Below are 144179 nucleotides of genomic sequence, written 5' to 3'. Positions count from 1 at the left end.
GTGTAGAAAGTACCAAAAAAAAAAAAAATGAACCAATTCCAGAAGCAGGCCGGGAAAAGGTAAAAAAAAACCCCAACTAAAAGTATGTTTAATATTTTCGGGATTACATCGGATTACAAAAACTAAAGAGGTCTTGGGTTTGATTGTATTTTCAATGAATCAAACACAAACACAGTCCTAGGTACGCTTGACCAAGATCTAGGCTGATGATCCAAAAAAGGGTCCCAATGGTTGGCAGCCTTTGTTGCACTGAAGGATGAGTCAAATTTTTTAAGTAAGATCTGAAAGTCTGAAGTGAACTTTTGGTGCAAGATTATGTTAAAGAAGACAGCACTTTTTGTTCATTGTAAACGGCAATACTAATCTAAAATGGTTAGTACAAGGATGTGAGTGGGGATAGGGGTTAGGTGACAACTGACATTTTCTGAGCACTCAAGCAAACATGGATGAAACAACTCCGAGTAAGTTAATGATGAGGGACAAGCATCATAACATGTTTAAAAACTCATAAGTCGATTTTGCATTATATGTCTCCTTTAATGAAAATAGATGTTCCCAAATTCGAAATGAGGTCAGAATTGGGGAACAGATTTTTCATATACAGTACTAAATTATTCTTCACAGATCTATCTTTGCCATCCTCACCTCGAGGTATCAGTGCATCTCTGTCGTGTTCTCCAAAATACTGCATTAGGTTTTGAAACTATCACTTTTCAACAACATCAATAGCAAACATTTTATTTTCACAAAATATTAATGTTACTTTCTAAATTGTATCATTAATTTGAGTTATTATGAATATATATTTTATAGGGTCTTTTTGTCACATAGGAGGACTAACCACTCTGCTATTTTACAACTCCATCTTTGGTAGAATGTAGGGTATTTTTTACATTTTAATTTAAGAACATAACTTATAATACACACTTGCCAAAAACAGCTCATCAAAAATCTAGTAGGTAATGTCTCACCTATGATACGAAACCCCAAATATAAATGCTTTTTCAATTATGCAATAAGTTACACCACTGTCCTAGCATATGTGACGCTCGGCTGAGCCACTTCCTCTCTACTTCCCCTCGGAAACAGTGTTGCTATAGTAATCGTATCCAAGCGAGTCGTCATGACAACCAGAGAGATGCGTCTGATGCCACAATGTCATGGGCTGTTTTATGAGCAGATCAAACATGGACTGAAAATGAAGCAACAGAAGAGCAAGAAAATGAGAAATGTACAAATGCAAAGGTGTTCCCTGAAGGCAGCATCACAGTCTGTGAATCCTAGAGCTGTAATAATGAGCTGTCAGGAGCATAGGAAGTGGGCCAGCACCTGTTTCACATGAGGCCCAGAATAGGACAAGATGCTGATGTTGTCTTTTTTGTGTTCAGTTCAATTAATATAAAAGTCCATTGGAAGGTAGGGGTAAACAATTTGGGAAAAATATCAAATTGATATTTTTCTGACAACCATTGAGATTAGATTTGCGATTGTTTTAATAATAGGATTCTGTTCACATTTTAAGTACGTCCAGAAGAACTGACAAAAAGACTAAAATATGAACTGACAAATTCAAGAATTTCAGAACATGTTTGTAGAGATGCAAACTTCACAATTAGCAATTTTTATGCAGAATAAGAGGCAAAATTGTATTTATTTATTTTTAAGAGGAAATTATGGTGCTTCAAAAATTGCAGTATTTGCATCAATTAAGTGTTTTTCGATTCAATTTCGAACTGATTTCGATCAGATATCAGTTTGATTTCCATTAACCTTGCAACCGTACTGCAAGGTAACTACAATGTTTAACCGGATAAAAATGTTATGTTCTAACACATCTACTAAACAGATTTTGAAATCAGATATGTATTTTGACATTGTAATTTATTCCGGATTAATGTGAAAATGCTACCAGTTTGAGGACAGAACATTGTTGAGTAATGCAGTACAAAATTGCAGTAGCCAATACAGAACATACTCTAAACTTCAGATGAATTATCTAAAATCTATTAGCACACTTTGCAAAAATGATGCAACTGAAAGAAATCAGGTTGTTTTTTTAATCATAAGAGGAGGAGACCAAAGATTCAGACTCGGGAAACTGAACAAAGTTTATTTACAGACACAGAATGTGAACGTAGACAGAGCAGACATTTGGGAGCGGTGTCGTATGCAGTAGTCTTGGAGCAGGTCGTGGGTCGCAGAGTCAGAGGCTGGGGTGTTCGTACTGGACATGGAAAGCTGGGTCAGAGATGGAGGTGAAGAGTCGCTCCAAGGAGTAGGATCATGGTGGATACATGAACAAATAAACCAGAGCATGACATGAAGAAAAAACGGAAGATGACAAGACAATCTGGACCTGAGTGTTGGATCCTATGTCCTTTTGAACTAACAGGTGAAGGCTTGATTGAAGCAGGTGTGCAGAGGTGGTGCCAGAGTCTCGGCCCAGCTGCAGGCTCAAACACAGAAGGGAGGGGGGAAAAAAAACAGCACAGGACCCCCCCAAGGGATGGATCCCGGAGGTCTCAAGGAGCCTTAACCAACTTGGGAGGGTTGAGGGGGCCTGAGGGAGGACAAAACTCCTGAGGGCGAGGAGCAGGGCATGGAGCAGGGCGAGGAGCAGGGCAAGGAGCAGAGCGAGGAGCAGGGCGAGGACACGATGAGGTCCCTGAATGGAAGACTGTCCAGCAGAGCTACAACGGTCCAGACAAGGGGCCGAAGACAAGTCGGGAGTGGACAGGCAGGCATCGTTCTGTCGTAAAGACTGACGGGGAGACCGAAGATTCAGACTCAGGAAACTGAACAAAGTTTATTTACAGACACGGAATGTGAATGAACGTAGACAGAGCAGACAGTTGGGAGCGCTGTGTTGCAGGGTCAGAGGCTGGGGTATTCATACTGGACATGGAGAGCTGGGTCGGAGGCGGAGGTGCAGAGTCGCTCCAAGGAGTGGGATCACAGTGGATACATGGACAAACAAACCAGAGCATGACATGAAGAAAAAATGGAAGATGCCAAGTCGACCTGGACCTGAGTGTCCTCAGTCCTTTTGTACTAACAGGTGATGGCTTGATTGCTTGATCGGAAGCGGAAGTGGTGCCAGAGTCTCTACCCAGCTCCAAGCGCAAACACAGAAGGGAGGTAGGAAAACAGCACACAAAAAACCCAGATCCTGACAAAGACATTTTCTGAACCAATCCTAACAACAAATAACTGTTGCCGGATTTGCAATTTTACAGGTCTCTATTTTGGTACCACTGTTGTTCAGAATCAGACCCAAGCACAAGGAATAATATGCATATGAATGCTTTTCATATTTGTACCAACTTTTATTTATAAGAAGTGACACTAAATCAACTTTTTTTTGCATCAAATTGTGCATATGGTGTTTTAATAGCATTGTGCTGCCTCCAGCGCTCACAGCGATTTCAAGTACTTGAGGACATCACACAAGACTGCCCTGATTACAGCCAGGCATCTCTGATTACAAACACCTGGCTGCAGAGGCAGAGTTTGAAATCTTGATACCAGTTAGACCAATCACACTGTTCTTGTCCGTGAAAGTATCGCTTCCATATGGTTCTCATTCAACAACATGCCTAGATGGACCATATGGGATCCCAGGCCTGGTTGATACTTTATGGTTCTCATAAAAATGCTTATTTGAATGCAAATACTTTTCTTTTTCAGCTAACTAATGGGTAATAATGTAGGACAAATATATTAGAAATACGGTCTCAAAATAAGTTATATTTATTTAACCAATGTAATTTTTTTCATCTATGTATAGTGCAGTCAGTCAGCCTGTTTAACACATGAAAAGCTGCTCTGTCAACCCATGACACAAGAGGAAACCCTGTCCTGCTTGGTCTCCAAGGAAACCCCTATCTCTGTGTCTGTCTGTTGTCAAGGTAACATGGCAAAGGAAAACATAGCGACAGAGACGAGGGTCAAGAGCATCAAGAGGGCTGATGGGTAGATGATGAAAAGGGGCGGGACTTCATGTGTGCGGAGTTCAGGGCCATTGGAGATTCAAGGACTGAGGAGAGGTACATAAATCATCAAAATATATTGGATTTGCATACAGTTTGGTGGCAATAGTCCCCTTTTACATTACCCCTCCAGACTCTTAATATTTCAGCACCTGCCCCCCTCCCCCTTCCCAGTGCAGTTTAGGCCCTTTCCAGCTGCAAACCTCCTGGCCTACTTTTACATGACTTATTTCAATGAAGCCAAGTCGGGACAAGGACAGCAAATACTGGGTCAGTGGTTTTCCTACAAAAGCACATCCAAATGGGGATTACTGCTGGAGAGGTACAATAGAAGCAGAGCAATTGTTTTGATAAAGAAAGATACATGTCTTATTATAGATAGATTATAAAATAAAAAAGTAGTAGTAGTAGTAGTAAGTAATACGCAATATGAATTGTATGGGAACATGGATCATTTATCTCACTTTACGCAGATGATGTTATTCTTTATTTACCTCAACCAGAATAATCTCTCCTTGTTTTTTTTATCTAGTGAAAGCAAAAAGTGAATTTATGATGTTGGGCGCAATCCTCAATGGTGACTTCGTACAGACTGCCTTTTAAAGTAGCAATGATTTTGGTCCCTACGTTGCTTCATTTGAGTTGGCCTCTAGCTCCATCGTGTGGCGTGAAAGGAAAACTGCTTGCCATATAGCCTGCTACAAATCTATACTACCATGGTAATCGCATCTGATCAATATTTTCCCCACAAACTGCCAACATACTTCTCTAGCATTGATCTATGTGTCCTCAGTGACCTCATGTGACCTTGTTCACCTATCTCTCTCCTCCTCCTCTCCTTTTCTACTCTCCCTCTTTCCCTGTATGTTTGAGTAGATTATTCCTGGCACTAGCAACATGGCTGAAGGTGTCCGCAGCAGATGCCTGACAGTGGGCCAGGAGTAAAGATAGCAGAGCGTGACCCACATCAGCTGATCTGGAGTCAGCTTACACCGTCCGGTGCTACACACTTCATAAAATGTCGGGGTCTAGAATAGGTCTCTACACACGCTAGGCAAGTCAACAATAGACTAGCTGGAGAATAGCAACGTGTCAGCTTTGGAAAGTTAAAGTTTTGGTCATTTAAAGGTGCCCTATGTAGCTTTTCTGGTGGAGGGACCCTCACCTGCTTGTCATGGTTGTGAATATGTTATTGCTTTAATTAGAATGTTTCTGTCATTATATAAATAAGCAGGTGACCCTATCAGACCAAACTACAAGTCAAATCTGTAGAGGGTCGACCTCGCTCATAGTAAGAAAGCAGGATTTTTTGAGCAACTGTGGGCTTGTAATGAAATAAATACTAGATATAAACGTTTAATGCCACCCCGAGGAACATTACAGTCAAAGCAACAACATTTTCACAAAGACAAGTAGGTGATGAACCCCCCAACAGAAAAGTTACATAATGCCTCTTTAAAAACAACATATAAAGAATCAAACTGATGCATGGTATGTAAATAGTAAATAGTCTCAGGTCTTAGGGGCTCATAATGAGAGTTTGATCTTCCTGTTAATTTCTGTTAAAGGGGAGTCAATGTGAGCGTGTCCCGGGCCCCCAAACTCGGGTGACAGGCCTGATTGCCACACATTTGAGCTAGCATATTCATTCACAATAATCAAATAAACATCTTGTATTGTCCTCTGTTCTACAATAGTAGAATAATGCTCTCCTTAAAGTGACAGGTTAGACTACTCATTTGTCTAAAACATAATTAACATGATTATATATACGTTTTTACTAAAAATCTTGCCTAGTTTTCTCTAGTTTTACGATTTTGGTGACATTAATAATCTTATTTCCTAGTTGGATATGGGGAGTAGATGTGACATATGTGGAGGTATGTTAACTAGCAACCATAATGCTAACAAGGGCCTAAGGTTTAACTTGCACAATAGTTATGATATGACAAATAAAAATAGGCTAGATGACAACACCTTCATTGTGTTAAATCAATCAGTTTAAACTGTCAAAAAAATGCCTTTCTTGTCTCACTGCTACATCCTGCATTTTCCAACATTTTGTTTTCTACATTTCTTCTCACAGTTCCACTGATGTAAAACTATGATAAATGTTCACCACAGGTACTATCCCACCAAATCAAGTAATAATAAAAAAATATATATTCATCTGTCAAATGCAGCCATATAATCAGCTGGATTTTGAGGATTAGGTTATAGAAAATAAATTCACAAACATAAACTATAGTAAATCCAACTTAGATTACATAAGAGCACTGATATAATATAATTAATGAGTCCTTAGTAAAAAACATTGCCACACTGCCCCCTACTGTCTCCTCCTGTTTTGCAGGATAATAATGATCACAGTATTAATTATGGATTTTATGAGCAAATATAGACTGATGATGGCTTGCAGAGGGCATACATAAAACATGAATGCTCCACTCCAGGCACCCGGGAATTACCCACAATGAACCACACTACAATCAATCACAGACTCATAAAACAGCAATAACAAGATCAAGCTAACGTTTAATATTATTATAACTCTAGAGTTAGCTATGTTAACAAACTCACTACACGGGATTTCAATGATACATTTTAAATGACTGTGTATTGACTTCTGTTACTCAGTGAACATGTCATACAGTGACTAGTACCAGCAACAAAATGACTCATGTCATAAATGAAAATTATTGTGTATCTCTATGGATCCTGACCCAAACTGCTTTCAACAATGTGTTTATATAAAAACATATTAAACCTATTAATCATCATGAGTTTAATCTGTCTTTTTACATGTTTTTACAATATCAAAATCTACAAATGCTTCAGCTAAGTCACTCATTTGTTATCAACTTCTCCTTTCTTCTATTGCCCCATATATATTCTTTTAATCTATGTAAAATTATTAATCGACTAATACAAATTTTGCTCAACCGATTAATCAACTAAAGGCCTACAGCATTACTACTATCCTTGTACTAGTTGAAGATGTGTTAAGGATATGGGTGTGTTTATTTTTGGGACTAAACCTGTAACAAAACCAGGATTAAAGCAGGACTTGTACAGGATCAAACCAAGAAGTAAACTGGGATCTAACCATGCCCAAACCACAACATGCATAATATTCCCAGTAACATTTTATGAAGCAAAATATATAGAGACCAGAGCCTTCCCATCAAAACATTATGATTCTGTGTTTCATTCTCCAGAGTGCCACAAATGACTTTAGCAAAGGTCAAACCAGGACAGAGCTGTTGATATCTATATAACAACCAGCAGAAAACAGTGAGGTACCAGCAGCAATCTATGTTACGAAGAATAGTTACCCGCAGCGAGGAGGCACATCGGAGCAGCAAGGCACTTACCTGCAACACACAGACAGGCTTTGTTAAATCTAGGATTCAAATCAGACTTCAGTAAAATTAAAAGGTCATTATCATTTTAAACAAATTCTCAATAATAATTTAGAACAATTTTATATTTTAATAATAAATATGTGATAGAATGCTGGAAAAAACATGGCACTTAAATACAGCGTTAGTTAAAATCAGTGTAAATTCATACAATTATTAAAGGTCCTATATTATGCAGAATGGACTCATGTAAATTTTAACCCATGTTAAAATGCTGTTACCTGATCAAAAACACACCTGGAGTTGTGTTTTGTTTCATTCATAGACGTTTGAGTAATCCTGGATTTTTAGGTTGCCTACATTTCCAAAGCTCTATCCCATGTTGTGATGTCATGAAGCTTTTGTTTAGTAGAGACTGTCAATATGAGGGGTGAAATTATCCAAATGAATTTAGTGAAGATGTATGAAGTTTGAAAACACATTGGAGCACTTCCTGTATTGCTACATGACATCAGAAGGTGGAACAGAATGTTTTCTATTTGAGAAAATAACTAAATAAATAAATATACATAACCTAACTATGCAAGATTTGTGTGTTAAACATATATGAATGAAACAAAGCACAACTCTGGGTATGCAACATTATCATGATTATCAACATACATCAGAAAGTAGCGTAAAATAGTCCATTTAAGTACAAGAATCTTAATATCAAACCCAGGAACAAAAAGGTATTTGGAAGACTACGAAGACAATATGTATTAGGCCTGAAGAACTGTGTCCAGTTTGATCTGCTAAAGAAATAAGCATGAGATTCATGTCCAGTTATTAAGTGTTTTACAGAATGTGTTTTTTGTTGCTGATTATACATTAGGATTAAGATATCCTGAGTTTTGAAATTGTTTGTTTGTTTTTTTTTTGTTTTTTTGTTTTTTTAGTTGTGGGGCAACACAAATTTATTTGAGAATATGCATACACAATTACACTCCACAATCCAAAGAGTGTCAGATTAACTGGTTACTTTTTCCTTTATTTTAAGAATATACATGTCTGGGGGATCAAAGATACAATATACAAAGATACAGACTTGGGGTAAAAAGTTATTTACTAACATGGAAATGTAAATGTAGATTGATGGAGTAGATAGTAGAGAGGGAGGTTGTAGGCTGAGGTCTTCGAGCCGCTCTTAAGTAGCGGGGACAGAGGCTAGGGTGTTCAATGTTTAAAATAAAATGTTGTGTGTGGCCATGACAAATTTTCAACAAACTGGGTGTGGTCATGATCAGCTCTTAACGAAGCAGCCATTTTGAAAGCATAAAAACCCCTGTCACATTTGCAAACATTGGTGGATTCAGACAAACCCAATGTAGTGTCTGCATATTTTGATGACCTGGACAAAATGGTCTGTGGATTAAAATTCTATTTTAAAGCTCCAGCACCCCCTGTAAAGTTACAATGGGCTGTAAACATTTATCTCCAACATGACACTGTAAATATTGAATCATATGACAAGCTAAGGTCTCCCACTCTGGCTTTACAACAGTTAGCAATGTTGCAAGGGCCCTTTATCATCGCTTGCTGTTTTAATTTAGATCAAAACTCCTTTAAGTAGCCCTTTGCTTTGTTGACAGTGCTGCAAACCCCTGGCCTTCTCTCAAAAACTTTATGATAAAGTAACTTGAAATGGTTTTCACTTCTAGGTGTGCCACATCAAGGTTAGTGGAAGTGTGCAAAGCAGTGACCAGGCTGGGAGGCTAAAACTGATGAAAAAGTGTGTCTAAACTGACTGGTAGTGTGTGTATATATATAATGTTTAAAGTGTATTATTTCTTTGAATTATTTTATGAGATTATGTAAATGCATTTTATAATTTGTAATAATCTGTTCCACCACAGCACCCGTATTTCCACAAATAGAATGTGACAGATTCAGAAATACATTCTTGATAAATAAAGCTAAATAAGTGTTAAGCTGCCATCATGTGTGGTCCCATGAGTCAGCATTAGCATTAGTGCTATCAAACATGTCCAGAGAGCTAGCTACAATCACTTTTAACAGCACAGGATATGAGGATGGAGAGGCTCTATAGAAATTACAGCCTGGTGTCTGGAGTTTGCTGAAGAGGCATTTGTGTGTGGTCAGGGTGATAAGCGAGAAGAGTATAAGTGCAGGAATGGCCACAGTTTTTAAAAGAACATATATACGCTCTATGGAATATTGAATACGAAGGGATGACATTATTTTACAAACAAGATATGCTTTGATACCTATGAGTCAGCTATAACAAACCAGCGAATATCTTATGGGTGATAGAATGTAGTTCTATATTTATAGGATATCTATGGTAATTTTGCGATTTTTTTGTGAAAATGGTTGTAGAAATTGTGATCCGGTATTATTGTATTTAATTATTGATGAAACAGGGAATTCAAAGTTCAACTAAAAACTGTGGTGGAGAGAAAAGATCTGGTGTAAAATATGCAACAATAGCTATAGCTAAAATGCAAAATCATCTGAGACTGAAAAAAAGATCTTGCAAAATTCCCTTTAACTGTAGACAGCTAAGAGTACACAATCACAATCGCAATTTAATAATCTGGTAACGAACTTTTATACACACACCTGTACCAGTTTTTAATGTTTTATATGGACTTGTATACTTGTTTTGTTTTTTTTTAGTTTGTATTGTATTTTAAACAGGGCGCCCATGAAAACGAGAGCCCAAGTGCTCTCATTGGGTTCCCCTGTATAAATAAAGATAAAGAAAGAAAGATAAAGACTTCCACAAAGGTATTCACCCTGCCTTGCAAAGTGATTGTGCTCAGACTTACGTGCTTATGATTACGTGTTTATTTATGAACTCTTGTGACTGGATTTTTAACTTATGTTTTTGAAAATCCATACATTTTTCTTCAAGAGTAACAAGCTATTAGCAAACCCAACCAACGAGCTAACTCATGCTAAGAGAGAACTTAGTTAAAATTTATCTTGTTTATGTTCATAAAATTAATATTACAAGATGAAAAGAAGATAAGTATTTATTTTGTTTCTGAAATGAAAAAATAAAAATGAATAGAAAAGGCTGAGAAACAAGCGCAACAACAAAACACACAGTTAAGTAAAAAAAAAAAAAAAAAAAGTGGCCATTTTGGTTCCTTTTATGAATCCAGAAAGAAACAGCAGTAGTGCCCATTCAGGGGTCAGAGTTCCTTGGTCCTTTTAGCTGATGTGTGCCACCATTGTCCTCTTCTGTTTCGCCTAATGACATGATAGATGGACCTGCTCCTCACTGCTCTCACACTATGGACAAAACACTCTTTAGTCTTTATAACTGAGGAAGTCCACAACCCAGGAATGTCTCAGTTAAATGCATCTATGGTAGCAACAGTCTGAAATCAGTGGATGAAGATAAAAGCTAAAGGAATGACCAGAATCTGTGTTCGGCACCTTGGAGTGTCCTCAGTGGGGGTGTTTACTGCCAGAGTTCATGGTTGTTGTGTTGACGCAGTTTGCTGTAGCAACGGTTCTCTGTCCAGTCCTCTTGTGCAAGTCTAGGACAGTATTCATTTTCAGTGTAGGTATTAAGTAAGTTCTGGTACACAGTAGAAGGAAATGTTTGGATCAACTTTTTCACAACTAAGCAACGTGGGTGTGAAAATAGAAAAAGGAAATTGGATCATGTTGGAATTGCTGTTTTAAATTTGTAAAGGTTCGTCCACTATTTTGTTGTTGAAATTTAAAGTACTGGTAAATAGAGAAATGCACATCCGATAAAAGTTGCGACTGTTTTCTGGATACAAAGAAAAAAAAATTGGAAAAGAAAGAACAGATTTGCTCTGGAGTTCTTTGGAGTTCCCATTTTTTTTTTATTATCTTAATAGGGCTTGACTCTGAAAATAATAAAAAATTGGAAGCTCCAAAGAACTGCAAATCTGTTCTTTCTTTTCTGAAATTTAAAAGTATTATATTTCACACTTGTCCTTCTTCGTACTGATTTATTTATTTATTTTTTGGGGGGGGGGGGGGGGTGTTACCAGTAACAACTTGGCACTAGAATTCAGTTTGAATGAAAGCTCCACCAGTGTAAATACTTCTGCTCAGGTCCATCTCTTTTTGTTGTCAGATATTCCAAAATGTGTGGAGCCATTTACAGTACAATAGTTAACTGGCATGTTTTTTGTCACTGTCTGAATGCTATGTGCTTTTGTAAGGAGGTCATGTTTATTAATCGATAATCGTCATTATTCAGGTCAAAATATAATCTTATGAAAGAGATAATAAATTGTGACAATTTTTGATGTGATTTCACAAACAGTGAACAGTAAACTGTTGTACTGTTTCATCTGTCTGTTTATGTCACATTTATTTGAATTTATCAATCAGAAAGTTTGATTTCATAAGGCTGGTCCCATGATTGTAAATAATTAAAAAAGATTGTGAATCATGAACCCTTAACATGTTTGCTCTCAAAAGTGATAACACTAGAATGATTTCGTGATACTCCTGGTTTGAGTATGAATAGTAGCGTAGTCTTTGGTAGCGTCCTAAGTAGTTTTTCTCAGCCTGACTATTTTTGTGTATGACATGGACATTGTTTGAACTTGTCCTCACTGTTCTCTCTGTCCCCCTCCTGTCCACCAAATGGAGTCTGAAGGAGACAGGAGCCACGCCAAGGGCAGCGGGACATCCCATTCACTAACACTGCTCACACTGATCTACACATCATTAAAGTGAGCCTGTTCACTACTCAGCTTTAGTCAATTCAATGCCTCTTGGGAGTCAGGAAATCACTCAAGAAAATAGGGGCCTTCATCTACTACTTCAATTCTTCACTTTCAACACTTAAGTACTTTAATTAACTTAACTAAAAAAAATACTGTGATACTAAAGGTCTGTCCAGTTATACCCATTTGAAACCATAATAGAATTTTAAGATGTGGAGTGACAGTTGACTCCACATCTTAAAATTCTATTATGGACAAACAGGAAATATTGAAATGTAGACATATTTCTGGTCAGATATGTATGTAGCCTATATGGCTGGACTAACAAACTAACAGTCAAACATGCACTGCCTGGCCAAAAAAAAAAGTTGACACCAAAAAAAAAAAAAAATTACACACTTCAATATTTCATTGGTCTGCCTTTAGCTTTGATTACGGCACAAATTTGCTGTGTCATTGTTTCAATAAGCTTCTGCAATGTCACAAGATTTATTTCCATCAAGTGTGCATAAATTTTTCGCCAACATTACATTGATGATGGTAGAGTCTGGCCGCTGTGCAATGGATGGGTCTCCACGATCCTTCCAGTTTCTAATAATGTGTTGGACAGTTCTTAATCCAATTTTAGTAGTTTCTGCAATCTTCTTAGATGTTTTCTTTACTTGATGCATGTCAGTGATCTGACCCTTCTCAAATAGACTAATATCTTTTCCACGACCATGGGATATGTCTTTCAACATGGTTGTTTAAGAAATAAGAAGCAACTAATTGCACCAGTTGGGGTTAAATAACCTGTTGCCAGCTGAAAGATAATCGCCCACGCAGTAATTATCCAATAGGAGGTTCGTACTTATTTGCTTAGTTAAATCCAGGTGGCGACTTTTTTTTTGGCCAGGCAGTGTACTTTTAAAGTTGACTAGTCATGCTTGTAAGATTTTCTGGCAAGAATGACATCTCTCTGTATTTTTTATATCAGTCTGGTCTCCACATCCTCTGTCGGGTCTCAAACATGGCTGTGTAATTAGGTTTGTTTTTGTTTTATTTCAGTGACACATGTGAAGCAAAGGAGCTCATTGGTCATTGATCATTTTGAATAAAATTACATTACTCTCATCTCAGATTAACAGAGTTCGGTTCTTCACTCACTGATTCTACAGAAATCAAATTTGTCAGTCCCCTATGATATTAAGATCCTTTCTCTTTCCTCATAAGCAACCCTATTTGTTTTGATATGGACAGACCATACGTGTCCTTGATTGGGGAGGTTCAACGGTGACTCATATCTTCATAATTATGGAAGTGTGTATTCTGGATCTCGGATTCAGGAGGAGCAGTGTGGTTTTCGTCCTGGTCGTGGAACACTGGACCAGCTCTATACTCTCCATCGGGTCCTCGAGGGTTCATGGGAGTTTGCCCAACCAGTCCACATGTGTTTTGTGGATCTGGAGAAGGCATTCGACCGTGTCCCTCGTGGTGTCCTTTGGGGGGTGCTCCGGGAGTATGGGGTCCGGGGCCCTTTGCTAAGGGCTGTCCGGTCCCTGTATGACCGGAGCAGGAGCTGTGTTCGCATTGCCGGCAGTAAGTCAGACCTGTTCCCGGTGCATGTTGGACTCCGCCAGGGCTGCCCTTTGTCACCGGTTCTGTTCATTATATTTATGGACAGAATTTCTAGGCGCAGCCAGAGGCCGGAGGGGGTTTGGTTCGGGAACCACAGGATTTCATCTCTGCTATTTGCAGATGATGTTGTCCTGATGGCTTCATCAAGCCAGGACCTGCAGCAGGCACTGGGGCGGTTTGCAGCCGAGTGTGAAGCGGCTGGGATGAGAATCAGCTCCTCCAAATCCGAGGCCATGGTTCTCGACCGGTAAAAGGTGGTTTGCCCTTTCCGGGTGTGTGGTGAGTCTCTGCCCCAAGTGGAGGAGTTCAAGTATCTCGGGGTCTTGTTCACGAGTGAGGGAAGGATGGAGCGTGAGATTGACAGGCGGATCGGTGGAGCGTCTGCAGTGATGCGGTCGCTGTATCGGTCCGTTGTGGTGAAGAAGGAGCTGAGCCGGAAGGCGAAGCTCTCAATTTACCGGTCAATCTACGTTCCTACCCTCACCTATGGTCATGAGCTCTAGGTAATGACCGAAAGGACAAGATCGCGGATACAATCGGCTGAAATGGGTTTCCTCCGTAGAGTGGCTGGGCGCACCCTTAGGGATAGGGTGAGGAGCTCAGTCACACGGGAGGAGCTCGGAGTAGAGCCGCTGCTCCTACACGTTGAGAGGAGCCAGCTGAGGTGGCTCGGGCATCTGCTCAGGATGCCTCCTGGACGCCTCCCTAGGGAGGTGTTCTGGGCATGTCCCACCGGGAGGAGGCCCCGGGGAAGACCCAGGACACGCTGGAGGGACTATGTCTCTCAGCTGGCCTGGGAACGCCTTGGGATCCCACCGGAGGAGCTGGAGGACGTGTCTGGGGTGAGGGAAGGTTGGGAGTCCCCGCTTAGACTGCTGCCCCCCGCGACCCGGCCCCGGATGGATGTATTCTGGATCCCAGGCAATTTACCATTCATCGTTGCAGCCCTAAGTTTTTATTCTTTCTGATGAGACAAAAAAAATGGCCACACTACTTTGGGACAACTCAACCTCATATACAAATGTTTAAAAATGCAAACAACAAATAAGAATATACTAGTTACACTGCAATGAGGTACAATATTAATATTTAGTCATAATCATTTCATGTAAGCTCAAACAATGTTAAACTTATTACACCTGTAACCTGAGAAGACATATTTGAAATTGCATTCTCAGCAGCTAATTGAAAGTCAATGAAGAAGAAGCCATAGTTAACATCCAAATCATCTTGGTATTGATTTGGCCAGACCATGTATAATGTCTGTAGTATTTGTGGTGTCAAGTGTATACTACTGCACAGACTAATGGCACCCAAATGGGCTTTTAGACAGAACTGCAATATTAATATTCCTCAAGTGTAGCTGTACATATGCTTGTTATATAGGCCCAATGCAATAAGAGCATCTAAGACACACAGGCTGCTATTAAGTAATCCTATAATAGTAACGGTTAAGTTATATTCAATGCTTGTACTTCGGATGTTAATGGTATCCTGTAATTCATAGTGTCTAAAAGCAAATAGAACACTGTTAGTGCTAGATGGTGGGGTCCAAGGAAATGGAAGTTATCATGTAGCTCTGGTTGCTATGGTAATGTGTTAGCTTCTGTTGCTACAAACAGGCCTAAAATGCTAGATTCCTGACTGTTTCATTGTGTGATGCAAGTTGAGATAAGGCTAATAGGCCAAATCTGTTTTATAAAGTTACTTCTGCTGACTACTTAACTACCCCAAAACTATTTCCTTACCCTAACCTTAACCAATTTCCTCACCTTAACCTAATCCCGTTTTCCTAACTTAAAAATATGACCCTGTTCCTAAACGTCATCACTTCGAATGACCAATCGTAGCAGACTGTCCCTCCTGACCCGGCATTCTAGCATTAATCATAGAACACCACTAAGCTAGATGGACAGAGGAGAGAGGAGGCTGTCATTCTGTGCCGTGGAATATTTTCCCAAATCTCATCAACATTCCACAACTTGGAGACTTGGACTTTTCATTCCATCGACCCGACTGAGGCAACACCCGCAAGGCCAACATCAGAAATTCCATCTGTAACACCCCTGGAATGTTCAACAGGTCCAGTGCAACATTTTGTAATTGTAACTGGTAAGTCAAAATGGGCTACTTCACACTTAACTCCTAAAGCCTGCCAACCAATCATTTTTTCACAAATCTTGCTGTAACCTATTGCATTGGTGATACCCTGCCAGTAAACTATTCAATAAACTACTCATTGTAAATCACTAATTTCTCTGCACCCTGTCTCCTGTTTGAAATGGGGTTTGAGAGATCATACTTCAGGAAGCACTACACAGAATTTTGTTGAATAAATAAACAACAGTTAATTGCCAAGATCATGGCCACACTTCATCTTTAATGCCATGCAAGCTCTTACCTTTGAGTGAATATAGTCTGAGTAAGTAAGGGTATTTTTAATGACTGCAAACTCAGGCTAATCTTTATAATGGTCTGCTGTCCCAATAGTCCGCAAACTGTAGTATTTTGAACTTAGCCAAAAGCCTTAATTAGCTAATCTTTGATGATCAGATTAGTGAAACACTATTCAGAATTCCCTATATAATTACATTAATCAAAAAGCAGAGGAAACTAATTGATCTGTAAAATTAATTAAAATATAAAATAAAATAAAAATATAGACAAAATATTTTAAAAGACACTGCATACTGCAAACACATACTATTTTGCAGACCACTGTGGCCAAGAACAAATGCCTGTGACGATGACTTTGTACATAGAAAAACGGAAGAAAGAAGGGAAGAAGACGGCAGTATGACAGTGTTTTTCACACTAATGCTATTTTAAGTGCCTCTTCAGGTGCAGTATTTTTTGCCTGGAGCATGAGCTGACAGATAAGGTGGCAATATTAACTATATAACAAAGTGAATTTGTTTAGATTGTATTTTTCAAAAAACTTTTGCCAGCATGTCTAATTATTACAGTAATCCTTTTACACATAAAATGTATTGCATATCAAATAGGCCTGCACAATTTTGAAAAAAAAAACAACTGTTGCAGTTAGATGTGATTAAAAAGCAGTTCACTAGTTTATTGTGATCATTGTGAACAAATTGAGGACCATTAACAGTTCAGAACATGTTTATAGAGGTTTAAACTTCAAGTACCAAAATATTCTAGCCAAAACACAGCAATTATTCCAGTATTGACTTAGCTCAAAACCACAGAAAAATCAGCATCTGCACAGCATACTGGCAAAGCATAAGCATGTTCATCTGGCCAGCAAGTGAAACTACCAATAAGTCACCGTACTATGGGCATGATATATTTACAAAGTGCAGCAGAGGTAGATTCCACTACCGCATTGACCTTCATCTCCACATAACACATGATGGTGATACAGAGCTAAGTGGACACTGTAGTAATATACGATCCCAAATGCCCATATGTTCTTAATGTACACTGTGGAGAGCTCTGTAGAAGTCATTGGGCCATTTTATAACATGGGTAAAACTACTCATTCAATAACGCTGATAGAGGTTCCATCATAACCTTAACTTAGGCAGAGCATATAAAAATGACACATGCTACTTCCTGGTTGAAGTTTTTCATTGTAGTCATGACAATTCCTAAAAATACAGGGCACTATTTATGAAGTGTTCCTGATTTTTGCTGTCTTAAAAACAGAACTAGTTCATTTGAAACAATTTGCAGTGGTGTGACGTTTTTCCTTCCTTACATTAACTTATGAATTCTGAACATCCAAATTATTCACCACGAAGAGTTTATAAGAGTTTCACAACATTCAAAGAAGAGCTAAGTTTTGCTAAGACAATAAAGTTAACAAATGCTAGTCGTTACACAGCTGACTTATTTTTACCTCAAAAGCAGCTTATACAATATACCTGTACTGGGGAAAGATGAATTTTGAAAAAAACTGGTACAGGCTCTTTAATACACAAAAAAGAAATTGACTGGGTAGTGCAAACCAAAATTGGAATAAAACATAGCCAATAATTATAGTCATTTTTGCAGACTTGTAACAATTTAGACCAGTGGCATGTTTGTAGTTAGTTTGTTAGCATCTTTTTTGTAATACTTCTGGCATTATAACCTCTAAGCCAATGTAAAACAAGCTCTTATAACCACTCTAAAAATCCTCTTTTGTGATTTCTTGTAGGGGTGAGGGGAAGCACCTGGGGAGTGGGGAGTCTTGGTACCTTTCTTTAGTATACTATACTGTAACAATAGCTTTGGGGGTCATAGAATATGAGGTACTTTGCTTTGCACATTTCTGTTATAATAGCAAGTTGAGAATGGGTTTACTAACCAAATTCTCCAAGCCATACAAATCCAAAACTCTTTTTTAAGTAAATCCAAAGCACTTACACTTACAAAACAGTTACCCTCACTGCATCACTATAGTATGAATAAAGTGCTTCCTATTTCATTCTCTAAAACAGCTTGGCACTTTTCCAGACATTCGGCCACTCTAACCCTATGGGAATATCCAATGCAAAAATTAGATTAGCAATTTCATCTGCCCCAAGGCAAAATGTTGGACAAAATGAATCGTAGTTTAATGTTTTGTCATAAGCACTTCACTACTAGGCCACTTGCAACTGAATTTCTTTTGATTAATTCTCCAGCACTGACAAATGTTATTTTAAAGTATGTCTTGGGTAGCTGGTTGTTGAATATTCCAGTTGGTTTGCTCAAATTGATGCTATTCGAGTTGTAAAAAGAAGTGCATTGAAATATACAGTATATACTTTTTTGCTATTCTGCTACTTTGGATGTGAATGCTTGTATTCTGTAAGTAAAACCACAACTTCCTTCCTTTATCCATACAGCAATGTCATTACATTGATCCAATCACATTGACAACACTATTTAGTACATCAGGTTAATTCCAATAAAGCTTGGTATTTCTCAACATATGAGGCGGTTGTTTGACAGCAGGAGGTTCTAATCCTGTCATGTGTCTCACTGAGCACTGTGCTGTGAGTCTTGGCTTCACTTATTTTGCAGAGAAGATCTTTTTTACTTCCTGGGATAGGATAGTAATTATTTGAAATTGCGCACTGTGTTGAATGAATGCTATAAAATCTGGTGAAATACGTTAGCCATAGAGGAACAGACAGACTAATGAGCTCAGATTTTTAAGATTTTTTAGGGATTTCATTATAAAATAAGAACTTACAGCTCAAAGGCGGACTATGTAACTTCTCTGTTGGAGGGTGTGCCACCTGCTTCTGTCCATGAATATGTTATTTTTTTTGTTGGACTGTTAGAGTAACTTAAGTCGTTTTCACACATGTTAATGCACTCTGTGGACCGACCCCAGTGCACACTGGATTTAGTTCTGTTTACTTTACTTTTGGGTCAGTCTTGTTCACATACGCCGCACATCAATCACCCCAAACACCCCAAACACCCTTTATATTTAAAGGTCCTATATTACACAAAATAGACTCTTGTGAGCTTTGTGCCATGTTTGAATCTGGAATTTTATTTCATTCTGTCGACATCTCCAATTCCAAGGCTGAAATTATCCAAATGATTCTAGTGAAGGTGTGTTTAAAAACACAGTGAAGCACTTCCTGTACTACTACATGACATCACAAGGTGGAGTGTTTTCTGTTTCAAAGAAGATTTGTGTGTGAATAAAACAAAACACAACTCCAGATATGTTTTTGATGAGGAAGCAACATTATAACTCAGCAAGCTCAGAAAATAGCACATAATACGGGCCCTTTAAAAGTTATATATATATATATATATATATATATATATATATATATATATATATATATATATATATATATATATATATATGTGTGTGTGTAAATAAACTTAATATAACTTCAAAACAAGTCAATCTGTGTGCCATTGGTGTATCTTGGTGTGGTTGTTGGACTGATTCCCAGGGAGCAGATTGTGGATGAAGTGGCCAGGCCTCTGATTGCCATGACCTTCCCTCTGTCAGCTTCCAGTGTAACAAGTATGTGTGTGTGTGTTTGAAACTGAATGACAAGACAAATAAACACAGCGAGGAAATCGGCTCCATCTTCTAACTTGTCAGAAGGGGAAATGAGGAGCATGTGTTATCAGGTTCAGATCAGGTGTGGTGTTTGATCGAGTTAAAAATGGAAATGGAAATATGCTGGTCTTGACAACAATGGACACAACACAGTGTAATCAAAGGTGGTGATATCATACAGTATTAGTGGGTGCTTGGAAAGATGGCAGTCAGATTTGTGGGGTAAATAAATTGAACTGTCTCCATGGAGTTGATATTGTTTAGCCTAGAATTTCTACTAATCTTATCTATGTCTTTGGAGAAAAGCAAGTAGAGACAAGCAGGTCAGAAACATTACATAGTGCACCTTTAATGAAGAAAATGTTATGGAAAATAAATGTTCTTTTAAAATGGTTAATGGAACTTAACTTTCTGTAATCAATTGCTTAAGTCATGATTCATGGTGTGGTCTGGGGATGCACATCTAAATGTGTACGTCATTTTGTTCACTACAAATCAGTTTATCATCAGTGAAAGTAACCACATACTGCACATATGACTAACAGGGGTGTGGTCAGATACATTCATTTTGGGTGATTATTCCAGTAAAAATAGCAATCATGTTATGAAACAGCCATCTGTATGTATAACACAGTTCTCTGTCAAATATGTTTGTTGTCACAGATAATTACCATGCAGCTTCAGTGCCCTAATTATTTTCAGACAGTCTGTTAAATACCCTCAAAGCCATTCACTGAGCTTTGAGTCACAACAGTCACATTCCTCAAATACCTCTTAAAGTGAAACAATATTGAGGAGAAAAGCTCAAATCCTGTCTTGCTCGGTCTGTGGTCAAAGTCCTGCCAAATTCTCACACATACTTACACATCTTCAATACACACGGACACTATATGTTTGGGGGCTAACATTCATACTTTCTGAGGCATTGTGGATGAAGCGAACCTGAAACCTTCTTGCTGTGAACCATGGGTGCTTGGCATTGGTTACTACTAGGGGTCCACTTAACATGGTCACAAATCACTAGCAACACAAAACATGCTGCCAAATGTTTCAGACTTTATGCTAATGTTTTCTGAGCTAGCTTGTAGCCTAATAGCATCCACATTATCCAAGTGCTAATAGGTCTTCAATAACCTTCAACCCAAGGCTATCAGGACATCACTTCCCCTTCACTGACAGGACAGACGGTTGGAGGGGGTGGATGGGGGGTAGCAGCTGTGATGGATGGGACGGGGGGAGATCAGGGGTGACAGAGCGAGGAGGGGAGGTATATTGACAGCCCCTGCAAACAGGCAATTGACAAAGGATTAGCCAGGATATCAGATAATTACTACGCTGCTACTATGTCAAACTCAATCATTAGCAAAGTAGTGTTTGTTTACTAGGATGTCTTTATTTAAGGAATGCCATATTTTAGATGGTTATGAATAGTAATATGTGCGATAGGCTAGTAATTATTTGAAATTGTGCACTGTGTTGAATGAATGCCATAAAATCTTGTGAATCTTGACTTACATGTTATAAAATGTCTGTCAAGACATAAGCCAAAGGGGAACTGACAGACTAATGAGTTAATTAAGGTATATAATTGTTTTAAGACTTAGACCACTATCAGTCATGGACCATTGGAATTAAGTAGACAACCTTTAACTTTAATTATACGTTCTATTCAAAGATTGGAAAAACATTATATTACATAAATATGTATGTTGTTGGTACTATTTTTCTTATTTTTCAATTATTCCGACAAAAACTAAATATCTACAATCTCTGGCCTAGATCTTTACTTCCTGGATGTCCCACTTCCACAGATAAGACTATTCAAGTAATAATAGCACAGATAACCTCACCATTATTATGTTATTGAAGCATGCCCCAGAATAGTATGCAACAGTTGTTTACATAGATGTCTTTCCAAAGTCATGAACAAAAGCTTCAGAAAGAGGAATCAGGATCAAATATCCAATTGTGAATTTTTCCCTTTGCTGAGTAACACAAGTAGTGGCTTTGTCTGGTGACTGCTAAAATGCCTGGACACTGTCTGCCTTGGATCAATGACAATGAAAGTGAAAGAGGGCAAGCAAAATGTCTCCTAGGAAAATCTGCAAACAAGCCTTAGCATTAGATTGAAAAAGATGTTTAAATTAGTTACTGTCAAATTATTCTGTCAATTGAAACCATGCTTCCTGGCTACTAACAAGAGATAATATCATACTGATGCTAATATCTATTACAAATTTGTTATTAGTTGACAACAAATTCAAAGGTAGCCACTAATTAGCCATAACATATTTTATCATAGGCATATACTAATGTTAACAATAAACATTAACTTGTTAGCTTATATGTGTCAAAAATAGGAGGTTAGCTTGATATTAGGTCCTCCTTGTCTTTCTGCACAGTTTACACAGTAGCTACATGACACCAGGCCTGTAGAAGGAATGTTACAATGTTGTCCGTGCATACAGCTTTGAGCCCTGCTAGCCTGTGTGATCCCACAGCAGTACAAATATGCTGTCAGCACCGTACATTGACTTCTCAGAGTGACAGCTTAGTGTTGTGACAATCTTCACAACGCTACTCTAATGTCCTCTGTAAATCTCGTTCCTGACTGCTCCTGTTTGATTTAAAGGACAGCAATGAATAATAAATGCCGCTCTTAACTTGCCAATGTTCCATGTATACAACACCAACTTTAGCCCGTAGTTGCTGGGATATAGTCCAGTCAACAAGTCATAACTTTTTATTTTCAAATTGAGAAAAGGATCAGACAAGTGTTTCTACAGTGCATTGAGGATTTCTAAACAGACAAATATGTAAACTGAAATCCTAGAGAATTTTCACAAATAGCAAATCAAATAAAACTGTGCCCTCAGGATTTAACAATGACAATGTGATATAACATTTTGTCTGTGCAGCACGGCATGTGTCTCCAGATAAGAGTTATTATCAGTTGGCTAAAACCAACTATGACTCAGTCAAAGCCTTACAGAGGCTAGCCAAAAGGGTTAGCGTGTGGTTAAAACCTGCATTAAAACAGATGCACTGAATCAAGAGATGACAATTTCAACAAAATAGCCATTTTGCCTAGCCTAAATTCAGGAATAAGTTCTCAAGTGTAACAAAATAACATTGTTAGTGTTTAATCTAAGCTATACCCCACCTCATGGTAGTTGCTATAGGATTACTCTAATTACTATATCGGCTTATCGTTAAATACATGTTAGAAGGAACAATATTTTTGGGGGGTCAATATTTATTGTGGGAACTTTTACTTTGTTGTTCTTTGGCTAAATGATAAAATTTGAGCTGGAGAAGGTTGAATTAACAACTTCCATGGCTCATTACAGATACAAACTAAGTAAAGTACCGAAGTGTTTCATTCTGCTATTTATGTATTGAAGCTCATGTTTTTGTGTAAATCTGCTCTTGGGTTATTGTGTCAGCAAAAATTTGCTTCAATATTGTCGTTTCTTGTCTGTATTTACTTCAGCAATATATCAAACTCCAAAATTTGTTATTGTGACAGGCCTAATGTTGACATTATTTTATTGCCATTTCCTAACTATGTTAAAGCTTAGTTGGAAAATATAGCCTTGGAAAATATGTCCTTCCAATATCACTGGAAAACAACCTAGATACTGCTCTCATTTGCAGCCTCCTTCCTCACATCCATCACATTGTGTGACATGATTAAGCCATACACCAGCTCACTGCTTTAAAATGTAAATGTACCAGGCCTGGACACTCTAACAGTCAGTGCAGAGTCCCTGTCTCATTCAACCTTGGGCATCCATCAGAGCTGCTCAACCGCTCTTTGTCATCTACGGTAATAGGATTTACCCAGACGGATGTATTATAAAAAAGAATCACGTAGGCACTGGCTAATGGAAAAAACAAACAATATAGTGGTCAGACAGCCAAGGCATGATTCAAATGTATAATGAGATTAGCCATGGTGTGGTGTGCGTGGACAATTCAGGACTCTATTGGAAAGACAACGACTTATTGAGGTTTGGTATGACTTGGCAAAACTGTAATGGGGCATGTGTCTGCTTTCAGATGAGCTCAGTATCAAGATATGGAACCTGCAAGCTAGCTTTAATAAAAAAACAAACAAAAGTTATACATTTTAACACAATTGGCATGACAGAGGTGGGTAGAAAAAAATGTAGGCCACTCAAGTTAAGAGGTATAATATTACTCTTGAATTGGTGTCTAAGTCTAGTTGGTGGTTCAATCCCAGTAAGCACTTGCAAATAATGTCATTGCGCAAGACACTGAACCCACACCCACCACACTGGTGTGTGAATATGTGAATGGATGAATGGATTAAAAGCGCTTTGAGTGTCCATAGGAAGTAGAAACACAATATGTAAATGTGAACACTTACTATTTAAATATGAGTACAAAGTCGAAGAAGTCTTGAGTCACAAATGTTTTCATGATGCAACATGGAGTGTCAGATGTTTTTGTAAATATATCCGTTAACTTATGTTACAAAATGTTTTGAATTGTTACTATATTATTGTTTTGATAGTGTGTGCTTCCTGTTTGTCACATCTGTTCAGTGCTACTTGATGAGGCACTTTAAAATAGAACTGGCTGGAGTCAGTGGAGCAGCGTGCCAACATAACTGGTCCAAAGTCACACGCTGACTAATGCAAGTGCAAGACGCATGTTCTCCAGAAATATCCATGGAGGTGCTACAATTTATCTGAAACCCCTATGCAAAAGTAGAAGTAATACATCATAAAAAGTAGACATGTTTTGGTGATTACTAATTTCATGAAAATGTTATAATCAAAATACTATAGTGCTTAGACATTTACAATGTATTAAATTCATGTTGTTTTAGTACTATTCCCTGGCACTGACTTTCCGGAAGACTGACCAGTTGATCAGCATGGCCTCTACATATAGTCTGGTCTGACTTGTTTTTGTAGAAAAAAATGGCATAATGAAATATAGATAGATAAATAAATGAATACAAATGTTCAAAGGTACTAGTAATAGTTTGAAGTGTCCAGGATGCGGACACAGCTTTTGTACTCCCTTATCGTCAAAGGGACAAACAATGCCTTAAAATGCTCCATTCGGCACTGCAGAAAAGAGAAGACATCATTTCAATCTGCTTATGTTTTTGATTGTAAATATGTAATGATGTGTGAGAGATTACAGAGACTTATTTAAAATGGCCAGTAACATCATAATATAGTCCCTTTATGAACTGACGTTGCAGAATGAGCAGCTAAAACAGGCCAACAGATTTTTAACCTAACAAATCTTGCACAAATCCCTAGTGTCTTTCCCTTAAAGAATCCAATCTTAAGAATTAGAATAAGTGGTAGTAGAAATGTCCGTCTGGCCCTCTCTATGGTGAGTTGGAGTGCTTACAGGAAATAGCCTACTGCCACTGTGGTTAAAGCAGTGTGCTGGCTAATAGACAGAAAGTGCCTCAGACTTCTGGACTTTGACAGCTCTGCCTCATTTACAGGAACTCTGGGGAAAAAGTACAACATTCTGTTATTCAGCATCTCCAACATCTAGGCTACTTTTAGCAGTCGGTTTTACAATGATTAAATAGTGCTCATTTGTTAGCCTATTAGCATAAGCTGACCTTGGTTTTACAAACTTGTATATAATATTAGACAATGGAGGGAAATGATTGGTTCTCTGGTGTAATTAATCTGGAGTCTTCTTAAGGGTATAGTATTCAGGAAGAAGGTCACCAACTGCTAAGGAGATGTTATTGCTTTGCCAGGAATGTTCCACAGTATGACTTTAAATTTATGAATCTCTATGGAGTAGAGCAGGTAACACTACCAGGCCAAGTTACAGGTTAGATCTCTGGAGAGGCGGGCCCACTCACAGTAAGAATGAAAAATTCCAGCCAAAGCAATAGCATCTCCATGGAGACAAGATGATGTCAGACCCCTTCCACCAGAAAATTTACACAGTACATTGGTATAAGAATGGGTCAAGTGCAGAGAACAAATTTTCCTATGAGGACAATAAAGTACAACATAACCTTACTTTATAATAGGTGATATTTTGTGGTTCAATTGATAGGAACTTCACCCCAATATAATCCCAATGCCAGTTTGAATGCAGGGAGAAATTGTGGAAAATGCCTTTGAGCAAGTCTGCCATGTTTCAAATAATAAAGGAAAACAAGGATATTTTCACTCATTGGTTGCTTCAGATCATCTCACATGCCTGATATTTTGTAAGCATAAAAACAAGTTCTAAGAAGCAGAACTCTTGGCTGTCACTTTATCCATGACCAAATCAAACATGATGAGACCAGCAGCACCTGTTCTGGAGACATCAGACTCACTGGACATCCATTTTTACAGACAAACACTCACACGGGTTTATCCAGCAAGCCAAGAAGAAGCATAACCCAATTTAAAACCACCATAATCGGGTAATTACTATTTACCAGGTAGGATGATACAGATAAGCATATTCACAACTAGGAGCTATGTTTACCTATGATACATTTTCAAATATACTGCTTTTCCAGGTGCTCATAAATGCTAGTGACAACACCAGGTCTGCTATACAAGTTGCTATTATTATTAGAGAGTCAACTGGCCCATTATAGCCTTCTTGCGTGATCACCATTGCTTCTACTACAAAATAAAAAACTAGGCTAATAATAATAGCTTATATACTAGGCCTGGAGACATGGAGACACGCCCATCACTGGCACAACGTGAGATCTGACATACATGCACCACCCAGCGCATGATATGAACTAATCTGCATTGCCTCTGTTGATATTATAATTTATGTACAACATCACATGCACGCCTGACAGAGAGATATAGGCTAACAAGATAAAACAAACGATTCAATGTTTCTGGTTACTTCAGTGAGAATTGCATAGTATAGGCTAATATTATCCTCGTGCGATTTATTTACACTTTTGTCCAGGTTTGGGTCACGTACCAGTGTTGCGTAATTGGCGCGTTAAGTGTGTTTTGTCTGGAGTAAGGATTTTGTGTGATTTTAATGCCGAAGTGCACACCACATTCCGCTGAGTCAGGCAGCATTAAAAATGACACCATTAAGCTTGTCTTTAATAAAACATTGAAGCAACATGCAGTAACGTACGGCTAAATGTTAAAAAGTCACCTTGTTCGTGTGAAATGTTCCTGCCATTATAACTGTTGTGATGAATGCACTGTTTCTGTATGAAGTTGATGGGATTGGGCTGTGATGATGGGGCTGGAGCTCAGCGCTGTTTGAGACTTTCATGTTAACTTGACGTTTGTATTAGTATCGGCGTATCAGTTCTCACAATAAAGCGACATGCTATGAACTAGTGTCTTCCATGAATTACCTTGAGGGACACGCTACATTACACTAAGCCTGGTCTCGCGCTGGTCAGAGTTCCTTCATGATGCGGCATGAGGCAGATGTTGACTGTCAGTGGGACCAGTAGGACACGTGTGACGCGGTCACAGGACAGACTGGGACAGAACTGGACCTACCTGTCGCGGTGTGGAGGGCTCGTCATCATTCGCGGGCGAAGGGGTCCCTCCTTCCATCGACGCCGGGGTGACAGGGACCGGAGAAGAAGCCATGTTTTCTTTCCCGCCACTCGTTACTCTGGTAAACAGCTGCTCCCCGTGTCACTGGCGCGGTGTCCTCCAGCAGCGTGCAGCCCGCTCCCACACTGCTGCTCCCGGCTTATGCAGACTCCTCACCGAGCACAGTGCTCCTCTGTCCGGGCGCACACTGCAGCCTCTGTCCGGCCGGACGGAGCTCGTATGGCAGTGGTCCGGTGGTCCAGGACAGAGCAGTCCGCTCAGATGACGCGGTCCCCGGATCCACGCACTCACTGTTTCACACTATACAGGGCACGCGCGGGCACACGCACGCGCCTTCCTTCTGTGTCACTCTCTCTCTTTACGCACAGTCAATGGTCTCTCTCCTTCAGCTCCACTGCGCGCTGTGCTGGTCTTTGCAGGCTCTCCTCTCGCAGACAGAGCACACCTATAGCTGCATGTGTGATGTCCTCTGTCACCACTGATGGATGAGGTGAACACAGCACATGTTCCAGAGCATTCCTCCATGCACTTTTATTTTAGCCCGTGACCTGTCATTCCCACGCGGTCAACACAGGCCGATATCGAATGGCTTTGTTTTCATTAGCCTATTTTAATTAACATGCTCATTTGGAGTTAGTCCATGTTATTGGTCCACAGCGGCGCATTATAAGGTGCTAAAATCAAAATAAGCATGTGTGCCTATTATATCACAAGTGATAATTAAACTGCACAATTAAACCGCCTGTTCCATGTTTAAACCAGGTCTCTTCCAATGTCTAGTTTCTGTATGGGCCTGCATAGATCCTTGTTGATTTTGAAAATGCTTCAGACTAACGTTTTTAAATAATTAAAGTTTGAGTCAATCATTAATTAACACTTTGTCACATAAAGTACACCATGTGATTCTTGCCAAACCCACGCACCTGCCTTATGTCCCTGTAAAAATATACAACATGGGGGACGGTTGTCTGTTTATTGGGTTGGGGGTTGGAAACTGGGGTCCTTACTATTAAATTCGTCACACAGGCTGCAGGGATGGAGTAGAGAAAGCCAGAGAGGAGGGGGTCCCAGCTGGTAACATCGGATTGGTTAAGATGGTGACATTGGGTGGCCTTTTGGAGTGACCCCGCTACTCAATAAAGGGGAAAGTGTGGTCAAAATGCAGGCTAGGGCTAGTGCAGTTTGCAGGCTAGGGCTAGTGCACTTGCTCATCTTTAATTTAGTGGGTGGGGCATCATATTCAATTATGAAGCTCCTGGACTGCAGCCAACAATGGGAAACTGCCTATGGTAATTGGAGAGAAGATGGATGGTATTTATTGCAAATCTTGTTAATCAGAGAAAGATGGACACGATAGAAAGACAGACTGGACAAGCACAGTTTTATCTTGATCTTCTGTGCAGACTTGTCATGTGGTCTGAAATGGTGGCTGCTTTGAGACTAAAAAAGTATTTGGCTTGGAATGATTTCCCTCGTAAATGCATCATGGTAAGAACAGTAAGTGTATTTGCTTAAAGAGGAGAACAGAATTAGGCTATGGTGTGTAGTACTATGGTGGGAGATATGATACTCGTGGCCAGGTTAATGTAAACCTAGGTCCAGCAGTTTTGCAAATTTTGCATACAAACAGGATGTCACGGTAATTGCATTATCCCAGGAATAGCTGTAGCCCAGGGGTTCCCAACCCTTTTAGACCAGGACCCCCAAAGTGCATGCAGGAATCCCACTTCAAAATTGACATCTATAATCATTTCAATTTGCAAATGATTTCATATGAGATTTAATTGTATTTATTGGAGTTGTATGTTGTGTTATTTGACTTCATTTTAAGTCAGCTCACATCCTTATGGGGGTGTCCTGACCTCTGCTGTTGGAACCATGCTATATAGTCATTAAATAAATAAATGAATTAATTAAAAATAGTATTGCATCGAACAAAATGTAGCCAAAGTGCACTTTTATCAACAACAACCTCACCATAAAAGCTAAGTTGTTTCATTCAAAATGCAATCGATACGGCCAAATGAAATGCTTATCCCTCCCTACTTATGTTCATACTCAATTCCAATGAGAATACAACATATTTTCAAAGCTGTAATGGTGGCTCACTTGTAAACAGAAGCGAAAGTGACTTAAAAATAACCATTTGTTGAGGCTGTGTGAGTCACGTGCAGTGATTTAGTAGGACACTGTAGAATGCTTGTGCGTGTGTGGCGTGTGTGTGGGTTTGCCTGACTGAACAGAGCTCCCTCCCTGCAGCTCCATGGCCAACGCTGGACCATCATCTCTGTGAATGTCAAAACTAACCCACATGGTCCTACATGGTTATCACAATGTACCTGCCCAATTTCATTACTGTAGTTTGCTGTTTTTATATAATTTTTGAATAATATTGCTAAATGAGTGCATAATGTAAACTTTCAACACAACTTTGAGCTATTTGTGTTTTAGCAAGCAGCAACTAACAGTCAAATAAACCTTAACATAATATTTTGTGAATTTTTGTCTGATATTTGTGCATTTGTTAAAGCTTCTGTGCTTGAGAAGACACTAGCTAAAATCCTACGCTAAACAAAACAAAATATCAAGATTTATCAACATGCAATTATGAAATAGTGTAATTTTGCACCATATAAAATTATGTGTTAATTAAATGTATGTGATTATTATTTTTAAAAATCTACTGTTTAAGCTCTTAAAATTTATTACAGTATAACACATTTTTCAATTCAATTTTCAATGAATGCGCACACTTGCATGTTTAGATTTAGACTGACTGGCTTGGCGCAAAACAACGAAGGTTTAATGTCTCATAAGCTGCAGGCATCCAATCACATGGCCCCGTTTGGACCAACATCTTGATGATGTCATAGCTGAATAGCTGTGCATGTATGGTGTTTGTTATGAACGGAGGATGCAGCTGAATAGAACGTCTGAGACCTGGAGCAGACCTGGTGTAGACCTAGTGTATACCTGGTGCAGACCTAGTGTAAACCTTGTTTAGACCTGGTGTAGACCTAGTGTGGACCTGGAACAGATCTGGTGTAGACCTGGTGTGGACCTGGAGCAGACCTAGTGCCAGACCTGGTGTAGACCTCACAATGACCTGGTGTAACCTTATGTAGACCTGGAGCAGACCTGGTGCAGACCTGAAGAAGATCTGGTGCAGACCTCAAGAAGACCTGGTGTAGACCTGGAGCTGAACAAGCTGCCAGTAGGTCTATCCCCTCACTACTGACTCCCTGGTACTGACTCTGTGTCCATGCTGTTTCTGCAACAAACTAAAGCACAGACATCACTGACCTGTAGACTTGCATTGGGGCGTACTGCAACAGTACAATGAAAGAAAAAAAAAAAAAAACAGATTATGAGGATATTCTACCAAAGTGGCTTAACAAGTCCAGGCTTACCCTAATATCCTGAGTTGACACTAGCCCCATCTCCATCTTAAGCCTCAACTCGTTCCATTTAATGAAAATTGCCCAATTAAATCCGCGCTAATGTGGATGCGGTTTGACAGGGGAGAGACAAGGAAAGAGAAACAGGTCCAAAGCAGTGTCTGTGCGCAAAAGCACTGTCCCTCACACTAACAGTTACAACATAAAATCTAGACTTTATTAAAGTTAAAACATTTTCAGTAATTAAAATCCTAAAGAGAAATGTTATGTTTTATTTTAATGGTCTACTGCGATAGAAACTGTGCATGGGCGAGATTTTAATATTGTAGGCCTTATGCCTTTTTGATGAGTGCAGCGTCCACAGACACGTGTGTATCAAAGTATTCAGACAGAGACGAGTTATTTGACACTAGTGTGTGAGTGCACCTGCTGAAACTTTGGATAAGTGTTTCTTTAGAAGTTCTTGGAGACAAAGCTAGCAATAATCCTGACAACCGTTATTTTAATAGATCCATGTCGACAACTCAGCGTCAACTTTGGTTAGCCACTTTGATGGAACGGAAGTGAGGATTTGAGAAACCTAGATTGCCCAAATAAACCAGGTTGTGGCTTTAGCCCGCTCCACGGAATACCCCCTATGTTCACTCGTTGTTATGGTGTGTTTAAATGTACTTTTATAATTTTATTTATTTATTTGTTTATTTATTTTCCTTTATCAGATAGGCCTATTCGAGGTTGGGACATGCAACATCTATAAGGAGCATATTTATATTTATATACAACATTATATTATACACATTTATTTTTTACAAAGGATATTTACATAAAAAAATAATAATTTTGGAAACAATTTTACTGTAGCCCACTTCTAGTAGCCTACTGCAAATACCCCCTTCGCCACCAGTCATAACCGTGACAATACTTCCATCTAGAGGAAAAATAAGAACCTACAAAAACATCGCCACCAAAGACAATCAGCAATTTGCTTTTTATTTTATTTATAATTTATTAGACATACAAATTGTTTTATAAATCAGGGTTTGCTACTGTAATAAAGATAATAATAATAATAATTATATATATATATATATATATATATATATATATATATATATATATATATATATATATATATATATATATATATATATATATATATATATATATATATATATATATATATATATACACTATACACACACACACACACACACACACACACATACACACATATTTATTTATTTATTTATTTTATTTTATTTTTTTATTACGACAACGCAATAACTTTTATTTTGATGAGAGGCGGAAGTGCTCTTGCGTGTTCCGGTGGCGGCAGGACTTTAGGATTTGTATGAGCTCAGCTGACAGTGTAGATATTAAACGTCCTACTCGGCGGTGTCTCCCTTTACACTAAATGTAAGTTCATAAGACAAAAACATTTATGAACATTTCTCATTTTACGCACATACTAGCCAAGTGCGTATGACGCTGCTTCATACGCGTTTGGATAGTCCGCGTGCTTTTGGCATTGAGCTGCTTACTGCGTCTTTCTGTCATATATTGGCTTTTAATTTCTAATCTGTAAACTGCTCCCAAATATTTATTGCTTTACAAGCTGTTGATAACTTTCACTCTTACTTTAATCCAACAAAATCCTAGGTTTCTTCAAGGATGTTGTTAAAAGTTGCTAATGCTAACTGTCATCAATGAGGATAAATGAGTTGGAAAGCCAGCGATTCATAACGTTATAGCAAATAAAATGACTGCAGTTTTAATTTTGCACGGTAACCACAAATCCATAGAGGTTTTGTTTGGTAATCGGAATAATATTGAATGGCACTGGCTGGTAAGTATTGCGTAATACAATTATTTATTACTCAAAATTTCAAGTAAGTAAGTTTAAGATGGAAATACTGCATTATACGATATGATAAGCTTATAAGTAGCCTTCAATTAGTTGAGACTTAAGTAGTAATAGAAAAATTGGTTAACTCTCATAGATCCACACGTTGCATGCATGTATAATGTATTCATTGTCTTTCACCCAAAGCACAGCATATTTGTGGAGATTGCACCACCTTACGTCTTAGTTTAATTTCAACATCCTGCTCCTGGAATTAGTTACTTACATAAGATGTTAGTAAAATATGAGCCAAGCCTTAAGTGACCCTTAGCCCCACTTCTCCTCACAGCAAAGCTAATCCTACCCACTCTTAAGGAAGGAGGTCTGATTGGTTAGTTTGCTGTTGCACTAGCTACACGTGATAAAACCATGTTTTGCTATCTCTGTTAAGCGTTGATGGATAACTTGATGACAAATATGTGTTTTTAGAATCGTAACGACAAAAGAGGAGGATGTCCGAGGCCACAAATAATCCTTTTCAACATTTAGTGGAGCCATTAGAACCTACACAACCAGACCAATGCTTTTTTAATCTGACCAAACTTGGAGATCCCAGATACGGTAAGTAAAAACAGTCCAGAAATGTATCAGCTTGAATGAAGTTTACAGTGGGAATGAAATGTTAAAATGTGTGTAGACCGCCTACCCTTCTCCATCCGTGTGCTGCTGGAGTCTGCGGTGAGGAACTGCGATGAGTTCCTGGTCAAAAGCTCAGATGTGGAGAGCATCCTCAACTGGAAGGAGACACAGACACAGACTGTGGAGGTGCCATTCAGACCAGCACGGGTTATCTTACAGGACTTCACGTAAGACATAATGCTGTTAGGTGTAATGCTCCTGAATGTTAATGTTTACTGTGTTGTGTTTTGACTATTACATTTACCAGAAGTCTATAATTTTGTGCGTGTATTTATGCTTATGTACTTGTGTATAATCTGGCATATTTACGCTGTAACTGCTACAGATATCCATTGATAAGCACTGCCTCAACTCAATCAATCAATTTATGTATTAATTTATTCATTCATTAATTCATTTATTCAATCATTCATTCATTATTAAATAAATAACCAAAAATATTAGTCCAAAATTAGAATTCCTCACCAGTGGTAAAATCTAAAAAACCCATGCCAGTGGTGGAGCTTTCGATACAGAATATTAAAATTTACAAATGAAAACAAAACCACAAAATGTTTTACTGGTGTTGTCCCAGTTTGGATTTATATTGGAGTGGTCTTTGTGATAAAATCTCTTTCCCCAATACTTGGCATTTTCAGCCCAGAGAGCAATTAATAATCAATTACAGTTAATCCAGTTATTCATTCTGGACCTAAAGTGAACTGAAAAATGATTGAAAAATGTAAAATGACAATTTCTTTACAATAGCTATCGTAAAATAAATGTGCTGATAAAAAAAATGACATAATTTACTTTAGTGACATAATTTTGTGATGACATTGTAATTTCTCTTCTTCTAAATCTTATTCTGTGTATGCAGTTCTGTTTTACTGCTCTGTCCTTGACTGGGTGAGTTAACTGTTTGTCCACAGAGGTGTCCCGGCAGTGGTGGACTTTGCTGCCATGCGTGACGCGGTGATGAAACTCGGGGGAGATCCAGAGAAGATCAACCCAGTGTGTCCGGCCGACCTGGTCATTGATCATTCCATTCAGGTGGATTTTAACAGGAAGTATGTTCTGCTTTGTCTTTCCTGTTTCTCCACATACCATAACATGTTAGCATTCTTAACTAAAGACCAGTATATTCAGTTTAGTGCTGGCTTGATTCTCAATACTGATTTTGATACGGCTCTTTTTTACACAATATAATGTAATTTTCAACACAAATTAATGTTGACAAGTTTTGTATAAATTCTGACTATACTGTATGTACTCTTATGCAGGTCTGACAGCCTTCAGAAAAATCAAGATTTGGAGTTTGACCGTAACAAAGAAAGATTCCAGTTTTTAAAAGTAAATACCTTCATTACAATGATATATGAACATATAAACCATATCTTACACCATATTTGCTCTCTGTTTCTCCTAGTGGGGCTCTAAAGCATTCAGAAACATGCGCATCATTCCTCCAGGGTCAGGTATAGTCCACCAGGTGAACCTCGAGTACCTGGCCCGAGTTGTATTCAACTACGAAGGCTTTCTGTACCCGGACAGTCTGGTGGGCACAGACTCTCACACCACCATGATAGACGGCCTGGGTGTCCTGGGCTGGGGTAAGATACTGTGTCGCCTGTTTCCTACCTACCTCATTCCTGCCCCTCGTACTGTCCATTGCTGTCAGCCAATCAGACCCTGCATCCTTTGCCTCTCAACCATATCACACATCAATTGCTGATTTTAACGCTTTCTCTCCAAACCTCATTCTGTAGTTTCAGCTACTTTCCCCAAACATTCTCTGCTCTTCTCCATCATAGCAGCAAAACCATCAGCCACCTCAGCCATTCAATCATCTCCTCACAACTACAAATTTGTAGACCACAAATCTTAATAACAAATCTATTATGTATTCCCACCTCACGTAAGGGCTCTGCAATTAATTAAATTTGAATGGAGAGTCTGTCATTTCTAATCTACAATTTTATTGATATTTCTATAGTTAAATGAATTTGAAAATGGTAATTGATAAATATATATGATTCATCTTTTTGTCATATTGGACAGCCTTATATCGTATTGCAGAAGTCTATCCATTTGGGTCCAAACGCTGTTGAAGTGTTCCCTGATTGGTCATTTTTAAATTAAAATAACTTGATTTCCAACATTGTAGGTGTTGGTGGCATAGAAGCTGAGGCTGTAATGCTAGGCCAGCCCATCAGCATGGTCTTGCCTGAGGTGGTGGGGTACAAGCTGTTTGGGACCCCCGATAAACTCATCACCTCCACCGACATTGTTCTCACAGTTACAAAGGTATTTCATACAAACTACTTTCTGTAGTCGTGGTAGTAATTTCTGTACTTCCAGATACTAAAACAAACATGTATGTGTTCAGCACCTCCGTCAGGTTGGAGTAGTGGGTAAGTTTGTGGAGTTCTTCGGGCCTGGTGTTGCTCAGTTGTCTATTGCAGACAGAGCTACTATCGCTAACATGTGCCCTGAGTATGGAGCCACTGCAGCCTTCTTCCCTGTGGATGAGGTCAGCATGCAGTACCTCAAACAGACAGGTTAGATCTAATTTCCTATAAGTGCAAACTGCAAATATGTATGAAATATTTTTCAAGTTTGTTTTTAATTTGATACAACTGCTAGTGTGGTAGTCAGTCATCATAAATTGTAGATTTTGAAAATATATTTGAGAACAAAAGATGTCTGGTAATTTGAGCTGATGCACACTAGTAGTTTGTGTGTTTGTACTGTTACTTAGGTCGTGAGGAGGAGAAGTTGAATTATATTACTAAGTACCTGAAGGCTGTGTCCATGTTTAGAGACTACACAGATGTCTCCCAGGATCCTGACTTTACTCAAGTGAGTGGTGACATTTAAGATTGTTAAACATGAAATACGTCTTAATGCCTGTTCTAAAGCCGCTGACATTTCTTGGAGTTGTGAATGATATTTCCAGAAATGCTTTCCTTGCAATTATAATGAGGGTGATGTGATCATTTAATGCATTCAATATTGGTAGCATGTTTTTTTTTCTGTAATTATGAAATATAAAATGGCCAAGTAGTCTAACATTAGTTATGTATAGCAACATCAGCCAAGAAGAAGATGGAAAAGTGAAAAGACCAAAACGTATTTCTTTAGAAGGACCTAGGGCAGTAAGATCCAGTCCTGCTGTACTTGCAGCTTGTTCTTGACACATCAGTTGGGAGAACTTTGTTGTGCAAGGTGCTCAGACTGCTGTGTTGTGATTAATTCAATGATATTCACGAATTAATTGAAACCTTATTTTCATTTTAAGTCGTAAGAGGAAAAATAAAGCATTAATCATTCACTATGTTCTTTTAAGGATATGACATGCCTTGCTCAGTTATATCTAACTGAGTTATATCTGTTATATCTAAAACATTTTGTAGATTGTAGAGTTGGATCTATCTCAAGTAGTCCCCTGCTGCAGTGGGCCTAAAAGACCTCAGGACAGAATCCCAGTCTCAGAAATGAAAAGTGACTTTGAGAGCTGTCTGGGAGCAAAGGTTGGTGCTTTTGTAAATATATAAAAAAAATGTTTAAGTCCTCCAAGACTAATTGTTTTTGTTCTGTGCTTTTCAGCAAGGCTTCAAGGGCTTCCAGATAGACCCCAAGAGTCACAACAGCATGGTGCCCTTTGAGTTCAATGGGACCAAGTATGAACTGAGCCATGGCTCTGTGGTGATTGCTGCTATCACCAGCTGCACCAACACTAGCAACCCCTCCGTCATGCTCGGGGCAGGTGACTACTATTCTACTACAAAAAACTTTACAAATATAGTGATGAAATATGAACCTTTTTCATACACTTATCGTTGTAGGCAGGTAGGAAATATTAAAGGTTGAATGGCCAACATTTTCCCACATTTTACCTAGACTGGATGTTGTGTCATGAATCTAGGGCTGCAACAATTAATCAGAATATTTTTTGATAATTTTGATTATAGAAATACCGTAAATTTCAGACTACAAGCCGCGACTTTTTTTCCATGCTTTGAACCCTGCGGCCTATACAGCAGTGCGGCATATTTATAGAATTTTACTGGATAACGGCCCCTGGGGGGCGCTTTCTAGCTGTAAACGTAAAAGTGAGACAGACGTGGGGAAAGATTCTGCTCTGAAGAATTCACTAGTTTTGATTTTGAACGATCATTTTGTGCATCATGAAATGGATATGATGCAGTTTTTAAGATAAAGAAGGAAATAGAGCAGGGGTCGGCAACCTTTAACACGGAAAGAGCCATTTGGACCCACTTTTCACGTAAAATAAAACACTGGGAGCCGCAAATACTTTTTGACATCTAAAATGAAGATAACACTGTGTATAATAATAATAATGTAACGGAATAATGTAGGTTTTATTTTCACGGACAAGCCTTCTACACGTGGCAGATAAATATGGCAAAAATAACTTAAGTGCATAAAAAAATACAACTCACCAAACCACTGCATCAGTGTGAGCCCCGCGCTGATTATGTGATTATGTCTACTCTGCTCCGCAGTTTCTTTAAAAAAAATCTAAAAAAAACACTAAAGGCGTATCGTTTAATCCCAGGTGCTTATTCTCCATGTGCCAAAGCAGTTGTGAAGGTTTTATTGCCTCATTTGCTTTTCCCGCATATTATGCAGAGCGGACTGTGCGTGAGAGTCACCTGTAGCGACAAACCCAGATTTTAAGTAGGCATTGTCTGTTAAATTTATCTTTCTTTTTCTTGGAGGTCGTAGTCTCCTCTTCTGGCTCCTCAGTTGTCCTTTTCCCCTTTGTTAAAAGCTCTCCAAAGTGTGGCTCTACTTTTGGGCGACATGTCTGATGTGTTATACGTGATACGTCATCGCGGAGACAAGAGCAGATAATATATTTGCTACTACATCAAATACATTTCTGTGGCGATTTCCAGCAGGATTTTCATGATACATCTACGGACGAGCTTATTAGTGTGTCATTAGGGACAGGCGAAAGTTGCTCTTGACCCCTGTGCGCACAGCGTCTGAAAATCAGGGCTCTTTACGCAGGACTGTGTCTGTGTCTGTGTCAGTGTCTGTGTCTGTGAGACGTGAGCGGTGTTTGTTTTGAACATTGTGACGATTATTTTGAGCAACAAAAAATAAGAAAATATTATTTTATTTTAAGATCATAATAATCTTCCAATTTAAACTACAATAAAAAAGAGCTAACAGAAATAAAATACACTTCAATTAAATACTTAAAATTTATTTTCCCAAGCCACGCAGAGCCGCAGTATAAGGCTGAAAGAGGCGCATGCGGCTCAGGAGCTGTGGGTTGCCGACCCCTGAAATAGAGCCACTGCACGTAAGCTCGGCATCAATGAATTCAACTTGGTCAATGTAAAAAGACGACAAAAGTTTTCAGAGAAACTAAAAGCAGATTTTCCGCGTTGGTGCAGCTTTATTTTCTAAACCTGCAGGTGTGTTCATCCCGTGTTGATGTCGTGTTGGTGCCAATTTTCAGGCACAGTTTAAAAAAAGCGTGTCGGTGCACCGTCTTTCTGTGTAAATATCTCATGTTACAATATGAAAACTTATATTCAGGTGCGGCTTATATATGGACAAAATTGATTTTCTTTTCAAATTTAGCTGGTGCGGCTTATATTGAGGTGCGCTCTGTAGTCCGAAATTTACGGTAATTGACAGCTAAATAATTGATTCAGGAATAATTGGTCATCGTTAATTGCACAGTATACATACAAGACTTTAAGAAACTTTTGTGAATTTGCAAAAAAAAAAGCCTAAACATGTGCAAGAAGGCCTCAGGCATTGTAGTTCTAGCTTCACATGGTTAAAATTTAACAAAATATCTAATTTAAACAACAGATGAATTTACAGTTGAATGATGTGTTTTTAATCCCCAGGCCTCCTGGCCAAAAAGGCGATAGAACATGGCCTCAGTGTGAAGCCCTACATTAAGACCAGCCTGTCCCCGGGCAGTGGAGTGGTCACCTATTACCTGAAGGAAAGTGGCGTCATGGACTACCTCTCAAAGCTGGGGTCAGTTCTTTTCACTTTTGTAATCACTACAAACATGGGGTTGCCTTTTTATTATTTCTACTGCAAAGTAGTGTAATCAAACTTGAGGCATTTTCCTTCTCCAGATTTGAGGTAGTCGGTTATGGTTGTATGACCTGCATAGGAAACAGTGGACCTCTACCTGAACCGGTGGTAGAGGCTATTACACAGGTACATAGTTTTATACTTTTATTCAGTCCAACATCAGTCCAATCACCAAAGCAAATTTAAACTATAAAAACGTATTGCATTAAAAAACTGAATCCTTGTAATGTATGTAATCTGTTTTGTGTGTTAGGGTGACCTGGTAGCAGCTGGTGTCCTCTCTGGGAACAGGAACTTTGAGGGGCGAGTTCACCCAAACACCAGAGCCAACTACCTGGCCTCTCCTCCTCTCGTCATCGCTTATGCAATCGCTGGGACAGTCAGGATAGACTTTGAGACGCAGCCCATTAGTGAGTGTGCTGTAGTGCGAGTGCACAATTGTACTGTTGTACTGTAATACTGTAATACTGTAACAATCACACAGAAACATTACATCTGGACTAGTATAAAAAAACTGTACTCTTGTATACGGCGTGTAGGGAAAATATATAATTGTTTCATAGTGGAAACAATGTAGAAAAGTTAATATTGTCTGAATTATCTTTTGTCTTGATTTGAGAATATTTTATTTTATTTTATATATATATATTTTTTTTTTATTTTTTTTTTTGAAATTTTTGTTCAAATTAAATGTGACTGGTTCCATTCCTAGTTTTCTCTTGAATTCTACTCAAATCAAAATAAAAAATTGTTTTAGCCAAGGTTATGTTTTACATTTTACTCTATGCAGAATTGAGAAACGTGGTGATTTTTCTGTGAATAACAAATTTACAAATTTTGCAGACATTTAGCATAAATATAAAGTAAGACAGTAATGATTACCCCAACACTGTCAGGTGAATCCCATGTTAAACCATGCTATTTATGGATAATGTATTATTGCAGTGTATTATATTCTTCTTTTTGAATTTTTTTCTGTTTCTCTTTCTTTAGCCATTAACAATGAAGGCAAGGAAGTTTATTTACGAGACATCTGGCCGACCCGAGAGGAGATCCAGGCTGTGGAGAGAACCTATGTCATCCCATCCATGTTTAAGGAGGTCTATGAGAAGATTGAGGTGGGTGCGACTACACTTGTGCTTTTGTTTAGATGGGTCTAGCATAAAACGTTACACATAGCATAAATCCTATCTCACGTGGCTCTTTGACAAAATCTGTGCCCACCGACTTAGATTCCGCATTAAAACAAATTAATGTGCAGATTTCACGTAGAATATCTTGTAGACATAAAAGAAATCATGTAACTGGCTGACTTGGTCAATATTACTAACAAATCTAATTTCCAGGTGTCAAACTGATCCCAGTCAATCTCAAATAGGCCTAGTATCCTATTTAAGAGCCTATTTGATATGCAAAACTTTAAGACCCTTCCTAAGGGATCCAGATATATTTATATTTTCTTAAACCTGGCTCTCAATTAAAATAATTGAAAATGAAATCAATATTGAAAACTGCAATATTGAAATCGGTGGTGTTGCCATTTATATTAAAGATCACTTTAACATAAATGGTCTGTGGACATTCTGTTCTTCTGCTCACAGCCTAAATTTTGAATATCTGTCTCTGTCTGTTAGCTATGTAAAAGACCGCGATAAAACATTTGCTGGTATTTATAATGCACCTTTCGTACCCAAAAATGCTCTTGATGATCTCTTCATGATGCTTTCTAAACTGGAAAATTCCAAGGTCCTAATAAGGGGCGATTATACATTTGAATGGACTAAGGATAGAATCCCTGTATAACCAAAAATAAATAAATTAGAAACAATTGTGATCTGTATAATATTTGCTGTAACAGAAAGTGAATGAGCGCTGGAATGCTCTGGTGGCTCCCTCCGATAAGCTCTACACCTGGGACCCCAAATCCACCTACATCAAGTCTCCTCCATTCTTTGAGGGTTTGGTAAGTAAAGATTTATATTTAATAGTTTAAACATTGATAATTTCAATTTTGTGGCTTAAAGACCTTTTAGTTGCCAACAATTTCTTTGTGACTGAATAATGTTTTCCATTGATTATGGATAATAAATAAATTTATAAAAGTTTATTGGTGCCAGCAGACAAAATCTAAAAACATTTTTATCAACATTTGTTCCATGTGGATAGGCCCAGTAAGTAGATATCAATCATAAACCAGGACCAAATATTTTGACAGTTAAAAAGTAAATACTACCATAGATTTCTGACGTGTCCTCTAGCTATGGCCTATTAAAGAATATATCTATCTATATACATCTATATCTATATCTATATCTATATCTGTCTATCTGTCTGTCTGTCGGGGGGTATGCACACATACATATATATATTTATTTATTTGTGTGTATTTCTGTTTATTTTTAGACTATGGAGCTGCAGCCACCCAGGTCCATCATAAATGCCTATGTCTTGTTGAACTTTGGAGATTCTGTGACCACCGACCACATCTCTCCTGCAGGAAACATTGCCAGGAACAGCTCCGCAGCACGGTTCCTCACCAACAGAGGGTGTGTAACTTTCACTGTCAGCTGTAAGAGTCTAAAGCAGGTCAGAGGGGTGGCATAGACAGGTGAAATAGATTGAAAGTTAGAGACGGTGGATCTGATGGTATAAAATTTAAAATGAGTATATCATGTATAAAATGGCTTGAAATTACTGTTTGTTATAAAATCTGCTAAAATTATCTTATGTTAATCTTGAGTAGTTTTGACTGACTTTAGATTGATTTAAGCTTGTTTAGCATGAAAAAGTACATCTGCAAAGAAGGTATGAAACTATATCTAACTTTTCTTATCTAACTATATATAAATTTGCTGGTTTAGGATCTGCCTGTCCATGGAGATGCTATTGATACTTTGCCCCTGATGTCATCAGCATTCCTTGAGGATGTGGTGCTAACTGTAGGCATGCTCTGTCTGAGGCTTTGTTAGATTGTGTTAAAGTGAAGCTCAGATTTAAGTCTGACTAGAAAGAACTAACTTAGTTGGACCTACAACAGGTGACATGACTTGTACTGATAAACAAGTCCCTCTCAAATGACATTGATCACAAGATAGCTAGCATTCAGATAGTCACTGTCACCTTTTTAATCAAATGCCTAAACAGAACATAAAGTAAATTTGAATAAATGCAAGACAGACAAGTTCAATGTCATACAGTGTAATGTTCCAAGTAAAGCAGTAACATCTCTATGGATAAGCAAGAGGCAGCTCCTAAACCTTTATCCAATGTTTGATAGAAGATGGAAACGTACAATGATTATGGTTTTACTTTTAATTGCTGCAAGTTTGAAAAATAACTTAATTTTTTGCACTCTATCAGACTGACCCCACGTGAATTCAACTCGTACGGCTCCAGACGAGGGAACGACGCAATCATGGCCCGAGGGACCTTTGCCAACATCCGACTTTTTAACAAATTCCTCAACAAACAAGCTCCACAGACCATCCACTTGCCCACCGGAGAGACTGTAAGCTTTAACATGGTCATATTTTACACAGAACTGATTATGTAACTTACATTGGGTTGTCATGGGAACAGATGGATGTGTTTGACGCTGCTGAAAGATATCAACAGTCCGGAGTACCTCTTCTAGTTTTAGCAGGAAAGGAGTATGGATCGGGTAGTTCAAGAGACTGGGCAGCTAAGGGGCCATTTTTACTGGTGAGCAACTTTATTTTTTTTATCATGGTAACACTTTATAATGACTATACCTTTATTAGCCTTATTAAAGTATTAATTCATATTGAACAAATAGTTCAAAAGAGGGAAATGCATAGTTTTACATCAGTCAAGTGACAATTTGTGGGAAAAAGTAAAAAAAACAAAAACCAAAGCCAAAAAACAGGAACTAGCTGTGAGATCTAAACATACATACCTCTGCCTTTGTCACCAACACAGAAATTTCCATTCATGATGCAGGGACAATTTACATGCAAGGAATATATTTAATTAATTAAAATTTATTTAACAAGACAGAGGTGTTATCTACTAACCGTGTCCCACCAAGAAGTAAAGTATAGTATAGTGTAGTAACTTAAACTATAGTATACTCTGTACTATAGTATACTATAATATATAGTTACTAAAACAAAAGAAAAATAGAAAAATTATAGCAAGTTTTTTTGTTTTGTTTTTTTTAAATGTAGAAATGAGTAGTCTACTATGCATTTTATAAACTATTCGCTCATTATGATTTAAGTGTTTATAATAACTACACCTTAATGAAGTATGTACAAAGTGCTACTCTTATGAGCTGTAATGTTATTTTAAGGTGGACTGTTTTTATTTTAAGATGTACCACATTACACTGTGGTCTTGTCCATAGGGTATCAAGGCAGTTCTAGCAGAGAGTTACGAGCGCATCCATCGCAGTAACCTGGTGGGTATGGGGGTCATCCCCCTGGAGTACCTGCCCGGGGACACAGCTGATACCCTGGGTCTCACTGGGAGGGAGAGGTACACTGTGATCATTCCAGACAAGCTAACACCCAGAATGAAGATCGGTATCAAGGTACATTGCAAGCAATTTTTTTTTTTCTTTTACATTACGGTTGTATTCACACCACATGCAAATTGGGACTTCAGCTGCGTTGAGTTTTATTTAGTTTCCTTAAGATAACAGGATAAGCAGATGCTAATACAATGATGTCAAAATTCATAGTCCTATCAATTTACCTTTTTTATATTTCTACAGCTGGACACAGGTAAAACATTCCAAGTTCTGATGAGGTTCGACACGGACGTTGAATTAGCGTATTTCCATCACGGAGGAATTCTCAACTACATGATTCGCAAGATGTCCCAAAACTAACCATGGAAAGATTTGTATTTGTTTTCCATGATTCCAGTATGTAGATTTACTGAAATTCTGATGTTAGAGGAAGCTGCTACGCACACATGATAACTTTATTAGAGTACTCTATGTCAAGTCATAAAAGCCATAGTCGACACTGCAAAAAAACTGCTAACTACACACATTTCAGATGGCATTAATTCAGTATATTAATCTGGTCTTTGGATTTATTTAATTTGTTGCTTTAGATTTTTTTTTTTTTTACTAGTTTCAACAATTTTCAGTCATATGGTCAGCAAAATTGAATCTAAATGGCCTAATTAAAGATTTATTTTGTAAGTTGTCTGGTGGGGGGTCTGCCTTTTGCTTGTCTATATAGATCTACTATTGCTTATCCCAAAATGTTCCACAATACGACATTACGACGTTATGACAAGCAAGTGACAGCACTGGACCAAGTTACTTGCCAGAATACATGTTTTCCAAGTTTTTTCACCCATAATTAAATTGATGCAAGTTTACTGTCATAGTATGAAAGCAATAACTTCTCCATAGTGATGAGCAGGAGGCAGACTCTCCACAAGAAAAGTTACATAGCGCGCCTTTAAATGAATCAACTAAAGATCTCTGAAAGCAGTGATAGTATTCTTCATGCCAGTGTTTTAAATATGTGTAGATATTCACTTTTTGCAGTGTCTAAAACTAGGGACTGCTTTATGTTGATGTGTCTTTGGTTTAGACATGCACTACTTTGACAGGCTTAATAGGCCTGTGTTATGCTATGCTAATTTGCAGTGATGCTCTTACAATGCACACGTTCTATTTTTGTCATGGTAACCACAGCCAAGCACTTCATGTCCATATTGTTTGTCCATGTCTGAAATCATACATCTTAACTTAATTGTTCATTGTGACTGGTTGCCTTAATAAATGGTTTGGTGGAGTTGAACTGAACAAGCTTAAATAAACAAATGATTTATCTTTCAGTTGTGTGTTTATCACATTAATATGCAAAAATAAACAATGTTAAAATTGAATACACTGTATTTCTTAAGCCATAATATGTGATTCTAATTGCATTTAACTCGAGGTAGAGAGCAGTGAAGTTTGTCAAGGAATTCATTTGCAAAAGGTGAATTTTCTGTATCAAAAACTTGTTTAGCATCTAGCAAATCAATACAGCCCAATTAAATATATCATGTGAAATATGTTATTGTAGACAAATGATATATACTTAATTCATCTGACATTTTTGCTCATTTGGACCAAGTAGATGTTTTTGTTTTACTTTCTATTCTATTTAAACTATTAATTTCTAAAAAATTTGTGTAAGACCGCCATTTCTAAATAAATACAAATGAGATCCTTGGGTATAATCACACATTTTATTATATATTTTGTTACCACACATCAGACTTGTCCCACCACAACATGTTATACCAGTGTACCACCAGGAATCGCAAAGGAGGGAAACTTTTAATCAAACTAGAGAAGGATTTCAAGAACACCAAATATGTCATTTCTACTCTTAACCCATTTTTTCTGTTCCAAATGTCCTAACAAGAACTTTGTATCTACAATATGAAAACTAAACACCAATACACCCGTGACACAAGTTGTGATCAAATTTGGAAAAAAAAAAAATCATGGTCCCATGTAAAACAATAGTTGGAACTGTACTATTGTTTTAAAGGTAGAAGTCAAATGAAAAAATATATATTGTCAAAGTGGAGGGACAAGTTACTGCATCAATATCACAATATAAAAATCCAAAGAAATACAAGAGGTGGATAGTTTCACATGATGAAAACCTGCCTTTAAAATGGCTTTGTGTAATGGTTACATTCACAACTGATGGCCAATTTAAACGTTAAAATTGGTAGTAAACATACCGAGATACAAGATCATTTATAAGCAAAAAACTCATACATGGCAAAAGATTCAATATATTTTCCCCTTACAATAGTTAGTGTGCAATATTAAAAGACTGTCACTAAATGATGGCTCGGGTGAACTGACAAGTGTGAACACAGCACACCCCCCCCTAAAAAAAAAAAAAAAAAAAAAAAAGTTTTACGAGAATTTCCGTCCAGCAGCGACGCTATGTAAACAACACACTGAGAGGGCGGAGCTCTAGCTACAGACTGGGCAAGGATTGGTCGAAAGGGTTTGATGGACATGTAGAAGGACAAGAGGTCTGGTCAAGGAGTCCTCTGGAGGATCAGGGATATTGTCAGCTGAAATGAGAAAAAAATAAAACAAAAATAGAATCTTTGCATTTAAAACCATATTAAAATCCATCCATCCATCCATCCATTTTCTTCCGCTTATCCGGGGCCGGGTCGCGGGGAAGCAGGGACTCCCAGACTTCCCTCACCCCGGACACGTCCTCCAGCTCCTCCGGTGGGACCCCAAGTGGTTCCCAGGCCAGCCGAGAGACATAGTCCCTCCAGCGTGTCCTGGGTCTTCCCCGGGGCCCCCTCCCGGTGGGACATGCCCAGAACACCTCCCTAGGGAGGCGTCCAGGAGGCATCCTGAGCAGATGCCCGAGCCACCTCAGCTGGCTCGTCTCAACGTGTAGGAGCAGCGGCTCTACTCCGAGCTCCTCCCGTGTGACCGAGCTCCTCACCCTATCCCTAAGGGTGCGCCCGGCCACTCTGCGGAGGAAACCCATTTCAGCCGCTTGTATCCGCGATCTTGTCCTTTCGGTCATTACCCAGAGCTCATGACCATAGGTGAGGGTAGGAACGTAGATTGTTTGTTTTGTGTAATATATATATTACTATTCTGAAGGATGACAAATTGGTTCAAAAATCCAATTGTCTACCAAATGAATTCTGAAAATTGGAAGAAACACTTTTTTCAAATTGTTCTTTATTTTACACTAAAGTTTATGTATGGTAAAAACTTATGAGAATGCTGTTCAAACATGTTGGCAAGTTTATCATACTATATTATTATTATTTTATAAAGCAGCAACCATCATTCAAAATTATATCAAATGCTGTCAGTGTTAATATAGAGAAACATTGGCAGCAGGTGTTTGTAGCTTGGTTTGTTCATAAATCTGCATGTTCTCTTGTGTAGTTGTGCAATGTTACCACTAGATGACCCCACAACCTTTAAAATCAATACATAACTATTGGCTCTCGACTCACTCTCTATAATTCTATATTTACCAAGGTAATATTTTCCACATTGGGGTTAAACTTGCTTGAAATTTGGATTTAATTTTGGGTTGAGTTGAAAATGACATTATTTCAAAGGAGCACTAAGTAACTTTTTGAGGGGCCTGCCACATGCTTGCCTCCCTGAAAATGTTAATTTAATAAATTCTAGATGAATAACTTTTTTTTTTTAAATTTAGTTATTATTAAAATCTTGGTGCTGCTTGTCTCTAAGTACAGTTAGTTACACTGTTGAACATTCCAAGCAAAGTTTTGCCTTTAACTGGACAATCCACTATACAGTTAACCCTTTAAAAATGCATACCTTTAATGAAGACCTATTGTGCTTGTGTCTGCTATATAATTATAATCTATGATACTATACTACAACTACTATACTATGATTTTTTTCATTTGTACCAAAATACCTACGCGAAGTTGCTGAATCGTAGGCGTATCAATGTTAAAACTGGAGAACAAAGTAAGTACAGAGAATCCAGCGTATGCCAGTGGTTGTGAAAATGGGCATTGATCGGAAAATGGTATCTTGAAAAGAAACGATTAAAGCAGGCATGCCTAAACTGTAGCCGTGAGCCAAATGCAGCCCTCAGACCAATTTTTCTTGGCCCTCAGGCTCCCAGGTGAATTGGCTCATATTACCGTAAACCGTACTTTTTATTGTACATTTCTGAAAATCTACTTACTACTCATATCAAATATTTATTGTGTCCCCATTGAGGATGTAAGCAGGAATAAAGGACTAGTGGTTCAGTCTAATTTGTAATAATAACGCAGATTTGAAGTATTCACTGTATTGGTGACCAGTCTATGGCCCTCAATTGGCCCTCAGTTTTGTCTGTGGTTTTATATGTGGCTCTTATTGAGAAAAGTTTTGACACCCCTCAAACATGCATGAATCACTCCAATTACAACTTCAAGTGGATAATGGTGAGGGAAAACAACTATAACATGGTTAAAACCTCTGAAAAGTAAATTTTGCATAATTGGTCTGCTTTAACAAATACCTGAATTACATCTTTAAACAGTTATGTTATTAACCCCAATCATCTATGCACACTCCTACCCTAGTCGTGGTCCTCCGTTGAGGGGCACGGTGGGTGACCCAGAGCGGTGGAAGTGGATGTTTTGCCACTTGCTGTCTCGGCGGTGCCATATGCGCGTCTCCTCTGACTGCATGGTCCGGGGCAGGCCGCTGGAGTCCATGTACTGCGTCAGGCGGATGTACGCAATGCATGCAGCCTCGTCCCCGATCAGGTGCACGTGAGGGTTCAGCAGGATGGTGTGGATTGCCTGTTTGTGTTTGGACAGAGCTGAGGGAACAAATGGATATAGAAGAGTGTTCAGTAGCCCTGTCATGATAACAAAATTTTAAGCACAATATATTGATACAGAGATATACTGCAGTAAACAATAATATTGAGACTATTTTATGCCACTGATACAATAACAATAATGAAAGATAATCCCAGTAAACCATTTTTTAAATATACAGTATCATTCAAAAGGCTTGAGCTGCATCACAAATAGCAGAATGAACCGATAATTAGCCATAGAAGTTAATTATCCAAATCCCTATAGCTCAAATGTTATCGTTTTACAACTAAAATACCCCAAATCTCCCACTTTTACAAAGAAAATGTATAGACGATAAATATTAAGCCACAAAATATATAGTCCCAGCTTTCATATAGTGAACGATAAGCAAATATAGTAATTAATGTGACATGCCTAGTGTTCAGACTGCACAATGGATTGTTCTTGAAATTTGAATGGAATACAATTTTTGAAGTACCACAATCTCCTCCACAAACAAGGAGACATGAAAATATCATGTCATTCTGAATAAAAAACTGCCAACCCTGTAGTAGATCTGCATAAACATGTACTGATATGTGTTTCTTGTATTACTTTGTTAGTTCATATTTCAGTTTTTTTTTCCAATTCTTCTGAACATAAAATGTGAACTTTGAACAGAATCCTATTATGAAAACATAAATAGCAAATCTAATTGTAATGCTTGCCTTCGATATTTTTCCCAAATTGTCCATCTCTAGTTGGTATTATCTTTGCGGTCTTGCAGTCTTTCAGTACTTCAATTACATTGTATTTTTAACAAAAATGGTAATTGCTGTACTCCTTTATTCTCATAGAATGCATGTAATTTTCTATAAAATGGAAAACCTATTACTTTAGTTCTAAAATCAAAGGTGTCTGGTGGATCTATAGGCTCTCATTGTGCAGTACATTATGAGAATGGGACTGCTACAATCATCGTTTGCGGTGGTTTGTAGCGGCCCTTTTATATGCTAATGTAATTTTCACTTTTCTTTGATGACAGGACAGCTCTACCCCCGCATATTTCAAAAGCACACAGTTTCATAATAATTTTTACCATTTTCGAAGTAAAAGCGGTGGAAGTCCGTGCCCTCCACCAGGTTCCCCAGAGCCTCGGGTTCAAACGACGTCAGCCCAGGGTCACATATTTTCCTGTAGCGCACACAGTGGTTACAAGCATTATCTCAGCCCTCTACTTACATTGGGATTCAAAATTTAGATAGATATTTTTAAACAATAACAGGAAAGTAACTCTTCCTGAAGCTTGAACAATTAAAAAAATTATAACTTAAAGGTCGTAGTAATTTCTTGTGCTTCTACTGGTTTCGTCCGGGATGCCATTAACTGTCATAAACTTTGAAAACATGGGAAAAAAGCCCTCAGATGTTGCAAATAGCAGGAAGCTGAAAACTATAAACCGAAAGCCCTTTTGGGTTTATTGAAACCTGGTTTTGGTTGTCTGATCTGGCAACTGAAAGTGAGATCTCATTCAGATTTCTCATTAGATGAATAGCTCCAGAAATCCAAAGTATGCACACATTTAACATTATATTAAATGTTTTGCAATTGTGAGAAAACTATCTTAGTTATCAGTAAAGTCAATATAGGATTTGTACATGTTTACTTCTTTTCTGAACATACAGTTAGGTAATGTTTACAGTCCCACCCACTTTGAAGCCTGCTGAGGTTCTAAAACTTAATTTCCCATTCATTTTTCCATAGAATCTCAAATATTAAGAGTTTAGAAGCACAACAGAGGCAAACTGGTTATATGGTAAAAACTAGCAAAACATTTTGCTAAATTTGCATTTTATAAAATTTCAGAAACTGATTTCAAATACAATTATAGGTCATATTAGTCGAAACACTCCTTGCAAACTTTCATACTTAACATATAAAGAGTTTAATAGCAAAACCAGATATCTCTGTTTTGAAAAATTGCCAAAAAGTTTTTTTTCTCTCTGTTAAGATTGTCTTGACGTATTATCAAAGACAAGTGGATTTTATCAAGAAGGAATGTATATACAATATACAAGTAATATACAGGCTTTTGAAAATATTTCTACACTAAGAGTAAACTCCAAGCATCCGATAACTTTTTTTGCAAATTAATTCTTTATTAAATCAGTTACTTTGGTCTTATTTCATTTAACAGTAACATAACATACCAACAATTCAATGACAATTCAAACTCACGTATAGGCCTCAAAATCTCCATTGTTGATCGCTTCGATGAGCTGCTCTGTCACTTTGATAATTTCTTGCTTGCGGGCTAAAAACAACACAACATTTGTCAGTTTCAATTACCACAACTCGGCATTTGAACAGATAAGGAAACATGCATACACAATACACACACTTGGATCAAATAGTGGGGGGGGGGGAAATAGCAAGGACTGGACAAGACAACATCTAAATTACCTTTCATGCTAAGAAGGTAAGCTAGAAGACAGCAGACAACAAGAGGTCACATGGACAGAAGACAAATTGCATATAGTCTACTCATGCATTACCTTCCACCGCCTGCATAGACTCATTCACTGGGCATTTTTTCATCTGACTACTAACTGTAACCCTGCCAGTTACTACGGTTAGTGAAAGCATCACGGCCAGACACCACATAGGAGACATGGTGTGCTTGAACTATTGAATGTTGTGAGGGTTTTAAAAAGGGTCCGAATTTATCCCAGAATCTTATTGGTTGCTTGGTGAAGCCATCTGGTTCACAGTGGACTGGTTGTGTGCATAGCGAAGCTGCTTTAGACTGGTTGGGGTGGGAGTCGATAACATTGTAGGCATTGGGCAGAGAGCCGACGACATTGAATTCTACAGATAAGATACATTTCTAATGAGATCAGCTTTGTCAGAACTGTAAATGTTTACGTTTTGACAAAATCCGCACTTTTATATTGTCATGGTTATGAACCAATAGCAGGCTGCAGTGTAAGTAAGTAGTTTCTCAAACAAATTACGTCAAATGGATTTTATTCTTTAAAAAAACTAAAATATCAAGTTGACGTAATGATATTATTTTGAGAATTATCATACCTGGATTAGTAAAAATGAACTTGCATAGACTTCAGTTATTTCTAATCATCAATGATCAGCTTGGTCTTTTTAATGGAGTGCTCCAAGGAAGAAATCAAACTATTTTTTGTGTTAAATGGCCCTGATTAAAATCCTATATTGTTTATGCACAGAATATTAGAATTGATCAGTATGAGTAAATATGTTTTTGTTTTTAGGGCACCAAGAACCAATAAGTGAGCAGCAGCACACAGTTCAATCACAACACTGACAAAGTAGTAGTAGTAGCAATGTGAGTGTTAAAAGAAGGTGACCTTTTCTTTTAAACTATTTTGAAGACAGTAAATAATGCGAAATTACAGGCTGTGATGTTTATATTCAAAAATATTTCCAATAAATACATTAATAATGCATGTTTTTTTTAGCTATTAATTAGTGCATTTACCACATGTCTGTGAGCATGTATGGTTAGCCTGCAACACAAAACGATCTTCAGAGCTGATCAAAATCTTATTATTTAAAATTATGGTTACATAGTATAATTTTATGGTACAGTGTTAATGTTTGCAGTTCTTATATTGAGAATTGTTGATTATATATTTAACCTTATTACTATATGCAATGTTTAATCAAACTTCAACATATCCAATTTTCACTTTAAGATATAGCAGTGTTGTGACAGTTTATGATCACAAGGTGGAGCTACAAGACTACTATTTTACTACTAGCTTCAAGGAGCACTTTATCTACTAGTTTTCACTAAATCTACTGGGAAAATCCACTATCAGCTTTAGATTAACAAAACCAAATGCAACCCAATCAGATGCAAATATAACAAAACTATATACAATATTATTACGTTAGAACTATAAAAAATGAAGCCAATTCAGTATCAATTTCCAATTTGATTTCCAATTTGATCTTGTGATATTTTGCTTTAAGAAATACAGAAGTTCAGTTTGTTTCTGAAAAAAAAAAAAAAAAAAGTTTCTCAAAAAAATGAGAATTTGGTTTATATATGGAAAAAATATGGAATTTTTTTTTTTTTTTTTTTGCTTTTAACCTATTTTGCAGATAAGGTTGCAACTGCTTGAGCTACTTCTTGTAAAAACTATTCTAGCATTCTTTCAAGAAATCTACACTTACACTGAAAATCCACGGGGCCCAATCTTGGCAGGGGCCTTATACTGTCAGCACGCTCGCTTTGGGACTCACACCGGCATTTGTGGGCGTGGTCAGGACTAAATAGTAGATAGGCAGTCGTACAAAATAGAACTACATAGGCTACAACTAACGCCCATACGATACCCAGGCTGCACTGCTCAGAGCTGGGCCATACTGGAGACCAAAGACTAAAACTATACCATGGGAATATTGATGATGAAGAGGAGGAGAGAGAGGAAGAGGAGGAGGCAGAGCGGGGGAGGAGTGGGCTTTGAGGGTCTAAATTTTTGAGGTAGTAGATGTGAGGGCTAGAGGAGCGACGGGAATGTTTGTAATCTATATTATGATGGAGGGATGTGAAGAAAGAAAGAAAAATGAAATGATGTTGGAGAACAGACAGAAGATAATGTAACCCAAGGCATGAGAAAATTATGTTATTAAAAAACTGACTATGGGCAAACTGTACCAGTGATGAGTATTTCACACTGTTAGAACAAAATGATCATCATGGAATGTTTTTTTTTAATGGTTGTTTATCAAATTCAACAACAGGCCAGCAAAGATTGTGCATAGAGAAGTGAATCATACTACTACGTCATAAATGAAACTTGCGGGGTAAATATGTTTCTAGTGGCCAAAACAATATAAACTTTTTCAATGACTAGAAAGTTTATCATGTTTTTCATTTAATAGGTTATAAAAGCCAAGATTCCAAGTCCTGTAGCTTAAAAACCACTTGACTACTGGAGACCACTATGTTATTATCTCAGAATACCTTTTGAATGAACAGTAACAAAAAGTTTGTCTTAAACGCTCTATTACAGTCTATAAAAGTGCACTATGTAACTTTTCTGGTGGAGCGTCCTCCAACTGCTTGTCTCCGTGGAGATGTTAATGCTTTGTCTGGAATGTTCCATAGCATGGTAACTGCATGGCAACTTCTCAGCCTTCATGGAGGCAAGTACTGACGCAACCAGGTTATGTGTGAGGTCTGTGAAGAGGCAGCCCCACTCAGCATTTTTTTAAAGTATTTTGAGCGATAAAACATCTGTAATAAAATAAAGCAAGATAGATCACTTTAATGGCATACTGTGGAATATTCCACGCAAGGAGACGTAGGTGACAAACTCATCATTAGAAAAGTTGCACAGTGCGTCCTTATTGTTTACTTGGTGTACTCTCTTGGTGTACAGGTTAATGTTGGGTTAATTGGGAATTGTATGTGATGTGACTATATGGTAGTTGGTAGGCAATGATTAAATAAGAAAAATAATAGCGAAAGATGATAATGTAAACAAAACAAAAAAAACCTTTAGAAAACACATTGCTTAACACACTGATAGAAAACAACTGACTTATTTTTTCAACAGTATAACATTTGGAAGTAATTTCAGGTCCAGTGGAAGATAAGGCCCTTAATCAGAGAATAAAAGCTGTGACATGCAAATATCAAGCAAGGTGAAACCAGAAACATGCTAGAAAATCAGATGTACAAACTGTTTTTCAAGCAAAGACAGAATCAACATTTTGAACTCAAGAGTGAAACAAATGGTAGAAAAGACATTGTGTAGATATGATCCATACCTCGGACATCTTCATCCTCTATGGTGGTGTTGGCACTCTCACTGGAACCCTGCACAAGACAACACCAGCTTTGAGATCAACAAACACACACAATAACACACTTTTTAATTTAACTAAATCAAAGCAGCATTGAAAGTTGGGTCAAATGCAGACAGTTTGCTAGATAAGGCAACCTGTCAGGAGCAGTGTAGCGTCTGGGGATCCATCTCCACATCCTGAGTTAGTCAAGATCAGGGCTACCCTTTTTTACCTATTGTGCTTGTTTTAGGTTGATGGGGGAAACTGGAGCGCCTGGAGGAAACCCATCCAAAATTGGTTCCACACAGTCTGGGAATCAAATCCGGAAACTTCTTGGTGGACTGGACCAAAAGTTTTTTGAGTGAAGACTTTTTGCTGCTCATCCAAGCTGCTTCTTCAGTTCTGGTCAGATCGCTGGTGGATACTGCCTTATATCTGTCTAAAGGGAGGGAGCTAACAACACTGACACCTATTTGTATAGTTTCCATTTGTTGGATAGGTCTATAGATTTTTTCTTTTGCTATGGACGCTTCATACCTGGATGACTGAGGGATTACGCTGACAATAAATCAGGAGTCAAAAGAGTATAAAATCAAGTCTAAGTCTAACATAACTTAACAATCTTTATGCTTTTGTCTTGTGAACTCTTGTCTGGTGAGCCCAATCTCACATCATGTCTTGTTTTATAGGAATTGTGTCTCATAATGGGAAGCATAGAGAAGCAACTATCAGGGACAGCTACTTCTATCCAATCAGACATGTTCTTGGACAAGAACCATGCAGAAACAACTTCCTGTGACTATTCCAGACAGTTGTTTCTCTGTAATGGTTTAATGAGTGACTCCCTAGCAAAGGGACTAAGGCTTACAGTTATTTTCTTCGCTCATGGTTCAAAAGCAAGTACCCTTTAAACAATGCTCCTTGACAATACAACCATGTTAAGTATTACATTATGTTCATCCCCATATTGAATCAAATAAATGTAGAGGCAATGTACAACTTAATGTTAACATTTAAGTAGATGGAGGACATGGCATATAGCGCTTACACATTACACATTCACTGTACAATATATAAACTTGTATATATTGTTGGCATCTGCTGTTATATGAAGCCTGTACAAATTTTAAACCCATTTTTCAAACCAACTTTACTTGACTTTGCTACAAGGCATGAATGAACAATACCACTACACTTGTTCCATCTACACACCACAATATGAGCTTTTTGTCATTTCACTGCACAAAGAAACACACAGCATGCACAGGCCTATGGGGGGTATATTCACGTATGATATTATGTTGTATTATGTAATGTAGAACCGCACATTCACACACACACACACACACCAATGACTCCAGGCTGTCCCATTTCACAACAACATGCTAACATAATATCGCTTTACAAAACACAGCAAGCCTCATGTTCCATGTATTCGCCAAACATGAACTTGGTCAGAAATAAAATTAAATAAATAAATACGTAAATATGTAATGCATAATCAGAGGTGGGTAGAAATCAGTTAAACAAAAACATTTTGAGGAAAGTTTACTTAAACGGTCCACATTACACTGTTTTCTGATCTATGTTATAATGTTGTTTCCTCATCACAAACAGACCTGGAGTTGTGTTTTGTTTCATTCACACATATTTAACACACCTGGATATTTGGGCTGAGTTCTTCTCTCAAACAGAAAACACTATGTTCCACCTTGTGACGTCATGTGATAATACAGCAAGTGCTCCACTGTGTTTTTAAACTCCATACACCTTCAGTAGCAATCAGAATTATTTGGATGATTTCAGCCCTGGAATTGCCAATCTCTACTCAACTAAAGGTAAAAGGTAGTCGTTAACTTGAAAACTACCACTTCATGACATTACAAGGTGGAACAGAAGATTTTGAGCTTTGGAGATGTGGACAGACTAATAATAAAGTTACTCATACAGATGCGAATAAAACAAAACACAACTCCAAGCATATTTTTTGAGGAGATAAGAACATTATAACATGGCATAAAGCTAAATTTTGCGTAACATGGGACCTTTAATAGCAGTTTTCTGGCACCATATTTTCACTTCTACACTTCTACTTGTGTAATGATAGGCCTATATATTTTTGAACAAAAAATACTACTTAATACCTGTAAATGCTTTGGTTACTACCTACGAGGAAGTCTATAAGTGATAAAATATTTAGGTTGACAAATGTATTCAGCATTTTATTTAGGCTGCATTCACATTCACACTCACACCACATCAAAGTTAGAACCAAACAGGACCAAACCAGTCTACATCTCAACTAAACCGGGATTAATCCAGGAAATGTGAACACAGCCTTAGCTTTGATTATTTTTGTGCACCTTTGAAAATACCAGCATCTTTGCGTTATTTCATGTTTTTTTTTTTTTTTTTTTAATGTATGCTTCAATACATTTTAAACTGTAAATCAGATGTTAGATGCAGTTACTGAACACTCAAACATGTTCAACAAACTTGTTCCAAGTGTTTGGTGAATTATTTAGAATTATTTAGCTCACTGCTCCCTATTTCTACTCAAGTAATATTGGTGCATTATGTACTTTTTCCTGGAGGGACCTCAAACTTCTGGTCTCCATGGAGATGTTATAGTTTTGCCTGGAATGTCCACAGTATGGCTGATCTATCTTGCCTTTATTCAATTTTTTTCTAATTGCTAGGAAAAACAATCTTGCTGTGAGTGGGTAACTTGGCCTGGTTGTCTCCATGGAAAGAAAAAACTTAAATGCCATACTGTGGAACATTTAAGGTCTAGCCATGTCATCTTCATGCTGCCAAACCAGAGAAAAGTCACATACTCCACCTTTAAGTAATGCTACAGCTTGTACTTCAACTACTGGCTACTCTACACACCTCTGGGCACGAGAATACAATGTTAAAATGGATGTCGAGTATGTATGTAACCACAACATATGAACATGGAATAGCCAAGAATCACAACCAAAGCAGCAATACCCATACCCATGTACATGGGTCAGAGCTATGGCAGGGGTGGAGAATACCTTAGTTCCATCTGTGGGGTTGTGGATAACTGTAGTTTGAGGCTCCTGATTCGAAGTTGCAAGAAAACACAAGCAAGTTAAGATCCACATATTGTTTAGGCAACCACAAAATATGGAAACAAATGACTATACATGCTAACAAGTACGAGGCATAACTATCACCATGGAAACACACAACAGATGGCTCGACATGTACACGCTAACACTTACACATGTGCTCCATATATGATAGCACATGACGCTACTGAGCTAATATTAGCAGCCAACTGTACGCACATATTGTTACTACGGGCTATGCAAAATACAGGCTGTGAATATATGAATAGTAGTTAAATGGGGTTGGTCCCAGCTGACCTGCAGAAATGGGTCTATTTACATGACAATAGTGATCTATAAAAAGAAGCACCTTTATAGCATGCTCCACATATGTTCATTAATATGCACTGATTACAATATGTATGATTCATATTTTATCACATTAACAGGAGCACACCCCAGCTGCTTAGATTCAGATAAGGGATGCCATTGCGTAGCCTATATGGCCAAGAAGTAGATTAATCATTGACTATTATGACTCAATAGAACAATCTGAGTTATTAAATAAGCAGTACCCTACATGTAGAATTTGGTTTGGATTGGGTGTGAAAGTGTAAATTGAAGTTTCTTGTACTGGCAAACATGTAAAAGTGTTATACAACTAACACTATATCCACAATAGATTACTCAATAATTACTGTTTTTCATAAATAGTAAGAAAGGTTGTGATTCCCCAATTAGAGTCATTAGAGCCGAATTTGCGTACAAATTTTGATATGCACATTCCCTGATGATTCTGTGCACAACAGTGTGTGTTATTTACTACAGCAACACCTACACAGACAAATATGAGTATTTTAAGTTAAATATGAGCCCAACATTCATGTAAACACAACATTTAACTGTCAGAAAGTCTGAAGAAAGAGACCACGGCAAAGAAAAATCGAGATTAACATATTTGAATGTAATATTTGGTGTGTTTTATGATTACAACGATGCAGTATTATTTTTTTAATAAACATTGTGAAAATATCTTTGTGAACTCTTTAATTTAAATGAAAGCCAAACTAAGGTTTCATCTGACAATGAACATTTGTAACCATTAATGAAAATACAGTCAAGCTAATGTCTACCATGACTGACATAAATTCAGAAAATGACTCAAATTGGGGAATGACAGGGATAACTTCTTCAAAACAGACAAGTAGTGAGATATAGAGTCTATGGGTATTATACTAATTAACAATGCATGCTCATAAGTGAATAGAAGTGACAGCCTACAATGACTATTCCTATTTTGATTTAGGAATATTAGTACATATTAGGAAAGAGAGGGAATTTGGGTCACTAGAGGAAACCATTCCAGGCACAAGGAGAACATGCAAACACCATACAGAATTACCACACACAATCTTAAAACATTAGAAATAGGCCGAGGGGTAAAGTGCTAACCCCTCTGCGGCAGTGCTAACCACTCTGGAACAAAGTCACTGACACACCAACACAAGTTGCTGTTTGCACAGCACACTAAAAGTAACTTTGTACGACACATCATTATCACATAGCAACAAGCCACCAGTTAGCCAAGATTAGTTATAGTCACACTGGTTAGCTTTTATTTCATTATGTTTCTTGTACCATCTCTTCTTACATTTTTTATAGAGCTCAAGATTGTGTCATCACACATCATCAGAATTTCTAGTTGACCTAATGTTAAACCAATAGAGATTTTAAGATGTTAAATTGGCATTAATATAAAAGTACAGTAGTGTGAGAAATATATTTACCAGTAGTGACCAAGCAGCTTATTGGGTTGTTCCGCAGTTCTTTGGTTTACATTTACGACAAAACTATGTTACCTATTCAGAACATGCAAGTACCCTTTTGGCCATTCCCACCATCAACAACAGAGGAGGATGTAGCTTGTCCCCTGTACAGTGCTGCTGGCAGCGCACACCAGTATCTGAGTATTTACTCATCAGCACTAGTTAGCACAACAAACATCCAGTGCACAGAACACATACACATCCATGCATGCACAGACAGACAAGCAAGCCGTGTACCAGCGCAGGAGCAGGCTCTTTGGGGGTGCACACTACATTGGTCTTGTTGTTGATCTGGAGGGACAGAGTTGGACATGAGACAGTGGACAAATGGAGACAGGCAGGATAAGACTTGGGCTGCTGCTGATGCTGTGGGAGGAAATAAATTAGAAAAAATCCCCCAAAAATCAGGTGAAAATCAGAAAACAGAGTCTGAATATGTTTAAATAAAAAAGGAATATCTATTTAAATGTGTCATATAAGCTGGATTCACAATTGATTAGTGGAGTTTTGAAAGGTGTACTTTTTATTTAGTTTTTACATATTAAAAGTGCACTTTGTAACTTCTCTGGCTGTGGGTCTGCAACCTGGTACAACCAGGTGCATTCTTACTATGGGTGGGGTCGTCTCTCCATAGGTCTAACCAGTAACTTGCCTGGTTGTGCTACCTGGTTATCTCCATGGATAAGTTAAATGCTAAATTGTGGCAAAATCATTCCATGGAGACAAATGGTTATGTAAAAAAGTTACGTAGTACACCTTTAATTACACCTATATTATTTGACTATTCAAGATGTTACTTTGAAACCTTATATAGATTATTATTTTGAAATGATCTGCCAATGGAGTTAGGATGCTTAATTTTCTTTTCCAACTAAACTTTATTATAGGAGGATTATAGACATCTGATTCATAAGAATTTTAGAGGGATAAAAAGTATGAATTTTATAACACATCTTTATCATGGAATACAATTTTATTTTTGTTTCTCTTTAAACAACATTATTTCTCTAGTGACATTAAATATAATGTCAAGTAACAATCATCAGAACTACTTTTAACGAGTATAAATACCACCCACCCTCTTTTTGTAGTAAACTGAAGCAGAAAGCTATGGCGTTTAAAGCTACATATGCACCAACAGACTGGAATAAAACAAATCACCCAATTACTGCACACAGCACTGATGAATTAGAGCACTCCACCGGCGGCCATACTTGGTGTCTGCTCCCACAATGCACCACTCTATCACTTCCTGATGTTTTTGCATACTTTGCATAGTGATGTCATGAATTAGCAAGTACAAAACAGTCCCATTAAAAAACATTCCAGAAGTGTAATTCGATTTAGTTGTATATCTGAAGACATATTCCACAAGTTCACACATTTTGAAATAACCAACCTAAAATAAGTTTACTGTAGGCGATTGGAGCAAGCAAGAAGTCACCTGTGTCATGTTTTCACCGTATGACTAAGAGATGCTATTATTTACTATAGTGCAAAGCATGACAGGTCACCAAAAGCAACCAAGCAAAACAAACACATTATGTTATAAATGGTAGCAATTGTCAACTATTCATGGGTTTTCAGGCAAAAAAAATTCTTCTTGACTTGAAGGACTTCATCAGGACCCACAGAGGACCATTCAAAAGATATAATATTTGATTTGAACTGTTTAATTGCTATGACCATGGAGACGGTTGCGATAGCCTGAAACCCATGAATATCCAATTTCAAATAACTGTAGTTAACTAAATTGATCCATCCAACAATTCAATAGCAGAAACAGGAATCGACCCTGTTGGTTAAAATTACTCAAGGAAAAGTTTGATGTAGCAGTATTTGAAGTAGCAGTTTGATTTTTTATTTATTTATTTTTTTGTTTTACAGACTAGATTCTATGTTCTTTATTCACAACACATATTGATTTCACAGCTATACAAAGCACCATACAAAAAACAACTTCAAAGTTTAACCTTTACCTGGAATAAAATAGGTAAAGTAGCCCAAAATAACTTTCTAGATCAATATGTTCTAAAATACACTGAATGGAAACAACAGCTTCTCCTGCTCTTAACACTTGGGCCTCCCCTTTCTCTCCTTCCTCCTCATGTCATGTTTACATGGCTGTAGGCCTGTGGAGCTCTGCATGACCCAAAGCTCTTCCACACAATGCACTCCTCATTCACAGGCCTGTGCATGTGCGTGTGAGCAGCCAGGAGGAAACATTGACCTGTGCTGGCCTAATGCTCTTTAAAACAAAGAGACATGTGACAGAAGTAAATATAGGAGCGATACAGACGAAGAGATCCACTAACCTAACATTTTGGTGGTTCATTAATTTGGGCATACTATCTAGACCACTGCCTGCTATGGGTGAAATGGTCAACAATAGGAAATAACTTACATAATAGGATAACTGGAAGCAGTTTTTCCTGTTACAGGGTCCAGAAGTGTCTTGCCAAAGAAATTGCACCACCAACCTTGTCCGCATCCTAAGCTACAGCTAAATCAGTTCTGTTTAAAGCACTGATTGTATTATGTGTTAACATTGTAATAATATATTATTACAATGTTATATAATATAATATAAGATTATAATCTTATATTATATATTATTTGTATGTTTTTTAAGAGCCATCACCAAGTTACAAACAATAGGATATCAACAAAACTAGATAATTATCTTTTTTAGCTTATAAAATGTGTACAATATTGCAGATATGTCTGTAATGCGATTTCAGAAACACACAATTTATAGCACTACCAAAGAAAAAAAATGTATTTCAGTGGCCTCACGTAACACTTTAGGTCTGGTTGCCCATAGCAACACATAACAAAAATTATTTTTGTTTTGCCACTTCTGGGTGCAAAATTATTACCGACTTATCCAACTTCTAATGTTTGTTGGCCCTCACAAGATTTGGCCCACTTTCCATCAACTTTTTCTGTTCTCTCAACATAGTGCTACAACTATGCAATGCAATTCTACATAAAATAAGATCCTTTATATATGTGTGTATATATATAAAATCATTCAACCTTATCCTATGCAGGATCACTGACACATATTACTCACAGAGGGGATTTTAATTTTAGCCTGACTGATGAAGCCTATCAGCCACCCGCCAATCAAACCTTATAATCAGCTCTTATTAGCTCCTTCACAGCGCGACAATGCATAATTATAATGGCAAATCTCACAAAGAATTGGATCCAAGCAACTTTTCCCTTTTCTGCCTTCTGTGCAAGCGCATGTGTGTATATATCCGTGTGTGTGACACTTACTTTGACACTATCGGGCTTTTTGTTGATGAGGCTCTTGGCTGCTGTAAGGAGAGATGAAACAAAACAAAGGAATAAATATTTAAATGAAAACAGCATATTTACAAGGAGTATCCAAGACTAGACAGTCGCTTGTGAATTCCCCGAGCCACCTCCGATTAGAAAAATGTAAATCAAGTGGAGGATGAAATGCGACTTAGTAAATCAGTAGTTTGGAACATGCAATTAGAGCGACTACACTGCAAAATATGAATGAATTAGTTAAGGTTAAAATGATTTAAAAATCAGTATTTGTTTAATTGTATTGTTTCATATAGTCCTAAATTTGTTAGAATAGATTTATTTACTTAAAGAGCCCATATTGCGCTATTTTCTGTTCCATTTTATAAAGTTGTTTCCTCATCGAAAAGATGCTTGAAGTTGTGTATTTAATGCTTAACACACAAACCCTGCATATTTAGGCTTAGTTCTTCTCTCAAACAGAAAACACTCTGATCCACCTTGTGATGTCATGTGATAATACAGGAAGTGCTCCACTGTGTTTTTAAGCTAAATACAGCTTCACTGGAATTATTCAGATGATTTCAACCCCAGAATCACCAATCTCTACTCAACTAAAGCTAAAAGGGAGCTGTTAACTTGGAAACTACCACTTCATGACATCACAAGGTGGAACAGAGCATTTTGAGCTTTGGAGATGTAGACAATAATAATAAGGTTACTCAAACATGTGAATGAAACAAAACAACTCTAGGCATGTTTTTGAGGAGGTAACAACATTATAACAAGAGTCATTTATGCATAATATAGGACCTTTAAAGCTGCACTGTGTAACTTTTCTGTGAGGAAGAGATCCACCCCTTGCTTGCCTCCATGCAGATGTCATTGCTTTGCCTTGAATCTTTTACCAAACGGCATCCCAAGGTATCCCTCACGTGTCTGGGGTGAGGGAAGTCTGGCAGTCCCTGCTTAGACTTTGCCCCCACGACCCGGCCCCAGATAAGTGGAAGAAAACAGATGGATGCATTAAAGGTTTCTTGCACTTCTTTGATTACAGGCGTTTTTCTTTTTGCAAATGAATACTTTATGAAACATGCATTCATACTGTGAGTAGGTTCGCCTCTCTAAAGATCTGATTTGTAATTTGGCCTGGTGGCATCGGCTGCTTATCTACATGGAGATGGATAAGTTAATGCCATACTGTGAAACATTCCAGGCAAAGCTATAACATGGAGACAAGCACGTGGTGGACCCTACAACAGAAAAGTTACATAGTGCTCTTTTAATGGACCTGGATAATTAATTTCAAGATGTTTCAGACTTGTGTCAATTGCTTCTTATTTCAAGTTAATTTATCAAACACTGGTTTAGATATTTGCTCTTACTAACCCCATTGGCAGTTTTATTTTCTTATCATTACAAAATTATCTTCGCAAGGTAAATCAAATCCACATTAAAATTCTGAATTAAAGTCATTTTAACCACATTATCGATTTTTCCAGTGTATACACATTTGTATAATTCAACATATTTTATAGATTGCAAATTCCATAGAAAAAAACAAAAAATAGGGCAATGTGAGTGTAAATAAGTTTGTTTTTTTTTTGTGTTTTTTTAACAAATTGGACGCAACATAGGAACCCTGTGCACTTACGTGCTGTGGAGTTAATATTTTTCAATTAACATCTCTAAAGCAGGCACTGTAAGAATTTATAATTTAAGTGGGGAAACAATTAGTCTGAAGGGTCATTGAGAATTGATGAGTTTGAATGGAATAATAATGGCTGCTTTTTTCAAATGAGTTCAGATTATTCATAACTGTGTTTGTAGGAAGCCATTATTAGTGTAGCACCAACAAATGACAACAGATGGCAAGACCAGTCAGAGTCAGCTGAACATTTTGATAAAAAAAAAAATACAAGCTCTCAATTAATATTATTTCTATACTGACCAATAACCCTGTCACAAAATTACTATATTGACTTATTGTTCACTATATGAAAGCTGGAGCAATTATGTTTTGGGGTCAATATTTATCGTGCATACATTTTCTTTGCATTATTGGGATTTTTTGGCTAGATGAAAAGATTTAAGCCGCAAAAGGTTGAACGAATATCTTCTATGACTCATTACAGATGCACACTAAGTACTAAAGTGTTTAATTCTTCTATTCATTGATTGCATCTCATGATCTTTAACAAGACTGTACATTTAGAATAATTTTTGCAGTTTAAATCTGCTCTTGGGTTACTGTATCAGTGGCAGAAATGAGTTGCGATATTATTGTTTACAGTCTAGATTTACTTCAGCAATACATCATACTTCAAAATCTGTTATCATGACAGGCCTCCTGACCAATTGGTATACTGACAATAGGCCTATTACAAACACAGTGCCCAAAATCTGATTCTAATCTCGGACATGCACCATATTACGTTGTTTTGGGGCATTATCTTGTATAGAATTTGCAAACTGATGAAGGCTTACAGTGGCAACAGATAGTTTGTACCATATCGGAACACTAATCACTAAAATGTATATGTATGAATAAATTATATATAAAAAATATCTTTATGCATGTATGAAATGATGAATTATACTGTATTTGTATGTCATTTATTATTGTGTTTATTATAGTAGCTTTTCTTCTAATTATGATGTCTGATATATTTATGAGAACAACAAATGGAGTTACGCTTTAAAGGCTAAATCTGGCATATTTAAAACAAATTGGTGTTTCATAAAGTACTGTACTATGCATAATTCTTATGGCTGCCACTGGTTCACTTCATTTATTAGCGAGGGCATGCTTTCACCACAAGTCTTACCTTACACCAGTTACCACACGAGACCAGGAAAGGAAGAAAAACAAAACGTCAACACAACATAAACACACTTACTGTAATTCAAACGAATAGGGGCTGCCATATTTGAAAAACTGCATTAATGTGAATGAACATGCTGCTGTCATTTATCTCTAGCAGACATAATCCATAACGGTTAGCTTTAGCAGAGTGCATTTGAATGGCTTGCCCTTTCCAGGCAAGCGTGCGATGGTCATTCACTGCGCGGTCAATAAGAGGTTAAATGGCAGCCGAGACACAGAATATTGGACTCCAAAGGCCACCGTACACAAAAGAGCAATACCCATGCAGTAGTTGTGGGGGAGTACAAGCTAGCAATCGGTTTGATCTTACCTGAGAAGTTGCGATTGACGAGCATGGTGGTCAGGATGGCACCCTAGGGACACAAATGAGATGTGGGAGATAAACAGTTAAAGGTCAACCAAGAAATACGGCACTTGTTTTCAATCTTGCACCCACGCAGCCAGGCATTAAGTCAGTCAACATAAGCGAAAGTGCGCAATGTCCATAAACGCTAATGTAGAATATATTATATGAAGGCTTAATGCACTCGGAGTACATTCGAATGATATAATGCTGTTAGCTGCTTAAGCTCTTCCAAAGATAATATGACTCTACCTCAGTAATAAGGATTTTAAGTTAAGCTCTTGCATAACTGTTTTTAATGCTATCCAATGTAATAAAGCGCATATATAATAATTCCCATTCTAAAAGAAGATAAATTGCTAACTTATGTCTAATGTCCAATAATTTAAAGTCTAAATGGTAAATACATAATTAATTGTACTTAACACAAATATAGAATTACAAAAATAAAAGTGTGAAAAATAAAGCAATATGACTAGAATGGTTATAGCCATAGTTATACTGTTTTTGTCATTTCACTAAGAATGACATTTTTGGAACCTGTTGAGGGAATTGAAGCCCAGACCTTTTACACCAAAAGACAGGGAGTGGGCAACAGTTACCCTCATATTATGTGGGCAATTCCTGTGTTAAGAGCTGCCCACACTGGCTTCCTGGGCTCAGAGAATAGACTTTAAAGCAGCCCAGAGTGAGGACTGTGATTTTAATTGGACAAATTGTTGTACGAGTGAAGATGTTTTGCTGCTCATCCAAGCCGCTTCTTCAGTTCTGGTCAGAATACTGGTGGACACTGCCTTATATCTATCTGAAAGGAGGGGCTAACTACACTGAAACTATAAACAGCTAGTGTCTCCAGGTTCAGCTGAACCTACCATATTCAACCTTTAATGAACTTGCTATTGTTCTCTTTGTTTGTTTTGGGTCTGAGGATGGTGTTATAGATGAGGGAGAGATTATGTCTCTGGCCCCCATTCCTGTTTAATGAAGGATTGTCTTTCCTAACAAAAATAGCTTCTTCAACCCCCCTCTCAAACCATTTCTTTCTTCTGGCTAAGATCTGAACCTCACTATCTCCAAAGGAGTGGTTAGTGGCTTTGAGATGGAGATGTATGGTGGACTGGGGTCCAGAGGCGCTTTTGCGCCGGTGTTTGTGTGGAGTGGCTACTTAGTTTCTCCAATGTACCGCTCACTGTACTCTTCTCTACACTGAATGGAGTAGACTACATTACTTGATTTATGGCTCGGGGTTTTGTCCTTTGGGTGGACCAGTTTTTGTCTTAAAGTGTTTGTTGGTTTGAATAAGACAGGAATCTCATATGGTCTGAAAATTCTCAGTTTTTCAGACACACCTGATGTGTAAGGAAGTCTCTCCTTTTAGGTTCAGATTCCCTATTGTCCTGTTTTTTGGCTCTCTTAGATCTATTGAAGGCCCATTTTGGGTATCCACAAGCCAAGAGGGCATTGTCCACGTGTTGTTCCTTCTTCACTTTTTCCTCTGTGTTTGTGGACACCACTTGACCTCTGTGTTGTAAGATAACTCCGAGTTTGTGCTGTAGTGGATGGTATGAATCAAACAGCAGGTATTGGTCAGTGTGTGTAGGTTTCCTGAAAACTTCTACCTTGAGTCACCTGTCCTCTCCTATAGTTACTGCACAATTTAAGAAGGCCAGTTTGTTTTCCTTGGCTTCTTCCCGTGTGAACTTGATGTTTGGATCCACAGCATTAATATGTGCAATAAAGTGTTACAGATCTTGAATTTTGATTTTAGTCCAGTTGTCATCCATGTATCGATACCAATGTGTGGATGGAGTGCCTGGAAATGAGGCCAATGTCTCCTGTTCAAATGGTTCCATGTATAAGGAGGGACCGGTGAGCCCATGGCACAGCCCTGGATTTGCCTGTGGAAGTTCCCTCTAAACTGGAAATATGTGGTATTTAAACAAATTTCCAGCAGTTTGCAGATTTGGTCCGGTGTCAGTTTTGTTCTCACTTTTAGCTTAGTATCCTGCAGTAGCCTCCTCTTTGCTGCCTCCACCTCCACTGTTATGGGGATACAAGTGAAGGAGAGGTCACATCAAATGAAACCATGGTCTCATCTGTATCAAATTGGACATGCTTGATTTTGCTCACAAATTCTGCTGTGTTCTCAATATGTTTGTTGCCAAACAAAGGAGCCAGGATCGTCCTCAGATGTTTGGCCACATTTTATGTGATAGAGTCAGCGCTACGTACAATGGGTCTTTGTGGATTTTTGGGAGGCCATAGATACAAGGATTGGAGTCACTAGGATAGAGTCTGTAATACAGCTGTCTATCAATGACTTCCTCCTTCTTCAGCTTCTGTAAGCAGTCTACAATTTTTTTCTTGTACCCATTGGTAGGGTCTCGTTTCAGCAATTCATAGGTGGCGGTGTCACTGAAGAGGCTGTTCACTTTAGCCTCGTAATCAGCTGAGTTCAAGATCACGGTGCATCTCCCTTTGTCTCCACCTCAAAGCCACTAACCACTCCTTTGAAGATAGTGAGGTTCAGATTTTAGCCAGAGGAAAAAAATGGTTTGAGAGGGGAGTTAAAGATGTTATTTTTGTTAGGAAAGACAATTCTTCCTTAAACAGGAATGGGGGCCTGAGACATAATCTCTCCTCCATCTGTAACTCCATCCTCAGACCCAAACAAACAAAGAGAACAATAGCAGGGTCATTAAAGGTTGAATATGGTAGTTTCAGCTGAAACTGGAGACAATAGCTGTTTACAGTTTCAGTATAGTTAGCCCCTCCCTTCAGATAGATTTAAAGGCAGTGTCCACCAGCAATCTGACCAGAACTGAAGAAATGGCTTAGATGAGCGGTGAAATGTCTTCACTCCTACAACAATTTGTCCATTTGACAGATTTAAACTTCGTCTTTTGCTATGGATCAAACCTGGACGACTAAGGGATTACACAGACATATGATTTTAATGTCATTCTTATTCTGTAAAGCACTTTGAATTATTTTGTGTACGAATTGTACTATACATATAAACTTGCCTTGCCCATATGAGATTAACTATAACTTGGTGACAAATGGTTAACAGAAAAGTGTGTACCTTTAGTTCAAAGTTAAATATGCTATAATACTTGTATTTCAAAAACAGGAAAAACTAAAAAATGTTTATGTGTTAAAGGTGTACTATGTAACCTTTCTTCTCTCCATGGAGATGTGATTGCTTTGCCTAGATTCTAGAATATTCCACAGTATAGGATTAAATATTGCTTGATTTAATCAATTGCAGATGAGTTTATTGTTCAAAAATACCTAGAAAAACATGCATTTTTACACTGAGCTGGGTTGCCTGTTCACAGATCTGACATGTAACTTGGCCTTGTGGCATCACCTGCTTGGCTCCATGGAGAGGAAACAGATATGTTAAATGCCATATTGTGGAACATTCCAGGGAAAGCAAAGCCCTCCACCAGAAAGCCAAGAATGGTAAGACATAGACTACTATATCTGAGTGAAAGACATCTAAAAATGGCACTGAAATTCTCAATAAACCATGTCTGGTAAAACTAACAGTTGAGTTTTCCCTTCAGATTTCTAATGGAAGTTATTTCGAACCACTGCCAAAGTCAGAAAACCAAAACACAAAGCGACCTCCAACCCAAAGTTATTTTAAACTCATCCAAAATGTATGAGGCCTGCTCCCGTAAAGTCATCGCTCACGGCTTGCACTTAACATTTCATAAGTACAAAAGCGGTGAAGGGGAAGTCCCATGGTGCACAGCAGACTACAATGCAATCACAACACTACCGCCACTTGTTCTGATTAGGTTAAAACTGCCACAGTTAGAATATTTTTTCTGTCAAATGACACTTTTTTCTAGTAAATAATGAAAGAATATGAAGCAGCTTTATCATTCGGAACAATGCAATGTTTTGCTGATAATGGAGGTGCAGACCAAGACTATATATAGGCTAAAATAAATACATTTGTCAATATTCAGTAGTAGTAGTCACATAGTAGTATTAATACTTGTAGTAGTCATAGCACCACTTGCAGACTGGTTACTATTATATGCACACCAAAAATATGTATTAGATCAGATGTTATTATTCTAGTTATATGATTTTCTTGTGGCAATGTAAATGTACCAAGTGATAGTATTAGTTAGTAGTTTGTATTAGCAGTAGCATCCCTGGTGGTAGTTGTAATATGGTACCGGTAGTAGAAAAAATAAAAGAAACGGGCTACTACCGGTTTGTAATCTGCAATTCTTTCAATACTTACCACTGACTTCAATGATTCTGTCAACCACTTCTACTTCTACTACGATTTAATATTCCAAAGTAACTGTATTTTTAGGCCTTAAGCTTGGATACGGTGGACATCTTTAACCACTGATATAACAATAGCATGTTTAACAACATAGTGGAATGTTTGAGTCTTTGCCTTGTGTTACACCTACACCAACCATACCTTAGTGGTACAGACCATTTTGTGCAGTAACCTAATAGCACATATAGTTACCTTTAGTTTCCTCCTGGCGTTAAACCTCTTGAGGCAGTCCACGGTCTCCTGCCTGTGCATACTGGAGGCCACAGTGGAGCGTTGCTATGGATACATTTCACAGTATATATTAGTAGTGGTAGTAAATATAACATGTATATCGTCTCTTTAACATATCGGGTGTCATACGCAGATCCAGGGGTGCTTCAGTGCGTCCGTGGCGGTCACTCTCTTGGCTGGGTGAATTGTGAGCATCTTGTTGATCAGATCTTTCGCCTCTGATGTTACTGTGTCCCACTCTGGAGAAGGAAACTACGGCAGAAGTTAGAATTAGTTAAAATGAATATGATAGGTACTATTTCACCAGAACATAGTTAACATCATAAGACTAAAGACTAAAAAACGTGCCTAGTTTTGTCTAGTTTCTTTTTTAATTGGATGAAGTTTATAATTTGACTTCCTGGTTGGACATGGGCAGCAGATGTAGAGGTAATTCCAGTTGTGTTAGCGCCAAAACCTGTCTAAACTACACAAGCGTTATGAATAGTCTAATAAAAATAGATGACAGCACCTTTATCCTGTTAAATCAATATTTAATCTTGCATGTAAATTGTTCTGGTATTTTTGATGGAATTTTCATTGTTGAGGTATTCGGTTTTAGGACTCTTCGCTATTTCCTGTCCTATTGTACTTTTGTTCTCAACTTTTTCCACAGATGTAAAACTATGATAAATATTTCCCCCAGCAAACCAAATAATTAGAAAACTATGAAAATGTGTCATATGCACTTTAAGTTAATGAGTCGTCAAGGGTATAAGCAAATTTCTACAGATTTGACAGATGTTTGTAACTGCATGGTGCTCAATTAGTCAATATTCGACAATACAGGTCATACAATACGCAAAATAGACTATGCTGTACACTGTATAAACATAAATGGAAGTGAGTTTTGTTTCATTGGTGTTTACGTCATCTAGCATATTGTTTGATGGATTAGTTCTGGTCATAGGTATACATTATTTCATAAACAGTAATATTTAACATGCAAAAAGGCCTGAAAGGTGAAGGCTGAACCTTAAAGTCATTAGATCTACCATTTATTTTATTTACTCCTCCACTACACAGCTAACCAACACTGATTTAAGCAGCTACTGGTTTTAGCCCAGTGAAAACTTCTTCAGATATATGAACTTGGTCCCCAAACATATATAATAGTTTCTACGTAAAGGTTTATTTTTGTAAAAGTCTAGATGAAGAAGGTGGATGGATGATCACTGAAATGTTTTGAGAACTGAGTTTCAACCCATGTGCAGGGGAACATTAGTATACCTTGAGGCATTGCCAGGTGCGCCTTGGAGTCCAGTCTCAGTTAAATCACACATGCACTTAATTTAATAATTTCGAATTTTGGAGTGTTGTGAGCAACTTCTTTATCATTATCATTGCCAAACAGAAAGAACCAGAAATAATACAAGTATTTTTTGTTCTAAATTCTGCGGTTTGGTCATATTTTAGGGAGTAGTGTGCTGTGGAATTATTTAGGCAAAGAAGTGTCACGTGACTCACAAAATTAGAAAAAAACTGATCTAGAAGATGACCTAATAATACTGTTTTAACTAGACACATGTAACATTGTAGCACTCACGTCATAGGCTCCTGCTTTAATCTGCTGATAGAGCTTGTGTTGGTCCTCGTCCCAGAAAGGAGGGTACCCCACTAACAGGATGTACAGGATCACACCTACAAACACAAATACATATGAATAGGTTGACCAATGCAATCACTTGCCACAATATTAGGCAGACTACCCTAGTGCCTGTTTTAAACAATATAATCAATCCAGTTCTAATCCTGTTCAATCAGTATTTTGTGTCTGTATTAGTGGAATTTATTGTCCCTGGAAACATATTTCTAGAGCCAGGATCTTGGTCAGGAGTCAGTACTGAGAGGATTGGGCTAGCGTGCATGTTTTGGATGGATAGAGGATACCAGCATACTTGGAAAAAAACAATCAGGGGGAACATGCAAACTGCTCAAAAACAGCTCTAAAAGATTTGGGAATTTAACCACTTAACTTATGTGGCGGACAACAAACTATGGCACCAAATAATTAGATGAATGAGGTACAAAATAAAGGTATACCTAACATTAAATAAGTGATATTAATTGCTAACACATTACATAATTAGATGTATTGTTTTGAAAATGGTATGTTACATATTAACATGTTCCATTTTCATTTTTGATGCTCTCCTTGTGCTCCTGTGATAAGTCACTCCCCCTTCAGAGCGCAATCGGCGTGCTTTTTTCTAATGAACCTGCTGCACATCACATCAGGTTTGTGAAGTTGTAGCGTATTGTTTTGTATCCTGCTTTTGTAAATTATGAAAAGTTGTCGTACGGGAGCATGGGTGACACAGGCTTGTGAGCAGAGCTTTGGACAGAATCGGACTGCTAAACCGTAAAGAGGGTTCGATTAGTGCCTGGGAGAGATTACTAAAATACTCAAACATGCATGGATGACATAAAACTTCTTCAGGCATGTTTTTGATTAGAGAACAAAGGTCCAATAATTCACAATACCTTCATACTTTACACATTACACTTTAATAAAAACCTGATACTTACATTTGTATTGCTACTTTTTTAGATTATATATAGGGATTCATAGTTTAAACTGAAAAATCCCATGCTTGACAGTGTAGATGCGCTCTGTTCTGATTGCTGCGTTTGATCAGCTGCCTGGCAAAGATGAAAGATGGCACACACAAAAGCTAGCTCCCTCTGTGTATCCAGGCTAACGTACACTAGCCTAGCACAAACAGGTCATATGTGTGTGCGTGTATGTGTGCGTCTGTGTGCATGTGAGCGTGCATGTGGACAGACCCAGGTGGCCCTCTCCATTAGAAGCGAGGAGAATGTGCATCAGCTCTGATTAATTCAGCAGCCCAAGTGTTTAAGACCACACCAACAAAAATGCACTGGGGATACTGGCACCATGTGGAACTAGATACAAGGATTTGGAGTTTTAGAGTATATGAAATTCACTATTCACTAAAATTTACAAAAATGTCTATATCCAAAAAAATGTATCAACCCAAGATAGTAATTTGGGCAGAATATGATAATATGATGAAATTAAACAAGACTATTATTCATAGTTAAAAATTACGGTACACTGTACATTTTTGATGACTATATAGTAAATGAATCCAACCCATAGTCATCTGTATAGCATTAGTTATGGAGAGTGGTGGTAAAGTAAAAGTAGTAACGTACTGTACTTAAGTAAAGTACAGATACTTCAAATTTGTACTTAAGTGGGTATGTTTTACTTTAGCACATTTGAGAGAAGGTACCTATATTTTCTACTCCACTACATTTTTGAACAGGACTGAAAAGTAAAAATGCTTTTTATTATTGTCTGAGACCTGCTGAAAAGGCTGATGGGTTTATTATTCGTAGTTTGAGTAAACACAAATTTACCAATAAAAATGTATCAATTCAATTTCTGTTTTAAAATTTTAATTTGTGCGAAATACTTTTACTCTTTAAGTACATTTTTAAACGGGCACTGTAATACTTTTACTTGGGTTTGTTTTTTTTTTTTCCTCCAGTATCTGTACTTTTGTAAGTAACAAAATTGAGTACTTCTTCCATGATATGGGTGATATAACAAAAAAAAAAAATTGTGATTGATCAGTCTTAGTATTAGATTGAATAGATTTTTTTGTATTAAAACAAATTCAGCAGCCTTCCAATATTATTAATGTTACATGAACAGGAAGCTTATTCCTCCAAAGTTTGAAATCTGTTCCAAACCAAGTTTTTATTAGAAGACCCCTGCCAAAATATAGGCAGGGGACTTCTAATAAAATATAGGATATTTTACTATTGTGACAACACTAGTCTGAGTAAGTATGAAATCATGACACAACTTTCACATTCCAAAATGATCCACATGATCGAAAATATGTGATTTAAATAATAGAATCACCCTCAAATATGCTTCAAATGGAATAAATGTGTTTTGTTGAAATGTAGAATTAGATCTGATACACAGAACATGCACTATGGTAATTTGACAGTACTACTGGCGAGCACTTCATTCCGACTGAATCATAGCATATATATAATTACACAGAGGAGCTTCTCACTACATAATGGCAGGATGACAGTGGTCTCATACTAGGGTCGCTATACTGGAGAGTGGAGTATTTCTGTGCTTTTATTTTTCAAACTATTAGCAATGCAAGGAATATTTATAGTTAGTAGATACCACTTTTAAAAATCCTGTGGCAGAAGTTGCACTATTTCTAACTAAACACACAAACCCGAAACCCTGCATTGCGTTAGGATTAGCCAGGTGTCTAGATATTGCTTCTTCATTTATACTTAGGCCTATGGACAAATGGACAAAAGATTTTCCCATGCATCCAATGTCTTTACTCATACACATCCCACTATAACTTTTCATTCATTTGTACTGTATGTAGACACTGCTGCTGGTACTATGTGAAGGTGAGGGCTCTCTGATGTCTATTCTTTGATTCTGTCTGGCCAATGACTGACCCAAAAGTGACTGCAGTTACATGAACAGTCAAGATCTGATTATTATGAGAGCTATAATTAAACTCACATCAGATTTCAGCATTTTGCATGCAATTTAAATCATCTTAAAGGTCCAGAAATCAGATTTTGAGCATGTAAACAAAGCCAGTGACATCTGTGCCTCTAAAAATACCCCCCTCCTCCTGCATGCATGTCTTACCACAGGCCCACATGTCCACAGGCTTTCCGTATGGATCCTTCCTCAACACCTCTGGAGACAAGTATCCCGGTGTGCCTGCAAAGCCTACAACACAAAAAACATATCACTAAAGAACCAAACATCTTACGGTGCAAAAATTGTCTTTTTGAGAAGTTTTGGCTCATTTTCATTTATGAAGTGAGAAGTTGTGGATTTTTTTTGACTGACTGGTTTTGATTTTTATTCTCATTTCAAGTGATGTCCATCAGATTTAATCAGGATTAAATGCTATTTTTTGTACAGGTTTCTCATACCACTTACATTTTGTAATAATGATATGAAGGGAAAAAAAGTATATACTTAGTTAATCTTCATTTTTGAAATTGTGCCTATCAAAATAAATCTAAACAGATAAATATTCTGTATTTCTGACATTTTAACTGTATCTTAACTTCTTTCTTTTAAAAGTGTGTAAAAATAACAGGGTAAAAGCAGGATGACCTATAGCATTAATAATTACCACAACTCTCCGTAAGACTGACCTAGGGAACTTAAACTCATTATGCAAAAATATTTGGAACAGGGTCAATAACTTGTAATGACCCTTTTCCAAATATTTTTGCATAAGCAGCAGACATGTGTATTATAACCAAGTACTCGCTCAATACTGGGTGAGTTATCTTTGAGGACATTGTCTTCATTTCACATAGTGATGACAAAAAATAGTAATCAATTTAAATGCATGTATGGTCTATTAGGGGGGAACTGTAGCTGATAACTGGACTCACCAAACCATGCCTGCTGGTCTCCCTGTACTTCTATGGCCAAGCCGAAATCTGCCAGTTTGACCGCTGCTCCCTTCAATTTACTGGCCAGGAGGAGATTCTCAGGCTGGTTATGAAAAACATAACAAGTTAGTTGCAATTTCAATTTTGATTTCTGTGTTCACTTGTAAAATTAAACCAAGGGAGTTTAATTCTATTCACCAAAAATGTTTAAAGTATAATTTAGGTCATCATAATTGTGGATTTCAGCCTTAACCAACTACTACTCTGAGGTAATCTGGAGTTCACACAGTTCAAATTATAATTGTGTTAAAGGTGCACTATATAACTTTTTCTGCAGGGGGTCTACCACCTGCTTGTCGACATGGACGTTATTGCTTTACCTAGAATATTCAACAATATAGTGATGTCACCAGGTCAAGTTACAGGTCAGATCTGTGGAGCTCTCTGGAGACGAAACCCCACTCACAATATGAATGTATGTTAACTGAATAAATGTAAGATATGATTAATGCCATGTTATGACAAATCAATCACATTTCATAACATTGAAGACAAGCAAGTGATGGCCCACCTAACAGAAAAGTTACATAGTGCATCTTAAAGTATAAAACTTGTCAGGATATCACGAATTGTGAAGCACTTGGACAGTGTGTGCCTCTTTGTTGTGTTAAACACTGCAGCTCGAAGATGGAAACAGCTGTGCACATGAGCTGGCACACGTCTTACTACACAGCCCCACATTGTGACAGGGTCGATAGCAGTCACTTCATACCATCTGTAGGGAACCAAAGACCAAAAAAATGACACCAAACAGAATTTTTTGTAAGCTAAACTCGAGTGCACTTATCCACCATATGTATATGTATAAATAACAATTCACAAACTCAGGTATTAGATGACTGCTTAGTTACCCTGAAAAAAGTCTTAGGAAAAGTTGACTTCATATTGTGATGTTTGTAGCATTTATAACCTTTGATGTAAAATGTCATTTTAATTAATCATTCAGAAGAGCAAATGTTCATGAATGATTATTTGAATTTGTAACATCAACTTCCCAGGGAGAGGCACAAACTTACAGGGATGTTTTATTTATTTTTTCATTTTGTGAAAGACTTGTGAAAGAGCAACACAGATGGTGCAAGTCCTCTCATTCCTGAGGGAGTTTGCAGAGCTGTACTTCCAGACTGTGAGAAAACCCTCGGCTGATTTGGCAAAGATGCTCAGATATTGTTCTGCCGCTGTGCCTATGAGCCATGCTCCCGTCTGTCACCACAGCACCTCACTTACTAAATCAGAATCATAATTTTACACCAACACAATTCCCAGACAGTGTCCCTAAGTTTACAGATAAGCAAATTATACCAGTAATTATACAAAATGGGCAATATATAGATTTATTGATAATATTTTGAATGGAAATAAGTAGTAATTTGAAACAAGGCTATAAAGTGATATTTCTGCACTTTTGTCAGTCATTTTAAGGTGTGATATAGTACATTTATGTTGGGTTGCCAAAGTATTGTTATCAGAAAATCCCTTTTTATGACATTGACAAATTGAATTCCAAAGTACACTAAATTATCTACCTTGCATTTATTCAGGTGTAGGTGTTTTTATTGATAAAACTACCTTGACAAACATGCATTCTTAAGCTGAGCGGTGTCACCTCTCCACACCTCCAAACCTGACCTGTAACTTGACCTGGTTGCTTCACCTGGTATGTATGTAGATAAGTAAGTTTAATACCAACACACCTGGCAAAGCAACATCTCCATGGACACAAGCAGGTGGCAGGCCTTTGATCAGAAAGGTTACATAGAGCAGCTTTTAATTACGTTGCCATGTATTTTTCCTCAATATGCAAGATTCGTTAAACTTGAATTAAGCAAAATACAACTTTACATATGTTTTTCATTATGGCACATTGTAATATGAACAGGCTCAAAAGCCTAAGAAAGTCTGTTATTTCTTTATATGCTATAATTTCAACTTTCTTTAACACTTTACTCTTTTCTTACTTCTATATACAACCATTCCTCCTACTCACCTTTTGTTACTACTATACATATGCAAATACAGTCAAGCATTCAAAGTAGTGCACATGAATAGAAGTACAAAACATCTTGGCTTGTCAACCAATCAGAACGCTGCCTTGGGTCTTCCCATAGCCACACACAGTTCATAGGGCTTGGTGCGACAGACACCAAGATGGATGGTCTATGCACACTGTCCGGTAATAGCTGTAATTGGATTGGGTCCAATACAGAAAGCCATAAAGTAGATAAAATTACTCGAGCAGCGCAGGCTTTGAATGCAGACTACTACTGTACAATTTGGCAGTAGTTAGATTTAAAGTAGTCTCAATTGAGCTTAAAAAATATTGCCTTTGTTTTTAAATGTAATGACACAAAGTTGATTACGATTCACTCAGTATTTTTAGTTTCATCCTTCCAGGTCATACAAGAAGTGAGGACTCAGACACAGGGAGAGGATGCAAACTCCACCTAGAAAGACCAAACTTAGTCTGGGATTTGAACCTCAGACCTACTTGCTATGAGGCAGGAATTCAAACCACTTAGCCACTGTTCTAAAAGTTCAGAAGTACACCAAGGCAGAATTGCTAAAAGACATAGTACCTGCTTTTTTTTAAACTTCTACTTAAAAAATAGAGCTACTTTATTTTAAACAGTTTGCAGTGGACAAATGTTCACTTACCTAATGCATTCCTAGCATCCTAATTCTTTACTGGATGAATTTATAAGCGCTTTTTACAACTTTCAGAGGCCAGAGCAGAGTTTTTGCTGTCACAGTAATACTGACAAGCATGCTACCACTGGCTTCCTGTGGCTTAGAGAACACACTAATGGACTTTAAAGCAGCTCTGCTTGTGTACAAGTCTCTCCATGGCCTAGCACCAAAGTACATCTCCGACATGTTAGTACCATATGAACCATCTCGCACTCTGAGGACCTCAGGGACGTCCCTTCTGGTGGTCAAAGTCAGGACTAAACATGGGGAATCCGCGTTTCAGTTTTATGCAGCTAAAACCTGGAAAAGTCTTCCTGAAGATGTGAGACAGGCCTCTACTTTGACAATGTTTAAATCCAGGCTCAAAACGGTTCTGTTTAGCTGTGCATATGGCTGAAAGGTTTTTATCCTGCACTTTGAATTACTTTGTGTATGACTTGAGCTATACAAATAAACTTGCCTTGCCATACTAACAGGGCACTTCCTGGTTTACAGACACTTTATAATAAGATGCAGACAGCACACAGCGTTCTCATTTTGACCCTTAGAGCTGCTTTTACAAAACAGCTGTACTGGAGTAAGACAAATTTTATTTAATTACAAAAGAATTTGATACAGCCCATGTGATACAATCATTTGAGCATTGCTAGCTTTTTGCACATCATCAGATTATATTAATGGAGTGTCAACCAATCACCAAAGTTGAAACAAAGTTGTGAAGTGGACAAAGTAGTATAATAAAAAGACAGTTGTGAAAGTTGTGCTGCATTGGTTGAGTACACATAAGAGTGAGTGTACCGGCTCCACCTGCTGATAAACACAGACGTTAAACAGTATTCCCAAGGGTTCTTGAACGCACCGGGGGATTTTTGACAAGCTGCTGCACCACAGGGACTACACTTCTTTGTCTATTGCAAAGTCACTTAGAGACACAGCATGACAGCTAATAAATACAACACAACAACACTGGACATCTGGATTGTGCTAGTGCTAGGCCTGTCGTGATACCAAATTTTGAAGCACTATATATTGCTACAGAGAGATATTGCGATAAATGATAATATTGAAACTACTGAGCCATTTAAAAATAGACAGTATGATTAAAAGGTATGAGCTGCAACAAATAAAAGAATGAACCAATAATTCGCCACAAAAGTCACTTATTCAAACTTCTACAGCACAGATCTTATTGTAGTAGGACAAAAATACCGGCCTATCTAGTACAATGTGATAAATTATAGAAAATGACTTGCTGAAATGATTTTGCTGATTAGCTAAATGGAAAATAAATAATACTTTTAGTTGATGTTTCTGTCAGGGTAACATTTTACAATTTTTAAGTATGGTTTGAGATTGGACGAAAGATGTCAAAAATGAGTATCTTGATTTTGTGCTACAGCGCAGCTTAAAGTTACTCAAAAAAGTGCAGAAATATCACTGTACAGCCTTGTTTCAAAGATTGCTACATATATTGTTTCATTTGAACATTTTATCGTCTCTTTTTGTGGAATTTTTATTATGAACAATATACTCAATATTCAAATTTGGCCTATTATTCAAAACAACATCAATATAATCAATTATTCACAATCATCACATCAATAATTCTATATATTGCCCATCTCTTAATTAATTAATAATAATTACCGGTACAATTTGCATATTTCCAAACTTAGTAACACTGCTTTTTGGAACTATGGCTAAGGAAATTGTAAACACACACACACACAAAAATCATACAGAATCACTTTCCACATTTATATTTTACCATGCAGATTTGTATCTGTGTAATCCCTCCGTCCAGGTAGGTTTCCGTAGTGGTCTATGAGAGTATACTAGTCTATGTGGTCTTATACTTATTCTGATACACCTCAAGATCATTCTGAAGTGATTCAGAGTTCATTTCTGTTTTGTCTATGTAACTTTTTTAGTTTCAATACTTGTTCAAATGAGAATCTAGTTTCGATACTAGTTTTAGTATCGATTAGTATCTGTTTTTTGATACTTCTGACAACCCGATCTCCAATTGCTTCCATTTGACATGTCTGTGCATCAATATACCTTTCTTTACCCTCTTCCGCACATCACTACACATGTATGCCATTGATTTAGCACAGGGACAGTGGAAGTAGAGCGAGGTGTCTAGACCGCACACTGACATGAGCAGCTTAACCGTAGTGTGGGAGTGACATTACAAAGCCAAGGCCAGGGTTTGGGATAGAAACCACAGAGAGTCTGAGAGTGGGGCTGCTGTTGCTGTTACGGCCCCGTGCCTTATTTGTTTGCCTTCCATTTGTTTTGTCTTTGTGTTCCCGCACTGAGCCGTGGACAGCTGCCAAGCAACAGCCAATCTGAGCACAGGGCCCATCAGCGAATGCAAAAACAGCAGCTTAATATGGCGCACGCCTCCAACACACACGACTCATTTGATTGGCAAATCAGAGTCATATCAGACAAACTGTACAAGACAAACTCCCTGAAGAAGATCCTCCAGGAACAAAACAAGATCTACACGAAAGCAACTGACCATCAGCACTTTCAACTCTTTTAACAGTCTTTATCATAGTTTCTATTTGGTATAAGGACAGAAACAAAATATTACAGTCTAAGGATTTAAAGGTGCACTATGTAACAGGGACGTAAAAGTAAGACAATCTGATATTATGACTAGTATCGAAACTAGACACTGATTTGAAGTATCGATAATAAAAAAGTCACATTTACAGGATAGAAATGAACCTCTCCTGAATAGCTTTAGAATGATCTTGAGCTATATCAGTAAAAGTATAAGGCCAGCAGTATTAAAGGTAGGCTAGTATATGTCCATGAACCACTATGGAACCTACCTAGACAACTGAGGGATTGCACAGATAAGGTCATATAATACAAAGTACTATTATTTAATTCTATTATCTACAGAAAACTTTTAAAATTGATTGTGGTATTTGATATTGACTATCAAGTCTATTCGACGATATCAAAATCAAGTTTGAAATTTTAGTATCATAACAACACAATGATGCAACTCTCCTGGAGGACGGTCTGCCAAATGCTTGTCTCCATGGTGATGTTATTGCTTTGTCTGTAACGGTCCAAAGTATGGCATTAAAGTTATTCATTTACATGAAGACAAGATGGTGATATCATATCTGTGGAGAGGTGACCTGATTCAAAGTAAGATGTTTTTCAATGCATCTTTGAGCAATAAAAAACACATGTAATTAAATGACTGCAATATATTTAGGTTTAATGTCATACTGTGAAGATTCAAAGAGATAACACATCTGTGAAGACAAGCAGGTGACATAGTGCTATGTCGATCATCATTAGACAATAGACTATTAAAAATACTACTGTAGACTTTTACTATATATCAAGTACCATGAAAACTCGCTGTAGATTGCAGTGTTTTAGTAAAAAGTGGAGAGGACAACATAGATTATGAGCCTTTGCTCTTTAAAAAGTACATGAAATGGTGGATCTTGGATCATGGAGCATCGTGTGAGGAGTAAGAGAGCAGTGGACACTGACCTTGAGATCCCGATGGACCACACCCATCTGGTGACAGTGGAGCACAGCCTCTAGAATCTGCTGGATGCAATGGCTGCAAAGAAACACCAGGCGGAGTACAGGTTAAACAGGTTGACTCATAGGAACAATGACCAATCCAAACTTTTATGTGCTGGTTCCAAACCCACACTGCAAACAATACATGCCTAGAGAACTGTCATCTTGAATTGAGTTGTTTCGACTAGCAAGTCTAGCAAATGTTTACATACTTGATATTAACAATTATTTGACAATTTCTGACTTGTAACCAATTTTGAAATATGAATTAGAAACATTTGAATTGTTAACCCCGCCAACTTAGTCCTATTTGTCGATCTGATATTACACCACGACACAGAAACAACTGTCTGGGATAGTCTCATGCAATTATTTCCACGTGGTCCTCATCAATCTCTGCCTGCTTTGTGCACCATGACAGGGCTTCAACTATATTATATTGGCAAATGTTTTCGCTTGAATGATCGTACTAGTTTAGCTAAAAACTAGCTACATTATCTATAATATAAAACTCTTATAAAACCATTTTTATAATGTTGAAAACAGCTGGATAACATGCAGATTAATAAATATATCTAATGTTATTATGGTGACAGACATAAGCAGACACAGCAAGAAGTTAGGAGTATTAGGAAGAACATTAAAGGCAGGTCTGTGTTTTCACTCACTCACTAACCTTAAGCTCTCTGTGCACTATGCTGTGATAGTGACAATGATTTTACACTTAGAATCTGCTGAATACAGTGCTGGCAGAGGAAAGGGCAGATTACAGAGGGGAAGGAGAGGAATAAGAAGATGTCAAATGATGACAGGAAACTAGAGCAAGAACAACTAATCTCAAATAGTCAATGTTTAAGCAGAAGTTCAGTGAAAATAACTGTTGTTTTGGAGCCTTGCAAAATTAGAATATTAAGTATGTCATCTATAAAAACTGACGTTAAAAAAAGAAGAAATGTATAGTGTAATCTCGCAAAGAACCGTACAAAGTAATATTTATTGATTTATTAAAGTAACTCCGCTATTCGAGTCAATAACTTATTGATGTTGTCTAAGTTGTATAAGAACGTTTTATGATATGAGCTGACAGTGTCTCTAGTGTGGCTATCTGATTACCATTAAGTTGTTAGTTTGGCTTCCACTACTGCATGCTGCCATTGGGTCCTCAAGCAAGACACTTCGCTTACTTTGTCTGGGTATGAATGTTGATTTGGGTGAGGGATTGGTGGGATTAGCAGCCAAGGAGCTTACCACCACCGAGTATGAATGGCGAATGAGAAAAAAAAGCAATGAATCGTAATTGTAATAATTACAAAAGGCCTATAGGCAGCTGTCTAGCCTGTCTGGTGCTGCTAAATGATAACAAATCCGTCACCGGTAAGCCGCCCCAAATATTGTTACAAATACAAAATATGATTCTAAAAAATCACTTTTAGTTGTATTTTCTGGAAAGGCCAAAGCAAAAACAAATATATTATACCTCTTGGCATTTTAAAATTAGTATGAATCAATAAACAATTCAAAATAAATGATAAGTTTACTTTTATATATGTATTCAGTAAGATGATATTTTGGTTATATAAAGTGTATTTCATTCTAGATAGCTCAGAAAAATAGAGATAAGGGATAGGGAATGTTTATTAAATTAATTTAATATATATTGGACTTTCAACGTGCAGTATATGTTATAAAAATTAATTTTGTTATAATTTTTACACAAGGGAAAAAGGTATTTGTAAACTTAAAGACAACACTACTTCAACTTTTGGCCCTTGCAATCAATTTTAAAATATTGATTGCGAAATTGGCAAATATCTGTGATTGGCCAGAACAGCAAGACAGATAAAGTAAAAATTATTAAATGAAAATCCACGGCAAAACAAAAGCCTAGAAATCCTCATTTGAATTAACAATTCTTATAGTAAATATTATGTCAAAACACAGTAAATAATTGATACTACATGCTACATGTTGGTTATGACAAGCTGTTCTTTTCAAACCAAGTAGCTTCTTGGTTTTAATGATTGCTGCAGAAACTGATCTAGCATCAAAAGCTATTTAGAAAAAACTGGAAGCAAATCAAGGATACAACAACATCTATATCCAAATCAGGATGCATAATTTTGTGGGTTATATATAGAAATGTGCAATTAGTGAGACTTTCTGAGCCAAAAATTATATACCGTAAATTTCGGATTATAAGCCGCTACTTTTTTTCCACGCTTTGAACCCTGCGGCTTGTACAGCAGTGCGGCTTATTTATGGATTTTTTTACTGGATAACGGCCCCTGGGTTTTATTTTCACGGACAAGCCTTCTACACGTGGCAGATAAATATGGCAAAAACAACTTAAGTGCATTAAAAAAATACAACTCACCAAACCGCTGCATCAGAGGGAGCCCTGCGCTGACTATGTGATTATGTCTACTCTGCTCCGCAGTTTCTTTCAAAAACTCTAAAGGCGTATTGTTTAATCCCAGGTGCTTATTCTCCATGTGCCAAAGCAGTTTTGAAGGTTTCATTGCCTTATTTGCTTTTCCCGTATGTTACGTAGAGCGGACTGTGCGCGTGAGTCACCTGCAGCGACAAACCCAGATTTTAAGTGGGCATTGTCTGTTAAATTTATCTTTCTTTTTCTTGGAGGTGTAGTCTCCTCTTCTGGCTCCTCAGTTGTCCTTTTCCCCTTTGTTAAAAGCTCTCCAAAGACTTTTGTTTTGGCTCATTTTCACTCGCTTGTGGCTCTACTTTTGTGCGTCGTGTCTGATGTGTTATACGTGATACGTCACCGCGGAGACAAGAGCAGATAATATACTTGCTACTACATCAAATAGATTTCTGTGGCGATTTCCAGCAGGATTTTCATGATACATCTACGGACGAGCTTATTAGTGTGTCATTAGGGACGGGCCAAAGTTGCTCCTGACCCCTGTGCGCACAGCGTCTGAAAATCAGGGCTCTTTACGCAGGACTGTGAGCTGTGTCTGTGTCTGTGAGACGTGAGCGGTGTTTGTTTTGAACATTGTTCCGCGAGTGTGACGCTTATTTTGAGCAACGAAAAATAAGAAAATATAATTTTATTCATCATCATAATCTTCCAATTTAAACTACAACAAAAAAGAGCTAACACAAATAAAATACACTTCAGCCACGCAGAGCCGCAGTATGAGGCTGAAAGAGGCGCATACGGCTCCGGAGCCGCGGGTTGCCGACTCCTGAAATAGAGCCACTGCACGTAAGCTCGACATCAATGAATCCAACTTGGTCAATGTAAAAGACGACAAAAGTTTTCAGAGGAAATAAAAGCAGATTTTCCGTTTTGGTGCAGTTTTATTTTCTAAACCTGCAGATGTGTTCATCCCGTGTTGATGTCGTGTTGGTTCCAATTTTCAGGCAAAGTTAAAAAAAAGCGTGTCAGTGCACCGTCTTTCTGTGTAAATATCTCATGTTACAATATGAAAACCTGCGGCTTTTATTCAGGTGCGGCTTATATATGTACAAAATTGATTTTCTCTTCAAATTTAGCTGGTGCGGCTTTTAATCAGGTGCGCTCTGTAGTCCGAAATTTACGGTACTTTGATTATGTATGTCTTTAATGTGCCTCAAGGGAAATTAAGTTTAAATGTAGGATATTCCACCAACCTGGCATCCGTTTCACTGTAGTATTCTCTGGCAACGATGTCCTCAAAGAGCTCCCCGCCTGTCACTCTGGGAAATAAATAAATAAAAACAATATGAGGATGTAGTACGCAGTGTGCACAGATGAAAAAGTGACAACAGTGAACAGATGGTAGAGCACTCCTAGTGTCAGCAGTGAGTAACGCATCACCAAACTACGACGGGTACTCAAGTGGGAGGACGGCATGAGTAATACACAGTTAGACATGTATAGAATTAATAGAATGCTGTTTAAATTCATTATGGGAATGTGTAGTAAGGTGTGTTTTAACAGCAGGAAAAGTGTAAGATTGAATTTAAAGAAACACTATATGTAACTTAATTTGTGTCTCCATGAAGATGTTATTGCTCTGCCTGGAAATATTCCACACTATGGCACTAGACATATCACTCTTGCATTTATTCTAATACAGATAGTTTTATTGCACAAAAACACCAGGCATTCTTACAGTGAACGCCTCTCCACAGATTTCACCTGTAACTTGGCTTGATGGTTCCACTTGTTTGTGTTCATGGAGGTGGATTAGTTTCTGGAGATGGAGACTTTAATGCCTTACTGTAGAACATTCCAGGAAAAAATGACATCTCCATGGAGACAAGCAGATGAGAGTGGTGCACCTTTACATTTCAATGTTTGAACTATTGTATCATACACGCATGTGTCTGGCAAAATAAGTTGTCAAAGTACAAATATTTTAATATTTCTATACTTCTAAGTAGTGACATCTTAAGAAGAAAACAATTAGAAAATAATTGGTGGACTGATTTAGTCATGACTAAATTCTTAGAACAACTGTCCAGTTTGGTTAAATTAACATTGCTTTCAAGCATTTACCCCTTAACCTGGAGTTCATTTCAGCTCGGAGGTAGTGCTATACCTAAAAAAATTCTTCTTTACAATAGTAGTATCAGTTGCAGTAGCTGTACAATGTTAGCTGTATTAATATAGGTTACTTTTTATGGGAAACGATTTGTTATTCATTCACTTTCATTATCAGCATTTAGCATCATCAATCCTCCTGAAATACAAAAAAAAAGGAAACGGTGATATCAATTCAAATTCTGTTTTCCCATGAAAGAAAACGTTTTAAAATATGCTGATTGAATAGTGCCATTTGGAGATTGTAGTGTTAACAGAATTTACCACTATAAAACCCACAGAAAGATAAATAAGCATAATGTTCGGAGCTCACTGATTATTCGGGTAGATATGAGTCATCGTCAAAAAAAAGGGAGGTGCTTTGTTCAAACTCAGAACATGTAATTCTTTCGCAGGGCACTGCAATTCACTGGGAGAATAATTTCCTTTTTTTACTACAAATAAAAATGTTGAACTTCAAGTATGAGTTATGAATACTGATTAGATACAGAGGAACATTTTGGGGTGATTAGCTGGTTTTGGCGGTGGAGGCAGACGTGAGATGATGAAGACAGTGAGCCATCTGCGAGTAAGCGTCGCCTCAGACAGAGACAGACAGGAGCTGAGTTCTGGAGGAGGCTTGGATCAAGCACATCAAAATGAGAAGAACAATGAGCCAGTGTCAGGCAGATGCAATGTTCAGTCATAAACAAGAAATTATGTCGTGGAAGTAAAATGAATGAGATTACAAGCAAGATGTCATGTTTTAGTCAAGAGATTCATAATGACCCCTGGTGAGATGATGCAAGCTGTTTTTGGTAGAAAAACTCTCAAGTTTGCCAATGACAATAATGTTGTAACGATATTTCTTTGGGAAAAAATATTATTTCCTTCCAAAATGATTATGATTTTCTCATACAGCAGTTTGGTTTGACTGTTGTGGATTAATGATAACTACATAATAAAAAAAATAATGATCTGGTCCTGTATTACACAAAATTGATTCTTGTGAGCTTTAAGCCAAGCTATAATGTTGTTACCTCCTCAAAAACATACCCGGAGTTGTGTTTTGTTTCATTCACATATGTTTGAGTAACCCTTTAGTCTGTCGACATCTTCAAAGCTCAGAATGCTCTGTTCTACCTTGTGATGTCATGTAGTGGTAGTTTTCAAGTTAACAGTTACCTTTTACCATTTGTTCAGTAGAAAATGGTAATTCCGGGACTGAAATCATCCAGATGATTTTAGTGAAGGATAATTATGACAGTACTAGTCATTAAAGATGCACACAAACTGCTTATAACATTTGAGTTTAGACGTTGAGATTAAAATGGTAAATTAAAATGATCAAATTATTGGAAAAGCCATTACTGTAGTATGGCAATATATTTTTGTACTGCATAGCATTTAACATAGAACAGGACTGTCTGTTCTCTCATGTTCTCATAAGAAGATTTATTTAGACAGTTGTGACAGAATCGTGTGATGGGAGTTGACAGAGGTTTTCACATTTCCCATGATGCCTCAGTGAAGGCCGTAGTGCATGACAAGCCTCCTCTGAACATGTGGTCTTGTACAGTATGTGTGGTGTGGTGGGACGTCCCGAGCTGGGTGAGGTTACTTACAGGTCAAACACCAGGTAGTGGAAGCCCTCCTCTGATATGCTGTCATGGAGACGCACTAGGGACACAACAATGGGACATATGTCATAGAAGAATAACAGTGGCATATACTGAGAAGCATCAATAAGTCATTTAGGTTGAGTGCATAATAGAACACGGCCTATCTTCACCCATGTCTGTAGACTATATAACATACAGGTGGGAAATAATGTATTGGAATTGGGGACATTTATTGTATTTTACTGCTAATGTTAATGGTGAACTGTTGGTCTTATAATGTAATTGTAAAGAAATGTGTATTTTAATGTGTGTTGACCTGCGCAGGAACTGCAGATGGAAAATAGCAGTAGCAAAAATATAGTACAAATTATTTTTCTTTTGTAAGATTAATTAATTTGTACATGGTCCCTGACACATAAAGAATAAATAAATAAAGAAAGAAAGAAAGGTTCAATTGACATCACAAAATTCTACATGACCCAAAGTTTACAGTGGAGTAGGTCAGAATTCTATTGTGGAATTTGCAAGATGTTTTGACCTGGTTTATGGTTAATATCTCTGTTATGACATGGCGTAAAGGTCCACGCCCTTTCTGTCAGCACAAACAAGCTAATATTTTTAATTAACAACAATAGTTTCAAAAAGTGATTGCAATTGCTGGGTTTCAGATGACATCACACCATTCTATAGATTACAATACAATTTAATACAGATGAGGGGCAGCTCAAGTGAGTATTTTTAAAAATGTGGCTTTTTGCTGTAACCTAGCAAGCTCTAAGATTTAGTCACTAATAGAAATGATCAGGTTCAATATTTGTGAATTTTTCTTATAGATATTTCTAAAAAAGTGGCTTGTGTCAATCATCTGGGTGTATGACGTCATCACATTGTAGAATCTGAAAACAACAATTGCACAAAGGCACCACAAGATTAATATGGCAAATTTGCAGACCTGATGCTTTACAAAGAATTTTAAGGTTTAACATTTGGATTTTGTTAAACTCTGAACCTCCCATAGAAATCTGAAACCTTTTATCTCGCCAGAGATCAAATTGGGCCTATACGTTTGGATTGAAAAAAAAGTCAATGATGCCATACTGTAATAAAAATGTTTATATTATTCATTCATTTTTAGTATTTATCTTTATTTGAATATGCCATATACTATACTATACTCTGCTATTTTTAGCCATGGCTGTCCTCTAAATTAGCATGAATGTCGGTTGGTTTCACTTGGTGAGCTCTGACCTCTGCTCACCACTAACCTTCGCTTCCATGCTCATTAGCTTCAGAAACTAATGGACATGTTACAGCAGTGTGAGGAGTGACAGAGAGGGTTAAAGTGACACCCTGGGCTAAAGGTAATGCTGACAGCACAATGGTTAGCGATGGTGGAAGGCTAGTTACTGAGGAGCAGGGCTTATCTTGATTGACAGGTAAAGATTTTCTCATACCTGACTGAAAAAATCTATTGTGTCAATAATAACTGGAATGAAGTTATTGATTTTTTTTCTTATTTTTTTTTTCGTATTTTACTTCTACGGACTGATAATTACCAACACCCCCCTTCACATTGCTATCACATTTTAACTGGCGTGCGTTATACCAATTAAACTATTGCACATCGCATCAGGTTTATAAAGCTGTAGTGGGCAGTTTTACATCACGTTTTTGTATACTTATGGTGAATTGTAGTGTGGGCTTATGAATGACGTAGACATGTGGGTGGAGCATTGGACAAATCTTACAGCTAGCCGTAAGAAGGGTTAGAATAGGGCCCAGGAGAGATCACTAAATTACTGAAATATGCATGGATGACATCTAAAACCTCTTCAGGCATGATTTTTTTGAGGGAACAATGTTATAACATGCTTGAAGGCTTTTTTTGCTAGCTTTAATGTTTATGTACATCCTTTTCTGGCAGTCTGAGTGGTAAAATCCAAATCTGTGCAACATCTATTGCTTTCATTCTTCTTTCACTAATCTGGCAATAACTAATGGCAGAATTGTATGATGCAATATCTCAATTTCCTGATGCATTTTGTTTTATAGAAGATTTGGAAATGTTCAATATTATGCAACCTATATTAAAATGTATTTAAAAAAATAAGTAAATAAAATAAAATAGCGGGATAGATAATAGAAAGGCACTGTAATATAAAAATAACTACAAAGAAAATGAATAATGTATTGTAGTTGGTGTGATGTGGCTCCAAGGCTATGTAAATGTACTAGTTATATTCCCACTTCAATTGTAATGTATGCAAGATGATACCAGATAAAGTGGTTAAACTGTCTCCCAGTGGACTTCTGTGACGCAGGTTATAGCTTGTATCCTGATTGACACTTTAGATCCATCAGAGTGGTGAACTCGGAGAATCCTGGTTTTCCCAGTGCTCCGGGTGCATGCACGGAATCCTAATGAGAGCGTTCGGATGCATCAGGGAAGCAGAAGACAGATGGGTCTCAAAAGGACAGTTAGCAGGTATGGAGCTATCACATCTGAAGCTCTGGATAGGGGATAGCCATAACAAGTCTATGGCTCAGATGAGAAATCCACTAGAATGACAGTGAAGGTGTGGATGTAGTTAGCAACAACTGGTGCAATAAGGCTCAGGCAAGAGTGGGGAATCGGATCTGAGGGCTGTTTCTCCATCACTCCTTTAAAGGCCCTGTACACATTTTTTTCCCCATGAATTTCAGCAAAATTTATCTTATCCCAGTAGAAATATACTGTATAAGCAGCTCTTACAATAAGTCAGTGGAGTATGGTCTGCATCTAATTATAAAGTATTTTACTTTCCAAGTATGATGAAGTACGCGATTAGCATGCTAATTGTTGTTAGTTTTACAATGATGACAAAACTCTATTCGGGTCTTTGAAAGTTTTGAAAAGCTCTTATAAACTCATCTGAATATTTGTGATACTCCGAGTTGTCAAAAGTTTAATACCCAGATACTAATTGATACCAACAGTAGTACTGAAACTGGATACTCATTTGATCAGGTATGAATACTGAAAAAAATAGAGAGGATAAAAAATAGATAATAGATAACAATAGAGCCTATACTGAATGAATAGTTATAGACTTGTCTTGTTCTATATCAAAATGTGCACAAGACCGCATAATTTGAAATCTATCTTGACAACATTATTGGTGAGTGGATACTTATTCTGGAAATTCTCCTGATTATTATAAGCTTGTTCCTGAAATATTCATATTACATTTCAACAGATTCACAAATAAGATTTCTTTGCAAAAACTCATTTTATGATCCAAGGTAATTCCCCCCAAACTCAGTATTTTTGCTTATATATGCATCACTGTTGTCAACTGAGACCAAAAATCATGTATGCTCTACTTATTACCAACTCAACTGTATGTGTAAGCAGGTCAGTGTGAAACTATGTCAGCCTGCTCCCAGAAGTCACCTTGGTTTGGGATGCCATTTTGTTTTCATGCCCTTAAGCTTAGAATGATAATGTCTTACCAATATTATGATGTTTGAGCAGACGACAAATCCGGGCCTCCCTTTCCAGTTTCTGGTGATCTGTAGAAACAAAAAGGACAACTGTCAAATCTGAAATGTTGAAAAAACATGTTTCTATAGAATGTAGTCACATGACCTCACAACATCCTATATTCCCGTTTAAAATTGAACAAGAGGACAGGTCAGAATTATATGATGAAATGATCTGTTCTTAACTATCAGATTGCAGATTTGTTGACCTAGTTTATGGTTAAAGATCGCATAATACGCTATTTTCTGATCTATTTTATAATGTTGTTTCCCCCTCAAAAACATACCTGGAGTTTTGTTTTGTTTCATTCATACATGTTTAACACACAACTCCAGCATATTTAGGCTGTGTTCTTCTCTCAAACAGATAACATGATATTCCACCTTGTGATGTCATGTGATAATACAGAACGTGCTCCACCATTATTTTAAACACCATACACCTTCACTAGAATCCTTTGGATGATTTTAGTCCTGGAATTGTCCATTTCAACTGAGCTAAAGGTAAAAAAAGCAGCTGTTAACATGAAAACTACAACTACATGACATCAGAAGGTGGAACAGAGACTTTTGATCTTTGGAGATGTAGACAGAGCAATAATAAAGGATTTCTTAAATGTGTCAATGAAACAAAACACAATCCTGGGTATGTTTTTGAGGAAGTAACAGCATTATAACATGGCAAAAAAATCACAAGAATCCTTTTTGTGTTCTACGTCTTCTCTGTAAACCAAAATAAACAAAATTTTCCCACTAGTTTCAGAAAGTGGGCCATTATTCAACCCAAAATATGTGACTTTTATCAGTTAAAAGGCAATATGATTAATAAGACAGGTTTGTCCTTAACACAATGATAAAATTCAACATTTGTGAATTTTGTTTTTGGTAATTTCTTTCAAAAACAGTGAATCTCCCATATATAGGCCCTTGTCCTTCATCAGATATGTTGACATAATCCAATTCTAGAACATTAACGTAGCCTATATAAAGACAAATCCATGCAGCAGTGACTCTTCTAATATAAAGATGGCTATTCAGTGACAGTCAGGTGCACAGAGCTGTAGAGTAGTGTCAGTGCAGCTTCCTGCTCTTCACATGATTTGCTATTCAAATGTGGTGGCTGGAGGAGGTTGAATTAATGTAGTGAATGGTTATTAATTCACACTATTGTTCAAATGTATGGGTCATTGAGGTGAAATAAGAAAATTATGATCTGACAATATTATCCCAGTCCAACAGAAGCACATCCTGTCTGGTCTAGGTACAATAGATAAACACGAAATGACTAGAATTAGCTACATAAGTACAGAAAGATCTCTTATTACAGTTTTGAAAGTAGTTTTTTTTTTATTATAGACAATACACTCAGAAGTCTGTGTGTCCCTGCCTAGACTGCTGCGCCCCTGCGACCTGGCCCCGGATAAGCCACAGAAAACAGATGGACAATTTACTCGAATGTAGCTCAGTTTGAACAGTGTGTGTGTGTGTATATATATATATATATATATATATATATATATATATATATATATATATATATATATATATGAAATCAAAACTAGCATATCTTCAAAACATCGTTCACACTATTATTGATATTTTGATAACAATCTGTCCACCTCTATCAATTCCTCATTTTTTTTTTTTTTTTTTTTTTTACATTTAGTGGATAATTTTGCCTTCACATCTCGGCTCTACTGTACCGATTGAAAATGTTTATGAGCTCCATGTAACTCTTGTAAATTTCTCTAAATTCCTAAAGAAAACTGACATAAAAACATATTGCGTCATATATGAAGTTAGTAAGTTTATTGTTTACCAAATCAAACCTCAGTGAGGAGCAGAGACTTGGCTCTCAGACCAAACAAATGTTCAACTGTGTAATCTCCATCCAGCTACACTGTGTCAGTCCTAATCCAACTGCTCTCAGCCCAGATGTGACTACTGCCCTCCAATAGGCACAGAGTTTACAGGGGCGTGGGTCTGACCAGACCAATGAGCTGTGCTGTTACAAGAAGTCTACTAGCGGTGCAGCTCAGTGCTAATCGGTGACATAACTGGATTTTGAGCATCCTCCTGTGCCCTGCTCTCCAGAGATCTGCCCCTCATCCAATGGGCCCACAAACAAAGCAACAGAGCAGGCACATGGACCACAAGAATAGTGTTAACATCAAAACAGTGTTATTTTTTTGATTAATAAATTGATTTGTACTCATCTGTTTTTTGTAGTTGGATGTCATGGTTGTTGTTTTTTGACATCAGTGCTGGTTTGTTTTATGTTTACAACATTTATAGTTGTTTGTCACTGTTATTGTTTTTTATATTTTGTTGTTGTTTATGATAATAGTAGTTTTTGTTGTTTGTCATCATTGTTTTTTTATGTTGTTTATGATAATAGTAGTTTTTTGTTGTCATTATTTTTTTTTTCAAAATCAGAATCCTTTTATTGCCATCATTTGTGAACACAGTTCACAAACTAGGAACTTCGATGATAAAGTGCAACATAAAACACATTGAATAAATACAAATACAAATAAGAGCATGCACAAAGTTAAAAAAGATATGCTTAAAAATCAAATTAAATACTTAAAGGTAGAAAATATATACAACAGCAGCATCAGAACAACAGTGCAAACATGACTTATTAAAGTGACCGGTATTATAAAGTGTCCAGTTTTGTGCAAATATTATAGAGTGAATAGAATATTATGTTGTTTGTTGTTGTTTGTTTATGCTAATAGTAGTTTTTTGTCATTTGTTGGCATTTTTTTTCTTTACTTTTTTTGACATTGTGATTTTTTTCTTTGGTTGTTTGTTTATAATAACACAAGATGGGGTTTTTTGTTGTCACAGTTTTTTGTTGCTGTTTGTAATTGCTATCATCATTGTTGTGTTGTATCATCACAAGATGAACAACATGTATACAGTAATGGTGTACATTGCCACCTCACACCCCAAGTGGAAGGGATATACCCCAACATTAAGCATCCCCGTAAGAAGTCAGTTGTGATTAAGCTAATATTAGATTAGACGTCTAGGTGAAAATTGAAAAAGGTTTAACAAGGTCAAAATCTGACATCTCATTAGCAGAAGCCGACAAATATAATTCACAGCTATTAACAAGCATCAACTGAGAATTGTTCGCATTGATGCTACTTATACCGTTAGTGATATAATCTATGCAAGAATTATTTGTTATATATATATATATATATATATATATAAAATCATCATATGATATATCATATGCTTTCCTTACTTTGAAAATCATGAAAAAGTGAAATTCTCACTGAGACACAAACAAACAAGAGCTTTTTATTACAACCTGGCAGCCTTTTATTGATTATTTTAATAATAGATAAATATTGAGACAGTCCTACTATGTGTATAAATGTATAAATATAAATATGTGTAAAGATATGTATATGTATGTATATGTGTATGTGCAGGTATTCTATTTTTTTCATATATATATTATTATAATCATCTTTTTCTTTTTGTTTGTTCTATATTTCAAAAACATAATAAAAAGAGTTTTTTTTAAAAAACAAAAAAACATTATAAGACATTATAAGCTACCATTTTGACATAGTTTAGACATTTTTAAACTAACTTTAAAGGGCCTATATTATGCCATTTTCTGATTATCTGATGTTGTTTCCTCATCAAAAACATAGCTGGAGTTGTGTTTTGATTTATTCACATGTTTGACATACAAACTCTGCATATTTTGTTTTTCTCTCAAGCTGAAAACACTCTGTTCCACTTTGTGATGTCATGTAGTAATGCAGGAAGTGCTCCATACACTTTAACAAGAATAATGTGGATGATTTCAGCCCTGGAATTGCCAATTTCTACTGAAATAAAGGTAAACTTGTTAACTTGAAAACTATGAAAACTAAACTACTACTAACTTCATGACATCACAAGGTGGAACTGAGCATTTTGAGCTTTGGAGCTATAGACAGACTGTTAGTCTGTCTACAGCTCCAAAGTCAGGTAAAATGGTTACTCAAACATGGGTGAATGAAACAAAACACAACTCCAGGTATGTTTTTGATGAGGTAACAATATTATAACATGGCTTAAAGATCATAAAAATCCAATTTGTGGAATATAGGACCTTTAAACTAACTTTGTGGCAAATACAAACAAATAGATATGCTAATGATTCCTTTATATAGTCAGTGCATTCAGATGGAGTTGGTAATGTGGCAATTTGAGTTTGGTGGTCTCACTCAGGAGCTGGCCCACTTCTCAGACCCACTTGAGCTCCACCTTCAGAAACAGGACAGCTGCTATTTCCACTGAAGCAGGGCAGAGGAGGGGGTTCTCCTCAAAAATATCATTAAGGTTTCATGTTTCACTACTATAAATTATCTAATAAGATTACACAAGACAGTAACTGATGAGTTTGTGTGTACACGCACTTGTTTTTCTCTGTAGACAACCATTATTGGTAGTGTTGAGGTGGTGGAATCAATTTATGGCATTTGCTGATGTAATTAGGAGTGAGTAATAGTACGAAAAAAGTGCTTGTAATTAGGTCTGTCATGATAACAACTTCTGAAGTACGATATATTGCTGAAGCAAATACAGAGATAACCGATAACACTGAATATGATTTTGTCACTGACAATAACCCAAGAGCAAGATTACCCCCCAAAACACTATTCTAAATGTACCTTACTATAAAAAAACAACAAAAAAAACAAAAAAATATGAGCTACTTTAAATAAGTAGTAGTCCGTTTGTATATGGGTCACAGGTGTTTTTAATTCAACCCTCTACGGCTCAAATCTTATTGTAATACAGAAAATAAGAACAATTTCTCCACTAGTACAAAGAAAAAGTACCCATGATAAATATAGCCCCCCAAAAAGTATTGTTCCATCTGTCATATATTGAAGGATAAGTCGGTATAGTATTTATTATGACAGGCCTACTTCTAATGAAGTATAGGACAAATGAATGGATTCTAAAATTAAACACATAAGGGCAAACCATAAAACCTAATTTGAAAAATAACATTTATACTAGTTTGTTATTAACTTTGCAGTTTTGCATACCTTACAAACAAGAATTGACATCACCTTATAAACAACCAATTCATGGCTCACACACAAGTATACAGGCATGAGATCATACATAACGACTTCCTCCCAAAAATGTAATAATATAATTTGAGTTTGTGCTAAAGGCTAGGGCTGCAGCTAAATGTCCTGTCTTATTCTGCATAAAAACACATAACCCTGTAGTTTGGATATGAACAAACATGTTCTGAATTCTGAGTTCTTGTATTAGTTTGTCAGTTCACATTTAAATCTTTTGAATAATTTGTCTGGATGTGTTTAAAAAGTGAACAGAATCCTGTTCTTAAAACATATAAGTGCGTTCAGCCCTACTAAAGGCTTCAGTGGAAATTTACTTTGAAAGCCTGGAGTCACTTGGAGTTCTGCACCAGCCCACGCCTCAATGGGACCCAGACATTAAGTTTCATACTCAGTTAAATAATGCTACCAGAAGCCTTGACCTTTCACCATGGGAGAAGTAAGAACCGGAGCTGTGGCCCACTGCTATTTCCACCTACAACTCCTACAGAACAAGGTGAGTAATGGATTGCGCTGTGGAGACACATAAGAGACCATACCATTTAAATGCACGCTCTCATTCCCCAAGATGTACTCAATGACTGACACTGAATAGAATACTGTTTGTGAAGAAAACGTGAGCTACAGAACGGTGTTGTTGGCAGAATATTTCCTACAGTGATTTTGTGTGGCTCTCTGCTGGGTCACTACTATCAACAAAGAAAGGTCTGATTTAGCTTCCATATAGTATGTTTTGGCATGCAGCAGGAGGGCTTTCAGGAAGTGCCTTCTAAACTTAAGGGCGTACTTGTGTTTTTGTAACACTGTTTTGAAACTATGGAGGGTAGCTCTGAAAGAAGAGCATTTGGTTTAATCCTGGTTTTGGATTGTTTTGTATCTTTCAAATGTCACTCCTTTTCTTGCTATTAATACAAACTTAATCGAAAAATTATATTGGCTATATTGGCTAACAAGCTGGCAAATCTGACACATGAATGCCAGAAATGAAGTTACTATAGTTCTTTAAAGGCACTGTACCCAATTTTTACAGTCTTTGAAATGAACTAGTTTCAAGTTTTTAACGGTTTGAAGTGGTTATTCCTCGCTTACCTTATGCATTCTGTGCATCCTTATTATTCACTGCAATAAGTTTATAAGTGCTTGTCACAACTGTCACGGTAAAGTTAACTACAGCTAGCAGGCTAACCATGCACTTCTTCATTATCAGACAATAAAACAACAAAAGTAGATGCAGACAGTACAGAGCCAGACTTATTTTGACCTCAGCAGCTGCTTTTATACAATATCTGCTGTGGGGCAAATTTTGCTCACATCAGGTACAGGACCTTTAATTTAATCATTCTAGCAAAATCCATCAACGAACACAATAGTATTTCTTATGAATGTGCGGTGCTATAGATTCGCCTAACATGGTCAATACGATTACAACCCACTCCACATGCACCTATAATCACATTAGTTCTCATATTCATTGAAAGCATGTTGCAAAATGTATAAAAACAGTGTTGATGTAAAAAATGCCTTATTCCAAAAGCTCAGTTTTGGCAACGACATTTCGCACATGATGATTCTGTGAGTGTCCCTATTCCAGACAGTCCCAGTAAAAAATCGTCCTTAACAGTAGGAGGTTTTCCCCAGGCACGATGGGAGTGATTGAAGTGACAATCATCATTACAGATCATAATCACAAAAGCTTTATCGAGTCAGATGCACGCACGGGCTGTGGATGCAGGCACAGGGCTCTGGATTCAATTAGCTGCAGCTATCAGCTCCTCACAGCCTGGGTAGACGGACACAAATATGAGCACTTTAATTTGTTCAATGATAGATAGCTCTCAAAGTTGCCATTTTGGATTTAAACAGACCATTACGATTATAGATTATAGGACTATAGTTGAGGAAATAAATTATTGGTTGACAAAAAACATGCCATGTGCATCAATTTCCCTTAGGATTAATAAAAGCATCTATCCATCTTTCTATCCATTCATTCATTCATTCATCCATCCATCTATCATCTATCTATGCATCTACCTACCTACCAACCAAGTGCCTACCTACCTACCTACCTACCTACCTACCTACCAATCCATCAATCCATCCATGTATCTATCTATTCATCCATGTATCTATGTATCTATCCATCCATCTATCATACAATAATTAAGATCTTGCCAAAAAAAAAAAAGAAAGTATAATGTAATATGTATAAAGAGAAGTACTAAACAGTATCTTTATAGTGAAACAGCATATTAAACTGAACTGTCACTTCTATAACTTCAGCTAACTCAGTCCAAGCTTTCTCCTTTCTGTTGTGGTCCATAAAACACCTTATAATCCTACAAAAAATAATTAGCCTACTAATAAAATAATTTGGATCACATCTATCCACTTGTCCACCTATCTACCTATCCTCAAATCCATCTATTCATCTGTCCATCTATCCATCAATCCAGCTATCCATCAGATATGTCCATATCAGTTTATCTATCCATCTGCCCATCCATCCATTTATTTATCCATCAGATATCTATCTTTATCTATCCATCAATCCATCTATCTGTCCGTCCACCCAACTATCCATCCATTCATATATTAATCAATCTATCCATTTACCCATCTATCGACTTATCTATCTACGCATCTATTGACCTATCTATCAACCCATCTATCGACCCATCTACCAACCTATCCATCTATCCATTTATCTAATTGATGTAGTAGGGCACTGGCCAAGAATCTCACAAATCTCACGAGACTCCATCGACTGACTGACTAAAGTACTACAGTTTATTTCTAGGGGTGTTTCACAAGATGATCATGATTAGCCAACAAAGAATCTTAAACTGTTGACAAAGAAATGGTATTAGTTGGATAGAGACTTTGTAGCACAGTTTACGGTCAGTGTTTTACGAACGAATATGTTTAAGTAAGAAAAAAAAAATGCAAAAAAATAAAAAATAAATAAAAAACTATTGGAAAATCTTTTGAATACAAATCGAATATCAAGAAATCCTGGAAGAAATGCACCCTCTTTCCTCCTTGCCTCAATCCAACTCTAGATGCCCCCAGAACCCTTTTCATGGAATAAACAAACAGACAAACAACAAAACAGAAATAAAACGATTATTTCACAAGATGCAATTATTTCTACTATTATTTATTTAACTGGAACACAATGTAGTGATTAAGAGTGCATTTGTGAAAAGGTCACAGCTAATAATGAATGTAGATCATAAAATAATCATAGCATGATGAATGTGTGGCTCATCGGGTTCACTGATTACGGTTGCCCTTTCTGTCACTGGCATTTCAGCTTGTGTTTGAACTTTGCCTGATTAACTTACTCTCAATGATATTATAAAAATATACAACTACACGTGTGGAGTGGATAAGGAATAATGGCGATTGTTCACTGTAAACTAGATTTTTTTTCTCAGCATCTCAACAATGCCAGATTTATTTTCTTGGGACAATTTCCAGGCCCAAGATCAGGAGACGTCATCTAAGTTGCAGTTAAAAAAGGTATTTTGATAATAACTGGTCTCAATTTGCAACCTATTGTAATGCTTGTCTCTATGGAGATATTACTGCATTGCCTGGAATGCTCCACAGCAGGGCATTAAAACATTCTCTTATCTTACCAACATATCTATCTCCTTGGAGAAAAACGGGTGGTGCCACCAGGCCGAGTTACAGGTCACATCTGGAGAGGCTGACAGTAAGGCCACATGTTTTTTAATACTGTGGAACATTCCATTTAAAGCAATGACATCCCCATGGGACAAGCAGGTGGCAAACCCTCCACCAGTTATATAGTGCAGCTTTAATTCAGACTAATATAAATGAGGTTGGGGGCTAGGTCTGTCAATGTAATTACTTTACTTAGGTATATATGTGACTACAGTATTTTAGAGCCAATATTTATCATATATTACATATATTGTAGTACTTTCAGAATGCTGGCTGTATGGCAACTAACTAGTACATCTCTGACAAATACTAGGATTCATCCTATTTTAAGTTACTCTTTTAGTACTATAGAGGTTTAATAATATCAGTGGAGTATTTTAGCATTATATCACACTTCAAAATCTTCAAGTGACAGGCCTACTGAAAACTACCCCCATATAGACTCTTGTCGCATCCCATTCACTGTAAAAGCCGGATTAACAGTTGTAAACATATGGCTTGGTCTGCATTAGAAAACTCCACACTTCACTATGTCCACACAGCTTCCTCTGCTAATATGTGATGGCTTAGACAGGTCATGTGACACGGCTGGCGGCGTGTAAACAGGAAGTGGGTGGCCAGCTGTTCAGCGCAGACTGTATGTGGGGGTGGGTGGGTGGGGGGGGTGTCATCAGCTGGGCTTCCCTGCATCATGTTCAGCTTATTACAGTTCTTTTCCTTTCGGGACAGTGTGCTCCAGTACACTGCTACAGCACAGGAGCAGAGGGGAGGCCGGACAATCTGGAGGAAACTGACCAAGATATGTCGACAAATTCATATGAAGTCTATTTTTATACTCAGATTTTAGGAATACATGTCATAACAAATGAGTGAGTGTATGGGCAAGATATGACGAGTGGAGGAAAAAGTAATGAAAATTTGTACTAAAGTAAAAGTACAATTAAATGGCTAGTTACAAGTTACAAGTACTGCTAACTAAATTTCTACTTAATTCGTATAAACTATGCAAGAAAATATATATTATTTTCACTTGATTTTAGTTGCAGTGCTCCAGAGTGTGACCAATTTGGGTACCCATTTGCCTAAAATTTTGCCTGGTGCAACTGCAAAAACCACGTCACATCCCTTCTATGTCCTCCCTTCTCATTATAAACTTGGATGAAATAATACAGAATCAATCAAAGCAGGCGATGCAATGCTGCTTTGTGTCACGTCATTGGATTATATGGAAGCATGAATGACTCCATGGTAACACAAAAGACACAAGAACTAATGGGGGAATGGTTCATAGGCATACACAAATCAAATCATACAGATCTCCAGAAAACTGTTTTAAGTCTTCAAGACATGCATCTCTTAACTACTTACAATCCACAAAATTAATATGTCTACCCATATGCAGTTCATCTATGGCCCACCTGTAACAGTAGTTAGCATATAGTATGATTGGTCTTCCTGTTTATGGTGTAGCGCTCACACTTTTCTGAATGAGACAGAGGTGTCAAACTGTTTTCACGGCTCCCGCTCTGCTCTCACTGCTCAGCCAGCCTCTTCAGAGCCGCACAATACTGCATCTCCAGGGCAGAAAAATGGAAATCAAAATGTATTCAAAAAGAGGATTCGTTTCAACAGGGTTGCTCAAGCTAGAAAAAATGGAGGATTTGTATGCAAGGCAAGTATAGCAAGATTTGCGTGGATAGTTAGGGTCCACATGTCTACCTTTTCAATTCAGTATATTTTTGTATAGCCCAAAATCACAGAGCTTAAAAAAAAATTATTTAACAGACAGAAGGTTAGAAAATCAAAAAGTCAAATGGTCATTGGTCAATAGCAGACAAGGAGATTAACAAATTATTACTAGTTAACAAGTTAACCAGTTATTACTAGATATGGGCTGATATGGATTTTTTTGAGCCAATATCGATAACCAATACTTGCCAATAACAGTATTTAGCTTTTAAATACATAGCAAGGCCAACAATTGTATCTTAAGTTGAAGAAAAAACAAAACAAAAACAAATTAACTTTTCACGCCTATAAAAATAATGATTACGTGTGTTTAAACATGCAGTCATATAACGCTCTTCTATTTCCATTTTGATTCATTAGTCTGTTCAAAAAGAAATCTGATGAACTGAGGACAATCTGGAAATGACACATGGAGTACAAATAGAATGGGGCAGCACCAAAATGTAATCTATGTGGCTTTTAAAACAAGGGTTGCAAATCATTACTACTCAAATTATTCAAGTATATATTTTCTCTGCAGGATGCCAATAGCCTAAAGTAAATTAAGATTAAGAAGAAGTAGGTTTTCAGTAATGAGCCAAATATTTGTCATAATTGAGCAGTTGTAATATTTAATATAAATGCCTTATGTGTGGATAGGAAATTGTAACTGGTTGATAGTGACATGTGATAGGAAGTAGGAACCAGGTGGGAAATACAGCGTTTGTGATTGAATTTAACTGCAGCTTCATTTTGCAGTGGTCAGTTGGTCTCAATTTCACTTTATTTCTCTATGCTGTATGAAAGAACCATGACAGACAGATCAGTTTGGGTAGTATATGCAAGAATCCTTTAAAATGGATTTGATCACATTTTGCCATGGAGACTTTTACAGACAGTGGAGCAGAAAAACAGCAGCTGAAGAAAATCCCTGAGACCGTTCTGTCAGGTTGAGTGCCCAGTGAAAAGGGCAGCCCCTTAAATCCCACACTCTAATCTAAACCGCAAGAGACCAGCCGCATATACACAATCTTAACAAATCTCAGATCATACAAAACTCATGGAGGTCCAATCAGCCAATCAGAGGAGGAGTTGCCGTAAAACCACTCCCACAAGATTAACACTGAACGATTTATCCACATGCAACAATCATAACGTAATCACATGGTGAGTACAGGCTAGGGCTGGGCAAACCCCCCCCCCCCAAAAAACCATTAAGTCAACTAATCAGATCTGAAGTTCACATCAATTTATTTGGAACAAATTTGATTTTTTTTTATTTTCCCCACTTTTAAGTACAGTCATAGGGGCCAAAGTTTAGCACAGGGCTATATAGTGCTGACTGCTTTCAAATCAGTGACATCAAATTAAATGTTGGAGCTGTATGTTTAATGCAGTACTTTATTTTATCTCATTCATAAAAGATTTCCCCAATGGCCACTGCGTTAAATATGATCACTGAATACAATCTTTTCAGTTTTCACCATTTTCTGTAGTTTGCAGAACATTTGTGGTGGAGAGAAAAATAAATAAATAACAAAATAGAAAATTGTTTTTTTTCGAGAAAACAATCCACAATTTTATTTTCAGGGAAAATCACCCAGTCCTAGTAGAGGCTGAATACATTTACACTAAATTTTGCAAGTAGAAATTAGAAAAGTGTATTTAGTCTATCATTGTCCATGCTCTTCATAATTTGGGGATATACTGCAACCATAGACTGTATGTATAGATTGACATATCTAACCTGCTAGTCGCTGCATTCCAAATAGGAACTGGGCATAGGTGCCTTCCAGCTCCTTCAACTCTCATTTTCTACTGAAAAACTGTCACTCATATTAACCTACTCTACATGATCCCAGTATTTTTTATTTTGCTATTGTCTTCATAAATCAAGATATGAACATTAATAAACAGACAAATCAGGCGCCTTCTTTCCCCGAGGTTACTCCCACTCGAGTTAGCAACAGGTTTGATTGACAGCATTGCTTGGTGCCCGCTCTCTGCTCAACCAACAGTGCGGGCATTACGTTTAACAGCCTTGCTTCAGATTGGCTATTTGGTTGCTATGATACTCTTGGTCAGAATTCCAAATATGGAACTCAGCTCCAAATTGGCCCCTATAACTGCTAGCCTCGATGAGCTTCATTTAATCGGAGCCGAAAGCTATGGGTGACGTCACAGTTCCGTAGTCCACTTCTTCATACAGATGATGATGGTGGATGATGATGATGGTGGATGATGATGGATGATGATGGTGGATGATGATGGTGGATGATGATGGTGGATGGTGATGATGGTTGATGGTGATGGTTGATGGTGATGGTGATGGTGGTGGTGATGGTGATGATTGATGATGGCAATCCTTTCATATGCTCTTTGCAACTTCGTTAGAAATAGACATTCAAAATAAAAGTAATTATGCAACAGTAGTAGTTCAATTAGCCTCACTGTAACATCTGACAATATTTGGCCTATTCCTGCCACTACTGCTACTTACAACATACTACATACTACATACTACTAGACTCATGCAGTGTCACAACCATACTATGAGCCCAATACTAACAGGGAGTCCCAAAAAGTAAACTACATGAAATAAAAATTCTGCACGACTGTAGCATTATTTTACACTGCTATTCTAATATTGCCATCATGAAGCTGATTGCACAACACCAGCAACGGAATAGAGTATCGTAGTGTTCACAAGAGATTAAGTGTTTGGTATCTGGTTATGTGCCAAACAACTTTCAACACAACAGGAAATGATGTTAATGAAAACTATTAGACTGTTTACCCGTTAGAATGAACATGGCCCACACAGCTTCCCAAGCCATTTTGAGTTGGTGCATTTGGTCAATAGAGCAGATAGAAATAAAAATTCATTCAGTGTTCCAAGAATAATTGCCCTTTCCATAGAATACAGGGTGAGGCAGAAGAATAGTGGAGCCATGCCAACTTCTGTCTTGTTCCTTGGGACTTGTCAGAATTCCTTGTAATTGTTTCTTGTGTTATAGCTGTACAAGCTAGATTTGGCCATCATTCAAAAAGTAATGCCATTCACGTTAGCTAGTCACCATGCTAAAATCAGTGAAGGTATTATAGCTTCCTCTGCTCCTGCAAGTACAGGCAATCACTGTCCTTGGATTATAACCCAATATGTTCCTTTTTTTTTTTATTTAACAACAGTAAAAGCCAAAGTTAAATCTGTCAACTGGACAAAAAGTTGTAGGAGTGAAGTTTTTGTCCAGTTGACAGATTTAACCTCGGCTTTTACTATGGATCAGACCTTTTCCTTTTAAAATGCCTTCACAAGGACTTATATACATATATATAAGATAAGATATGCCTTTATTAGTCCCACAGTGGGGAAATTCCAGTATTGCACCGCACAGTTAGAGAACAGAAGGAAAATGGTACATGCAATAAAAGAGGATAATAGATAAATAGCTTAAAATAATTTAAAAAACAGACTTAAAAATAAACTAAAAATAGACTCTAATATAACATCTTCATAAAATGACTTGAGTATTGCACATAGGTGTGGTTGCATGGCACATGTTCAGTGTTGACAGTGTTCATTGTACAGTCTGACAGCAGCAGGAAGGAAAGACCTGCGAAACCTCTCCTTCACACAGCGAGGGTGAATCGGTCTGTCACTAAAGCTGCTCTCCAGGGCAGACAGAGCATCCTGCAGGGGGTGAGACTCATGGCCCAGCATAGAAATGACCTTAGCCAGGACCCTCCTGTCCCCCACCTCCTGCACTGAGTCCAGAGGACAGCCCAGGACGAAGCTGGACTTCTTGATGACCTTGTCCAGCTTCTACCTCTCCCTCTTTGTGATGCTGGTGTTCCAGCAGACCACACCGTACAGGATGGCCACCACAGAGTCATAGAGGGTCTTCAGGAGTGGCCCTCTCACTCCAAAAGACCTGAGTCTCCTCAGGAGATAGAGCCTGCTCTGGCCCTTCCTGTACAGTGCATCTGTGTTGTGAGTCCAGTCCAGTTTGTTGTTCAGATGAACACCCAGGTACTTGTATGAGTCCACTCTCTCAATGTCCCTTCCCTGGATGTTCACTGAGGGGGCAGTAGAGTGGCGTTTGCGGAAGTCCACCACCATCTTCTTGGTCTTCTCTGCATTGATGATGAGGTGGTTCTGCTGACACCAGTCCACAAAGTCCTGTGTATATATGTCATATAAATATGTTTTGCTCCAGTACAGATATATTTTATGCACTCTTGAGGTCAAAATACGTCTGTTGTGTCCCGTCTGCATCTAGAGTTCCAATAATCAGGGAGTGAGAGTTGGTTAGTTGTTAGCATTACCTCCATGGCAAAATTCCACACTGGTCTCTGAAAGTTGTGAAAAGCACTTAGAAATGAGCAAATTCTGTTTTTCATGTTTTAAGACGGCGCCTTCAAGTTTTTCATGTTGTCTGCACGGAGATGGAGCAAGCAAAAGTATGTATTTATATGCATTCATTATGATACTTTTGATGAAGTAGTGTCACAATATTTCACTTAGTGCTACATCCCTATGAATCTATTTAGCTGGAATGGAATTTTCCTTGCAAAGTGCTGAAAAAGTATTTTAACTGTAAATAAATATACAACACACTGATTTGTACAAAAGCCAACATTGCTAACTATTTTAAACTTCTCTGACAAAGCAACAGTCATAAAATGAAAAACTGCCTAGAAAGGTACAGTACTTCAGGGCAATACTTGAGTGAAGTCTGGAGAGAAACCTCTTTAGATTGTGGGAATATTTGGACATGTCTATGCCTGTGGAGATACTAATATTTTAAAAGAATGCAAACAAGTGAGTGTGGTCCATGCTGCTCAATATACACACAGGTATGAAACTGCAGGTTATTTTTACTGTACCAGAAAACACAACTAAACACTACTATACAAGGAACTCAAGAAGCACAATTGAGATGTTATTGCTTTCCTTGGGATGTTCCACGGTATGGCATTAACTGCTACATCTTCTATTTATTCAATTACATGTTTTTATTGTTAAAAAAACAAAAAAACTAAACAAAATATGAAGTCTTACTCATGAAGACAAGTTTAATACCATACTGTGCAATACTAGGCAAAGCAACAACCTCAAGCAGTGGCAACTAGGCATGACACAATTACTATATCAACTTATCATTCAATATATAAAAGCTGTAACAATACATTTTGGGCCTCAATATTTATCATGAGTACTTTTCTTGCAAAAGTGGGAAGATTTGGGGTGTTGTTTGCTGTAATACATCTTACGTACATAGCACAACTGATAAAACTAATAAAGTTTGTTCGGATGCAGTTAATTCATTTTAATCTGATATAAAAATACTATTTATGTCTTTAGTTCCTTAAAGGTGCATTATGTAACTTTTGATATGGCTCCATGGAGATGACATTGCTTTGCCTGTGCTGTTGCACAGTATGGCATTAATCCCATGGAGTTAAGCAGGTGGCACCAATATGGCAAGTTACAGGTCAGATCTACGGAGAGGCAACCACGGTGACAGTAAGAATGCATGTTTTTCAATGGATTTTGAGCAATGAAGACACCTGTAATTAAATAGATGCTAGATACATAATGTGTCATAATCTAAGTCATATTGTGGCACATTAAGGGAAAGCAATAAGATTTCTATAGAGAAAAGTTACATAAACACCTTTAACATAGCTATTGGAAAATTGTGAAAAGCAATAGACTTGTGTTTTGATAGTCACCTGGTCTGACATGCACTCTACATAATTAGTTGTACATAAGAGTACACTGAGACCAACAGTGAGTGGGAGAGGGGGAGCATCACATGACTTGTCAATCAAACACCAGGAAGTACAGCCAAGTAAGCACCCCCCATTGGCCATCTTTATTTACCACCACCCACATCCTGCCAGGTCAGCCTCTTCTCTGACAGGGGCAACGCGACATACTTTGGGTTAAACATGGTCAGGATTCTAATATACGGTGGAGGGCTATGATGGCAAAGTACATTTCTTTTTATAATCCCAACAATGATATTTTTGTAATGCATTCGAAATTTTCCAAAACATGCCTTGGTGTCTTTGTTGAAGTTTAATTTTCTAATTATGTGTATCTATAATTTCAGTATATCTTAACACCTCTAGCTTGCATATCGTGAAAAAACAAATGAATACCAAAATAAAATACAATACTAAAAGTTGGATAAATGTGCTTACAAGTGTCTGAAAGGTTAAGGTTAACTCCCGCACACCATCTCACTCTTGATTCACTTTTATTCTTACAACGTTTCGGTCCCTCTGACCTTCCTCAGGTATGAGGACAGCCCCTTCCGCTCCCCTTATACAAGGTGAGCCGCCCCCTTCAGTTTAATAAACCAATCATAACAGTGAAAAAACATACATACAAAACTAGTCGCCTTTTCTTCTTTGTATATGTTCTGGATGAATGAAGTGATTGCTTCTATTTATAATGACTTCTTGTAACCATAACAACCACTGAAAGCCTTCATTCAAGTACAGGCTAAAAGCAAGAATAAGAATAATGACTTTGGACTGGTTTGTGGTTAGTATGTCTGTAATTACTAGTGCTATTCACATAAAACAAAAAAATGTCAACAAATTTCACAAATTTCAACATCATTGTGTAAATTTGTCAAAAAAAAAAAAAAAAAAAAAAAATTATATATATATATTATTATTATTTTATTTTTATTTTTTTTTCCACAATAGCTTTAGTAAGTTTTCAAACCCAGAAGTGTTTTATTGTCAGATAATCAGGAAGTGTGTGCTAGCATGCTAGTTGTTTGTAGCTTTAGCATGTCTAGTCTGGTCTCTGAAAGTTGTGAAGAGAGCTTATGAACTCATCACGGTGAATAATTAGGATGTTCGCAGTGCCTAAAATGAGGAGAAACTTTGGACCACTGCAAACATTGGTACGTCACCTAGTATTGCTGTGTTAAGTTTGTGGAGCCAATCCCAAACAAATTAATGATAAGTAGAGATTGACCGATATGTTGTTTTTTTTGTTTAAAATCCATAGTAACCAATTGCCGATAAGCTCTGCCAATATTTTTTGGGGTTGATATATAGGGCAGATTTTATTATTTTCCTCAAATTATGTAATTTGAATTTACCACATGAAAAGAGAGCAGCGTATCACATTTAGTACAGTTGTCTCTTCGTATTTAAGTGTACAACTTTGTGTGTATGTTTTATGCAGCAAATCGTCCAAAACTAAACATTGGCCTATGGTGGAGATTTAAGGCCAATAGCCAATACACTAAAAAGTCCAAATATCGGCCTGATATATCAGTCTGTCTCTAATGATAGGGTTCATCATTTGTTGTCGTTCAATATTCAAGTCCCTTCATATGAAATTATGACTTTATCAATTTCTAGAACGTGAACGTGAAACTATTGTGTTTGAATCATGCATATTGTGATATTTGTGTGATCTATAGCTGTGATGGCATCTCGGATCTGTCATTCACACAATCAGTCTGTCAGCGCCTCAGCCCCCATACTGCGCAATCAGCTTCAAAATTAGATTTGTTTAGGAGCTTGCTGTCTGCCACATCTGCTCATATGAAAAGAATACGGCCTCATCCCCCTAATGAATTATAATGAGATGTCATTCTCTCTTGTGCATTTCTGAATGTCCCAATATAACATAAGGATTCAGTAGGGATTTGGTGATCATGAGGTTATTTTCTATCACCTTTGCCACAGCACTCAGAGGTGGATGGAACACTTGTTAAGAGGAAGGTCTTGTAATACTTCAGCTGATGAAAAATACTGGGGTCAGACATAATTATATAGTTACAGCCATTGTATTTGAAGAATTGTAAATCTGAGAAGAGCTTCACAAAAAAAAAAAAAAATTTGGACGACAGTGGATAGTAATTAATTAGTATAATCCAAGAGTAATGTTAGCACCTCAACATTAGCACTCATCAGTATGTTAAATCTGCATAATGTATGTATGTACTATCTTGCATTTATTAAATTACAGATGTTATTACCACTGAAAAAAAACTTCGTTCTTACTGTTAGAGGGCTCGCCACTACACAGATATGACCTGTAACTTGGCTTGGTGGTATAATCTCCTTGTTTTCATGGAGATAGATAAGTGTAATGCCTCATTGCCACCCATCAAAAATGTTACATAATGCACCTTTAAATCACTACACACTATCCCTACATATAAAGAAGAACCCATATTTTCAACACAAATCGCATGCATACATGCAATTTGTGCATATATACATACAGTTTTTTTTTCTTTTTTTAGGAGCACAATATTTCAAATGAGTCTCTTTTGATAGTGAAAAAGAAAATCCTATAATTAACATCTTGTCCAGGCTCAAATAAGGACTATAGACCTGTAGCCCTAACAAATTATGTCATTAAATGTTTTGAAAAGATAATGGTCAACAGACTAAAATCTGAATTTGCATACAGACTGTAGTGCAGTCTGTAAACATTTGGTCTTATTTGACACTGTATGCCCCAGTCTTCTTGTCCAAAAATGATTTTATTTGAATGTAGGCCCAGCATTGAGAAATGGTTTTACTCTCTCTTAACAAATAGATTCCAACAAGTGAGGGTCTTTTATCTAAAGCCAAAACTGGTCACACAGATGTGTCACAAGGTGCAGCAAGTTCACCTATTTTGTTCACCCTGTATACAAATAAATGCCACAACTGTCAGCCAGATAACAAACCCATAAAATTTTCAGATGACACAATAATTGTGAGCCTTCTTAACAATGGTGACTGTATCTCCACCCACCATAAAGAGATAAGCACTTTTCTGTATTGGTGCAATGAGCATCTCTTAACTCTTAATGTGATCAAAACTAAGGAGATGGCGTTTGATCCTCGAGCTCTGCAAACTCATGATCCTGTTGTCATTGAGCAGGTAGCACCTTTTGAATATTTGGGTGTGTATATCGACAACTTGTTTTTATAATGCTGTTTTGGAGAGTCTTATACGCTACAGTGTGGTTACCTGGTTCGGTTCTTTAGCTGTCCAGTATAAAACTAAACTTGAAAAAGTGATACATAAGGCCATGAAGGTGATTGGCAGTAAAGAGTTTCCTTCTCTTCAGGACATTTTTCAAAACTCTGTGCTCCCTCAGGCCATACAAATTGTCAGGAACCCCTCTCACCTGTTACATGGCAAATATGAAATTCTTCCATCAGGCAGGCATTAACGACCACATAACTTCAAGAGTAACAGATATAAACTTTCATTTGTGCCAACTTCTGTTGCCTTCTTGAATAAATCTATTCAACGGAGGTGCACTTAAGTCACTTTAATCTCCAGTGCACTTAAGTATCTGTGAATTTCATGTATTGAATTTATAGTTGTTATTAATTACATTTGTGAAATGGGGCTGGTGCCATAACTTGAACACTTTATGGTTATGCACAAAATGGACAATGGACATTAATAATTGACATTTATTTGTCTTCTTTTTGATGAGCACTGACTGTATGTGTGATGTGAGTGTAACTGTTTTAAGCTTCATGTGTGAAGTGGGAGTGAGCCCAAGACAAATTTCCCCTTGAGAATAATAAAGTTTGTCTTAATCTTAACAAGATCCTTCACAACTTTTATATTACGTTATCATTTGCTACAATAACCCCAGCAAATCCTTGATATTCATTCATGTCTTTATAGGAAAAAAGACTGATCTTGAGTATCTTGAGAATTGCTGTATGTGCTCACGAGTGGCTCACCTGTTTTTAAGCTTCAGGGCCAAGAAGTCATTACTGCGGCTTTAAGACATTTAGTCAGTGATTATACTAAATAGACCAGTGTTTGCACAGGTTCTCACAGGGCTTACTTACACTACAGCTTTCAAAATCAGGGCGGCTCAACCAAGATAACTACACACTATCATTACCTCATGGGCAAGAAATGAAACTATTCCATACTACAATTTACTACTACTCATTTTGGATATTTCGGGAATGTGTTGTCAAGAATAAACATAGAAAGGCCCTCTCTTTAGGATACAGAAGGAACTTTGTGCTCTGTCTACACGGAAAGGATGACTGCGCTGATGTCATTTTGGAAAAATAAAGCCAACTATAACATTGCATCGAATGAACACACATGCAAACTATGATTGGGTGGTTTTGTTGCTAACACACATTTTATGCAAGTTATGCTAGAAGAAAAAGTACCCAAATGTAAAGTGTTTTATGTGGCAGTTTGTCACAATAACTTAATTCTCTTCTCTCTCTGGAGATGGAAATTGTATGGAAACTGTATAGGTTTAGATTTCCATCTTTCAGTCCTACTACATTTTGAAAGGAGCACTATGTGACTTTTATGGTAGAGGGTCTGTCACCGGCTTGTCTCCATTGAAATGCCATTGCTTTGGCTTGAATGTCCCATAAAATAGCAGCAAACCTCGCTACCTCCATAGAGACAAGCGATTAACAGGCCAGATCTGTGGAGGCGCAACTGCGTTTGCCACTTGCTTTTGTCAACTCCCTCTGGGCTTGCAGGCTTTTTGACAGATGTACAAACTCCACTGTAAAAACAATGATTCAGTAATCCTAATCTAACACTGTGGAGGAGGAGTGTGTGTGTGCATCGCCAGCACATGAGATTGGGATTATAAAGCCTGGATTACACAAGCAAACTCACCAAATTACAAATCCAGCATTGCACTTGGCCAGACGCTGGATTTTTTTTTTTTTATTGACACAGAAAGGGATATTTTGGATTACTGCTCTTGGTGCTATATTAAGAAGTAACGCTGGGAAACAGTAAGCAGATAAAGAAAGTTCCGGATTCTGTGGAGACTGTTTTAACAGAGAATATGTGATGTATATTTATAGAAAAGAGAAGTGAAAATGAAAGTGAATAAACTACAATGTGGGAGTCCATATGTATACACTTATCAGTCACGTTTTAAGATTTACATGCCAACATGCTTGCCTTATCTATACAGGCGTCATCATGGCATGCACATTGGTTATAATCTTTTCATAACCTTATCGAGCAGAAATGCAGGCAACTGTAAATGTTTAAAAGTAAGCAAATTAAGTAAATTGCATCTTATAATCATTTGAGTCCCACAGAGTAACCAGATGTTTTTTCCATGCATAGGCCTAGTTGAGCAAAATTTGTCTTGGCCCACAACAGATATATTGTAAAAGCAGCTCTTGGGGTCAAAATGTGATTTCTGCATGCTGTCTGCATCTAATTTAAAAAAAAAAGTGCTTGTGAGGATGTTGACTGAAAAGCTGCACTCTGGCCTCTGAAAGTAATTATGAATTCATTAAGGTGAACAATTAGTTATGATGCATTAAGAAAGTAAAAAATAACTTTGGACTCCTGCAAACTGTTTAAAATAGACTAGTTCCGTTTTTCATGTTCTTAAGACCTCAAAATGTATTCTTACTGACATTAAGACATGGAAATTCCAGCATTGAGCCCTGGCTGCTTACAGAAATAGTTAAGTAATAATACTGACTTGCATTGGAACCTATGCATTTGTTTTGCCAAAGTATCACAAAGTCAAGAGCTGTCACATAGACTTTTACGTTTTGTTAGTAAGAGTGGACACAAAGGTCATCGCTACCTTCAAATAAAATTGTATTTTATTTTCAAACCCAAGTAAAGATGACCACACTGCAGATTTGTGCGTTGAGTTAAAGGCAGCTAAAAAAAGGACAAATATTTTGTAACCATGCTTGTTAATATTACCATAACTATGTGCAGTAGGTTAAGAGAAAAGTACAGGGTATGAATAGGCATTTACTGTCTGTACGTTTTTGTTCTTTTCAGAGGGTCATAAATATATCTGGGGGCTTGTCCAGGAAAATCACATATTTTGGGGGCTCATCCAGGTACACAGCATATTTGGGGGCTTGTTCAGAACAATTTACAGATGCCAATAGTGCCCTTTTTGTGCACCAATGGGAGGTTTCAGTGAGGAACTCCAACTGATTTTTGCCTAACTATTAAAAAAGAGAAACTTTTATGATCTTTTTGACCTGAAAATATAGCCAGTCATTGGGCCTGTCACGATATTTAATCATTTACTAACTGACAGATAGAACAATACTTTTTAGGGCCCAATATATATCATCTTTATTTTTTCTATTTGCACTCGTTGAGAGATGTATGTCACTTTTTTACAATAATATTCAAGATGTGTGGGGTCGACCAGTAACTTCTCATGACACCATTTATCATTATAGGACTCATTATAGAGAATTTTCAGTGAGCTTGATGTTACACCAATAGAGAGTTTATACTAAACTCAGCGTTCATTCAAATGCTGTCTGACATTATAGAGCGATAGAAGTATTTACCAGCAGTGACCCAGCCATTTATGTTGTTACACCACACTTGTTTACTTTTAAACATTGCTTTGGTTAATATATCTCTGAGAGTTTTGCACTACAAACATGGTGAATTCTCATGGTAACGATGTTAATGTTGATGTTCCTTCTCGAGAGCTAGATACATTACAATCTGTGGGAATGAATACTTTTGCAAGCTTATAGTGGCTTGCAAAAGTATTCATTCCCTTAGAACTTTTTCAAATTTTGTCAAGTCACAACCACAAATTTTAATATTTAATTTGCATTTATGTGAATAAGTAAGACAAAATAGTACATAAGTGTGAAGTAGAAAGAAAGTTATACATCAATTCCAGATTTAAAATAAAAATACAAAACTGAAAAGTGCAGCGTGCCATAGTATTCAGCCCCCGTAAGTCAATACTTTGTGGAACCGCCTTTTGCTGCAGTTACAGCTGCAAGTCTTTTGGAGTATGTCTCCACCAGCTTTGTACACCTACAGACTGAAATTTTTGCCCATTCTTCCTGGCAAAACAGTTCAAACTCTGTCAGATTTGATGCAGACCGTTTGTGATCTGCAGTTTTCAGATCTTGCCACAGATTCTCAATTGGATTTAGGTCCAGACATTGACTAGGCCATTCTAACACATGACTATGTTTTGCTTTAAACCATTCCATTGTCACTTTCGCTTTATGTTTAGGATCGTTGTCCTGCTGGAAGGTGAACCTCCGCCCCAGTCTCAAGTCTTTTGCAGATTCCAAAAGGTTTTCTTCCAAGATTGCCCTGTATTTAGCTCCTCCTTCCAATCAACTCTGACCAGCTTCCCTGTTCCAGCTGAAGCAAAGCACCGCCAGAGCATCATGCTGCCCCCACCGTGTTTGAGTGTGGGGATGGTGTGTTCAGGGTGATGTGCAGTGTTAGTTTTCCTCCACACATAGCGTTTTGCTTTTAGGCCAAAAAGTTTGATTTTGGTCTCATCGGACCAGAGCACCTTCTGCCATATGTTTGCTGTGTCTTCCAAATGACTTCTAGTGAACTGTAAACAAGACTTCTTATGGATGGTTTTCAACAATGGCTTTCTTCTTGCCACTCTTCCATAAAGACCAGATTTGTGTAGTGCACGACTAATAGTTGTCCTGTGAAGAGATTCCCCCACTTGAGCTGTGGATTTCTGCAGCTCTTCCAGAGTCACCATGGGCTCTTTATGTTCACTCTGTAGGTTTTGGATGGCCATGTCTGGGTAGGTTTGCAGTTGTGCCATCCTGATGATGGATTGAACAGCGCTCCTTGAGATGTTCAAATCTTTTTAGATCCAAGCCCCGCTTTAAACTTCATCACAACTTTTTCTCTGACCTGTCTGGTGTGCTCCTTTGACTTAATTTTGTCTCTTAACAAACTTCTGTGGCCTTCACAGCACAAGATTACACACAGGTGGACTCTTTTTAGTCATTAGGTCAACATTCAATCTTTCCAAAATCATCAGGCAACTTCTAAAAGCAAGTGATTGCATTCAATTCATTCTGGAATTTCCCCACTGTGGGACTAATAAGATAAGATAAGATATGCCTTTATCAAGAAAAAGGGGGCTGAATACTTTTGCACGCTGCATTTTTAAGTTTGTTATTTTCAAAAGATTTGGAAATCTTTTTAAATATTTCCTTCCACTTCACACTTCTGTGCCATTTTGTGTTGCTCATTCACATAAATTGCTAAGAGAATGTATTTAAATCTGTGGTTGTAACGTGACAATATGTGAAAAAGTTCCAGGGGTATGAGTACTTTGCAAGCCGCTGTAGATGGTGTACATTTAGAATAGGGTTTACTGAGTTTTTTGGCTTTTTGCAATTAAAATGTAATTTTGAAATTACACTTCAATATGTGTTATTGTGACAAGCTTATAGAGGCAGTTATATAGAAGATCACAATTTGAGTACTCAAAACCCAAAGTTTCAAGTTTTGAGAGCGGATGTTTTGATCAAGTATGGGTTATAACACATCTTATCAAGTATCTAAAACATCTAAATCCATACTGCTATGTTAGTCCCTGTAGAGCTAGCATTAAGTCTCATTTGGGTGCCCTCCACTCCTGCACCTGTGACGGCTTTAATGGCTCGGGCTCATTTGAATAGCCGGTGCCACCTGACCTGATCATTTGCATGTAATGAACGTCTTGGAGAAAGTCCCTAAAATAGAGGCGTGTGAGACAAACATGGCTAAAGTACTGCACAGGCCGTATTTCTCCTTCCTCTGGCTCATTAAGCTCAGTTATAGCAGTGAGTCAGACGTAAGCGGAGGTGGTGACACAACCTCAATTTCCTCAAGTTGGCACAGCAATCAAAGTTCGTATGGAGAAGTGCATTAGTCGCACTAAACTCAACTTGTTGGTTTGATTGTGAAAGGTCAAACTGAACATGGGAAAACTTTCAAGGAGTACTGGTGTATAGCCAGTATTAATTATAGTAGCAGTTTATATAATGAGGATGAGACAAAAGGTAGTTTGAAAACAGTTATATTATAATCTGCTTGAAAGATTATTTGGACCTCTTGGACCTCTGCCAAGGCAATTCAATTCAGGTGGAATAGTAGTGCAAATACTGCACCCAGATCTGGACTTCAGCTAGATTTGATCTAAATGTCTTGGAGCACAATCTCTCATTTACTGACACCATATGTCTGGGGTAAGTACTTTTGGCCTTACAGTCCCAGAGGTTTTAAACCATTAAGCAGCCATATAAAAAGGTACTGTATCTGATTTTTACAGTCTTAAAATGTGAAAAACTGTTGCAGCAGTCCAAACGTATTCCTCACTTTCCTAATGCATCCCTGTCATCCTAATTATTCACTATGTAGTCTTGTCATCATGGCAATGCTAACTACAGCCAGTATGCTAACAGTGCACCAGCATTACTTCCTGATATATACATACAGCGTTCATATGCTGTAAAGAAAAGCATGCAAAATTGCACTCAAAAAATCCATGAAACACGACACCATGTTATAGTGAGGGACAACTGTACACTGTACATATCTATATATATATATATATATATATATATATATATATATATATATATATATATATATATATATATATATATATATATATATACATACATATACACACACACACACATAAGTATTTCATTTGATTTTTTAAGCATATTTTTTTAACTTTGTGCATGCCCTTATTTGTATTTGTATTTATTCAGTGTGTTTATGTTGCACTTTTTCACCAAAGCAAGTTCCTAGTTTGTGAACTGTGTTCGCAGACTATGGCAATAAAAGTTTTCTGATTCTGATTCTGATTCTGACACACACAGACATATACACATACATGTATACATATATACACACACACACACACAAAAATAAATGAGCTGGGGCAGCAAATTTCACCTAAAAAAAAATCTGGTATACTCCCTTTAACTAGAAATTTACTCCCATTTTAGTATCCAGTCAAAGCAACAAAACACTAAATATATATTTTTTTAAATGTCTTATATTTCTCACAATAGCTTTCTGCCCATTCTAAGCCTTCACTGACCATCTGTTCATGGACCTTTACACTGGCTTGGCCCATCCAGAGGAGCCACTGGCACAAAATTCAAAGAATACCCCTGAAATGTGGCCAAAACTCTCAAGAGTAAAGAATCTGTGATGAAAAGGAGATGGGGAGTCATGCAGAGAGGAAATGCTTATAAGGTACCCACAGTGCTGTTCTGTTTTTGGTGTGTAACCTTAGCAGAGGCACTGGGAACCTGGGAGCTCAGAAAAAGTTTGTTATTAACTAAAATACCATTGAGACTGTGTAAACATGAAGTAAAGCTTAGGACATGTCCATCTGAGTTCATCAGAAGTGATGTTGCATGTTTAGAATACCCACATTTTTACTTTGCTTCATCAGAACCATTATGTTGTAAATGTAATCTTTTAGAGTTTTAAGCATCTTAAGTCAAGAATAATAATATATTGATTTGCATAGCGCAAGTAAATTTTTACTCATTGAGGCATGAAAACACTCCAAACAATATCATTAGGTCAGTTTTGCTCTTTCTCAAAACGTTTTGGGGATCATACAACCATCGTTTTCATTCGTCAGATTTTATAAAGACTGGTTGTCTCTTATATACCCAGCTGCAGTTGATGACCAATCAGTTTGTCATCTGTGACTGTGTTTCCAGATAAAATGGTATCCATCAGCTTCTGAGATGTATTCCCCCTTTAGTTTAAGGAGGAACATGTTGTGGTATAGCCTTTAGGACTGCACTATAACAAGCAGACTGATGACGCCTTTATCAAACCCCTCTGTTTGGAGAGGGCTTTTCCACTTTAACAAAGAGTGTGCCTTTTATGTCCCTCTTAAAACACCTCTTTGTAAAATGTTACAACTCAAGAAGGTGGTGAGATGATCACTGAAACATTTAGAAAAAACACCGCTTTAGCAGAGCTTAAAAACTCAATCAAAGTTCCTCCTAGGGATGTAACGGTATTGGAGATATTGTGATATCTTGGAAGCAAAATTGCTTCAATGTCATTGAGGATGTAGACCTGTCACAATAACACATTTTGAAGCACTATATATTGCTACAGAGATATACACTGGTCCCTCGTTTATAGCTGGGGATGGGTTAAAAATAACCCTATTACGGGTTAAAAATAACTCGTAATGGGCGAAATCCACAAAGTAGTCAGCTTTTCTTTTTTTTTTTTTACAGTTATTATATATGATTTAAGGCTGTGAAACCCCTCACCACACACTTTATACTCTTTTCTCAGACAGGTATTAACATTTTCACACATTTTTCTTGTTTAATTAAATAATAGTGACTCACGTGTATTTCACAGTTCGTCCTGGCCCGCTCCGCTGTAGTGTCGATCGAACATTTATGTAAATTTGGCTGACCACATTCTGTACTTAAAGGAGACACAGCACAGAGGAGATTGATTGACAATGGTCTACAGTCCCTTAGCCAATCAGGACACAGAGCACAATGCGTGTCTGTACCCTGCAAAAAAGCATGCAAAATTGCACTAAAAAAATCTGTGAAACAGGGAGACCGCGAAAGGTGAACCACATTAGAGCGAAGGACAACTGTACTGCGATAAAAAATAATATTTAAGCTATTTCTATTTTTTGATTTTTTGAACAAATAAATATACAATGTGATTAAAAAACAGAAACAAATAACAAATTAAGCAATAATTAGCTATAAATTTACATTTTCAACTCTCTACAGCTGAAATTTTTTCATATAAACAACAAAAATAACTGAAATCTCCCCATTACAGCAAAGAAACTATACACATGATGCATATTGAGCTCCAAAATATATTGATCCAGCTACCATTTATTGAATGATAAGTCCATATAGGAATTATCATGACAAGCCTATTCTGGTCTCTTTTTAGTATTAAACAGCACGCATTTGTGCCCAAAATAATAGTCCTGAATTTGTGTCAGCAGAAAAACACTAAAGTCTTGTTTCCACTGGTTCACTTTGGAGTGGATCGGCACAGCCCGCAAGTGTCTCCACTGTTGAAAGTGAACCGTACTGCCCTGTTTGAGTGCTCCAGTTATGGCAACTTTATATGTTGAGCTGATATGCATCGAAAAAGAAAGAATGCACCAGCTCTTTCCTGTTTATTGATGCATGGCACTTGCATATAAAAGATTAAAAAAAATAATACTTTCAATGCATAATGCATCTGACATGAATCAAACCCAATGCATTACATAAAGAGCGGTTCAAATACAGAGTACAGGTGCAGAGAGGTAGAATAAATGCAGAAAAAGCCGACAATAAACCAGAAGTAGTTTTGTGTTTATGCTAGCTTTAGCAAAGCTATAAGCTAAACATCTTTTTGTGAATCGCTGAGATCAGACTTATGATTAAATACAATTTTATTTTTTCCATGCTCTGCCCCTGGAGCATGGAAACGCAACTTGGCTGGAGGGAGCTGTACAAAATAGACCCACTCCAAGGTGACCACAAGTGAACCATGCCAGAATAAAAGACTACATATACCATGATCCTTAGCGCCTCGTCACCTGTCAGATCCGCTATTTAAGCCAATAAGATCACAAGCTGCATGCTTTCCACAATCATGTTAACAATAACAACACAGCTCCACACAGATGGTGGTTTGCAAGGAAATGAGAATGTATAAAGAGGAAAACTGAGCAGACACTACACTACATGTCCCTGCTGCTTTTAAGTCCTAGATGCATTTTGGTTTCGCAAAGACCAGAAGCGCTAAAGGAGAAAAAGAGACAAACAACAACAACATAGTAGTGGTAGTAGTCTCCTGAGACACAGCATCTGTGTCCTTGGGAAATACAAATACCATGAGGTGTCGCTTGGCAAAATGACACTCAGAAAAATTCCACAAAGTCCAGTCTGAGCTAAAAAGACTTCAGTGCAACAGCACAAGGTGCGCTTCAGAGCACACAGCCAGTGTGTGCAGAATTAAGAAATAATAAGTGTGTTTTCTGATGTTGACAAAACAAAAAACAGAATATAAACTTATAAACAGTTTTAATTATTTGGTAGGCAAGGGAAAGGGACAAGAAAGTACAAGAAAAATATAAAATTTCAATTGAACTAAACATAGTTCAGTTCTGTTCTGACATCATTTTTTACTACTAAATCAGGCTGTTCACATAGTTGTTCTTAATATAAATTGGTATTTTGCTCTTTAGAAAAGGTATCATTGAAAATGAAGACAAATGACTAAGGTCATTTTCACACCTAATAGTCCAGTAGACTCGGTTCGATTCGGGACCAAAATTGAAACATTGTTAACATTTTCAACTGGAGCGGTTTGCTTTCTGCTTTTTGTCAAACGAACCAAACCTTTTGAGAAGCTTGTCTAATCCTTCACATGTGGTGGCGCTGTACCAAAAACCATGGAAGGAAACAAGACAAAAAACCATGAAGAAGAAACGCCGCTCGTCTATTGGTCAATACAATGCAACTTCTTTTCCACAGGGAAATGTAAACAAAATGTTACAGTGCGGGGGAATCCTACTGCTTTCATTTTTTCACTTATTAATTTATAAACCTCGTTGTTTTTGTGCGTGGTCACAAGTAACTGACATATATTTTCATCAGACCATATTTCTATGAGGGCTTTTACCTCCTCTTCACTCCACGTCTGACCACGAGCCATTTCTCCGCTCTGCTAGCTTTGCACCCGTGTTTGTTTTGGTTTTATTTACCCAGAATGCTCTGCATGTAATCCGCTTCCTGTCTTTGGAGCGGCCTGTGGTCCGCTTGGCGTTCACATATGCATTCGAACCGTACCAGAGTTCACTTCAACCGGACCGAGACCTAGGTTTTTTGGCGGACCAGAGTTCGCTTTTTTGGACCGTATCAGAGTTCGATTGCGCATTCACACCTGACCAAACGAACCGGACTTTGTGGCCAAAAGAACTAGAGTTCGATTAAAGCGTACTAACCAGTGCTAGTGTGAATACGACCTAATTTGGCTATTACGCTTATTATTGTAAGCATAAGCTCAATATCACAACCCCTTCTATAATACTGTGAGCACTCCCCCAATATCACAATAAATATTGTACCATGAGGTTCAGACTGAAATATTATCGTACAGTGAGATTTGGATATCGTTACATCTCTAGTTCTTACTTCCTACTTCCCAGAGTTTGCATTCCATTGATGAGGATAACAACTACATCATCATTTCCATATTCAGTTATAATCATTTCAGTTACAAAAGTTACATAATTCTGGAGCCTTACAACCAGCATTTATCTACTTTAGCAGACATTAAAACTGCCTCATTCCACTGGCTCGGAGTCTTCTGTCCTTTTAACCCTGTGTCTGTGGTTTCTGATGAGCACACTGACCCAGCTGTCTGAGTCCATTCTTCTCTTTCAGAAATCTTTCTGCACTTCACTTTTATAGCTCCACACAAACAAGACCTTGCTTCTGTGAAAACATGACATCAGTAAAAAGAGTGGACCACATTTTATGATCTTGATGATTTTTACAGTGCTGGTTTCCATGACTGTGGCTGCCATTTTGCTACATGCTTCAGAATGCCTTGTTCCTTTTCAAATCTGCAGACAGCAATTACTTTTGAAATGGGCAGAATTGTCAAAAAAAACAAAAACGCAAAGTGCTCCAGCTGTGTTGAAGTTGGGGCTTGAGAACGGAGCGATGTGTTCTCTGGCGTCATGGCAACGTGGCGCGCCTTTATATAACCGGAGTGGGCGTTCTGAAATGAGGTGACCTGTGGCGTTACCTGCCAGCCTCATCTGGAGACAGTCGCCAGGAACGACTGTTTCACACTTTGAGCACAACACTTTTAGAAGGTGTGAGATTTAACAATGCTAAACGGTAAAAGATAAAGATGCTGTGAATGAAATGCGACTGTTTGATATGCTAAAGGGAAGGATTTGTGGAATATATGAGGTTTTTTTTAGTATGGCTAGCACCTTCACAAAGACACACTAGAGAGTTAGTGATAGCAATTTCACTACGAGAGAATTGTCCGCCACCTGGTTGGTGCCATGGAGATGCTTTTAATTGCCTTGGATATTTCTCAGTACATTCAATTTAGCAACCTTCATGAGACCAAGAAGGTGACATTACCAGGCCAAGTTACAGGTAAGATCTAAGATCTAGTAAATATACATTTTCAAGGCATTTCTAGCAATGAAAACACATGTAGTGAATAAATGCAATATTAGTTTAATGTCATACCATGGGACATCCCACGCAAACCATTACATCTCCACCAAGAAAAACAGATGGACCACCAAAAGGTTACATTTTGTGAGGTGAATTTATTTTTATGCTAAATAAAAGGCACAGTTTTACAGTACAACTCCAAATGTAGAACTGCAGTATCTCTAAAAGACTGTCAGTCACCCAAGGTCTTAAACATGAGGAGCCCCCTTTGAACACTTCAGTATTTGTGTTTGAGCACCGGTGTCGACATAATCTTTCCTCTAATCTAATATTGTCAGATCAGAGAGTGGAGCGCTCCTGTAAAATGCCACAGGGAAACAAACAAGGCAGCACTCATAAACACTACAAGCACCACAAGTGACCTCTACACAGCATCTGACGACAGAGGCCATTCATAATATTGTAATGCCCACACAAAGCAGACAACAACAACAGCAGGGACACTGTAGGTTGTTCTTGCCACCAATTCATCCCACAATATTATATGGAAGCCTCGAACTTTCTACTGTATTTCCATGGAATTGTGCAGTGGACTTTCCAGCCCTAGAAAGTAAAAATCATACTTCAGGACATTCTCCAGATGATTTAGATGAGTTTTATGCCATAGTGTACAATATTATGACCAAACAAACAACATTTTCATGGAAACAAGCAAGACATGTAAGGTTTGTGGAGACGAAGGCCTGTCACAATATGAAATTTTGATGTTAGAAATACTGATGAAATAATATAGACAATATTAAAACTAATTTAGAATATTTAGCTATTTATATATAGCATCTCATGATTATTAACAATATTGTACATTTAGAATAGTTTGTTAGTTGTGGTTTAAATCTGCTTTTGGGTTGTTGTGTCAGTGGCATAAATTTGTTTCAATATTATCGTTTATTGTCTATATTTACTTCAGCACTATATCACGTGTTATCATTACAGGTCTGTATGACGGCATCATCTTACCCATTAACGCTGTCAAAATTAGTATCAATGTTTAACGTAACAGGTAACACCACACATAATTACCCCTTCATTAATTTAATTTGGACTTTAATTTAGATAATTTCCCTCTCATCATTGCCCTTTCTTCCTGGAGATTTTTGCACCTGCAGTGTTGAGTTGGGATGACAAAGCTCTTCTAGTTTGGCCTGCTTCTCTGAGTCATGGCCTTAGCACTTCCTAAAATATGACTTGAGGATGACGCAGTCCCAAAATCCATCCAACATATTGAAGTAAGGAGCGGACTTGTGCCAGGACAGCCCCCGGAGAAATCACTGCTTTCCCCTCCGAATCTGGCAGCCCTACTGTTGGTGCTAGCTTGGAGTGTCCGAGCATAAGCGTATAGCCTGTTAGCACATGTCCCTCTGAGACATAAGGTGACTCCATTAGCAGAGCGCAGGCTGTTAATTACAACGGGAGAAGCCCCGGAGGGTTCTTTCAACAACAGGGTGATCATTAGAAGAAACCTTTGTGGACTTCCTCAGAATTTGACTAACTGTGTACTTGTGGACTTAAGGGGGAAAATTAAATATGAAAGAATAACTACGATTGTACAATATATAAACATTGAATCGAAATTGCAATTTAAGTTGGTGCAATAATCAAATCACAAATTGTTTGGAATATGATCCAGGTTACATAGTGTTCTCATTAGGCTAATTAGGAGTGGTATGTTAGCTAATGAGCAAGGACAGGACTAAGGTTTGTATCTGACAAACTCCAACTCAAATAAGTCTGGCTGTTGAATCAAAATAAAAGAGAAGGGTCAAGACTGCTGTGTGCTGTTTTTATCTAAATATAAAGCTTTTTTATTGTCTGCAAACCAGGAAGTGAACTGTTAGCAAGGTTGTTGTTGTTAGTGTTACCATTTGGAGACAAAGTTGTAAAAAGTTTAGAAACTCATTGTGATGAATAATTTGACTGCGCTTGGGAAGTGAAGAACAGCTGCAAACTGTTTAAAATAAACAAATTCTGATTTCACATTTTTAAGACAGTAAAAATTAGCAATAACACCTTTAAATTACAGCTTCAACCTTGTACTTTCTCTCACCATCCCAAATGCCAAAGATCATTAGAGCCATCACTTCCTGTTTACCGCTGTACTGCTGTTTAGGGTTAAGAAGACATGGCGTAGTGACCTGGGCTCTCCCGGAGGCACGCGGACCTTCATTAACGCTGAGGGTCTGAGGAGCAGCACAGACTGGACTAATTAAACCAGGCGCACTCCCACCCTCCTGTGGCTGGCCTACTTGGATAAATGAGGATTTAGGAGACGCCCCAATGGGACTATTCCAATTTGAGCTCAGAGGTGTGGGGCCAGCAGAGCAGTGGATGACACCAATCAGAGCCAAGATAGAGGCAGACCTGGAGCCATAGAAAAATAGGTATCAATGATAACACAACAAAATATAGAGAAAAAACATCAACATGACTTAATACAATCTTTTTTGGGTTGTTGGTTGGTGTTCTTAAGACATTTGAGTTCAAATGGTAAAAGAACTGAAATTAAAATAAATATTAATATATGGAATATAAGTTGTTTAATATCAAGCCCGCTATTCAAGCAAGATAGTGCAACCTGTTGCATGTTGAACTACTAAGGCTGTCTACCCCAGCAGAAACACAAACTGCTCAATTTGAAATGGTTAGCATTTATAAAAGAGGTCTATATTACAGAAGCACCTTGCTGACATGTATTGAGACTACAATTATAGTGATTTTACTTTTGACAGAGACATATCCTGCAGATGACAGCAGTTTTAATAGCTGCTATTTTGCCCATTAAATTGAGGATTTTGACAGTAACTGATCCCATTGGGAGAACAGTGGGCATCCAGTGTTTGTCCAAGTGACCAAAAGTTTCGTAGGTCAATATACTGAGGCTTTAGTTTTGTGGGTTTTTTTCCCCTCAGCCTTAATGAAGGCCTGCGTGCAAGAGAAATAATAGTGAGCATCTAAGCTTTCACAGGTCGGTGGTATAACAACTGCTGGTAACTAACATTTTTATTTTTTTTTAAGTGACAAACTAATTTCTTCATTAGTCCACTATAGTCAAACAGTTGCAAATTGAGGTTTTCCAAATGCATTTTAACCAGATTAAAGTATGCATATGCTGACTGAAGGATTGCAGATGTAGAATATTTATGAATTCAAGTGTATTATTTATTTAATAAAAATAGTTTGTGCCCATTGCTTTTGACATTTTGATTTAGTAATACTGCAGTCTAGAGTGTGTACATCCCAGATGATGATTAATGATTATGAAATTAGTTGATTAATCCCAGTTATCCCGCTTCATCATTGCAGCCCTGGCCTATTGTTATATTTGATTGGTAAAAGAACCTCCTCTATTTTAGTACAATACCAGTCAGCCATGAACTACCAAAGTGCCCTTTCTCTTCACTTTGATTTGTTAAACAAAGGATGGGCTTTTGGGACTTTAATCCAGGGAAATCCACCTGGAGGTATTATGGGATGGTAGGAAAGACAACACAGCTTATCAATATTGACAAGGGGTCTCCTGTGCGTGCGATAACAGACAAATGAGCTTTCCAATTCTGGTTTTATTTAATCAAACTGTCAATATCTGCTGCTAAAAATAAACATTCAAATCTACAATGTTCTAAACTAAAGGGATTAAACTAGTGAAGTGTTTAGGCCTTGAAGGAGTATCATTTGATTTTCTGGTTCACATTTTATGAAGCAAGAAAATTATGTTCAGATTTTGTAATGAAAATGATATATCTGGAAGGATTCACTAAAACTTATGACATTAGTACTTGAATAAGGTGTCTCCTGTGTCGCTGTTAAATACAATAAGGTAGACTACTTAATTATCCATATAAAATAATAATAATAATAATAATAATAATACCTGGGCATCCTTCTCCTCAACTTGAGCTAGGGTATTGCTGGTTTTCAGATTCTAAAATGAGATGATGTCATACTCCCAGATGGGGGGCAACACCCAGATTCCCCCTTTACATTGTACTTTGCCATGAAATATCCCATATAAATTCACTCATATTGAACCTGATGATTTCCATTAGTGACTAGACCCTAGAACTCACTATTTAACAACAAAAAACCTAATTTGAATATTAATTTTAGCTGCATCACATTATAGCCCAGAATATTATGATATCATCTGAAAGCTTAGAGTACCTAGAGGTTTATTATTTTAGTTTGTACTAGATTTGGACGTGTTCTTCACTTACCTTATACATTTCGTGCATCCTAATTAGTCACTGCAATGAGTCAAGAAAACGATAATAACAACTAGCTTGCCAACAGTGCACTTCCTGATTATCAGACAATAAAATGCTTTATAATTAGATATAGACAGTACACATGACTTATTTTGACCTCAAGAGCTGCTTATACAATGAATCTGTACTGGGGCAAAACAAATTTTACTAAAGTACAAGGGGGAAAAAAAATGGGTACAGGGCCTTTAAGTTGAGAGGGAAACTGGAGTGTCATGGAAAACTGCACCCAAATACAGGAAGAACAAGCAAACTTCATACGGTAATTATAAAGTGTTTAGACCAGGATCCATTTCTTATATTCCAAGGGTAAATGCTCTATTGAGTGGACCACAGATCTGTTGTAGCATATCAGATAGACAATTTTTTCAGTATCTATTGTAACAAGAAAAGATTATAACTATTTTTGGATAAAAATGAGGTACGGCACCTTCAATTTCTGATAAAATGTCTAATAAATTTACAATATGAACTTTTTATCATCATCAAGTTATGACAGGATTACATCAGAACCTGCAGGCAAAGTAAAAAAAAATGTGGTGGGTACTTCGCAAAATTATATTTTACCATTCACACTCTTAACAATTGCCAGGATATGATTAATGCCTTGGCGGAGGTCTCTCTTCTACTTAATGCAGACAAGTCTCTCTCTATGTCCTGTTTGGGCTGACAGCGTTGGCAGTAACTCAAAGCTAAGCACTCTCCTTGACCGTCATATATCCTTTCACACTTTTAGATCAGCTTGAGTCTTCGATGCCATCTGCTCTGAAGCTCGTCTCGGTCCTGGAGATGGACCACTTCCAGACTTGTCAAATATCAAATTCGAACCACCGCAAATGAGCATGTTCATCTAGCATGATGGTCACATAAGCAGCCAGTCTGTAAGAGCAAAGGATATCATTATTCTGGACTACTTCTCTGCATTGTAAAGTGGTATCTCAAGTTCTCAATTGTTTCCATGCAGTTCCCTCCTTGGTAATTGGTATGAATCAGGTACAGAGATGTTATTGCTTTGCTTGAAATGTTCCAACATATTGCATTTTACAAACCTCTCTTGCATTTATTCAACTGTGGGTGTTTTCATTGATTTATTTATTAATTTGTTGCTCAAATATATCAGAAAACAAGTGATCAAGGCTATATAATACAGATTGGGGCAACTAAAATAAAATGTTAATATGCAGATTTTTGTTTAACCACTAATACAAATCACCAGGATAAACAATTGTGAAGTTACCGTTTGGATATTTCCTGGATAAGTATAATGTTATCAATGCTCTTGCCCCCATCTGGGAGTATGTATCACATTCTAGATTCTGAAAACCACCTGTAAACTTCACTGTAATGCTAACAACAACTAGCATGTTAACAGTGCACCAGCCTTACTTCCTGGTTTGCGGGTGAAAAAAAAACACAAAAAGCATTCATTTGTGTCATTGATATCCTTTCATAAATATGCATTTTCCATCACATCTTTCATAACCTTCCCTTGCGAATGCTTATTCCCAGTCCTCCTTGTGATCCTGTAGAAGTGGGATCATAGGCCTACACAGAGCAGGGCCCTCTGTTGGCGGGCTGATTGTAATTTTCATGCTCGCCGGCGTGGGCTCTAATGAGATATTTTTAGCCTGTCGAGAGCAGCTGTGCTTCAGTGCTACGAGTCGGAGGGGTCAATTAGAAGCACACAAAGGCTTTCATTACTCAATCTTCACCGTGGCGTTTCAGTGCACTCCGTGGCGCTCTGTCAATGTTTGGAGTGCAGGATTTCAATGGATACATTACTGAAAAAAAATTTGATCTATATATGCGATCTATTCAACCCCCATAACTAGTGAATGAAGTGCATGTCTTAGATGTGGACAATATGGCAATGTATTTGAGCACAGGTGCTAAAGAAAACCACTCCCAAAAACTGATTTTATATTGTACTTTTGCACACTCCTAGCCTGCATATTTAGTGGGATAATCTTCACTTGACTAGGACCCATGCATCCATTCAGCCGGTACATATAGTCTCCACCAACATTGAAATCAATTACTCCAATGTCAATCTGTGTGTTACAAGAATGAACTGATTGGTGATAGTACAAGACCAAGAGCATTTTTTAGACACTAGACTGAACTGTTCCAACACAAAATAATACTAGTTTCTTCAATATTTCCTTTTGATGAAAAAGGTGATATAGATTGAGATTATTCTCAAAGGAAAGGTTGAATTCCATCCTACTTTGGCGATATATTTTTTCAGTGTCGATAGTTTTAACACTGATTAGCATCTAGGTATCCAAGTACTTTTTTTTAAACAATCTCATTGCAAATTCAGCTGGATGTTTTTTTAGTTAAATGTAAATCGTCACACATTTTTATATAATGCTTTTCGACCTTCTAGGTGCTCAAAGAACTTTACATCAAGGAACCACTCACCCATTCACGCACACATTCATATACCAATGTACACAGATGCTGAGGGTGAGGTGGGTTAAGTGTCTTGCCCAAGGACACCACGACAGCATTCATCTGTGAGAGCTGGAATTGCACAGCCAACCTGTGGGTGAGTGGATCTGGCTACTCTACTAGTGATGTTTATGCCGAGAGCGGGATTCAAATCACCAATTTTGAGTCAGTGGACAAACACTAACAGACCTACTGTCGATCAAATGTAGTTCTCTATGTATCCCTATGTGATATTTATAATGTCATCTATGTCAGGGCTGTGCAATATATCACAAAAATATCAATATTGCAGTATTGGCTGACACAATAATCAGTATCGCAAGAAAAATAATATGAATTCCAACAACACCGCAATGTCCTTGCAATGTCCTCGCACGATATGAAAAAAATATATAATAATCATATCCTGCGAACCTAATTCATGCTTGCATATTATCAACTATTTTTGGCTCAACCTTATACTCAAAATATCTGAGTTTTAACGCCAGCTGGAGTGTTTTGTCATCCTCTGTATTCCCTAAGGGAGAAGAGCTGAACCCTAATCTTGTCTAATGCAAACTGGCAGCCTCTAGCACTGCTCCTGACACTACATCCAAGGGGAGAGACCCAGCCAAAAAGTCCCACAAATTTGTTAATAGGAGAGCAGACAAGCCACAAGGGGGATTAGCCAACTGTTGATAGAAGCCAACAGTGTAATATACCTGTCCAAAAACACTGTACAAAAGACAGGGAAATACCGTCTGTCACCACCGCCAAATAAAACATCCCCCGGAGTGGAACAAATATGGCCAATTGTTAGGTTAAGAGAGCTGCATGAGGATAGTAAGAAGCATAAGCAATCATTAGAAATATTAGACTCATGGATAGAACAATATTTCAAATACTGATAATTAGATATACAAAATATTGAGGTATCTGACCTCAGAGCTGTGAAGTACCATTATGTAATCCATATAATGAAGCACAGTATTTGAGGTGGCAAAATCATAGGTGGCATATTCGTAACATCTGGCGTCTGCTTTAGCCCACTATTAGTTGTAACATATAGGTCAACCATGTCCTTAGGCTGAGCCATGCCCCTAAAAACATAATATCTCTCAAATACCATTTATCCTATCACTCTATTGTACTACAAATAACTATGCAGCTTCCATTCACAACACAAATGAGCTCTGATCCAGTCTTGGAAGAGGATTTTGAATGTGGCCTTTGGCAAACCTGACAATAACTGGAAGCCAGTGTGAGCACTTTATGTAGCCCCCCCATATTGAGGGCAGGGGGGGTGACAGCATATAAACTCTAGGGTAAGAGATCAGATCTTCTTCCTGCTGCCATAGGGGTCACTAAAAGAAGTCAGCAGTGGCTCGGTGTGTTCAAATGACCTTGAGAAAAGTAAGTAGACCGGTAAATAAGAGAAAAATGAAAAGGAATTGTGATGAAAAACAACAACACAGAGCGTAAAGATCTGAACTGGTTAGTGCACAACATTAGTACATATCAAGAGTCAAGAGAAACACATGCAATGTATGTTGATTATAGCAAATTCGTAAAAAAAAAAAAATTATATATATATATATATATATATATATATATAAATATAATATATATATATATATATATTTTTTTATATATATATATATATTAATTAAAATGTAAATCAATCAAACCACATACAAAATCAATGCAAAAAATATTTTGGCAAGAATACAAGTCAAAGGCCTAATGATTACAGCTGGATGAATGTATTTATTTATTTATTTAACATATTCTATACAAATTCTTTGAAAGACAATAGCAGCTTTGATTTGTTTTGTGACAAGGATACTGAGCTGCAAGAAAAATGGAAAAAATTTATGCAGCCCTTCATTAAATTCAAATAGGAGATATACTAAAATATGGATCATGGTTCACTTTGAACCTAAGCTGTTACCACACAGTACCACACCTGCAATTACTAGAAAGACATGGGGCCAAATGGGAGTCAAACTGTAAATGAACAATACAAAATTATGAAATCTGTGGAATAACTAGACATCAAGAAAGAAAAGAAAGTAAGAGTATAAGTATCTTTACATTATCTAAGTGCCAATCACATGTTTTTGTTCTTTAAATACATAAAGTGAACTTGCCATTCTTATCATAAGCCATTTTGGGATTGTCATGTCAATAGAATGGAAATCTACTAAACTTCAATGAACTGTAAACACATTTTTAATATGACAACTAAAAAGAACAGAAACTATGAAATTTGCATATCTTGACACCATAATTGTATTATTATTTATTTTTAATTTTTTGTATATATACCGCTTCAATTTCTAGTTTGTGAATCTTCTGACATGGCAAGTTTTTCATTTTCTCAACTATGGATCTTGACAGGGTATAAGCCAATAAACAATAAACATTCCTGTCGCTGTGCAATTCCATAATAAATCAATAGGGATAAATAAAATTGATGGTCAACATTGTAGATATTACCAAATACTTATATAGTCAACATGTCTGTAAATCTGTTGCAGTGTATTTTTGTTGCCTTTTCTTGATGTGCTGTAAAAATGTCTTGCATCTTCAAACAATGAACTCAATCTAAAGTTCTGATTGAAGAAAGAATGATAATTATCACACTAGCTAATGACACAGTGTTGAATGAAGCAAATGAACCAAGGCATTTGCAAGCTCATTTAATGTCTACATTAAAGCTTGACATTAAACCAAATGATCCAAATCAATATTACTTTATTTCTCACTAAATATGCATTAGGATTGATCCATAACTATTGCAACTACGGTAAAAAAACAAAAAACAAAAAAAAGCTGTTAAAAAAAAATGCTTCCAAATTTAGCACTCCATCTTGGTTTGTTTCCATGGGGATGACTGAGGAGTAGTGGTTAGCATGTAGCCTGGGGTATTTTCCTCCTCTTTTCATCCCGAACAAGCCCGGTGGTACATTTGTCAAGTGATCTCTTCCACTCCACCAAATCCAAGCATCCCTATGTTTATAACAGCTGCCCTACTTTTTCCACGTCACGGGATAGGGCCTTTTTTTTTCCTACTTTCACATCACTACATCTGGATAGTGTTACGCATCTGTGCTCATTGGATCAGGTGGTACGGAGGAAAGACAGTAAAGAGCTGTAACCTGGCTAAACCCGAATGCAGATTTCAAATGGAGTAGCTTAGTCTAGTCTGGCTAAATATAGAAGTATGAATGAAAACATGTAGTGCCGTGGATTCAAATGATGTTGCAAATGTTTTTACAGTACCAAACAAATAGGACAGGGACTGATAGAGATAAGAGATAGACTAGATAGAAGTAGAGATAGAAGAGATAGAAAAAAGATGATACAGGGTTAAGTATTTAGTTCAGTGCTCCCATAGGATTTTGGCTGGAGTCAAAACTAAAAAAGTAGGTTGAGGTCTAGTTATCTATTACTGACAATAGTTATGGAAAATTTAAAGCGCCATCTTGTCTGATCTTGTAAATAATATGGAAAGCACTTTGGTTCACTTTTGTATTGTCCTTGTTGTTGTAAAGTGCTGTATAAAATTTGGTTGATAAAAAACTAGTCACCCAGAATGTTTTCCAAAATATGTTTTTTTCTTGAAAAAAATAAACAGTGGAAACTATAATCTATCATTTTCAATATTTTAAAGATAGACTATGCAACTTATCTGGTGGAGCTTGGGTCCATGGAGATGTGACGTCTTTCCGTGTAACGTTCCACAGTATGGGATTAAAGTTATTTGACAAGCCAAGTTACATGTCAGATCTGTGAAGAGATCATGCTAAGAATCTGTTTTGTTTTTCAGTGTATATTTTAATAGTTAAAACACGTGTAATTGAATATAGATGAGGTACACAGATAAGGTATCACTTTAATGCCATACTGTGGGACATTCCAGGCAAATAAATAACATTATAGTCAAATCAAAATGCATATGAAGTTTCTATATTATTAGCAGAAACCAGAAAAGTTACACAGTGCGCCTTTATGAGATTTCACAATTTGCAACTTTCAGGCTACCACATAAAATATGGGCAATGTTCCAGAATTTTATAACCCACAATAAAAATAAAATTCACACAACCAAAACATCCTCCTGGGCTGTCAACTAAATCAAAGCTAGTGCCCTTTTAACATGTTGTCATATAAAGGTGCATGTTTACAGTAGACCGCGATATATAATGGAAGTAATCAACAATTTGCCCAATATATGTCATAATTCAGGTGAGACATAGTATTCATCTTGATATTGATGTGAGGTCATCTCTCCATTCAGGCGCTGTCCCATCTACGGTGGCCCACTTCCTACTTCCATCCCTCCCTTGTGTGCCATGTACAACCTTGGGCTATGGTGCTGAATTTTAATACCAGAATTTTTATGGGTCCTTACATATTCCAAGGATCCATCTACAGTGATGTATTGTCATTTTGAAACCTATAACTGGCAAAACAATAAAAATGATATGTGGATTTTTACACTTATTGATTGATGACAAGACCTGGTAATGGCAAGGGTCAAGTGAACAAGCGTAATCGGTTTCTGCCAACATATTGATTGAATTAAATTGTTTCAAGTGTGTGTTTAGTCTTTCTACTTTGCGTTTTTATACATGTAAAAATGCTTTGTAAATGTTGTGTGAAATACGCCACATATGCAGGCCAGTCAGGGCAGGTATAGAGGTTTTGAAGGCTTTTCTATGATTTTACACAGACTTATTAATGGGCAAAGACTTATCAACCTAAACACTGGAAGCTCAAAGAAACTTGAAAACTTAATATTTAGTGCAGCACTATTACCACACACAAAGAATGTTTCACTTACCAGCCATGGTAAGCTTAAACTTATACAAGAATTTTGGCATTCTCTTGTAGACAATGTAAAGCCAAACACTGCTAGGAGATTGAGGTAAAAATATGTCATGCTAAGTTAGTAAGTTTAAGATGGTTATGATGTATTTTGTACAGCTAACCATTTACAGTCGTCTTAAAGGCTATCAAGTATTTTCATAGTATTTGACTTTTTTGACAAGGTGAAACTCAATGTCTTAGTAAAAACTGGAAGCAAAAACACTATTGTGACTGGAGTACACAATGTAGATGAAGAGCCTTGCCTGTAGACACAACAACAGCATAAACACAATAGTGCACAATAGTTAAATCCTCTGGCCAAGCCTAAATTTCCTTACGGGGACAATAAACCTTAACCTTCAAACATACAATCATGTAATCCTATCAAAAACATGACTTTCATCCAAGATTAGCACAAGACTGAAAACTGAGCCTAACAGATTAAATTTAGCAGGCGATACAGATGGTGGTTTACCTATCTCCGGTAACATAACACAGACTTTTGAGTGACCAGTACTTTGCTTCCTGTTTAGACTGTCTCCTCACGCACTACTGTCGGGGTTTCCTGAGCCAGTCCTCCTGCACGATCTGCCAGGAATACACACTTGTAAAATGAACCTAACACGGATTACAACGCATTTTATGATTTAAGGCTTGAGTTTTATCACGGAAACAGCTAGCATATAGAGCTATATAGAGCTATAAATCACCGGCTACATCCGAGCGCTCAGATTGTTCCAGCACTGTCACAAATCCACAGGTCAGCTGCTAAATGGTGGTGCTCCGGAGCTTGAGGTCGCCAGATGAAGTACAGGCTTCTTCATCTGGCAACCTCAGTGTTTATACAAGGGATATAGACAACGGGATGGAGTGAAAAACAGATTGTGACTAAAATGGGTGAAATTTTACACTGGAATTGGTGAAAAGAATGAAAAAAAACACACACGCAAAACCTTGTTATGTAATGTACGGTAATATACTAATAAACAATATGACAATGAAAAGCATATTAGAACAATTACTAGCCTTAGATTCATACATGCTAATTAAAAATTCTTTCTACAGAATGTTATAGATCTGACATTCATTGTACACCTTGACTAAAAGTGAACCCAAATGTTGCTGTTATAACACAAAAAGTAGTTCATTTAAACATACAATGAAATATGAGCAACATTTTAGCCATATGGTGGACGGTGGAAGTATAAAATAGTTGTTTTCATTTTGTATTTGCTGAGCTATCCAGAAAGCCCTCCCCCAAATCTATCCCCATCTTGTTCTGACCTTATTCCGCCTCGCCCACCTTTCCCTCTAAATGCTCCAAACTGCTCTTTCTTTTTGGGGGCACTTCCGGTTAAGCAGCAATCCCATTCATTACAATGGAAAATTTGATAAAAGTTTCACCTCAAAAATATTGTATTAAGTAGGCCGATTTGTGTCAACACTGCACCGATTCTCTGGGAGGCTTTAAAACAGCACTTAGTCCCTATAGACATTATTTGCCATCGAGATCAACAGCCCCATGCAAAATAATACAACCCCAATAACAATGGCGGCGTCCACAGCAATTTCTGGAATTAGGTGAATAGTAAAGGGTGATACTTTATGTGCAGAACCCAAACCTAGAGTTGACATGACATCTTTCCAAGAATTAAACAATTATATGACATCCTTTAGCAGTACCAACATTTCATTGGCTGCTTGTGACAATCTGCCCTATTTTAAAGAACACAATTTAACAAGTTGCCAATTATTCCCAACTGAACAACTTCTTTCTTACACTAAAAGCCTCCTCCTGCTTGATGAAGAGGCGGTCTGCTTTTCTCTCCTTCTGTCCTTCAGGTGTGAGGGAGGCACTGGGCCAAAGCAATCAGAGAAATGGAGCACCCATCCATCGAGAGGCTGCTCCATAAACAGGCTGTGTGGTACTGTGGTATGCCTATCATCAGTCATGTTCTCCCGTCCAACCAATCACACAGGAAACCACCATGTTCTCACTTCCTAATGGAGTCATGTTGGCTTTGGTAGTCGTCACTAATGATATAGACTGGACTATAGAACAATTTTTTCTCGTTAAGAAACTAAACATCTACATTAGGTTAGCTTACAGGTCAGAGCCACAAAGAACAGATCCCATGTGTATGATAAAATATGGTCCTAGGTTTTTTTGCTAATTAAAGGGGCTGTACATGATTTGTTCATTTAATAAAGTCAAATGTGTCTAGTACAAGAAGTTCATATGATCAAAATGAGACCACAGTGTTGTGAAAGTATGTGTTAGGAAAACGAGGAAGTTAAAGTTTCAAGATTCTAACTGCATAGCTGAATCCTCAATTGTCCTTATTCATTTAAATGGTTAAACTTGGTCATTAATGAGGCAATAATGCAAAATGTTACATACTGATTTAATTTTGTCTTATTAAAAAGAAAGAAAAAATGGCTTTCAATAGGCCATTCATTTCCTGAACATAAACAAAACATAATCCTTGCAATTTAGGCGTAAAATAGTCCTCAAAGTCCAAATTCTGCTTTACAACACATATTTTTACTGATAGAGGATTGGCTGTAAAGGTCTTGTTTAAAAAGAAACAAGCTGATGATTGAATCTCAGTCTTGATCAAAATGTTATTAATTGCACAGCCCTACTTGGAAATAAACCAAATAAAGAGTTCTGATTGGTCGGAACTCTCAATTTGCTTAATTTTAGGTTTGCCCCTTACATGGACTGTCATAGTATCATGTCCGTGGGTAGGCCTTTGTTTGCCCATAGCGTGTGTGCATCCATCAGCATATTAAGGATCAATCAAGAGCTCCACATCGGAAACGCAGGCCCACGCTGCTCTTCTACCTCGGCCGCCCAGCCCGGAACAGGATAATGAGGAGGGAATAAAGGCCTGACAGCACAAGAGGAACCACGCACGGAGGCAACGAGCTATAACTGAATGGTCAATATGATGAGTAAACACTACAGTGACAAAGGATATAGAATAGTTTACATGGCATTACAATTAAATACAATTTTTATTAATGGTCATAGTCTCTGTTTAAAGAAGACATATTGCTTATGCTCATTCAGGTATCTATGTTATAATGTTGTTTTCTCATCTAAAACAGACTCTGAGTCGTGTTTTGTTTCATTCACACATATTTAACACACAAACTCTGCATACATAGGCTGAGTTATTCTCTTAAACAGAAAACACTCTGTTCCATCTTGTGATGTCATACGGTAATACAGGAAGTACTCCACTATATTTTATAAACTCCATACACCTTCACTAGACTCATTTGGATGATTTCAGTCCTGTAATTGCCCATCTCTACTGAAATAAAGGTAAAGAGTAGCTGTTAACTTGAATACTATGACATCACAAGGTGGAACAGAGCATTTTGAGCTTGGGAGATTTGAAGGCTTATAATAAAGGATTACTCAGACATGTGTGAATGAAACAAAACTCAACTTTAGGTTGTGTTTTTGAGGAGGTAACAACATTCTAACATGGCTTAAAGCTCACAAGAGTCAATTTTGTGTAATATATCACCTTTAAGTTATAATTCATGACATCCGTAAATTATGATTTTATTATTTCACAATTAAAATACGCACCCCACCGATCATCTTTCAAATGATCCAGAAACTTTGGCCACCAAATCAATGAAGTGTGAGAAAAGTCTGTTTTAAGAAAATGAGGTACTGAAAGTCATGAAACTAATATAACCTACTAATACATGTACTTGTACTGTAGTGGCAAAGCACAGTAGTAAGAACACTCAGGTTGCATAAAAAAAATAACCTAAATAATTCAAAACAATTCCTTTAAACAGCAGTCTAACCTTAGTAACAGGACCAATCTGGGTGGGTAAGTATTCCTAAACCTCCAATCTTTTGTACCTCCCCAAACACAAAATCTCTAAAATATATGTATAAATATATATATGCACACACCCAACATTTAGCAACAAATCTCCACTTTATCACAATTTCAACTTCACACTACAACACTTTCAACACTACAAAAAAATTTCACATTCCCACGACGATAACATTTTACCTACTTTCCAAATGTCAAATTTAAAAGCCTGCCAACAGTGACTCATGAGTCTGTGACCAATCAGAAGCTCGGGTTGACTCATACAGACAGTGCTAGCACTGTCATATCGCCTGCCACTTTTACCACCATGAGAAAGGGAAGAGATGAGAGATTGTCACTAGACTGGATTGCCAAAACAAGTTGAGAAATCCAAAAAAGAAAGTAGCTAAAACAGAAAACCAGACTGAAGGACTTGATATTCCAGGATTTCAGGTTTTCCAGCAAATGGAAATTGCTCTATTAGAATATCATCATCTGCAAAGATATAGAAAAATCTTGTTGCATCTGTTGTTTAGACCTCCACAAACATGTTCTGAAATTAATTGGATTCTTGTTTAGTTAATATTTTAGCCATCAGATGTTAAAGTGCACATATTACACTATTTTCTGATCTATGTTGTTTCCTCATCAAAAACATACCCACGGTTGTGTTTTGTTTCATTCACACATGTTTAACACACTTACCTTGCGTATTTAGGAGTTCTTCTCTAAAACAGTAAAACACTCTGCTCCACCTTGTGATGTGGTAATACAGGAAGTGCTCCACTGTGTTTTTTAAACTCCATACACCTTCCTTATTATCATTTGGACAATTTCAGCTCTGGAATGGACTATCTCTACTGAACAGAAGGTAAAGGTAGCTGTTAACTTGAAAACTACAAATTAAAAAATTAGAGATGTAGACAAACTAATAATCAAGTATTACTCAAACATGTGTGACTGAAACAAAACACAACGCCAGGTATGTTTTTTGAGGAGGTAACAACATTAAAACATGGCTTAAAGCTCACAAGAGTCAATTTTGCGTAATATAGGACCTTTAATGCTCCTGGAGTTGTTTACAACATGGACTCCTACTTTTTAAACATATATCACTAATCGGATGTCAAATTTGCAATACTTCCCCGAAAAACTGCGATTACATTTTTTCCCACAATTGTACAGCGCTACTTTCCAGGATGCTTGGGAATATCTTATACTCACCTCGGGCAGATAGCTTCTTGGTATTGATTATTTTGGCCGCGTATTCTTGCCCAGTGGAATTCTTCATGCAGCGCCGCACCACGGAGAATGCACCCCTGAGAAAAAAGAAAAAAAAGAGTAGTAAAAAATGAGTGGTACTTTACAAGTAACATACAGACCTACACCTAAATTGAAAAGTATTGATTTCTTCTATGGCCCATTGCTAACTTTTCTTGATAATGTTAGCTTCATCGTTTGAATTGGTTTGCTGACAGACTTACAATAAATAATACTAGCAAGAAACATCTCGTTATTATAAAAGGCACACTATGAAACTTTTCTGGTGGAGGGTTTGCCAGCTGATCTCCACGGAGATGCTATTGCTTTGCATGTTCTAGTATGGCATTGAACCCAACCTATTCTGCATCAGTTTAATTACAGGCGTTTCCGTTGCTAAAAAAGATGCATTCATGCAGTTGCCTTTCCACAGATCTAACTTGGCCTGAGCATGTCCTGCTGGTCTCTGTGGAGATAGATACGCGTAGTGCTGTATTATGGAACATTTCAGTCCAAAAACATCTTCATCAAAAAAAGTTACAGCGAGATGATCAGAGCACCAGAGAATTGACACAATCATGCCAGATGCCCTTCCTATTACAACCAGCCATATTACTGTCTGGAGAGGCCAAGATATAAAACGGACAACTCTCTGGTCCAAGGGTAGAGGCATACCAGCTATGCCACTGTTGCCCTATAAAAAATGGGCCCTATATTACAATTGTACAGAACTGTCGGGCACATACTTGCACACATAATTCTTGTAACCCCTAATAATATATGTATATTTTAAATTATCCTTAAGCTAAAATAAATTAATTGTTATTGTAGCACAACCAAAAAGAACCAACAATTGGAAAATGACAATCTGAAACAAATACAGGTTAGGGTAACATTCTACTTCCAAAGGCTTTTTTAAAAGGAATAAACTGTGGAACAGGAATACCAAGAAGCTAATTACTATATGTGTCATGACAGGAATTTTCCTCTTAGGCCGACATTCTGAGTAGCCTCAGGTAGTCCGGGAGCAGTGTGCTATTCCATTCAGGGCTGGAATAGCTCTATTGATTTTCCCAGGCTTTTATCTGAACAAACAGTACTTTTAGCTCCAAAAATCCACATTATTTGGACGCAACTGTGGGACAACTGTGGAAAATGAACTCTTCTCCTATTCTATCTCTATGCAATATCACCACCAAAACAATGAGCAACTGGTGATATTACTATTTCACACTTTGAAAAGCGTGTTTGGATTTGGATAGTGTTTCAGATTAGTGAGTCTTTTTTTTTTTTTTTGATGATTCCTGTTTGATATTAAGTTTTTTAACTCTTATGTGTGAGGGCAATCCCAAATAGAGTGCAGCTGATATTCCATACAGATTTCGATACCACATTGATAGTAAATGACATTTTTAGACAAATTGTTTCATGTGGCCATCACAGTTTTGATATAAACCCAGGCCATTTTAAAACTATCCAGATAAGGTTTAACATTGCCCTATCTATTTTTTGTATCTAGTGTTGTATTACAGATTAATAGCCTATTTGAGTATCGATTTTTTTTTATAACCCTTGTCTAACACTGAACCTGATTAATTTTCTCAGTGACTAGGTTCAATATACTGTTAAATGTATCCAACCACCTAACACATCTGCAAATGAAGTAATAAGTTTAGCAACCCTACATTAATTCAGACATTTTAGCACAGATCCACAATCTCAAAATATGAAAACTGGCCAACTGAATGACAACAATGCCTCATATTGAGTTCTGGATATAACTGTCACGCACTGTGGTCACAAGTGTTGGGTAACATGGATTAAGTAAAAACATCTTGAATATTGCATGGTATTACACTGTTTTTCAAGGTGCGGATAGTTTCCTAAAATGTGCAGCAACTGCCTAGGAACAACAAAAATGTAAACCTGATGAAAATACAGTCCATTTGACATAGTACTATTACATATGTAGTGTAGTACTCTTGCAATTTATTTTTGCGCTTTGAATACGCCTTAAAACGCACCCAACAAAACGTTGCTCACTCATGCTGTGTCATCTTAAAGACTGGTGTCAACATACAGTATTAGACAGCTATAAATAGCCTAATGCATGAAGTAGCAAGTAAATACAGAATAATACTTCATTCATTTTAATTCTCTAGTCAGTTTAGACTCAGTTTTCCGTGTAGTAGCCTTAAGGAAACTCGTGTGGAGAAATTGACTTGATGCCAGCACAGTACAGTGCGTTACTGTAAAAGGGCGGCAACGTTCAACCAAAGTTAGGCAGACGTCAACAAAACATGAAATAGGAGCAATCACTGAACATCAAACGAATGAATGTTAGTGTATTTTAGTGTCTGGAAAGTACATGGTAAATAAGAACATAGCAAAACAACTGATTATACTGATTAAAGCGAGGCTGGAGTGGTGGGAGTAGTAGTAGTAGTAGGTTTGGCTCGTTTTACGCACAAAATTAATATGCAATAAGTTACTACTATTCCAACTATTTCTAGTCAAGAGTAGTTTTAGCGTAGTTCGTGTAATGTTAGTAGTTTGAACTTACTTCCCCAGCTCCTCGTAGAGCTGGTATTCGTCCGTGAACCTTGTGCAGGTGGTAGAAGCCATGTTCAGGTGAGTCCCGAAGCCGAAAGTCGCGCGAATTTCCCCTGGAGTTTTCCCGGAGCGACACTTATTTGTCACTTCAGGGGTAGATGTCGTAGTAAAAGCGGGTGAAAGAGAGTGCTCAGGTCTGGTACACACGGGCTTCTCCAGCGAATCTCCCGGGTCCAGTCCTCGAGTGGACAGGGACGTCGCGACCTGCTGCTGCTGTGTGCGTCTCCGCGCTGACACTTGGATTAGTTCAGTTTGGGGAAGGTGGAAAAGTTGTGGGCAAAGACATCCGGTAGTACGTTTCAAAATAAACGGTAAAAAGCAAAGATTACGTTGTGTAGTGTCATTTGAGTAAGGAGCGCTATAGTTTCAGATTTATGCAAAGGCAAAACTTAAATGGTGACTAATTGCAAGAGTAATAAGAAAAGGCATAGGTGTTCTCTGTCACCTAACTTATCTAGACAAGCTCTAAACTAGTTCGTTATCAAGCCCTTTTCTTTTGCTTTCTTCCCCATAAATCTATATAATTATTTTTGGCATGCTCATACATACATACATTTGTGGAGAAAAATTTGATGTAAAAATCCTATTGACCACATCATTCAGCAGTGGTGGATCAAGTACTCAGTTTTGTTACTTAAGTAAAAGTACAGATGCAGAGGTAAAAACTCACTCAAGTAAATGAAAAAGTATCAAATGAAAAAATCTACATAAGTAAAACCATTAAAGTACCGGTTTAAAAATGTACTTAAGAGTAAAAAGTGAAAGTATTTCGCACAAGTGTTAAATGTAGTGATACTGATTTAAAAATGATATAGATTTTGGTTAGCAGTTGCAATACAAATCAATTTCTTATGAATTTTGTGTATTTATTTGGTAGTCTGAACAAACAAAAATATACAAATAAAAACATGGTAAAAATAATAAATAAATAAATAAATAACCCCACAAATTATATGAAAAATCCTTTTTATTTTTGAGTTCAATTTTTTTTTTTAAATGTAGTGAGGTAAAAGTAAAAAGTACACACTGTAAAATGTACTTAAGTAAAGTACCGATATCTGAAAATTCGACTTAAGTACATTACTTTACTATTTGTGCTTCGTTATCTTCCACGGCAAGGCAAGGCAAGTTTATTTGTATAGCACAATTCGTACACAAAGTAATTCAAAGTGCTTTACAGAATAAGAAAAACATTAAAATCACACAAATCAAAACATAAATAATCACCCAATCTGCAACTCTCTCACCCACTCGTTTGCACCCTTTAAAAACTCTCTCTCGCACTCTTTAAACACTGTCTTGCTCAGTTTAAGAACTTTCCCGTCACTTCTCAAATACTTTCCTGTCACTTTACTATGTCTAATAAAAGTCCATCAGTCCATGTTTCTTTTGTCATCATAAAATTACCATTAAAGAAGAAGAGAAGAGTGCAGAATAA

The 144179-nt window shown here is 37.3% G+C and overlaps 3 protein-coding genes across 4 annotated transcripts in view; 1 reads left to right on the top strand and 2 right to left on the bottom strand.

The window, feature by feature from the left end:
* Positions 1-27550, bottom strand: part of LOC117386071 (ankyrin-2-like) — a 100383-nt gene extending 72833 nt beyond the window's left edge. Inside the window, 1 exon segment of the mRNA XM_055228891.1 lies at positions 27220-27550. Coding sequence (XP_055084866.1) covers positions 27220-27312 — 93 coding nt within the window. The 5' untranslated portion in view covers positions 27313-27550.
* A 4435-nt stretch (positions 27551-31985) lies between these two features.
* Positions 31986-45114, top strand: aco1 (aconitase 1, soluble). The gene is made up of 21 exons (XM_055228813.1): positions 31986-32093; positions 33010-33141; positions 33218-33386; positions 34131-34268; positions 34482-34551; positions 34628-34811; positions 35366-35505; positions 35588-35759; positions 35960-36060; positions 36615-36731; positions 36808-36967; positions 39096-39231; positions 39336-39420; positions 39548-39704; positions 40288-40412; positions 41153-41257; positions 41698-41840; positions 42655-42802; positions 42874-42996; positions 43661-43846; positions 44030-45114. Exons 2-21 carry the CDS (start codon positions 33033-33035, stop codon positions 44144-44146), a joined length of 2685 nt encoding a protein of 894 aa, XP_055084788.1. The 5' UTR covers positions 31986-32093; positions 33010-33032; the 3' UTR covers positions 44147-45114.
* A 377-nt stretch (positions 45115-45491) lies between these two features.
* Positions 45492-142975, bottom strand: camk2d1 (calcium/calmodulin-dependent protein kinase (CaM kinase) II delta 1). Of its 2 annotated transcripts, none has more exons than XM_033983494.2 (18): positions 142692-142975; positions 140093-140187; positions 91844-91903; positions 88355-88409; positions 85835-85900; positions 82163-82235; positions 75884-75986; positions 75117-75200; positions 71991-72085; positions 70535-70657; positions 70367-70450; positions 65827-65869; positions 62633-62673; positions 54427-54475; positions 50848-50923; positions 49709-49803; positions 48380-48626; positions 45492-46365 (listed from the first exon to the last, which is right to left on the bottom strand). In XM_033983494.2, exons 1-18 carry the CDS (start codon positions 142751-142753, stop codon positions 46362-46364), a joined length of 1455 nt encoding a protein of 484 aa, XP_033839385.1. In that variant the 5' UTR covers positions 142754-142975; the 3' UTR covers positions 45492-46361. The 2 variants fall into 2 exon arrangements, with proteins under 2 accessions (XP_033839385.1, XP_033839386.1); XM_033983495.2 differs by having other exon boundaries at positions 62633-62670; positions 142692-142973.
* Between the last annotated feature and the right edge of the window lie 1204 nt (positions 142976-144179).

Source organism: Periophthalmus magnuspinnatus, chromosome 18, assembly GCF_009829125.3.
Source record: "Periophthalmus magnuspinnatus isolate fPerMag1 chromosome 18, fPerMag1.2.pri, whole genome shotgun sequence".
In the NCBI taxonomy this organism is placed as follows: domain Eukaryota; kingdom Metazoa; phylum Chordata; class Actinopteri; order Gobiiformes; family Gobiidae; genus Periophthalmus; species Periophthalmus magnuspinnatus.
This window is presented reverse-complemented; position numbering and strand designations above follow the sequence as displayed.

Bases quoted from the DNA above. Each gene is read 5' to 3' on its own strand.
- camk2d1 (XM_033983494.2), bottom strand. From the start codon at position 142,753: ATGGCTTCTACCACCTGCACAAGGTTCACGGACGAATACCAGCTCTAC. The intron at 88,410-91,843 runs GTAAGACATTAT...TTGTGTCCCTAG, and splicing joins GCTCAAACATCATAATATTG to TGCGTCTCCATGACAGCATA. The intron at 49,804-50,847 runs GTGAGTTTGAAT...TGTGCGCTACAG, and splicing joins GGAGATTTTGAGGCCTATAC to GAAAATATGTGACCCTGGGC.
- aco1 (XM_055228813.1), top strand. From the start codon at position 33,033: ATGTCCGAGGCCACAAATAATCCTTTTCAACATTTAGTGGAGCCATTA. The intron at 33,387-34,130 runs GTAAGACATAAT...GTTTGTCCACAG, and splicing joins GTTATCTTACAGGACTTCAC to AGGTGTCCCGGCAGTGGTGG. The intron at 36,968-39,095 runs GTGACTACTATT...TTTAATCCCCAG, and splicing joins CTCCGTCATGCTCGGGGCAG to GCCTCCTGGCCAAAAAGGCG.